The sequence below is a fragment of the Gymnoscopelus microlampas genome (genome assembly GCF_963454915.1).
Source record: "Gymnoscopelus microlampas genome assembly, chromosome: 13".
Classification (NCBI taxonomy): Eukaryota; Metazoa; Chordata; class Actinopteri; order Myctophiformes; family Myctophidae; genus Gymnoscopelus; species Gymnoscopelus microlampas.
Genome location: NC_139950.1, coordinates 27,567,028 through 27,693,904, shown reverse-complemented (window position 1 = coordinate 27,693,904; position 126,877 = coordinate 27,567,028). Strand labels below are relative to the sequence as shown.

General features: G+C 40.9%; 3 protein-coding genes across 9 annotated transcripts; 1 reads left to right on the top strand and 2 right to left on the bottom strand.

Moving 5' to 3' along the window:
• Positions 1–8,114: 8,114 nt before the first annotated feature.
• rnf166 (ring finger protein 166) lies at positions 8,115–18,515 on the bottom strand. The gene is made up of 7 exons (XM_084075731.1): positions 18,338–18,515; positions 17,559–17,797; positions 13,217–13,373; positions 12,844–12,956; positions 11,512–11,626; positions 11,018–11,125; positions 8,115–10,664 (listed from the first exon to the last, which is right to left on the bottom strand). The coding sequence occupies exons 2-7, from the start codon at positions 17,747–17,749 to the stop codon at positions 10,599–10,601; spliced, it is 750 nt and encodes a 249-aa protein (XP_083931857.1). The 5' UTR covers positions 17,750–17,797; positions 18,338–18,515; the 3' UTR covers positions 8,115–10,598.
• A 1,257-nt stretch (positions 18,516–19,772) lies between these two features.
• ctu2 (cytosolic thiouridylase subunit 2 homolog (S. pombe)) lies at positions 19,773–36,650 on the top strand. 5 transcript variants are annotated; one of them, XM_084076547.1, is made up of 17 exons: positions 19,773–19,904; positions 21,308–21,393; positions 21,855–21,929; positions 22,569–22,647; positions 22,788–22,847; positions 23,425–23,485; positions 24,215–24,324; positions 24,739–24,992; positions 25,967–26,102; positions 26,228–26,359; positions 27,635–27,726; positions 28,012–28,121; positions 28,471–28,569; positions 30,959–31,040; positions 34,186–34,252; positions 34,441–34,499; positions 35,075–36,650. In XM_084076547.1, the coding sequence occupies exons 2-17, from the start codon at positions 21,338–21,340 to the stop codon at positions 35,130–35,132; spliced, it is 1,530 nt and encodes a 509-aa protein (XP_083932673.1). In that variant the 5' UTR covers positions 19,773–19,904; positions 21,308–21,337; the 3' UTR covers positions 35,133–36,650. The 5 variants fall into 5 exon arrangements, with proteins under 5 accessions (XP_083932673.1, XP_083932670.1, XP_083932671.1 ...); XM_084076544.1 differs by having other exon boundaries at positions 30,941–31,040; XM_084076545.1 differs by having other exon boundaries at positions 19,826–19,904; positions 21,330–21,393; positions 30,941–31,040.
• A 5,321-nt stretch (positions 36,651–41,971) lies between these two features.
• Positions 41,972–119,665, bottom strand: piezo1 (piezo type mechanosensitive ion channel component 1 (Er blood group)). 3 transcript variants are annotated; one of them, XM_084075535.1, is made up of 54 exons: positions 119,067–119,665; positions 96,101–96,196; positions 89,051–89,216; positions 88,480–88,621; positions 84,884–85,139; positions 83,272–83,485; positions 81,813–81,984; positions 80,896–81,000; positions 80,505–80,586; positions 79,357–79,466; positions 78,968–79,047; positions 78,063–78,243; positions 76,936–77,041; positions 76,508–76,689; positions 75,829–75,977; positions 74,882–75,040; positions 74,080–74,177; positions 73,506–73,669; positions 72,536–72,712; positions 71,113–71,238; positions 70,006–70,206; positions 69,290–69,494; positions 68,419–68,523; positions 68,013–68,169; positions 66,557–66,800; positions 66,194–66,290; positions 65,571–65,736; positions 64,956–65,045; positions 63,707–63,789; positions 63,404–63,472; positions 62,574–62,674; positions 62,108–62,228; positions 60,508–60,579; positions 59,434–59,606; positions 58,792–58,904; positions 58,457–58,627; positions 58,036–58,294; positions 57,390–57,578; positions 56,561–56,737; positions 55,309–55,519; positions 54,939–55,053; positions 53,851–53,998; positions 53,043–53,195; positions 51,786–51,847; positions 50,274–50,432; positions 49,771–49,918; positions 48,813–49,001; positions 48,065–48,157; positions 47,554–47,726; positions 47,266–47,388; positions 46,428–46,507; positions 45,556–45,751; positions 45,319–45,460; positions 41,972–44,934 (listed from the first exon to the last, which is right to left on the bottom strand). In XM_084075535.1, exons 1-54 carry the CDS (start codon positions 119,128–119,130, stop codon positions 44,809–44,811), a joined length of 7,740 nt encoding a protein of 2,579 aa, XP_083931661.1. In that variant the 5' UTR covers positions 119,131–119,665; the 3' UTR covers positions 41,972–44,808. The 3 variants fall into 3 exon arrangements, with proteins under 3 accessions (XP_083931661.1, XP_083931659.1, XP_083931660.1); XM_084075533.1 differs by having other exon boundaries at positions 41,973–44,934; positions 55,309–55,522; XM_084075534.1 differs by having other exon boundaries at positions 41,974–44,934; positions 55,309–55,522; positions 58,792–58,901.
• Between the last annotated feature and the right edge of the window lie 7,212 nt (positions 119,666–126,877).

Sequence of the window (126,877 nt, the reverse complement as noted above, 5' to 3'; positions counted from 1 at the left end):
AATTTCGTTCACCTGTGTGATTCCCATAGACCATGCTCCTCCAAACACAGCTGATTTTAATTACAGAACTACTCCATTTTGAATCTCATTCAAGATGACATCCAGACATGACTCTATCGAACCGGGTGTGCAAGCAAAGCCAAGAAAACAAGCTAATTGCCCACATCAATACTCACTGAACCTGTATGTGATATGCCAAAGTTGAACAAAGTCTACCCTCTTCAGACTGGCAGCCCAAATCCAGTCTAAATTGGATTGGTTTGATGTAGTCTGAACAAGGCTTTGGAATGTGATTCAAATCTGATTAGCATAAATAGACTCCAATCTGGATAGGTCACAAATTAGACTTGATTTGGGCTGCCAGTCTGAATAGGACTTATGTTTACAACCGATTGCTATAAATAGGGCAGAGACCACGTTGCTGAGTAGTTAGTCAAAGTTAGTGATGTCAAACCCACTGGGTCGATTCTGTTGTGACATGGTCGCATTAGAACACCTGGAAGCTGGACAACGAGTGGGGATATATTATATTACAATATTCATAAGGGTTACAATCTGGCTGTGACAGTCTCAACAGGCCTTCAACAGTGAGTATCTGGATAATGTACTGTATGGTCTATCCATTTATTAATATATGAATGAAAACATATACCAAATGTACCGACTCTACCTTTCCCCCTCTGCCACTCAGGTGGAAGAGCGCATTAATTGCTGCATGTCTGGCTGGCATCTCACAATGGATGTCTTCCCTCCACCTCAAGCTGAATCCAGACAAGACTGAGCTTCACTTCTTCCCAGGTAAGTCCTACCCCATGCATGATCTCATTATTTTCATAGGCAACTCCAATGGCCAAGAGCCTTGGTGAAGTCCTGGACAGTCGGGCACACATTGCATAGGTTTACACTCTATAACATTTGAAGGATTAGACCCTTCCTCACCCAGGAGTCTTCCCAGCTCCGGGTGCATTTCTCCTTTCCGACATGTCGCCTTTCCGACGTTGACGAACCCTATACCTAACCCTAACCCTAACCCTAACCGCACGCGGAAGCCACTAGTCGGAGTGGTGAGATGTCGGAATGGAGAGTGAACACCCCCAGCTCCTCCTCAGTCATATCAAAACTTGACCACTGTATCTCCACCCTTACTGGCCTCCCGACACATTATGTACCCCTCAAAATGATCCAGAATGCCGCAGCACGCCTGGGGGTGGGATGCGTCTGTGACTAATGTGCTCCTCATCCCGGCTCTTCATAGAGGGGATGTTAGAAGTTCTTCAGGAGAGCATTCAGCTTCCTCGTCATCCTCCTCTCTGCCAACCAACTACAGATTGTCCAGTATAACTCCAACTACAGAGCTAGCCTTCCTCAACAGCTTATTCAGTTTGTTGGCCTAGTGTTGACGACAGGCTGCTTTGTCAGTCTGATGTAGCCTACTGTGGTCTACTGGTGAGGTGGTCCATAATTCCACCTGCATCATTTAGAGCTTAACAAAGGAAAGAAAATCTGCTTGTACACTGTCGGGTTCCAATTATTATTGTTATTATTTTTGCACCCACAAAGTGCTTGTTTGACGTTTCATCCGTCAGGACAAACTGTAGAGACTTACAGGATAAAGAAAAGAAAACAAACAGAATGAAAATATCAGAACACCAATGACAACCACTGGGCAGAGAAGGTGTATCTTTACTACTGATGCTGATGTACCAAATTAAACGCTTCCAGAGATGACAATATTTAACTTAATTCTATATATGTTCAGGAAATGTGGAAATTGTCGAAGTCCCAATTTCCAATTTGGGTTAATCCAAAGTCCAATTTATTAGTGCACCACACACACTCTCTCTCTCTCTCTCTCTCTCTCTCTCTCTGTCTGTCTGTCTGTCTGTCTGTCTGTCTGTCTGTCTGTCTGTCTGTGTCTCTCTCTCTCTCTCTCTCACACACGCACGCACGCACACACGCACAAAAAAGAGTGCAAGAGAATATTTGGGTAAACCCTGATTTAAGCCAAAATTGCAAGTACAGTGTTTTTTTGCCTGACAGCAAAGACATGCCATGCTGCAAAGACTTTCCATAACCTACACCTGTATCTTAATTACAGCCACCTGTTGTTTGCCTATCAAAATGACCATGTAGTGATGTAATGGAATGCAATGTTGTATTCTATTACTGTACATGGAACATGGGCTAAATATTCCCAACCAGTCAGCCAGGTTCATTTTCAGGATAGACAGTTTCTATTCTAACACCCTACCATCCTATAAATACACATAAAGCTGTTATAGTGGGCCTGAGAGTGGTTCTCCATTGCCTAGTGCCTCAGTAATACAAGCCAGTGCCAGCTGTATTTAGCTCCTGTCAAGACATACAACCTATTATTAGAGCAGCCAATAACGGATGCTATCAGACAGTAAGCAAAGGAGCTATTCTGGTACCTCCACAACCTTTCAGACACACACACACACACACACATTTCCACAGCAAGTGTTATGGCATTTATATAAATGCCCTGGCCATCGGCACCTGGCATGGTATTTGAGCACGATGGGTTACACTTGTTTCCAAGATATCTGAAACTGTGTGTGTGTGTGCGTGCGTGCGTGCGTACGCGCGTGCACACGTGCACGCGTGCGCGTGTGTATGTACTGTATACACTGTGTGTATACTGTCTGTGAGTGTGATTAGGGATGAGAAGCAATGAGGGAATGTAAGTCAGGGAGGAGTAGGCTACAGGACCCATAAACAGTGCAGCACAACAAGACAAAACAAAACGCCTTTGAGGAGGGGAGACGAGTACACAGTAAAGATTGTGTTTCAGTGTTAATTTAACTTAAGTGTAAAAATGTACACTTTTAGAGAGTACATTTGTATATTGTAGTGTTAAAAATTCACACTGATGATTTTGTTGTGTTGGATAGAGAAAGGCGGTAGGAAATAATTAGGGGGAAAGGGGTAGAGGGAGAACTAAGACATTTTGAGTTATAAAACCGTAATGATCCACTAAATCTTTCCATACTTTTCCCTGTAGACAAAATCAGCACCTGGCATGATGCCCTGTAGGCTACTTGCCTCACGTGGCCAGACAATATCACTGCGTGGCCGAGGGCAATTCTTTTTTGCACTGGCAGATTCGTCTGGTTTCTAGGCTAGCCCTGTACACTGTAAAACCACCAGTGTTAATTTAACTCAGAAGATTAACACTGGAATGGAATTTTGTTCCATTTGTACACTCTTGTAAGTTTACTGTGAGGGGAAATCCCTTTTTACTGCCACATGGTACAACATTAGTTTAAACAGCACCAACAGGGTAGCATTTGGAATGGTATAATTCGGATCTTTTCTAGGAATTTAGTGCCATACACTAAAAATTGTCAATGTAAATTTAAATCCAAAACTATAACACTCTCTGAGTTAAATTAACTTGGGGATTTTCAATGTCAATGCTTAAAGAAGGCAGAGAAGACATGTGGAATTGATCCTTCTGTTCGAGACGGTCTCTGGACATTATTTTGGATAACACAGTAACATCTTCAGCGTTAATTTAACTTAAGCATCTACAAAAGTAACTAAATGCATTTGTTTGGGTCCATGGACCCATTACATTTCTACTCTCTCAGCATTACATTTTACTTTGTACATGTGTGTTATGATGGTTCAGCATAGAGAAGAATGGCATGATTAAATCCCTTTCAACCTGGCATCCATTTTGGGCATAGGTGAAAAATGTCCAAATAAATCAAAGAAATGATGAAAATATCCGATCTGCAAGCTCACAAACACGTTGCAATGTGAACTTGTAGTTTGGATATTTTCCACCATCTTTGAAATGAGGCTTAAGTGGTAAGGAGGAGTAAAGAAAGGATCAACTAGGAATAAGGGTTTGGATTGTGAGAGACAGAGGGATAGAGATGGAGTGAGAGAGGATTGAAGTGGTATAGTTAGAAGAGACAGATATAGAGCAGAGGAGAGAGGTGAGAAGCAGGAGATAACAGAGTTATAGTGGAGGGATAGATAGAGATGGAGAGAGGATAGCTCGTTATATCTCTCCACTTGTGGAAAAACAGCGTAGTGCAAGGGACAGGTGCAGTGCGTTAACATTTCCAACCTCGCCAAATCAACCCACAACGCCCCTGCCCCTTTTTCCATCAGGTGTGTGTGTGTGTGTGTGCGTGCGTGCGTGTGTGTGTGTGTGTGTGTGTGTGTCGTGTAGTCAAAGCTTGCTGTAGCATCAATGACACTCACCACCCCAGCCACAACCTTGTAGGTAGGAAGGAGCATGTCCGCTAATGCATTGATGGGTAATGAGACGTTGTCGTCGATCCTGAAAGAGACAGGGAGCCAGTGCAATGAAAATAGGATGGGTGTTATTATACCTACCCTCATGATTATGTTCATACTTTCTTATGTGGATTTACCTATGTGGATTTACCTATGTGGATTTATGTGGATTTACCTATGTGAACTATGTGGATTTACCTATGACGATTTACCTTTACTTGTTGCACGAAGACCTATGTCCTATTATACCTGTTACACTGGTTTAGTGCAGTGGTTCTCAACCTTTCCAGGCAGTGACCCCCCTAAATAATCATATTTGAACTTGGGACCCCCCACCCTGACAAGCACTTGGAATTGTAGGAGTTGAGGCATTACATTTAGTTTGACTCAGTTCCACAGATACATAATGTGAAAATAGCAGATCTACAAGCTCACAATATATATCTGTATGTATACATACATACTGTATATATAAAAAACAAAACACAAAAACTGAAAGACTGACATGATTCTAAAGGATTCATGAAATGTGTACTTTAATTACCATTTATTTTTCATTCTGTGACTGTTTTCAGCCTTATACTCAATTCCTGCCAATCACGCATGCGTTCTATTGAAAAAATTGAAAAAAAAATTGAACTTTTTTTTTTTTTTTCAATTTGACCCAAAGACCAAGGAGATATGATTTTTCGAAGGAAAAGACTCCCATCCACTTCCTTGTTAACTTAAAACTTAAAAATGATGTATCTCGGCTCCTGAGTACACTTTGGCAGGCGAAGTTAAACAAGCACTTTTAATGAGAAATACACAGGTCATAGGCCTATATGAAAAAAATATCACTTAACCCCCCAAAACATTTAGACAAAAGGTTTTTGAATTGATTCAGGTAGGCTGTACCTCTAAGCTTGCTTGTGAACATAAAACATATCTAGGAACATATAAGTCCCGGAAAGGCGTCATGTTCAAGATGACGTCCAAAAGGGCTGCCCGGAGCATAAAATGGCTATATTTCAAATTCTATTCAACCCTAGGTTTTGGGGCTCAAGGAATGTGACTGAGTCAGTGAAATTACCATCAGTTAATCATTTATTGTCAACCAAGATAGCTATCGTCCCAAGGTGATGTCCCATCGTACTAAAACAACAATTCAACTGTCATATTTATGTCAGTTTTGGAAGCACATGCATCATTATTTATAAAATGACTTAGATAGCCACAGTAGTCAAGTTATAGCCCCAGGCTATAACTTGACTGATTTTCTTTTTCTCACTTCCGCCGAACGTAGTGAAGCAGGCTGGATCCCAGGCTAGTCAAGTTATGCAGTAAGCCATGTTTACCAGCCCATAGACACGTTTTGTTGTCTTATACAGTCACTATGGATTGCCATCCTCTGACTCCTCTGGAAGAAACGTATAGCCTACAGTATGGAGTTGACATGGTCCACAGACAGTAGTACAGTCCATTTCTTCTACAAGAGCAGCGGATAGTCGTGCAGGCAGTGGAGCAGTTACACTGACCTTCATGAAACTGTCTGGAGCAACATTCATTCATGTTCCAGCCCCAATCCAGTCCATGATCTGGTAATATCCTCTAAGACAGTGGTTCTCAAACCTTTTAATTTCAAGGACCCCCATCATTCTGAGAGTGTACAAATGGAACCACATTACGGGTTCATATGTTCAATGTGCACACTTTCAGAGTTACAGACCTGTAAAGGGTCCATTTGGAACTCCCTCAGGGAACCCTGAGGGTCTATGGACCCCACTTTGAGAACCACTGCTGACAGTGAAATTGGGTAGCATCTTGGTATCTTGGATTTGGCAATTATGAACTGATGGTAGTTTCACTGATTCAGTCGCATTCCTTGAGCCCCAAAACCTAGGGTTACACACACCACCTTTCTACAGTAGGTTGAATAGTAATTGAGATATAGCCATTTTAAGCTCCTGGTAGCCATGTTGGACATCATCTTGACTATCTTTCCAGATAGTCAAGTTTAAGCATTCCTATAGGTACCAGAATCAATTGAAAACCCTTTTGTAAGTGATCTTGAAAATTAAGCCTTTCTGGGGCGTATATTTTCTTGGATTTCTTTGGGATGTTCTCAGGCATGCGTACTTGCGTAGAGGTACCAGAATCAATTGTAAAACATTTTGTATCAGTGTTTTGGGGTGTTAAGTTATATTGTTTCATATAAGGCCTATTGACATGTCTATTTCTCATAAAAAGTGCTTGTTTGCTGAAAAATCACCACCTGGCTTCAGAGTGAAATAATATGGGTAAATTATACATTTCCTGTCAGTCTTCCAGTTTTTGTGTTTTGTTTCTCTAAAAGAAAAAATATGATTGAGCCATTTGAAAAACACTCTTCTTCTTCATCACCAGCAGTATCACTAGGCTCCTTTTTTCTTTTTTAATTGTATAGTAGAATTATACTTTTTACTTGTATGCTTTCAGCGAAACCCCCCAAATTCTATTTTAATCAGTAATTTAACCACTTTAAACCTGGCACCCCAAGTTTGGGCATGTCATTCTAAAAAATATTTTGAGAATAGCAGGTCAACAAGTGAGCTTTATGTAGAAAGAAAAACTTCACACTTGTCACATCAGTAGTTGTGGTAAATGGAAGCACTAATGGAGGACCTTCTACCATCCGTCACTGAAAGAATTGGACTTGATTACAAAGGATCAGCTTCTGTCATCCACAAGATCTAATTTGACCAACCATTGTATAAAACTATGTCTGCAGGAATGTGCAGAGCTTGCGACAATCTACCCAGAACACCAAAGGAGTGTGAACATAAAGAATGAAAGAAACAGAACTCTATGTAGTTTCCCCCTGCATCCCTAACCCAAAAGGACCACAATGGAAACAAGCCTTCTGGCTTTTTTGTGCTTTTATCCTTTTTAATTCATTTTTAAAGTGTCCAATCAACGTTCAATCAAAACATGTGGTTGTGTCCTCTCATTTAAGCGAACCTGGCGTGTGTGTGTGTGTGTGTGTGTGTGTGTGTGTGTGTGTGTGTGTGTGTGTGTGTCTGACAATATCTACTGTCTACTCCCTAGATGAGTATTTCAAAGTGAATGTATTTTTTCAAAGCCGAATGAAAATGTTTTAATATTTTAAATTTCTTCTCCACCTTTGGAGTTACACCATGGCAAGGTAAATACACAACCCAAACCTCTACCAAAGTGGTATTGCCCTTTAATGTGTTGGATTCATGTTCATTTTCATATATTTAACCACTTAAACCCTCAATACTTAGTTAACTTGATATTTGGCGGCGTACTTGGTCTGCTCTTTTCCCCCCTCTTCAGTGTAGAGAAATAAATCGACAACTTTTGTCAAAAATAGCCGATTTACAAGCTCACAGCGCCTCGCAAGCGTTGTGAGCTTGTAGATCAGTTATTTTCGGCTAATGTCCCCCCCAGAATGGGGATGATAGGGTTGAAGTGGTTATGTAAAAATAGAAAAAAACATTAAAAACAAAACCTTCCTATTACACAAAGATTTGGCGGCCCCCTTAACTCTGAGGAGGAGTTACAGAGCCCCTGTTGGAGACCCCTGCTTTAGATTATATATTATAGATGGTTAGGTCGAGGTATGGGTGTGCTAAAGGTCAGGGTAAGGATCTGGGAGGGCAATTAGCCAATACATCTGTGTGCCCTCAAACCCCCAGATATTAGAGCTTGTAGAAATGTGTCCCGGTTCAGGAACCGATAATGAATGACAAACACAATAAGTAATTGTTTATAAACAACTTGACGAAACCACATCAATGAACCCTTCGGTACATTTTGTTGATGTCATTGATGGATTTATTATGGAACATGCTCCGTATGCGCTACATTTCTTAGACAGCATTGCCCTCTAGTGGTCATACTAAGTTATACTAGTGTACAAGACATCTTTTAAACCCCGTTTACCAGTGCATATAACGCAGGTTTTACAGGTTTTAACAGTACCTAAAATTTACACACACAAAGAAACCCACGCATACACACACACCAGAACTATTTCGATATCTGTGCACAATATGGAAACAAACTTTTTCCAAAAATATATATATATATATTTTTTTCTTTTATCTTGACAGGTGCATCATAAAAATAGTTCTTGTAGTAGGATCTGGGGAAGCAGTAGAGTGGAGGTTAAAACTCAACCCAGCAGTTTGATTAGATTGTTTTAATCTAATATCTAGAGCTAAGTCTTGTAGAAAATAAACTGGCAAGTGCAGGTACTGACAAGCATAAAAAGAGGCTGCTATTCTTTCTGTGGATGACTTGTTATTGTCTATTACTGGTTGATACTAGTGTAGTGGTGTTGGTTTTGGTATTATAGACCATTACTGGTAATGTAATGTGGCAGCTGTGGATATCATGTCCAACCAAACATAAGTCTGTTCACCCCTTCTGGTCATCTGAAATTCTTTTTTCGTGTATCCTCGATAATCCTCTGGCACTCCAATGAACACAATTGGGTTATTGTTTAGAAAGTCGTGGAAGGTGATCTCTGTCGCAGCATTAGTGACTCCTACAGGTTAGTAGCCAGTTCAGTAGGGAGCAAAACAGAGAGCGTGTTCCTCCATGTGTTACATCCTCCCGGTGAAACTCCTGTCGGGTGAAAAGAAGCAGCAGGCGACTCCATGTGTATAAGAGGAGACATGTGGTAGTCTTCTACACCATCCCCAAGACCAACAGTAGGGGTTGACAGTGACAGGGTAACGTCCATACACTTGAAAATTAAATGTATTTCTTAACTGTATGAACGTGCCGATTTCGGACCTAAATCCTATCGTAAAATGAAACAAAAATGTAAGTCTGACATCATAACACAGAAACAATGTGTTCTGTATGTCAAGAGCTCACTTGCACGGTGCTGGAAAAAACACATTTTCCTGCTCAGAGAAACCTTTCTGACCCTTTCCAAATGTTAAAATATAATGTATTATAAATATACAGTAGTTGCAAACATTGTTCAGGTTTGCCTTCTCTTCACTGTGTCCCGTGAACATTCAATGTCAAAACTGGCAAAGACATACACTCACACTCCTATTGTTCAAACTGTAAAACAGAACACATTAATGCTGTGCCATCGTTAGGGCAGTTTTGTGTGTAGCAGGTTAAATGTGGTGCTACCTTTCTGCCCCCCCCTCCTATCGCAACGGTCTAATCGACCACAGACTTGAGAGATATTTGAGACAGTGTCCATCAATGTTTGAGCAGTACTTCCACATCTAGATCCTCATACAGCTGGCCTATTGGCTCAAATCCTACCTTTGACCGCCTCCAGTATCTCTGCTTTACTTTCTGCCTTTCAGCTTTCTAATCATACTAAGAAAATTAGTATGAAATAAAACATACATACAAAAGATGAAATCTGCTTCCCTTTTTGTATCTTAGAACCAACATGAAGCCATAACGGCCCTATCACCAATAGTGGCCACGCCAGCCAACTTTTATATGAACCAACTTGTTGAAACAAACACACAGCTATGCTGTTAACATTATTGGAAGTTTCAGAGAGAAGAGAAACCCCCATTAAAATGTCCATGAATTTTCAGGATCCTTCATTCTCCCACATGGATGTTTGATTCCTTGGGATGTGTTGTAGCCGTCACAGGTGGCAATTACATTCCAATTGAAGGGCTGTGTTTGAACTCTCTGTGTGGGAGAATTTGATGAGTGGGTAAAAAACAAGAATCACCATGTTTTGTTGATATACAAAATGGACCAGATACAATACAAGCTCCTCTCCTTTAGCTTGGAGAGAAGCGGATGGCTGAGATGAGAATTTGGACCTTTAAATCACTGGTTCTCTAATTCCTATGCAGTGCCTTTGTAATTCATTTTCAATGAGAGGCAGGCGATTATTTGGGACGTGCAGAGAAGTTGAGGGGTGTTATGGGAGGTACTCAACAAAATGATAGTTAAGAACCAAACAACCGTTGTGGGTCCGTAACTCTGAGTGTACAAATAGAACCAACTGGTCTGTTATGGGTCTGTAACTCTGAGAGTGTACAAATGGAATCAAATGGACATTTGGTTCACAGTCCGTAGCCTAATACTACGGACTACGGGGTCCTAATGCATACCGAACAGGGGGTCCTTGAAATTAAAAAAGCTCAACCACTGCTCTATATGGATGACGTCAGCACAGGGCAAATTCGACACTGGTTCAAACGTGTGTTTGTCGGCAAGAGATGGTTGGGGAAATTAATGAAAGCCTTACAGGAAGAGCCACAGGGTAAACAAAGATGGCGGTAAGCAGGGGGGAGTACTAGTATGATGGCCGGAGGATGTAGGAAGGACTGATGATTCTGTCAGTTTTCAGCCAGGGAAAGTGCCAGAGCTGCCTGCAGGGCTGCTTCCTCATCAATACTATAGTCCTGTAAATACAAAAGCAACACCACATACAAACCTATTATTAGTCAAACCATGGACAAATGCAGAGTTTAAAAGGGAATTCCATCCACATTTGACCTGTACCTTATTTTTTTATTTGGTCTCTAAGGTTGCAAAAGAAAAGAAAAAAAGCTCCAGGTCGAATTTGGACAGAATTCAGTAAACATTGGAACAGAAAAATTACATTTCTGTGTGCCTTTTAGGTTTCGTAAACAGAAATTGCACAGGGCAGATATAACAAGTAACTTAAATATACAATGCCAGTGTTTTACACAACAAGGCACTAGCCTGCATGCTGTACATGCACTCATGCAGTGTACACATACGCTCCACTCACCACAAAGGTGTCATAGGAGAACTTATGTCTGTGTAGGAGATGCTGGAGGAAGTTGGAACTCTTATAGCTGGGATCTCCCCATGGCATCGCTGAGCACACAGGGCACACCTGGCAACACGCACGCACGCACACACATTGTATTTGTGAGTGCTACTACCACAAACCTTTGGATGGTGAGTCTTTCCAAACAGATATTTGCGATGCATTCGTTGTATAGCTGTGACCTGACTGCAATTACATTTAGACAGTTACAATTTAGATACTCATGCAGAGTGACTTGTCCTCCGTATTTTAACCAAAGGATTTATAAATGACAGAAATTGTTGCGTTTCATCATGGCATCAGCGGGACTGTTTCTATTCGCTCTGTGCATTTTTCTCTTCTATGCTTCTGAACTGTGGAAGCAAAATAGTGGTGTCTGGCTCCAGCACAAAAATCATACTTAAATAAATATCTGGCCCTGTTATCATGTCATATACAGCATTTAGTCTTACCACTTTATTAGCGTCATTGCGGTGGCTGTCCATACAGTGTTTCACCAACTCCTGCTGGTCTAAGTTTCTGGACCCACAGAATGGGCACGCAAATGTTGACCGGTTTGGGATATTGCTGCAGAGGCAAGAACACCATGGTTTAAACATAAGCTCTGAAGTGCTAATTGAGCATTTCTGGTTTTTGCATGATCCACTGATGATGAAGTATTTCTCCATAATTTTAACACATGCATGCACGCACAGACACACAGTATTAGGGTTAGGCCCTAACCCTACTAACCCTAGCCATAACCCAACTTAACCAGGAATTTCAAATTGATTCTTTGACAGAGAGTAACAGCAGTGTAATTACACAACAGCCTGGAACAGAAGCACAGAGTGAAAGAAGTGAACAATATTAGAGCAAGTGGTGAAAACAGTGAATTAAGTGTATACTCAATTAGCATTGACTCATGAGCGAGGCTACCACAGTCCTGTTACTTTTCTGACGCACCTCATATAATTAATTAGAATGAGCTCAGTGGGAAAGAAACACAAAAAAAGTCTGACGTTTTTGGGTCATTTTAAGAGTTTTAAGCATATTTTGATTATCGCAATAATATCTTGACATGACATTTTCGTATCATCCCATCTCTAGCTGTGATGCTGGTTATAAGTGGATATCAGCTCAGTGGTGGAAGAAAAAAAGAAGACTGTGACAGACTTTTCTATAGTTTTGCATTGAGCAATGTGCCCTCAACCTCAAGTGTTATTTTGATGCATAGTTCACACTCTGGACTTGCCTTAGATCTTCTGTCTGCCTTACTCTGGAGTGGAGGAGTAAAGTACTGTACAATATCCCCCTTTGTGTCCAATTATTAGGTTGCCAATTCTAAATTCCATAAAACTGATGCTGTCCCTGGGATGAGTATATCCCAGGGTTGAGTGATAAAAACAAATGTGAAATGAAGGTGTGAATCACCCCTTCAGATCATATTAAAGGTGTATTTGTCACAGTAGGATCTTTTCTTAATCGATATTTCATTCACGTATCATGAACACCAGTATCGTGTGTCAAACTGAATCATGAGCCGAGTGTATTGTATAGTGGCATCCCTGATGTTCCTTACTCACCATCAAAATGTGTGTTGTTTCAGCCCAGAATTAGCCTGTTTTTAATTTCGGCAGTAAGACCTCTCTTCATGTATTTCAGGGAATGCCATTTTAAGAACAATTTTGTGTGCATGCAGTCTCCCAGGCCTCTAGCACAATTCTAACGTACGTGTGTGTGTGTGTGTGTGTGTGTGTGTGTGTGTGTGTGTGTGTGTGTGTGTGTGAGAATCTGAGTGGTACCTAGGGATGGGTTGTGATGTGGGTACAACAGGAACAAACTTGGGACAGTTAGCCATCTGCTCCTGAACCTTAGAACAGGAAGCAATGTGAGACCTCATCTTCACCAGAGCAACCTACACACACAGAACGAAACAGAGACCAAAAAGAGACAAATTGAAAGAAATAAAGAAAGATAGCATGTAATGTCAGAATTAAGGGACAGAAAGTGAGCGAGAGAAAATCACTTTCAGTGTGGCTCTCCTGGAGAGCAGAGTTTAGATCCCATTGCCCGAGGAGACGGTCCACGATCCAATAACTCAACAGATTAAAATTCATATGTCACTCGTTACGATAACGAATGTCTGAGTTGATAATGGTGTGTGTGTGTACCTACCTTTTTGCTACACCCCCGACAGGGGGCTTTGTGTGAGGTCAGCTGTTTTTCAACACTGGATGACCTGTCTACCTTCTTGGGGTCGAAGGGCACTCGACAGAGAGGGCAAAGAGGAGAGGTCACCTGAAGACATGGCTGCAGACACTCCCCACAGAACCTAAGGAAGGAGATGAAAGAGTGAAAACAGAGAAAACAGTGACATATGAACACGTGTCACAATTTCATGTGAGCCTAGCTGTATGGATGCTTTGATTGATTGACATTTTTATTAGGCAAAAATAATGTATTGCATTAATAATACTATTGACTAAAAGGTCCGTCCAAATGCCATGGATTAATTGGAAGCTTAGTACACTCCTTTGTCTTTTAAGTCATTAGTGTTTCCTTATACTGTATGTCCTACTTAGGGGAAATATTATCCAAGGCAACATACAAGAGTGTTCAGTTCTTCAGCTCTTCTTATGCGCCTAGTATTACACGCTAGTAGCCTGTCTAGAATCGTGGCTAATGCAAACTAATTACAACTAGGCCGATGCCCGTTGGGAACACATGCCCCTGTTATGCAACATATCCATTGTACGCCAGAGAACCCGTTCTGTACCTGTTGTCAGAGTACTTGGAGCAGTACCCATAATCATAGTAATAATCAGTACTATGACTGATCAGTTGGGCGGTTGTCGAGATACGCAAAGGACAAATATGCACACGCGCAGAGATTGCATGCATCTATAGTCAACTAGGTCGATGCCCATTGGGAACGATTCCCGTTGGGCATAACCTGTCTGGTTATGCAATGCCCATTGGCAGAGTACTTATGCATTATCCATACTGTAATACTAATACTAAGTCTATGGCATCAGTACTATGACATCATATTAATGACATCAGGGATCTCCATATATGGCATAAAAGGGACACTGAGAAACAGAGAAACAGAGACAGAAAGACAGAGATCTCCATATATGCCTATACAGTATATTGGTGGCATATACAGTATGGGCAAATCGGTCGGATCAGTGGTTCTAGAACAGCGGTTCCCAAACTTATTTAGCTGTGCACCCCTTATTACATCCTGACCTAGATGACGCACCCCCCCGGGGCGTCATCTAGGCAAACCAATTAGGTTGGTTTGCCTAGATGGCAGGTCACGCACCCCCTGGTGGGCGCTCGTGCACCACAAGGGGTGCACGCACCACAATTTGGGAACCCCTGTTCTAGACGATTGCCAATCCAATCGACTTCACGCCAAGCACACCCCTTCAGGTCCTCTGCGATCCGCAGACAGAGTTTGAAGTCGATCGCTCAGCCGTTTCTCGATTTACGCAAAGGACAGGTACACATGCACACTCACGCGTGCAGAGATTTGCATAATTTATAATACACAATTTATACACCAACCAGTTGGTGTGTTCTTCCATCATCAAATTAATGTACAAAGTCAGCAGCAATGAAAAACACTTTTCTCTATAAAACAAAAAATTGTATATACAGCCTGTATTATGCTGTGTTCACACTAGCAGCTACAAAGATATAGGCTACCATTATTTTTCAACCGAAGCCAGCGACCAGCGAAAGTTGAGCTGGTTTCAAGTTCTTTCAACTTCAGCTACAAAGATACAAAGCTACAAATATGCTGTGTAGCTTTGTATCTTTTGTGTCTGCCAGTGTGGACACAGCATTAGCAGGTGAACACAATAAAATAAATAATAATTTTATTTGTAACACTTTATACTTGACACACATCTCAAAGTGCTACATGGCATAAAATGTCAAGAAGAGATAAAAACATTTAAAACAATGACATTAATCAAATTAAAAGAGATACTCCCAGAAGGCTTTGGGATGGTATATCTCCCCTAATTCAACACATTTTGTGTGTGAATGCCCCAAATAAAGAAAAGAGAAAACTGCAATACTCTAAATTCAAACACTCCTACTTCAGCTCCTGAAGGGCACTTCAAAAAATCCCTCCACAACTTCCTCTCCCCCTCCCAACCCCCCCCCCCCCCCCCCCCATATCTATTAATACCTCACATATTTATATGAAGCCAAATCAAACCCGCATGACATGGTGCGTGAACCAAACAAAGCCATGCTGTACTACCCTGTGTTCCAGCTTGCAAAATGATAGCAGTGTTGTCAAACACATTTCATCGGCCCTCTGTCAACATCAGCTGTTTTCCTTTTAAAAAGGAACAGTGCTAGGGTCAGCTCAGGACCATAGCCCAGGACTCATTAGCTTTTTTGCTTTATGCAAAAAAGAAATCGCACCTAATGCATAGATAAGCTTAGGGATGTACCAATGAATTGGCCAACAATCCGTTTTGGCAATAATTGTACAAAATGATATAAAAAAACATATTTTAACTATCATCACTGATGCAGTATCTGTTGTTTTAAGATTATTTTGGACAGGTTTTCTTTATTTAGACAAGACCATGTAGACACAGGACACTGAGGTTGGAGATGGGGAAACATTTGCCACACAGGTAAGCTAGCATTGAACTTGGCGATGTTGCGACTATACACTCGAAATGCTGGAATGTGTCTGGTTGAGCAAAATGTTGACAGTCAGGGGACAAGAGCAAGAATGTCCATTTGTACCTATAGTGGAGGTTGCACCCTTCCACTGAGGACAGCAATTTGAATGGCAAGCCAAAAAAGACACATTTTGAAGTTAGTTGACAAGTCTTCACTTGACAAAACAAAACTAGAACAGCCCGCCAATACTTGCTAGATTGTTTGAATTGGCTGACTTTGGCAGCTATTCTGTTGGGGCAGTGTGATTTTTTTTGCTAGACACAGGGGAGTGCGGGTGCTGGCTTATTGACACACACTTGTTATTTCATCTTTTTATCAGTAAGGAGGACAGTGCAGGTTGCACAATGGAGCTTTAAACGTGTAAACTCTGTATGTGGACCTTTCACAACACATGGCAAAAGTTTTGTTTTTTTAACGAGTCCAGTTGCAGCAAGGCTAATTGAATTTTGGCCATGTCAAATTTAAAAAAAAATAGATACACTTTTGCATTTGAATCTATCTAGACATTCCACTTATAAAAGCCTGAGTTCAGAGTTCTTCTCAAACCCAGCTTCTTTTGTCTCTAATTTTCTTTTTAGAAATACCCCCATGGCAAGCCTTCTTCAAAAGCAAAACTAGTCACTGGCTGAATTCGTTGTGATGGCACTGACTGTCATCATCCCATGTCTACCCTGACTATAAACGAGATCTGAAACAATCTATAAATGCACCATCATTGTTGTTAGTTAGACTGAACTTACACACCGTAGACAACCTGAAACATAACTCAACCCTAAACGCACCACCATACACAGGAGAATCCTGTTTAATGTATCAGTTTGTAACTGTAGTGTTAGTGTTAGTACAAAGGTATTGTGTATAACTAAATGGACCCTGGTTGCATTTGCACACTGTCAAGAGTTACATGAACAGCAGTAGAAGATGTGTGTATTAGGCCTGTCACAGTTATTACATAATGGTCTAATCGCAATTATTTTGCATAATTGCATTTTTTTTTGCATAATCGTTTACATGTTGAAAAACGTTCATATATTTCCAAACATTTTCAAAAAGTAGTGGAAATAACAGATCTACAAGCTCGTTGTGAGCTTAGATCGGCTATTTCCAAGTTTTTTTTGCTTAAGTATAAAGTTATAAAATATGTCAGTCATTTCTTTGTATATTTAGCTTATTTGACACATCTGCCCTGTGCAACTTCAAAGCCTAAAAAGGCCAAACATAAATGTAATTATTATTCATAATGTGTGTTCAACGACAAAAACTCATTAATCGCGATTATTTGTGTGACAATCAATCGTCACGTAAAATGTCATGATTGTGACAGCCCTAGTGCAGGGGTCTTCAACAGGGGGTCCTCAGAGTTACTACAGGGGGTCCGCCAAATCTTTGTGTGATTTTTATATTAACCACTTCAACCAAGCATCCCTATTCTGAGGAGAACTTAAGCCAAAAAAGCGTGAGGCGTTGTGCGCTTGTAGATATGCTATTTTCGGCAAAGTGGTTTAGTATATGGGGGGGGGGGGGGAAAGCAGGCTAAGTACAGAGTGAAAAGTCAGGTATACTAAGTATTGTTTAAGTGCATGGTTAAATGTCTGGAAATACACATCAACATGAATCCAACATGACAGTGCTGTGAAACAAGTCTATGAAGCTGCCTATGAAATCTATGGAAAAAAATAAATATTTTATACAATATATAATGGGGGGTCCCTGCTTTATCTCGCTCTCAGCCAAGGGGTCCTTGGCCTGAAAACGTTCAAGACCCCTGCCCTAGTGTGTATGTATCTGTACATCACCGTACGTGTGTGCACAGCTGTGGATTTGGACGGGCTTGTGGTACACCTCCAGGCAGATGGGGCAGGAGAACTGGCTCTCTAGGCTCTCTGCTGCGGCCGACGCCGTGGCCCCGCCGCTGGGCTGCTGCTGCTGCTGCTGTCGGAGGAGCTGCTGGGCGCCGCTAGCCGACACAAAGCTCCGGAACATCGCCATCATGGATGGATGGATGGATGGAGCCCCGATGCGATGCGCAGGATCTGCTGCCTTTTGTTGCCCAAAAGGAAACAAGTCAGCGTTGCCAGATTAGGCGTGAGAAATAAGAAACCAGGTCTATGAAAACAAGCCCAAAAGAAGCGACTATATTATACAGGCCACATATGAGCACTTTAAACCTATATGCATTGGCTATTTGAAGATAGCCGATCTACAAGCTCACAACGCGTGGCGATGTGAGCATGTAGATCTGCTATTTTCCTATTTTCAAACAAATCTTGAAAAACAAAAAAAATTGATCGAAATCGAAATATTTTAACATCACAAATCTGATACGGGGGTCCCTGGTAAAACATATATTTAGATGGGGGGGGGGGGGTCCACAGCTCTATGGTCCACAGACAAATACATGATATTAATTTGGGGGTCCTTGACAAGATAATGTTTGAGAACAACTGGTTTAAACAACATTTAAGAAACAAACCCCAAATAAGCAACTACACTTTAGAGACAGCCCCAAAGTTGCATATAATAAGCGGACATGGCAACACTGAAACAAGCTGGTACACCTATTGATGAAGCCTAACCTACCTATCTAACGGCTGGCTCGCCTAGTGCGTCATTATCCGTCCACAAGTTGGATCAGATTCTGTCGTATTATAAACATAATATGGTTGTTGTTGAACGACGAAACATTAAAATTATCTGCCATAAAACTCAGCATATCTCTGTGTAGGTTGGCTGTAAAGAAGGAGGACACGCCGGAGAAGTAAACATTGGACGGGAGCAGTGATGCCAGGTTTTGTGAGAGAATTAAGCAACCAGGTCTATGGAAAGAAGCGACAAAACACATGAGCACTTTATAATAACGTTGGCTATTTGAAAATAGCAGATCTACAAGCTCACAACGCCTCGCATCGTGACCCGTTGCTATTTCAATTATTTTTGAAACATGATTCTAACAACACAATACACGAATATGTATGGGGGGAGCTCCCTGGAAGAAAATATACAAATACATATTAATGTGGGGGTCCTTGACTTGAAAATGTTTCAGAAACATTGGTTTCAACCAGAATAAAAAAACTCACTAGGCAACAAGCCCAAATAAGCAGCTATACACTTTAGAAACAAGCCCCCCCAAAATGCAACCCGCGCAACTACCAATATTTACCTAACTCTATGATATTTACAAGCAACTTCACAGAAAAATAAGCCCAAAGTCGCTTATAATAAGCGGACATGGCAGCAGTGGTGCGAACGAGGTGGGCCTGATATACAAATGAGACAAGACACTGCAGTATGGTACAGTCTGGTGCATGCAGTTGTCAGATCAGTGATTTGTTTTTGCACAGCCCCGTTACTCAACACTCCAAAACAACACGGGAGACTCAACTAAGCCATCTGACGCGCGTTGCTTTCTGGGGATTGCAGTTCTAATGGGACAGCTGTAGAACTGCCATCGCGGCGGCCAATAATGTTCTAAACAGTTTGTTTGTTGATACTTCACGTTTTCATTTCTTGGACAACGTGTGATGTGTTTTTTTAATGTAATATCGCGAGCTCATGTAAATCTAATACATGCCATTTGTACAAATATAATTGCATTTTTGTAGAACTAATGATGCGCGCACCTGACTGTGTTGCCATGTCGGCTTATTATAAGCGACCTTTTCTGTAAAGTTGCTTGTAGATATTGGTAGTTGCTTGCTTATTTAGGCTTGCTTCCTAATCTATTTATTTTGTATCATTACTTAAACCAGTGGACCGTTCTCAAATATTTTCATGAAAGTGTTTTGTGCCAGGCCAGGGAGCTTTTGTGTTGTTAGAATGTTTGGAGGAAAAAAAAATCCAAATATTCCACATTTCATTGCATGAGTTTTTGAAAATAGCAGAGCTTGTAGATCAACTATTTTCAAATAGCTGATATGGCCTAGTTGCTTCTTTTGGGCTTGTTTTCCTAGACCTGGTTGCTTATTTCGCTCACAAAATATGGCAACGTTGGCACCAGATGACACTTGTGTTACGTCATCAAAAAGGGACGCGTATCCACGTTTTGTCTGTAAGCAGCGTTATATTCATAGGTTATATTATATACCTCTGTGGTAAGCAGCTGTAAGCATATCGTCACATATTAATATCGCATCAAATTTAAAAGGTAGGCTGTATTTCACTTTTAGATCAGTGTGATGGATGAGAGTACAGGACACATTACTGGGTGTTTTCAATATCTGATCATCACTTTGTCAAAAGAATCATTACAAATTCGTGTTGTTGTTGATTGTTTCAACAGCGAGGGCGTTATGATGAAGATTGTTGTTGTCAGAAGTCTAAATGTTCTCTTAATACCCTGATGTGTTCACCTCTAGTGGTTTGCTTGGCGAACCAGTAAGCTGCACTTATTAAAGTAAATTCTTGTCCCAGCAGTCTGGAGTACTTAAAGGTAGGGTAAGTGATTTGCTTTGGTTAAAATAAGTGTTAAATAGCTCTATATTCTGATAGTACTCATTGCTATAGAGTGTTTGTTCAGTATTAGGAGTCTCCTTGTCTCTCCAGCTCTTTATTAAACAGAAAATGCATTTTCGTTTCAGTTTCAATTTCATTTCCAATTTTATCCAACCAAGACAGAGAACTCAATCAGGATACAGATTCAACAAGTGAAATTGGAAGTGATGACACTAAGAAATGAGCGGGCAAAATTGGAACTGGAACACTATACAAATTAAGCTTAAAAATGGGTACTTTCTCCTGATTGGCTGAGATTTTGACACCTACCGAAAAATGTATTTTCTGTTTATTAAAGAGCTGGAGAGACAGGGAGACTCCTGTTACTGAACAAACAATCTATAGCAATGATTACTATCAGAATATAGTATTTTAACCTTTTAACAAAATACTTTTTGTTTTAACCAAAAAATATCACTTACCCTACCTTTAACTTACTAACTTAAATTTCCTTTCAAAATACACATTGAGGAAGCAGCGAAAACTGCCAATAAGTTTGCGACATTGCTTGGTCACAGACACACACTGTTTCAGTAGTGCTATATGTGTGTACACTTCTAGGTCCTTACGAATCCATAACACACTTTTGTGTATATGTGTGAGAAAGATTCCACTCCCAATAAGTTTGCGACATTGCTTGGTCACAGACACACACTGTTTCAGTAGTGCTATATGTGTGTACACTTCTAGGTCCTTACGAATCCATAACACACTTTTGTGTATATGTGTGAGAAAGATTCCACTCCTCCACTTAAAGCCCAGTCCACCAATTATTCGCAACGCAAGTTGCAATTGTAACTACTGTACTTGCAGCCATTAGTCCACCATTAGTCCAGACCCCTGCAATTTCTTGCAACTGGTTGCAAGTTGCAACTAGTTGCGTATGTGTAGACTGGCCTTAAGAGGACAGTGATTGCTTGACTACACTCTATTTGGTTTCAGTTTATTGGTAGCTTCTTTACCTTCCAGAAACTAGAGTTTGGGTGGCCAGAAACTACCAGGAAAATGCCACAACAGTGACAGTTTTAATATATTTTGTATCGCTATGTCACTAAGGATTTTCACTAAACTCAGCCAGGTTGCAGAATGTGTGATGTGGATGAAGAATACAATGGTCAGCTGGAAGTACGAGAGGTTCCGCGGTAAGTTTGCACTTCCTCCCCACACATTTGTGTGTCACTGCTGTTGTATCCTACTGGCTCACCTACCAGTGACAGTGAGGAGCCTCCACCGGGAGGACGTAGAGCTTCCGTCCTACTCCTCCTGCCCAACACTCCCTGCTGACGGGTGACGCCCCAGCCCTTAGGATTACATGCTTTAGCTATCACCTCCCCCTAACACGGGCCAATTGTGTTCGCGTAGACACCCGACAAAGCCGGATGCACCCGGATGCACCACTCCATGGTGGTGGGCTTGTTGGTGTCCTTTTATGTTTCAACTGCATTTTTTATTTGCATATTTTATTACAGATTTGTATGTTAAAAACCACAACAATTGCTAAAGCAAAAAAAATGAGAAAAATGCAAACTTTGATGTAGAAAATATAGCGCATATAAGTGGGTCTTCTTGGTTTCTTGATGGCTTACCTTCTGTCTTTTTACAGTGTCGTCAAGATATGCGTCAAATGCAAAGAAAACACAGCAGCTCTGGTTATCAGGGCAGGAGATGCTTTCTGCAGGTAAGACTTTGTGTAAGCAGCTCTGGGGCCTGTACAATGAATGAAGCAAGTCATTGCTGTAAGGCAGAGACCGTGTATCTACATATTTCGTTTTATGTTTTTTCATAAATTAATTCCCTATTTTATACTTACTCGTTAGACAGTCTTTACACACAAATAGTGATATTAGCCGATCTACAAGCTCACAATGCATTGCGATGCAATTCTAAGCTTGTAGATCTGCTATAATTGAAACGTGTCTTCTATACATGCCTAACACAAACACCTAATTGAAAGTGTAGAAGTCTGTCTGTTGGTTTTATAAATATTTAACCAATGAGAAGTTTTAACGAGAGCTTGTGAAGTTGTGACTAAATAATAACTACATTGTATCCATTGGAACAAATTTTCTTTTTTTTCCTCTTCCATTTCCTGAAAAGTATTATAATGGTTTTGGACATACAAAGTTCATCATACCCAGGAATGTAAACAAATGCATGTGGAGTGTGTTATTGACATTTATAAATGCCACAACACAATGAAAGAGCCATTTTATGGGAAACGTTACGTTTGTATTAAACATCACCCATGACAGGAAACGGTACTAACTGCACTCATGATTTTTTGTCTGTGATTCAAAAAACATTTGTATGTTATTAGGGGCTGTTTCAAGGAGTACTTCACACATAAGTTCAGGGCCATGCTTGGCAAGAACAGAATAATTTTCCCTGGAGAGAAGGTAAGTTTCTTGCATTCATATGCTTTAAGTTTTGCCCACAATGAATGATTCCCCCATCAGTTGTGGAATAACTACCAATAACATAGTATTTCCTATCTACTGCAGCTCTGATAGTTTTTTTTTCTCTTCCTGGGTTCTAGGTGCTACTGGCTGTGTCTGGAGGTCCTTCTTCCTGTTCCATGCTTTATCAGGTTCAAGAGGTACAGTATACCTGTCTGTCTACCTGTATTGACATCAACTGAATATGTTCACATAGTCACAGATCACATACTCTCTGTAGGGGTCAATGCATTACTGTTTAGTATCAAAGGTCCTGTAAGTTATTATTATAATCTTTTTCTTGTAAAAACAAAAAGTTTTGTTTAGAAGTCAAAGCTCTATATTCTGATAGTAATCATTGAGTTTTTGTTCAGTAACTGGGGTCTCTCTTCCTCTCCAGCTCTTTAGTACACTAAACAGAAAATACATTTTCAGGTTAGAATCACATTCTTTCCCCTCTCTTCAGGAGGGATACAGGATAAAAAAAAGTGAAATTAGAAGACGTCATTAAACAAAAAAGAATTGGTACACTATCAAATTGAAGCTGATAAATGATCTAAACAGGGTTCTCTCTCCTGATTGGATGAAATTGGGATAAAAGCTCCAATAGACAAATAATTATACTTTTTTTAATGGTGTCATAAACGGTGCTCAGTGCATATTCCAAAAATCATTTAATAAAGAGAGTTCCCACTTCTGAAGAATATGCAATGTTTTGGTTTACTCTTTCTTTTGCAGGGTTTGAGTCTAAATGCTCACAAGAAGTTGAGATTCATACCTGGGATTATCTTTATTGATGGTAATTTGACATTACATACTTTTATATCTTCTGTTTAGCTCTGACTGAATTCAGTCACTTTATATTTAGATGTAGGAGTGTTGTTAAGTGGCAATTATGTGTGTTCATGGTTGGGGTATGTAGCTAACCTGGGATGTCACTGTGGGAACTTATACCAAAGATGGTGGATATGGAATGATATACCGCATTGATTATTTTGCTTTACAAGCAGATCACTATCGAGAGCACAAAACCAGAGACAGTATAACATGCAGACAAAACAGAATGAGTCTGTGAGACCTTTCCACAAAATAAGATCTAAGAAGTTATATTATTTTCTTATTGAAAATTCAGTAGCATTCAGCGACGACAGGTAAACGTTTTTCTGTTAATTTGATTCATTAAATACCATTTGATAAAAAATAAATGTATAGTCTCAGTAACAGATTTTTGTCCATGTCTGACATGCTGTGTTTTGTCTGCAGAGAGGTAAAGGGCTTGATATATAATGTACTTAGTTGCCCGGGGTCCCCCAGGGTTCTATACAGTACTTCATCCACACCTTTTCCCTTCTACACCAAATCTCTTCACCGAAAATAGCTGATCTACAAGCTCATAACACGTTGCGTTGTAATCTTGAATATTGGCTAGTTTTTGAATAAATAATGTACAATGCTACTATAAACATCCATTGGAAATCTGATGTTGCGGAACCTCACATAATCACCTGATCATGAATTATACTTCCAGAGGGTGGTGCTCTTGGGCTGTCTGCAGAGGAGAGAGAGAGGACAGTAGCTGAGTTGCAGGCTGTATTCAAAGCCACTGGCTTCCCTTACCACATTGTACCTATGGAACAGGTCTGCTTCTACCAAACACATTTTCAAAGGTTTTCTTCAAACTTGTGTGTGTGGGGGGCGGGGGGGGTTATTATTCTGTCAAGAGGCGTACCGATATATATAATAATATAGAAATTGCTGCTGTTGTAGAAGTAGTAAAGAAGAGAAACATTTGAAAACGTTAATGAAATGTCTTTAAGCAATGCAATTGTGTGCTTTGGAGAAAAGCGCTATATAAATGCAGTACATTTACCATCATTGTTTGGTCCTGGTGTGCCAGATGGGAGCAGAGCATTAATCCTCTTTCCTCAGGGTTTTCTTGTAATGAAGAGAGAAAGTAAATTGAGAGCCAAATAACCCGTTAATTGACAGTAAACAAATGGGTGCAGAATGGATGGATAGAATCTGACTATTGTCGTATTTTCTCCCTGTCAGGTTTTTAATCTTCCCAGTTCAGTTCTGGAACCAGGTTCCTCTGCCCCAGACCAACCAGCAGACAGCTACAAAGCTGCTGTAGACCACTTCATTAACAGTCATAAGAAGCATGTCAGCCCAGAGAAACAGACTGACCTGTCACGACTCAGCATCCAGGATGGTAGACCTGATGAGTCTAGTACCCTGGCTTTGCAGAGACTGTTCTCCTCAGTGAAGACACTGACAGCCAAAGAAGACCTTCTGCACACACTCAGGTCTCTCTTTCTCTCTCACACACACACACACACACACACACACACACACACACACACACACACACACACACACACACACACACACACACACACACACACACACACACACACACACACACACACACAGAGGCCCAAAACCCATGTTCACCCGTGCTGTCTGATCCACGCAAACACAGACAAGAGGTAAACCTATTGTAGTTTTATTAAACATAATTACTAAGTGCCACCGTCAAAAAATACTCAAATATTACTTTAAAGGGGCAACATTTAATTTATATCGACTTGTTTAATATAATACTTGTGTTGGCTTGTGTTCACTTATTCAACTATGAACAACCGTAATGTAGAATTTCTACCGTTACTAACATAAAATAGCGTGGAAGTACTGTAGCTGCAGGAAGTGAAAATAATTTCAACCTGCATTTACAAACCTCCAGAAAAACTGGTTCAGAAAAACTTGGGGGAAAAACTTTGGATGTGCTTTTAAAAGATTAAGAGACCTCATGGCAGTGTAGGGGAAAAGGGACACAAGCCAGGAGTGTGTCGTGGAATGATTTTTTCTAAAACATGCCATTTCAGTTACATTCATTTTAAACCTTTCATATTGTGCTGATAGCATAAATGACCTGGACATATTCCAGGTTATTTATACTAGAAACACAGTAGAAATGTTAAATATTTTACTGTTAAATCTGCACCATGCAACATTTCTAAAGTGTTTTTAAATCTATTATGTAAATCATGCAATAATCTTATAAGATCAGCCCATTACCCCTGATTAAAATGCTGTAAATCTGCTGCAATGAGCTTCAGTGACCTGGCTGCTACTGACAGTAATGAGAGAGTATCAAAACGGTTACCTCTGGCTGCCACTTGGGGTCGCTAACATACTGTATGCAAAGTGTGAATGGAATATAAGTAGGAAACAAGATGATGTTAAAGAGAAATGTTAATGGCTAATGTTTCCCCTGTAGACGACATCTACTGATCCATACAGCTCGAAGTGAAGGCTACACCAAAATGATGTTAGGAGACAACTGTACCAGACAGGCTGTCAAATTGCTTGCTAGTATAGCATTGGGCAGAGGAGCACAGTTGGGAATGGACACGGTGAGTGATTATTATTATTTTTAAGAAATATATATATTTAATATAATATAAGCGTGATGGGCAACATAAAAGGATGTTAAAATCACAGACTAGAGAGAATTTGTAACATGTCTGTCTGTCAACAGGGTTTCTCAGACCATAGGTACAGTGACACAGTAACAGTGAGGCCGATGAGGGACTATTCAGCTAAAGAAATCTCCTTCTACAATTACATGTTTAATGTTCCCTTCTTTTTTATACCCAGCCTGGACACAAAGGTCAGTCATCTTTTTCCAAATTCAGGTGTCAAAAACTTCCTCTCTGTTTTCCCCTTGTTTGTAATTCCTCTCAGCCAAAAAACTTTTACATGGGTTGTATAACTTTCTACGGGTAAACTTTATTGTCAATGTCAGTGTAAATTTGTTTTTGGCATTTTTGGCAACATGCCAAGTGGCAACCTAAAACGATAACTAATAATTAAAATGCAAACGGGCTAAGTGCTGCATATGTATTGCACATTGCTGTATTACACAAACAAATACCATTAGAGTTCAACAGCTTGATAGACACTGGAACAAACGATAGCTTTCAAGCCGTTTGATTTGCTGTTTGGCACAAGGAGACTTCTCCCTGATGGCAGAGGTTCATATTCAGAGAAGAGGGGATGTTGAGATTCCACAATGATGTTTGTGGATTGTTTTATGACTAACTGTTTGTACAGATTCAGTATGGGCCCATAGTCTTTCTTCCCCATTAACCTCTTACAGTAGCTGTTTTATGCATACTGGCAAGTATTTTTTACTTTGGCACAATTGCCAAACCATGCTGTAATTGAATCTAATCTTGAATCTAATGATGCTCTCTAGGTCAGGATGTGTGTGTTTTCCAGCAAAGAGGGTTGTGTATGTTGACACCTAAGTATTTGCGTATATGAGGACACTTGAATAATTGTCTGGTTCTTGATGACCACCGGCTCATGGTCAGTCACTTGGCTCGGGTCAACGACCATCTCCTGTGTTTTTGGTGACATTTATTATGAACTGGTTGGTGACACACCATTCGTTAAAGTTGCATGGCCATGATTTAAGTCCAAATATTGTGTATCATCATTAATCTGTTGCATCTGTGCTTTGTGATTGAAGAACTGGAAGTAGTGAATCCAATGTAAACAAAACAGGTTCTGCCAATGTACAGTATAGAAAAAACAAGTCTTGTTTGGTGACCAAGTGGCCTTTGCTCCAGTGCCACCATTAGGTCAATATTTCCAATAGCGCACACAGTTTATCAAAATCTACTGTAATGGGCAGATTGCCATGAAACCTAATGATCTCAGCAACCATGAATCCTACCGATTTTGGTAAACGCACCCATGGCCTTTAGCTTTTTTAGAATAGCCGAAGAATAAAATATGGTTTTAATGGTTAAACTGATTTGATTAAATCATTTTGCTGGGTACCACAACCGCACGGAACCCCCTCAATGACATCTCTTGGGGGTCCCCGGACCGCACTTTGAGAAACACAGCTCTAACTGATTTGTGTCTTCCACCAAAGATGCCAGACAAGGCCAGCATCCAGCGTCTTACTGAGAGTTTTGTCACTAAACTTCAGGCAGATTTCCCATCGACTGTCAGCACCATCTACAGGTTTGTACAAACCTTTTGTAGTACTATATGACTGGGATTTGTCATATAGCACAAAACAGTCAGTTTTAAAGGTTTGTGTTTCACGGTATCTCTCATTGCATGCACTATATTCTGGTGCAATAACCGCTATCCAGCTGTTCCTCTCCAGTTCTGGTGCAGATGTTTGCACACACTATGCACATTTTTCCACAAGCACGCACACATGTGCCACACACAAATGGTATATTAAATACAATTTAAAATATTGTACATGTCTGGTGGGGCCTGTGTTTTTGTGTCCTCTAGAACTGGAGATAAACTTCAGACAGTCTGCCCCAATCAGAAATCCCTTGCTGTGGACAGCACCGATAAATGCCTGCTCTGTATGTGCACCTTGGACACTGCTGCTGCTGCTGGTATGTTTTTTGTTGTCACAAAGAAAGAACTAAAAAGCTATCCATCCTAGAACCAAGTTCATTTTATGTACAAGCCACTCCTGGGAGCAGTTGTAATAATAATAATAATAAACTTTATTTGTATAGCACCTTTCATGACATGAAATGCAGCGCAAAGTGCTTTACAGAGCAAGAATACAGTTACAGTTACAACCAAATAAAATAAAAAAAGCAAAAGCATAAAACAACATTAAAATAGGCAGTACAGTGAGGACTATGAGTTCCAAGTAAACGCTGTCCATTGTTTAACTGTCGTTGGCCCCGTCCCTTATCTTTCCTGTCTCTATCCTTTGTCTCTCCAACTCTGCAGATGAGGCCTCAGCTTTCCAGGCTACTCTGATCTCAGAGCAGCTCTCAAAGAAACAAACTTCTGGAGGCTCCAACATTGGAATTCCAACACTGACCACAGGTAGGACCCCTACAACCTCCTACCGCTTACATTTTTGGAATTAGCCCACATCTTCATATGGGCGAAGTCATTTCTGTTCACTAACTCGTAGATGCAGAATTGTTAAAGCAATAGGGCCTTCTACCGAAGATGGCACTCTGACACAACAACTGACACGTAACTGCTGTTGTGCTATTTAGTCGACAGTCTGTGTGTGTGTGTGTGTGTGTGTGTGTGTGTGTGTGTGTGTGTCTGTCTGTCTGTGACTAGCTAATCTCTGACACTCGCTGCACCCATTGGTGTGAAACATTCACTGCCCATAGGCCAAGGAAGGAACCTCTACCCCACATTTCCAAATCGGCCTCATAGTGGAGCTAAAACGGGCACTTCACATTTTGGCCTATAACTTGAACTGTAGGTTGCACAATCACCCCCCCCCCCCTTGCATTCCTTGGATCATGACGTAACTCCAAATATAAGCCCTGGCCATTTGTGCCAGACTAGATTTTCTGCCACTTTTGGCTACTACTCTTTTTTTTTACATTTTTAAACATTTTTATCCCACGATTTTGTAACCCAATTTTTTCACCCAGTGCCAATTGTCTAAGTAATCCTGGGCACTGCACTCCCTCTGCCAACCTAGGGAGAGCTCAGAGCCGAGCTCATGCCTCCTTCAATGCATGAGAGCTAACAAGCCTTCTTATCACCCGACAGGGGGGAGTTTCCCCGGTTAGACGTAGCGCGTGGAAGGAACACGTTATTCCAACCAGTTCCTTTCCCCTCCATCAGACGCCCCGGCTGGCCAGGGGGAGGTAGTATAGTGACCAGGATTACTGCATGTTTTTGTGAGGGTATCTACCCTAGGGAACACGGGGAGAACATGCAAACTCCACACAGAGAGGCCCTTTCGCCAACCCCATCTAGGGTATGGGCACTGATGACGCGGAGGAGAGGACACGCCCCCAGTGCCCACAGCGTCCCCTGAGGGAATGGAACCCAGGACCTTCTAGATGTGAGGCGTCAGCGCTACCGACTGCGCCACCGTGCCCCCCCTACTGCTCTTACACATTTTGTCTAAAACTCCTTTGTCAGATTTTTCATATTCCATTCCGAATGGCTATGACTGACTTCCCAAATTTGCGGGCCCTGGGTAGGCAACTCGGCCTGGCGGACACCTCTGCTCCGAAGAGCAACACTTTTCTAGTTTTTAACATGTAATAATATTAGAAACAAACAATGCAAGACACTTTTTTATTGAGGCAACAACGAAAGTATTTGAGCTAAAAGCCATCATCAGTGTCTGCTTTTCAGCTAAAAGCCGCCATCAGCATAAATAGAAGACTATTGATCTGCTGGTATTCTATTTATTTTGATACTTGTCACAACCGTGTGTGTGTGTGTGTGTGTGTGTGTGTGTGTGTGTGTGTGTGTGTGTGTGTGTGTGTGTGTGTGTGTGTGTGTGTGTGTGTGTGTGTGTGTGTGTGTGCGCATTAACAATAATTATTTGAAAGTCATACATGCAAATTATACTCTTTGGTTCATACTTGGGTTTTGGGAGAGTTGAGAGAAGGGAAACTGTGGTTCTGTGATGGGGATGTGACGAATCAGAAGGCACTAAGAATCCAGGAACAGGTGACTTCAGTAATACATGTAGTTGTGACTGCAGTTTCTTATTTTAATTTTATTTATGCTATATTTTAGTTTTCAGGTCAGGGTAGACTATAGAGACAGACAGGAAACCAAGAGAAAAAAGAATGGCGTGGTATGTGAGACGGGTCGGATTCAAACCAGGGTACTCGGGCTCAAAATGAACGTAATGGTCTGCTCACTAACTGGCTGAGCCTCCAGGTACCACACATGTTTTAGCCTCGGAAACCCAGCCATTTTTTTTGTTACAAAAGAAAAAAGTCTGGGGGAACGATGCAGGAACGCTGGTCTTTGAAGCTTGTTATCTCCTAACCATTCAGAGTGCAGAGGGGCGTCGCTCTAAATTTGGTGACGTCAGCCTGCTCCGTGCACAGACCGGGGGGGGGGGGGGGGAGGCGGGGACATAGATTGGTGAAGCAATCGGAGGACGCGCCTGCTCCGGGCGCCTGGGTTTGGATCCGCCCTTCGAGACCATGGATTGCTCTCGTTCTCTCAGTCTACACATGTTTTGATCTAGTGAATGTTACCTAGGGAAGAACACTAGTTTCAAATGTGCAACTGCAAGTTGCCTGCGTACCTTGCTTTGTATTTTGTGCATAACTAAATGATATTTTTATAAACATTAACAGTTTGTTACATTCAAGGAGCTTCATAGTATTCTTTTTTAATATTTTATTTTAAATGGGTTTGGACCTGCTTGGAATCTTTTTTTGTGGTTTCCTTGTATTCTATCATGTAAATCCAGGCATCTGTGCTCCCTCAGTTCAGTGCTGTTCATCCCAGGAGGAGAAAGGAAGCTGTGGAGGGACAGGAGATGGAAGTGGAAGTTGTTGCTCTTCTGTCAAGTAAATATCCTGAAACTGTATTATCAGTGTGAAATGAGCATAATCTCCTGAAACCATTATAAACTAGAAAAAGTTCTCCTCAGAGCACAGGTCTACGCCAGGTCACTAACAATTCAGGAGTTATGAACAAAGCATGAAGTCATAACGCCAGCATAAGGCTGAAAATGTTGGCATGTTTTCATCAAGCAAGTGCATGCAAACTTTCACAGCAGTCAGACACTGTGTTCATGGTTTTAGGCATTTTGTTCAAAACAGGCCACTCTTGCAAGCTTTAGATGTCAATCTTAGCCAATCAGGATGGACTATAAAAATCTGACAGATCCGTCTTGATCACATGATTATAGACATAATATGTACTGATTTGCAGGACGTTTGGACAAAATGTGTAGAAGTAATATAAAAAGCATTGTTTTGCAAAAATCGGCCTCCTAGTGGCGCTATTACAGGCCGATGTGAAAAATCTGGGGCAGAGGTTGTGCTCTGGCATCCAGGGAGTGTGTGCACAGTTTCACGTCGATCGGGCCAATGGTGCCAGAAATGAGCTGTTCACGGACGGACACAGGGACAGACAGACGGGGGCCGGGGGGCAAAACATAGTCGCCTTCAGCCTGGCGGAGACAATTAGGTTATAGGCTTTCATCAGTGTGTGTGTCTCACACACTGATGAAAGCCACAGACACACACATGTTTAGTTATTCATAACATTACTATGATTATGCCCATATATTTCCAATGCAGTTGTTGGTGAGTGGTGACCAATTGTTGTTATATAGACGCCTTAACAGACGACGTCACACTGATAAGAAACAGTATGCACGCGCAGGTCGGCAACAAAAGCACCCCACCGCTCATTAGATGCAATGGAAAAGTGGTCACAGTCTCACGTGTAAAAATGCATCCCATCAAAGTTTCAGATGCTGTTTTTCTCCCAGTATGGAGGAAGAATGCTTAGGATTTTTACTGTGATCTCTCGCTCTTGAAATATATAATCCTTGGTTTCTGTTGTGTGTAAACAATAATAACAATTCAAAGCAGTTGTCCCCCAAACCCCACCTCCAGTGGCTGTCATAAGAACGGAGGGAGTGCTCTATGATCATGGCACCAGAACCTGCTTGGCTCGCGCAGCTGTAGCCCGTCAAGCCTAATTTATGCTCCGTCCCACGAAGGTGTCGCGTGCAGAGAACGGCCGAGAATAGCAGACCTCCAAGCTCAGAGCGTTCGCATCATAGACTGTAAAAAATAATCACACCCTGTGTGAAGGAAGCGGTGCCTTTGGGGCGGGGCTTAACTCATTTCAGTTCGTCCCTATTGGTGGTCTGAGTCCACTTACCAAATTTGTACTTGGTAGCATGCTGCAAACTGGAATAATGGCTGTTTAAAGCCCAGCCAATGGGCAGACAGAGGGGGCGGGGCTTAAGTAATGACAGTTTGTCCCTATTGGTGGTTTTAGTCCATGTCCAAAATTTGTACTCCGTAGCATGCTGCAAACTGGAGTTATGGCTGTTTAAAGGCCAGCCAATGGGAAGACAGAGGGGGCGGGGCCTGAGCAATTCATGCTCGGCCCGTATTGGTGGTCTAAGTCCACATACCAAATTTGGACTTGGTGGCATGCTGCAAACTGGAGTTGTAGCTGTTTAAAATCCCGTGCTCATCCCGTGCTCATACGGGCGGACGTCTCTGGGGGTCCCTGGACCCCTCTTTGATAACCGGTGGCACGTGTGGCAAATGAGAGGAGAGATGACATAGGCAATCTCCAAGTCCATGTGTGTGTGTGTGTGTGTGTGTGTGTGTGTGTGTGTGTGTGTGTGTGTGTGTGTGTGTGTGTGTGTGTGTGTGTGTGTGTGTGTGCGTGTGTTTGTATGTGTTGCTTCTTTGCCGTGCTCATCCCAGGCTCATACACACGGACACACAGACAGTCTCTGGGGGTCCCTGGACCCCTCTTTGATAACCGGTGGCACGTGTGGCAAATGAGAGGAGAGATGGCATAGGCAATCTCCAAGTCCGTGTGTGTGTGTGTGTGTGTGTGTGTGTGTGTGTGTGCGTGTGCGTGTGTTTGTATGTGTTGCTTCTTTGCCGTGCTCATCCCAGGCTCATACACACGGACACACGGACACACAGACAGACACACAGACACACAGTCAAAGCCACGTATAGAGCGGTTGGCACCTCTAAAAATGAATGGACAAAGCCACTCCCCTGCTTTCTACAGACCGAAAATGAAGCCGATTGTTCCAAGACTGTGGGTCCGCCATCTTTCAATATTGCGTCATATTGCGTCATATCCTGCAGAATGAGACCAGACCATTATTGGTTGGGTAGCTTGTCAATCAAGAGCGGGGGCGGGGAATGAATGCTATTGGTTGTGTAGTTTGTCAATCAAATCATCCCGCCCCTCCTAGAGAATAGCCTACTTTATCGTCAATTTTAAAAATAAATGGGACCATAATTTAGCAAAACGCATATCCTGATGATTGAAAGGAGACTTTAAACTAGCGACTGGAAGCATATAGAATTTATGACAATTTTTATTATGGTAAGAAAATCTAGCCTAAAGTTTGTCAAAAAACCTATTCACTTAAGTTAAAATAAATTCTTTCTGACACCGCAGGTCGGCGCAGGGTAAAACAGCGCCACTCTGGCCATTCATAAGCTTCCGTGTTGGCCTCAACGTAAATATCCAAGACTTGCCCCTTGGTTCGCATCTGCGACGCGGTTGTGAGCTTGTATGTCAGCTGTTCTCTGTGCCTAATACCGTTGCGCGATGAAGTATATATGTCAAGCTAGGGTGCACCCCACTAGCCTACACACAGAGGAGGTTGAATGAAGTGAAACCAGTGTACCCCAAAACAGCAGGTTTGGGGATCTGTTGGGAATTCAATTCAATTCAATTCAATTTTATTAAAGTGTCAAATCACAACAAGTTTTCTCAAGACACTTTACATGGAGAGCAGAGACTAGACAGTTCCACCCTGAGCAAGCAATTTTGCGACAGTGGCAACGAAAAACTCCCCCTTAACTGGAAGAGGGGGGGTGGGGGGCCTTCTGCCTCGACCGTGTCGGGGGGAAAGAATTGATTACATGAAACATGAAAATCACCTGTGCGTCCAGTCTCAATGTTTGTAAACAAATAATTGGTCTATTCCAGGGTCCCACAAACACTGGAGCTGAAGAGCCTGTTGTGTTACAGCTGTCGCCTGACCATCAAAGACATGGTGGGTGAAACACACAGCTTGCATGATGATTAGTGGAATCATTTAAAATATATGTTTGTCACATCTGTCTGTCCTGTAGTCTAATTACCCTCTTATCTATTTTGAACTGTTGTTTTCTCCTCTAATCTATTCTTCATCTAAAAGCCTTGGATAAATTTGAATGTTTCTCTCTTCCCTTCCATTGACAGTCATCAGTGGAGGATCTACCTGACTACATCCTCTCTGAGGGCCAAAAGAGGAAGAACAGGTGAGTGGGACATTTTGTTGTTATTTCCGAATCAGCTCTTTGTATAACTGTAGTGTGTAGTACCGGGTTTCCAGAAGGTGGCATACCCATTTACCCATTTACCCACTGTCTTTGTTTGATTGGCTCGGCAGCAGATGTGAACCCATATGACTTCTTCATATCTGTTTCCGGAAACGGGTATACCACTGGCACATTCTGGAAACCGGGGACTACAGTAATGCACGTAGGCTATTGTCAACATGCAGTCTGCAGTGAATGCTGTTTACTGGACAGTCACATAACTCTGTCCTGATGTTCTTTAGAATTAGGATTGCTTTTAGCCACCAATCAAGTTTGCATATACAAGGACTTACCTTTTGTTTCCAAACATACCCATTTTTGGCCTTTTCTATGAGGGCTCTTCAGCTCTGGAACGACCTGCCTGAGCAGCTTGGTCTTGCTAAATCACAACTTGAAAACATCAAAAGGCCTTTCCATCATTTCAATTTTAAATTTCAATCATGTTTGATTGCCCTGTTTTTAGTTCACGCTGAATTATTTTTTCTGCTTGTGTGCTTGTATGTTTGGTTCTCTAGGTCTGAGATGAGACAGGAGATCAGCGAATTCCTATTGGATGAAGATGATGACAACTAGGACGAGGATAAATCCTTTGGCTTTATGTTGACAGCTGAACATTCAACACTGAGAAATCACTTCCTCTCCTGCAGTCTAACTGAATGTCACCCTCTTCCTTCTGAGATTACATTGACAAAATGTAAATTGCTACCTTAAATATACTTTTTTTTTAAACAACGCTTGTGAAAGGATCGTACGATAAAGTACAGGACCAGCAGGACCAGGCCTATAGGCGCATATGTCTTTTACGCTAAGTTATGGATTCCACCAAGGTTATAAGAAGAACCACTCATAGATCCACCCTGCCTGATTGGCTTCCTGGCAGGCATAGTTTTACTTAGGTTAAGGTTAGATTATGGTTAGGGTCAGGGCGGCATAGTTGCAAAAATGCTAGGATGGAAGAACTGTAAATCACAACGGGTCTAATTTGAATTGTGGTGTGATCCATAAGCAAGCGTCTTTGACTGACTGACTGAGTCACGGAGTGCTGAAGTTCGATGAGTGATGCCGTTACAGCATTGGTTGGCCTAACAGGACTAGCCAATCATAGATCAGTCGTCTCTCCAGGCTATGGCTATACAGTGAGTTGATACTATAGGCTCTGGCTCATGAATTAGTTGGTTGTCAGCCTGTACAGCTTTGTTTAGCCATGGTTAGCTCTCGCTCAATGCTGATCACAACAGAACTTGGAGATAAATAATGTTGACAAGAAAATTGCTGTGAAATACATAAGTCGTGGTTGATGTTGGACATCATGTATTCCATATTCTTTGAGCTGACGGTGGGGAAGTCTGGATGAGTAATGCATGGCAGAACAGATTCAGTTTTGTAGGTCTGCAATATTCAATTCCTCATTGACTAACGTGAATGAACTTGAACCTGCTTTAAGCATATGCTGTAGGTTAAAACCTCACCAGCCAAATGGGTTTGTGTAAATATTCCATGCAAAGCCAGGATCTGGTCATGGCATATTATAACATTAAGCCGGCTATATTAAGCCAGATACATTTCGGATCAATTGCATATTTTACCCCGTTGTGCTCAGTCTGTCATAAACATTGTCCACAACTTGCGACAGTGCCGGCAACGTTTGCCCCAAAACTAATAATTATACTACAGTCTTGAAATAACAGACATGTAGAGTTGCCAAACTAGTAAATTATAAAGCATTATGAATATTATGTAAGAGTGCTTGGAACTATAATTACACAGTTATAAGGTAGATGCATTTTAAATGCATTTAAAAATATGCTGCTAACACATTATAGACATGGGATGCATTGCAAGTATTGCCAAATCCTTTTGCATGGTTTTCCTCATTCCAGATAGCTGTGTAAATCTAATCTTTCATGCCATTACTTTTCAGTTTTCTGTACAATTGACTGTTACTATACTGGAAATCGTCCCTAACTGGGCAAGGGTGTTGCAGGCTTTAACCACCCAAGCTATGTTATTGAATTACTACATAAAGAGCAAAGTATCCAATCTTTGTCACATTATGTATATTTCATATTTCTAATAAAATGTTATAAACGACTGAATTATCATTATTTCATAGGTCTAGCAATGATTATTATCAGAAGAATATAGAGCTTGTGTGCAACAGGGATTGTAACCCGGGGGTCTCATCACAGGCACCTGCATTAACCAGTCGGCCAAAGGTCTAGGGCCACAATGAGACCAGACATATGTTACAGCCAGATAACAGTCAACTCTAGTAAACCGACCAGGTTCTGAAGGGAGTGGGACAAAAAAGGAGACAGAGTAAGAGAAACGAGAAAAAAGTCATGTGTAAGTGTTATAAATTCAATAATCTGGTACATTTTGTCACCAAATGTGTCACAAAACAACAATACAGCTCAGCCTACAATTTGATCATTAAAGAGATATTTCACTTTCAAACATGTTTGGGGTCATGGTGCTAAATAGTGCTAAAAGTGGTTCTTTGAATCGTGATTATGTTCCACTAGACTCCGGTTCTGGCCGCTACGCTACCCTCACACCTACGTGGCACCGCCGATCCAACCAATATGTCTGAGTCTGTGCTCAGGAATGTGTCAAAAACAAAAAAATCTAATGAATGAATTCAAGGCTTCATGGAGTGTGTAATTGATAGAAAATAAGTATTTTTTGGGTGAACTATTCTTTTAAGCGTCTAGTTCAGGGACACTTCGACACATTGTTGAGGCCTGGGATCGAACTTGGGATTTATGGCTTGACAGGCAGGTTCTCTAACCATTCAGCTATGGCCACATCATCAGCAGTGATTATAAGGCAGTTCTACTCTGTAACAGTAAAGGGATGAGGAATGATATAATAAAAGACTGTCTTGCTAATAAAGCGTCATGTCTCTCATTTTGTCTCTCATTTTCTACAATGTATTTGATATTACCTTTATATTATTTAATCGATTATGCATTTCATCCTCTAAATATTGTCCAACAACCTTTATGATAAAGGCGAAAAAAGATAGTAGGCCCGTAGGAGCCAGATTAATCAGATGCCAATGATCCTGTACTGGGATTCGATTCAATGACCTTATGGTCTGAAGTCAGGAGCTCTTCCAACAGAGCTAGTCAGGCACACTTACCTTTGTACATTGACATTACATGAACGTGATGAGTCATTCCACCAAATTAATTAAAGGCATTTGGCTCATGCACTTTACAAGTGGGCTTATTGTCAGCAACAGCCAAGAACACAGGAGTCTATCCCGATTACAGCACTAGACCCCAGGGAGACAGACATATGCTGATTTGCCATTTCCAGGATTTGATTTCCAGGATTTGAGTCTTGAGTCCCAAGACTCAAGACCCAAAAGAGTCTTGAGTCGAACCAATTACTCCCGCGGAGACATCAAATTTCTCTTTTGGGCCTTGAGTCTTGGGACTCAAGGCCCAAAAGAGAAATTTGATGTCTCCGCGGGAGTAATTGGTTCGACTCAAGACCCAAAAGAGAAATTTGATGTCTCCCCGGAATCATACGAGGAAGTAAAATTTATAATAAGCAAGAAAGGAAACATGGCCGCAATAAATGGATCCAGGGATAAAGCTTGGCAAAGTATTGCCGACAAATTAAACGCACAAGTCGTCCAAAAATATATACAATTTATATGCCAGTTCATAAATATATCATTCAGTTAGGCTTAAACATGAGGAATGTATAGTGAATATTGGAATTATCGCCTACTAATCTACAATGCGATAGCCTATTATATGCGCCATGCATCCAACCAATATGTCTGAGTCTGTGCTCAGGAATGTGTCAAAAACAAAAAAAATCGCTAGTAGTAGCAATGTTAACTAACTTAGCTGGGGTAAATGGTTTAGCTAAAAATGGTTTAAATGGTTTATCTAAATTCTAAAAGGTGGTTTAAGTATTACGTTCTCATTTGTGTTGTCCATACCTAATGTGGCTCAGGAGATAAATCCAGGGTCTGAAAGTAGAAGGGTTAGGGTTCAAACCTCCTGTAGAACATTTTCCCTGTCCATCTAAATTCAATATGGTGGGTTAAGTATGACGTTCCCAATTGTACTTTCCATGCCAGCGTGGCTTAAAAGATAAATACGTGGTTCATAAACCCAGGGTTCCTGGTTCAAAGCTCACTCTAAACAAATTAGTTGTTGTTTGAGTTTTGAAATTCAATATGGTGGGTTAAGTATGACGTTCCCAATTGCACTTTCCATGCCAGCGTGGCTTAAAAGATAAATACGTGGTTCATAAACCCAGAGTTCCTGGTTCAAAGCTCACTCAAAAAAACTAAACAAATTAGTTGTTGTTTGAGTTTTGAAATTCAATATGGTGGGTTAAGTATGACGTTCCCAATTGTACTTTCCATGCCAGCGTGGCTTAAAAGATAAATACGTGGTTCATAAACCCAGGGTTCCTGGTTCAAAGCTCTCTCAAAACAACTAAACAAATTAGTTGTTGTTTGAGTTTTGAAATTCAATATGGTGGGTTAAGTATGACGTTCCCAATTCTACTTTCCATGCCAGCGTGGCTTAAAAGATAAATACGTGGTTCATAAACCCAGGGTTCCTGGTTCAAAGCTCACTCAAAACAACTCAAACAACAACTAAACAAAAACTGAAAGGGTAAAACAACTAAAAAGAAACTGTGGTCAATACAAACTGGTGATGGAAAAAAAAAAACAATAAACAATGAAAAAAACACTATACAATAAAAAAAAATACATCGATCAAATTAATGTGAAAAAAAAACAGCTCATAAAATCGCAAAACAAAAAGAAAAAAACTTTGCATAATATGTACATTTCTTAAGCTCCTCCCCCTGGAGGTGGGCTCCCTCCATGCTCCTCCCTCTCCTACCGGAGCTAAAAGAGGGCGTGAGGAGGGAGGCGGGCTTCTCCATGCTTCTCGCCTTAAAAAGACCAAAAAATGAGATCTTCCCTGACCAAGGTTCAAACCCACAACCATTCGCTTGTAAGGCCTATGCTTTTTACTTGCACCACCAGGCCTTTCACATTAATTAGGATTTGGAGGTTATATTTAAAGTTAAAGCAAGAGGTGACAGGTCAAAAGATGAAAATCCACAGCAAACACCTCTACCCCTGACAGAATGACTGAATCTACTAGATACACCCTCTGATGATCAGGGAAAGGGTTCATTATGACAACTGAGATTTAGGTTGTTTAAAACCATCTGTTAGAAAACGTTTACTCTGACTGAGTCTGAACCCAGATTTACGCTTTCATTGAAAGCAAACAGAGGGACGTTTCGTAATGTCATTAAAATTCATACCCTTTTTGTCATTTATACATTCCTTATTAGTTTCAGATGATCAAAACTATAGCATTTTTGGTGTTAAATCAAGTAGGCTACATTGTTCTCACGTTGGACTGGACATAAAAAAAAGTTTAACTATAGTTCCTCAAACAGTGCTGTATTATGACCACAGATCCTCCATTGAATTAAGTTTAAGAAAATACTACTTTGCACTCATGGCATGCAGCATATCAATCAAATCAATGATCAATTATAGGCTGAGCTCCATACTTCGTTTTGAGGTATTCTAGTGACTCAGGGATAACAAATTACGTAAATTGAATCCAACCACTTAAATGTAATGTATTTATTGCAACAACCAACCAAGAGTGTTGCAAACGGCTGAGTTTGTAACAAAATGAGTTAACTCACACAAACAAAGAACGTTTAAATTATTTATTAAAACCCATGTGGGTAACCGTAGTCCCTCAGGGCTCAATTCTAGTGTATTTTCTGTTCCGTGTTATTGTGGGGAAAGCGGCTGAAAATAGCCGATCGACAAGCTCACAACGTGTCGCAGTGAGCTTGTCGATCGGCTATTTTCTGCTAAGCTTTCCCCACAATACGGATACATACTGGGGTGGTTAACAGTGCTTAAAGGGCAAGACCACCTTGATAGACGTTTGGGTTGTGTAGTTACCTTGCCATGATGCATCTCCAAAGGTGGTCAAGAGATCTAAAATATTTGCTCCATTGATAATTCAAAATATGCTCCTCATTGAATTACATCTATGCTGAAACAGCTCTCAAAGTCACTCTATTAGCACAAACAAACGCAAATAAAGTTGATTCAGACAATATAAATCATCACCAAACCCAGTACCATTTGTGTTTTAAATAAAAATGCTAACATCCTGTTGATTTTGCTTCAAATAGTAAAATCAGCAGGAAGTTGACATTTTTATTAAAAAAACAAACAGTACTGGGTTTGGTGATGTTCTATATTGACTGAATCAGCTTTGTATGGATTAGTTTGTGTTCGTTTATGTGCTAAAAGCGTGACTTTGAGAGCTGTTTTACCGTACAATGTCAATGAGGAGCATATTTTGAGTGATCAATTTCTATTCAATGGAGCAATTATTTTAGATTTCTTGTTCACCTGTGGAGTTACATTATGGCAAGGTAACTACACCACCCAAACCTCTACCAAAGTGGTCTTGTCCTTTAACAACCAAAATCCAAAAGGCTGGATTGCTCCCAGGGAGCTTCATGGTGGGAGAGAGGACAAGAGTGAAGTCCAGCCACCTGCTTTATAGAGGACAATCCAGGTGGGCCAGATCTCCACTGATGACACACTCCGCCCTCCAATCATTCTGAAACACAGACACCAAGTTAGTAACCATGACAACCACACCAGTTACCCTGACAACCCCCAGGGTTGTCACATGAATTAAATATAAAAATAGATAGCTGTGCTGTGAACAATTTAGGCTGACAAGAACAAAGTATTATGGCATTGTATAGCTTTCTTTTTTTTAAACAACAGGACTCAGGCTCTCTAACCATTCAGCTATGGCCACATCATCAATAGTGATTCTACGGCAGTTGTACTCTGTAAGAGTAAAGGGGTTTCAGGGGAAACCAGCAAAATGAGGAATGATATAATAAAAGACTGTCTTGCTAATAAAGCGTCATGTCTCTCATTTTCTACAATGTATTTGAAATTACCTTTACACGTTTATGTAGATGAATGAACGGGATGATGCAAATACCAGGTTGAAGTTCATCCATGATGACGGTCATGACAGATCCAGACTGCACTAGCGATTTGTTTACATTCGACCGCATGGCTCATTTGCATAAGACGTTACCATATTGATTTTGTCCCACTGTTGAGGGTTAGGGTTATGTTTTATATATTTTGTATTAAGACTTACAGTAGGCTGCCTTGCCCCACTGGAATACAGTGACTGATATGAATTAATAATATACTGGACCATAAATGAAGAATACATTGTGATGTCAGTGACATTTTATTACAAATGAAAATAAAAATAAGAAACAGTGCAGTAACAATACGTTTTCGTATAGCAGCAATTTTGCATGTACAATATAAATATTAATATATTGTGTGTTAATTTTTTTAATTAATCTATTTGGCTTCTGTGGAGTAACAATTCCAATAGCTCACTGTGTAAACATACTCTCTATGTGATCCAAAGGTCTACGTTTTGAAGAATCTTGACCTTTCTTTGACAATTTCTTAATACTTTTGGAAGTTTTAAACACAACTCTTTCTTATGGGGCCTCATGAGTATGTGTACTTTACCTTCTTTCCAAATATGAACTTTAATCTCATCTTTATTGAGGCATTAGATTTTTAAGCATTGCATTGATTTGATGCATTGCATTGGTTTTGACGGCACTTTTAGTCATGGAGTTCCTTTTTTAACCTAAACTTTTTCATTGCACCACATTGCAGTCTGGCACAGCAAACATGATAGGATGAAATACTTAACCTTTTAGAATTTAGGTGGAGAGTGAAAGACCGCCTTGAAACGCCAACCTTAAGTTTAACAATCCTCTGACAAATCCTCTGTGCTACAGAGATATGGTAGATGGGGGCAACAAAATGCTTATAGGCTCATAGGATTTAGACACAGAAAATGTTTCATGCAGTTGTGCGTTTCCGGAAGTCCTTCCTTTCAACTGACAGTTTCATCGCATCCACGTCTGCTCTTCATCCCTCAGTATGCTGCTCATCTAAACAATGCAAGTATTTTTTGTATACATACATACATACATACATACATATTTTATAACCATCCTATGCCTAATCATTTCCCTAAAATATACATATCAGACATCATTTGTAGTCTTTCATTTTATTTTTTTATTTGTGCATATTTGGCAACTGGTCAAGCAACAGTTTAGAGATTATGTAATAATTTCCAGAAAATAATTATTTATGGCACAGGTAGTTGTGTACTTTCCAAATTCCTACAGAACAGAGCATCAACTTGACCAATAGAACAAGCAAAACAATCTGATTTGTATTAATTCTATGCAAACCTGATGTCTTTCCATAGTAAATGTAGTAATGGTAATGGCACTTCTGTGGGCTAAACAAGGAAAAAGAACAAATACGGCTCGCATAATAAAAAACAAACACAAATATTTTTGTTGTTCCTATGCATTGAGCCATACTGTGTCATAATGTAACAAATGGTTCCAGCATATAATACTTTCCAGCTATGAAGTTTCATACAGGAAACATTTTAGCATGGATTTATATTACTACTTTTTTATTCTAATGGGGTTTCTGCAGTAATAAATGTGTACGTTAGCCCTTGTAAAATACTGAATTCAAGTCTTTCTTTGGTGATCGTCATGAACTCTTATGTACACACAGCATTGATTGTCCTGTTAAAAATCAGCATTTCCCATGAAAGTAGAACACTTCAACATGTAAACAGTTTTACTGTAAATAGCTCTGAATAGAGATGGTAGTGTTATCTTTATTTTTATTTACAGTTGTGATTTGTGAGAAGGATAATCCTCCTCTTTGATTGTGAAAGCATTTTGTTACCAGCATTTTAAGAAGTGCTATACAAATGAGCTTGTTTTGTACAAAACCACAAAGATAGAATAAACCATCTGTAAAATTAAATTAGTAGATTGCTTTTGGGCTCATTTTTGTTGGCTGAGTGTCATTTTCCTGTTGGCCCCATCAGTAGTGTCAGTAGTCACCAAGACCAAGACCTGAAACTAGCATAGTTTCTTGCCTTGGGAGCTACTTTCATTAACATATATAGATGGTTTCAAACTGACAACAGTAACAGTGAACATTCCAACCCACATGAACGTCCAATGTGTTTCCTGGATTATAAAAAAAATAAAAAAAATAAAACTGTTCTCTACTCTTCTCTCACTTTATCCGCATTTTCTTTGTCCATAAAAGGGTGAGAGAAACCTCCTACATACTCCATTCTCCTCAAACTCACAGCAGAGTTTAATCTAATGGAGAGGAATCAGTTTACTTATGCTGGAATCCTTTCCTTTTAGTGTTTTTGTCTGCCTTTTTAGCGTCGTTCGAACAAGTTTCACAGTCTGCACTTTCTCACTGACTTATCGGTCTTGTTGAGGGCCATCCAGGCTGCCCGGCTTCTGTATGAAGATTTTTTGTAAAACACTTCCCATTTCATCAATTAGAAGCTCCACAGAACTGTGACCAACTAGGTCAAACATTTCCTGTAAACTTTCTTCATGTTTTTCCAGCTGTTATGGCAGCGTCTAACAGCACTTGCTATGGTAAGAATGTTTTTAATGTTTGTGTCCCATCTGGCTAGCTAGCAGAGAAGTGCCAGTTGAATGTTACACAATAAAAAGTGACATTACAAGCGTGTAATATTGTTTCCTTGTAGTCATGGTGCATACAGAAAATACTACACACTGTATCTAATGTGTCTTTACTTTCTCTCCCAATGCAAAGAGTTGATTCAAGATCCTGGCAAATGTAGCCAACTCGATGGGCTACCATGGGATTCAACACATAAAATTGCCTCCATAATTATGTGACAAGGTTTCCCCATTTCTATTTAAAAGCTGTTCCTAAACACTGCACTTTGAAGGGTCTTGGGTGATGAGGGGCTCATCAGATAGAGCAAGGCACTAACAAGGGGGTTAGTGGTTCAATTCCGACCCATATAGTAAAAACCTACTGTAAGTAGTGTACTGTGCTAAGGGTGGAAGTGAAGCCTGTGAGCCAAATTCCAAGACAGCATGCAGCACTGGCATGTGTTGTCCTAGCAGGTGTCCATCTGACAGTCTTACACCCATGTGTTTGTCTTTGTAGCCACGATCGAGTGTCCACTTTGGAAATAAATGTTTTCAGCGATCCTTTTCAATTCCCTTCCCCATTTTTTCAAGATGTCTGATGTAAATATATATTTTTTAATCTTACAGTCTGTCAGTGCTGTTGGTCATGCCTGAGGCTGTCCCTTGTCCATTTGATCATGGTCTCTGGTGATCGGTACAAGAAGATCAGCTTGGAGTAGAGTTCCTCCTCCAACTCCAGCTCTCCCGTCTCACGCACCTGAAGTACACACACGCGTATGCACACCCACACCACACCACACCACACCACACACACAGGACTCTTGTTAGAGATAGCAACACACAAATGCCTCCCCCAAAGATTTCACACATGTTACTATTAGTGGCTTAAATGACAACAGTAGCTGTGCAACATAGAAGGTAGAATGTAAATGAATGTAAAAGAATGTAAATTAAAATGACAATGGAATTGATAATACACATTCAGTTGGTGTATTTGGCACTTTACATTATCTGTTTCTATCTCTTCAAGGAGATTTGTGTGTGTGTGTGTGTGTGTGTGTGTGTGTGTGTGTGTGTGTGTGTGTGTGTGTGTGTGTGTGTGTGTGTGTGTGTGTGTGTGTGTGTGCATGCAAACACTCACCAAGAAGATGTCTGTGCACAGTTTGAGGATGCGGTCCACACAGGGCAGCTCCTCAAACATAATGGAGTGTGAGATCTCACTGAAAAAGCCTCGTACAAACTTCCCAATCACCAAAACGACCGACACATACAGACCCATGATGCTGTGAGGAACAGAAAAGAACACATTACAATAGAACAGGACAGATGTGAATAATAGTATAGAATAGAATTCCAACTGTCACTCTGTGCACGTTACCCGTATCCTGCTAGGAAGCCCAGGCTGGGTGGGCTGACTTTGTCATTGAAGATGACCATGGGTAAAACCCCACATTGGCCTGAAGAGGCGGGGCAATCGGCAATGGCGATGTCCCACCACTCCTGGTTCCCACTGCTACTCTGTGATCTGTCACTCTTCAGGGACAAGGTCACGTCCTGGTAACCATCCTCATCACCTGGGAGACAATCAACCAGAGCAGAGACAGTCAATCAGGATGCAGTGAGGTGTTTGGTGGTGTTGTTACTGTATCTGTTTTGCTTTTGTTTATTATACCCCGTTCACACTTGCTTGAAATTAGGGTTGCCACCCATTCCGTGAAATGCAGAATCCTCCTTTTAATTGACAATTAAATCTTGCGCCCTGTGTTGAACCCATTCGGGGCGAGATTATTTTCGTATTTTCATAAACGTACCATACGCATGTTCAGTGGAACTCAGTCCATTGCAGCTATATTTTCTTAGTTGTTTTTGTACAGTAGATATATACAGTAGATATACAGTGCAATAAATAGGTCAGCTCTCTCTCTCCATATAGCAGACAAGCAAAAAAGCAGGAAGTGGATTTTACAGAATGGGCAGATGAGACACCCACATTTAGATTTTCATCATTATTTATGTATTATTTCACCTTCCTGCAATCCATCCACTATTATTTCATTTATATTGTTAATTCTTATCACCAAACGTGTCCACAAATATAAATGCAAACCACGCATCGCCAATGTACAATGTAAGCTGGCTTACAACAGTGAGTATATGGATAATATATGAACAGTCTATAAATAGTTACTATTCTATCTATGAACAATGGAACATTTACAGCAACATGAACATGAACTGAGTGAGACTGACCTCTATAAAGCTGGCTGACTGGTTTGGCTTCAGCTCCATTTGGGGCTCGAATATAGTTAGGAAACATGTGAGGGACACGTCTGTGGACAGGAAAACATGTTAGCATGTTAGCAACTGATAACAACTGCCCCTTCAAATCATTTCTGATAACTCCTCCTCCCGCGTACCTCCGCCTTTTTCAGTGTGCTCTCCACTATCCTTCCCTTCGGGTTCCTGATGGGGGTCTTCCAGCGGCACCCGAAGCCACTCAGCTTTATAGACCCAAAAGCCCAAAACCCCCCCATCCCATCATCTAATTTTCTCACCCCTTCACCCCCTCACCCCCACATCTCTTCATCCCTTCATCCTACATCCCCTCAACCTTACATCCCTTCACCTCTACATCCTATCCTTTCTTCCATTCATCATTACTGTACATCCCTACATCCTCACCCATACCTCCCTACAACTCTTCATCCTTACATCCCTGTATCCCTAACTCCTTTCCTCGTCTCTTCCCTGAATCCCCACATCCCCTCATTCCTCATTGCTTCTTCCCCTGAAACTGATTCAGATTCTTGGCCCTCGCTCTCTGTTTACCTCAACAGCTCATCTAATTCATTTTCAATTGTTTGAAGGTGAGGTCTTTACTACTGAACTTTGTGAAGTATGTTCTGATCCCTGCTTTCGGCAGAGACCTACTTAACCATCAACGTGTGTTTAGTGTACTTATCCCATGAGCTCATGTAATAAACTTCTATCTTAGAAAAATAGTGTCACCAACTCAGTTTGACCCAGAATAAACCCAAGTCCACTCTCTCACTCTGTCTGTCTCACACACGCACGCACACACACTTACACAGGCCCAGTCCGGTTTCCGAGCAGTAGTGAGGCCAGGTCAGCTCTGACTGGGTTCCCTGGCTCCAGATCTATGGAGTGTCTTTCATAAGTATGTTCCACTGTCCCTCCTTTACCCAGGTCCCTGTTGAAGACAGAGACAGGAGTCATATGTATCACACACACACACACACACACACACACACACACACACACACACACACACACACACACACACACACACACACACACACACACACACACACACACACACACACACACACACACAATATGTATGTATGTATATTACCTCTGGAAGTTCCATGCCAGTCGTAGTGTCACATCAACAGGACTTCCAAGCAGTTCCTTGATGACTTCCTGTCGGCTGGGAGGGCTGATCCTCCACACAGAACCTGAGCTGCCTTCAATATTAGCCGTCACAATGTCATCATAACTGTACAGAGTTATAAACTGCATGGCTACCTGGACAGGAACACAGTCACACATACTTTTCAGTAAGAACTATGCCATACAGGGTCAGATGGACAGACAGACATACACTAGTCACTATGCCTTAGTAATACAGGACGACAAATTGCATGGCTACCTAGAGACAGACAGGATGATAATTCACGGCCATTTGTCTACATACTCGGTCTTGCACTGTTTCTCAGTTTGGTGTGCACTTTTGTAAGATTTAATAGAGCTGAACTGAATTCAAATCAGTTGAATAACTGAACAACATTATGAAGTGCAGGTAGAAGACAAACAGCAGCAGGCCAGGGACAGAATGCTTGAGACAAACCAATATAAGTACGCACTGCATTGTCACCAAACTCTGTAGTCATTCGGTCGTAGTCTGCCTGAGCGAAGGGCTGGATGGACTGCTGCTGTACGCTCATGGTAAACAGTGGCTACAGAGGGAACACACACGCACACACAAACACAATTCTGGGTTTGTTTATGTAGTTTTGTTTCAATGTAGACAAAGCTGTATTGTATCCAGGCATGCAAACAGCCCCGAGGTGAAAAAGGTGACAACATGTTGTTTTCTTTCGGGGTTCAAAAAGGTGACTGTAGCTGAAAAGTGACACTTTTGCATGTCTGTGTATCTCAATACTAAATATCATGTATGTATAAGTTGTTTCAATAATGAGAGATCTCATTGATCTCAAATCATCTTATCTTTGCATCTGTCGTTGCAAATGAAACATTTTCTTAATTATAAAGAATTGAAAAAATATTATTTCTTCTAACCCTTAGCACTTGCCACTGTTCTTACAGAACAATGGCACTTCCTTCTAATATGGCTTTCAATGATTACATGAACATTGATTAAACTCTGTCTCTAGCAGGGGAACGTCTTTTGTGGAAACAAACCCTTCAAATTGTTAAATAAGAAGCAATCAATTTATTGTGTCTATATAATTTGGACAAATACAGCGCACACTTATTAATCTAGTGTTTTGTTATGAATCTGATAAAAACTCCCAACATTTCTCATTTTGTCAGAGCAATTCACAAATGTGTAAAATGTGAGTGTGAATATGATAGAACTACTGTAATTACCTCATATCCTCCCAGCTTGACAGTTACTGTCACATCAACAGGGTGGTTGACCACACCTACTACTGATCTAACCAATGAGATGAAGAGGAGGGGGAACCAGATGATGCATATGAGGAAGAAGATGATGAGTCCGCCCATGCCATACTTTACTATCTTCTTTTTCTTCTGTCCTTTGGGCTGTGGGTATTTCTGCAATCACAAAACGTTACTTAGCCACTTGAACCCCAACTATCATATCCTGTGGGGAACATTAATTAGCCAATCATGTGTCGCTTGTATATCAGCTATTTTGAGCTATTTTGTCAAAGAGACTTGCTGTCGATGGAAAAAAGCAGTCCAAGCGCAGAGCCAACTCAGGTCCAAGTCTAGAGGATTTATGTGGATAAGGGGTGACCCGATAGCAGAGTGGTTAGGGTGTGATAGCAGAGTGGTTAGGGTGTGATAGCAGAGTGGTTAGGGTGCGTACCACATGGGCTCTAATGCTTGACAGCGAGTCCCCAGTTGGATTCCCGACCGTACGAACCATATGATGCCACTCCCCTACTCTCAAATAATTGCTTAAAAATGCCCCCAAAACTTTACTTATATTAAGAATGATCACATCACTCTTGCCCAGTTGTTTTGATCAAATTATTAAATACAATTTTGAAATGGATTAAAAAATAATTGTGTTAAGTGTGAGTCAGGGGAGTGAATGGAGTTCATTCCAATTAACCAATGTATTTTTACAGCAATGGCGGACCACAGAGCCTCTCAATAGTTCCTGGAAGTTAGCAGCAAACACTACTGCAGCAGCACAGTAGATTTATTATCATCATCTGAATCAATTTAAGATAACAAAGTCCAAGACTTATTTTCCATTGTGGTAATACAACAGTACTATATGATATAGTGATAATAACTATAATAAATAGAATTATTAATTTATGCATCCATAGCACATACTGTACACGCTTACCTTCTCTGTCTCTCGGCTACATTTGATAATGAAGATGTTTGCATATATGTCCTCCACACACATCCAGTTGGACAGGGACAGAGTTGTGTCCGTCCAAACCCAGTCCATGACGGCACGTAGCTCCACTAAGAACGGCACCAAACGAAACCTAGAGGAACACAAGCAAATGTTGCATGTATGATGCATACATGCAAACAACAAAATGCACTCTTCCCTCATATGCTGAATCATGAATCTCAAACATTAGAAGAAGAGAGAATCTTCAAGGATCTTTTCTCACAAAAAAAAAGATCTTGATGACATGTATATGGCTTTGGAGTGGAAAACATCTCCAAATGAAAGAAGTAGGGAACACACACACACACACACACACACACACACACACACACACACACACACACACACACACACACACACACACACACACACACAGAATATGCTGCATGCACAAACACAGAAGAAGAGAGAGAAAGTGAGATAAGCATCCATCCATTCATACCTACCCTTGGAACAGGAAGAGATTAAGGTGGTTGTATTTCTTGGTGAGGAAGTTGCCTAAAATACGTGTTGGATATCCAGAGCGTATCTGGTAGGCTGACAGGGCAAAATAGATGCACTTCACAAAATACCAGAGCTGGGCCACGAAGTTCTGACTGAACATCCTGAACCAAGGAGAGGGAGAGACAAAGGGGTCCAGTCAAACTGTATTTGTAGAGCAGATTTGTGTACAGTGTACAAGTAAGAATTGACCTATTTTTCCATCTACAGTACAGTATATTGCAAGTGAATGGGACCTTTATGTTGTAAGGCCCCAATTATAATTTATAAATTATAATGTTGTAATTATAATTTATGAAATAATGTAGAGGTAACATAGTAACATAGCGCATAGTAACATAGTGCAACTTATATTTATATAATTCTATATATATATATTTTTTTTTTGCGGCGCTAGCCGCTCTATACCTTAGGTATAGAGCGGATCCTGCTCTATACCTGACTTTGTCCGTGTTCACCGTCAACGCTCTGATTGGTCAGACCCGTCAACGCTCTGATTGGTCAGACCCGTCAACGCTCTGATTGGTCAGACCCGTCAACGCTCTGATTGGTCAGACCCATCAACGCTCTGATTGGTCAGACCCGTCAACAAAGTGATTGGTCAAGCTTCACGTGACACATGGCTATAAACACATTATAAACACATATCGATGACATAATGTATCAAAGGCGCCGCTACCTTCACACAGGGTGTGATTTTTTTAAAATATATTTTGCTAACCAATGCAACAACAAACAACAAAGGAACAAGCATTGTGTTTCTTACTATACAGTAGGCTAAATTTGTATTCCTAGGATGAGCGGGGCGAGGGAGCGCTTGTTTTCGAATTGCTGCTAGAGGGCGCTATTTTTGTATTGGAATTCCCATAGGTGGACCTTAGATCACATCATATAAGAACTGTGTTTCAAATAAACAAACCACAAGCTACTCATATGGATATGAAGCTAAGATATTATATGTCTATGAATTGAATATCAAGGACCTCATTGGAAACAAGACCGCAAGGACTTTTATGAGCGGACCTTTTATACAAAGTATTTTAAATGTAACTGTGCTGTTTTACATTTGTTTGCCTAATAAAATATTCCATCAATCAATCAATCAAAGCATCAACTGACGGGGAAAAAGTACAAATTTATCCAAAGTAAGACAATTATTTTTTTTCACAGACATTATCAAATGTAACTCAATATCATAAACGACACAAAGTCCCATACCTGACAAAAAGCGCCAGGGTGGTTTGTTTAGTTTTGGAACACAGTTCTTATATGACGCGATCTAAGATTTGCCTATGGGAATTCCAATGCAAAAAATAACACTGTGACCCAGGGGTAGTGGGAGTGACGTCTACTCAGTGACGGTACTCTATTCAAAGCACTCCCTGGATGTTTCCTGCATTTTCTACCAATACTGACTACTGTCTTTGCTCTATCATGGTTGAATATGAAGACTTTACCTTTCAGTGACAGCAGGCAGGATGAAAAACATCCACAGATGGATCCCAAAGACCAGGATGATCTAGAAGGAAATAATGATGGAGAGAAATAAAGAAAACAGACCGTGGTATCACTGGCACATCACTCAAGCGGTTCTCCTCCTACCAGACTGGTTGAACCTGCCTGGTTTCATTGCTTTTATCAACCCTGTACTCTCTGGACCGGAATCCCTAAGGGGTCTGTACTTGGCCCCTCATATTTTCCCTTTACACCAGTTTCCTTGGCTATCACTTTTATGCTGATGACACTCAATAGTTTTTTCACCTTCCTTCCCTCTGCCACACAGGTTGAAATCTGGCTGACATCTCACAGTGGATGTCTTCCCACCACCTCAAGCTCAACACTCTTCTTCCTTGGAAGGTCCTGCCCCCTACAGGATCTTTTCTATTTCTATTTCCATCAACACCACTCTGGTGGCTCCTGTTCCAACTGCCAAGAACCTGGGAGCGGTCCTGGACAATCAGCTGTCCTTCAACGCACACATTGCAGCGATCACTTGATCACCTGTACGTTTGCACTGTATATAATCTAGGGGATCAGACACTTCCTCAACAAGGAGTCTGCCCAGCTCCTTATCAAAGTCGCAGTCATCTCCAGACTTGACTATTGCAACTCCCTTGCTTGCTGCCAGTTGCTGGTCTGCTGACATGCTTACTCAGACCCTTTTAACTGATGCAGAATGCTGCGGAACACCTGGTCTTCAACCTCCCTACATTTTCAGATCTCCTCCCTTCTGTGTTCCCTTTCAGCAGCTTCTGGTTGCTGCCCGCATTCCAATTCAACACACTGGTGATAACCTACAAGGTAATCAAGGGCATGACCCTTTACCTTCATGACAAGATCCACCCCTACACCTCTTCCTGCATGCTCAGCTAAGACAGGACATCTGTCCCTCTCTTCTCTACAACACCCTGGCCAATGGCTCTTCTCTGCTAGGTTTGATGTTTCCTGTTACCCAAGTTACTTTATAGCACTTACGGTAATTGTTTTCTTTGCACCCTATTTACTTGAACACTTACAAACTGTCCTTTGTTGACTAGGACTCAAGCCAATCTGATCTTACACTTTGTAAGTTGCTCCGAATAATTCCATCCACTAAAAGCCTCAATTGTAAATATTTATCTGCTGTGAGGGACAGACCGACATATAGATTCATGACAATAGACAAAGACCTATTGGCTGACTTATAAGTACATCAACACCATGGAAAGTCTAACCTGGAAGATGAGTTTTCCAAGCACCGTCTTGCGAAGGTACAAAGCTCTGTCGATGATCATGGTGCTGAACTGGATGAGCAGCATCACCAGGAAGGCTTCTGGCACCTGGTCATCTGACAGGGAAGAAGTGATGTCAGCTGCTGCACTGTGTTTCTGAAAAAGAGACAGAGCAGAGCTTTTTTAATGTTGCGGCAAATTTGGTTCATCAGTTAGAAGACAGACATGAGAGTCTTCTTACTGGTAAGAAGAGCAGATTTGTAACTATTGTCAATTAAATTGAGAATGAGTTCCATTTTTGTTCTATTGCCCAAACATATTTCAACTGACAGGCACCACATCAGCCAGTAAGAGTCACTGGTACATTTACAAAAATCCATTCTCCCCGGCTTCCCTCCCCCAAACTTAACCAATTGTGTTTGTATAGCTATTCGGCAAGCCAGATGCACCACGGTGGAATTGAACCGTGTTCCAATCGTGTTGGTGGAAAGAGAGACTAATTTCATGTGGTATTAAGCCATCAGGGTGAATCCTTCTTTCCTTTAGAACCAATGGTAATTGTTTGCTTAGAAATGTGTATGTCTGATAGCTTTCTGTTTGACATTATGCAAAAAATATGTTGTTGTTTTTTTTTTTGCATGTTTTTCAGAGCAGATACAACTTAATACTTATTCTGGACTGATGCACTTGAATGGTACAATAATGAATTTACCCTCATTTCTAATTGGGCAAAACAGACATGCACCAGGAAAGAAGCCACTTTTGCTGTTTAATTATATAGTCGAGAGGGATCTATCGATCCTCTACTGACCCCAAAGGCCCAGAATCCAAAGACAATGATGATGAAGTCAACGACATCGGTGAGGAACATGAATGCATAGACATCTGTAGCAGCACGATACTCTGTTCCGAGGATATCACGGAAGAAGCTCTGGCCTGGCCTGTACACAGTACGAAAGCTGGAGAGGAGAGGAGATTGGATGAGATGGTCAGAGAGAAGATGGGAGAGGAAGAGCTCATTCATACAAAATAATGATAACCCCAAGTTGAAATGTGACATAGCTCTGTTTACACAATGCTGTACCCCCTACTATACATACTTTCCCCAGTTTTGTATTAAATCGTTTTTTATGTTTTTGATGCTTTGGCAATGCAAATATATGTTTTCTCATGCCAATAAAGCTCCTTTGAATTTAAAAATGTAATTGAGTAATAATACATGCTGTATTATTTGCATGTGCTGATATGAAACTCACAGCCTGGTAACATTTTCCTTGGCAAAGGGCCATATGTTGTGAACTCCACCCATATGACCAGTATGCAAACTAAACCTTATCTGTATGGCAAGTGCAACCATATCATATACTGTAGATCCCCCTATTTGTGAACATTGGCTTCATGGTGAGCTACAGTATAGTAAACGATTTTATATTTTTCAAAATGTAATAGCAAATTCTCTGCCTGGAGCATCTGCTAAATGTCTGTAATATAGAGAGGTGTAGAGAACATAATCGTCACTGTCTGAGAGCAACCTTGTAACGCAATATTTAATCTTTTTATGATTTTTCATAAATTAAAGTCCTATTTTATACTTTGCCGAAGCACAATATGTCACGCAAAAGCAGCGAAAATAGCAGATCTACAAGCTGTAGATCTGCTATTTATTTTTACATTTTAAAATATTATAAACTTTTCACCTGTAATGACATGCCCAAAATAGGGACGCCAGGTTGAAAGTAGTTAAGTCTGTCTGTGTGTTTTATTAGTATTTAACCAGCTATTGTTAAGTATTAACAAGAGCTTGTTACCAAATTACTGACCAAAAAAACTTAAAAAAAACAAAAAAAAAATACTTTGGATCCATTGGAACATTGGAACATTTGGGACAGAGCCACTCACCCAGAGATGAAGGTATGTTTGATCTTCTGTCCCACAGCTAGAAGTCTCTTACTGATTGCCTCTCGTCTCCTGCCCTTCTTCTTCTTCTGAACTGGTTCCTCTGTCACCGACTCTGCTACAGACAGATGACCACAAGTCAATCACTAAACAACACTAAAACAATCAGTACCACAACTAATGAGGAGAAAAATCTATGAAAGGATCACAGTTGCCCTTGTAATTCCACATTGTAAATCCGTATTCTATATAATCATACATTTTACAGTCTACAGATATTCCCAATGCATTACAGTATTTCTGTATGATCCATGTAAGTACATCAGTTATTGTAACAATGCAATATTACAGTTAGAATATTAACGTTAATAACCATTGTGCGCTTGCTCTTTCTTTGCTTTTTTCTTGCGAAAGCGGAGGCTGCTGCTTTTCTTTGGAGGTGCCTCCTTCTTCTCCGCACTGCCCTCTGCCTCCACTCTACCATACGTCTGCCCGGTGGGGGTTTGTGGGCCGTCTGAAACTGGACCAGTTGTGGGAGATTCTGATGAAGGAGGAGAACCGCTACTGGCCTCTGCAGAGTCAACCTGCTTTGGTAGATGACATGATTTCTGAAAGTTAGTTTGGACTTTTCTTTGAATAAATAAATAAATAAAGAATCTCTACGTAAATAAATATTTGTACTGGTTACAATGAATATACTAATGTAAAAAGCATATAGCATGGCCGAATAATTAATTTTAGATGATCCATTTAATGCATTTCAATATATTGGTGGTCTCATTCTAGTGACATTTTCATCTAATTAGTTTAATCCAATGAAAAATGATACAGTAGAATAATTAATGATACATTATGTCATTGTAATGGCCATGCCAAAAAGAAGGTCAGTGGCCAAGCCATGTTACTGCAGCCAGCTCTTGCTCTTACTAAGAATTATTTTCAATTCACTAAGTGTGTTTCTGGAATCAATTAGATCAATGATAGGCTTGTTGATTCCAGCAATGCTGTGGGACAAATGATGTGTAAGTGGAAGCACAGTGTGGGGGTTAAGTAGATTCCATCGCTGCTGAGAGTGAGTGTGGAACCAATTTCCAATTATCATCGCTGTCAGGCATAAACCCTGTATCTTCATATTTGATCTTTATACTGTATGTTTTTTCATAAATGAATGCCCTATTTTATACTTCGTGGTATGGCAGTGTCGTGCAAAAATAGCACAAAAAAAACGTGAAAATTGTGAACCTGTAGATCTGCTATTTTCAAACCTTTCTTTAAACGTTTTTGGAAAAAACATCCTCTATAATGACATGCCCAAAATAGGGATGCCAGGTTGAAAGTGTTTAAGTCAGTCTGTGGGTTTTATAAATATTTAACCAATGAAAACTATTAATAAGAGCTTATGACTTAATCATTACTACATTGGATCTACTGGAACACTTTTTAACATTTCCTGAAAAGTAACAGTTTTGACATGTTTTGACAGGTTTCCACCAGACAGCAATGTTGAGCTTCATGAAACCTCACTGATATTATTCACTAATTCAATTATGTGCACAAAATATAAATCATGCTTCAAAATACATTAGATTAATCAGATGTCATATTCATGACCAAATTTGCCAAACCTTTTCCAGTTGGTCGTCTTTGGATTCTACCAGGCTGACCAAGCTAGATGGAAGACTGTCTCTGCCCTCCTCCTTCACCTTCTCCTTCTCCATGCATTCTTCCTCTCCTTCTTTCTCTTTCCCCTCTGGAGAGGAGCTCTTCTCTTTCAGTTCCTCACGGTCCCATAAGCCATAACGCTGTGCATAAGCACACACATGCAAACACGTCCACAGACAGACAGATAGACAGACCGACACATATTAGCTTTCATAATTACTCAGGATACATTTCCCTTGATGACAATGACAAGGATTCCCTAAACTCTAATATTACCTTTAACTCCAACAATGACAGTAAATGTCTAACCTTAACACCTTCACCTGACTCTGATTCTAAACAGTAATTCAGTGCACGTCCATTCAGTGCAAGTCCACACCAGTGATTCACAACACAGCTATAGTTGCAACTTGACGCATACAGTTTTTGGATTACTATTTGCTCGGCATCCGCATTAACACGAGTAGATGCTTTTATCATCCTTTTCAGAAATCCTATGTGGTGATAGAACCTGACCAGAACCTCAGACCTCCCATGAAGTGAGTGAAGATTTCTCTTTTTTTTAGATGACATTCATTGATTCGTAGAAAGCAATCTTTTCTGTTTTCTGTTGTATTTGTAATATAAGGTTGAAAAAATGTTGTGAAAAGAAAGGAAAAATAAATAAACATATTGTTGAAAAAAAAAAGAAAGCAATCTTTCTCAAATACTTAAATTACATAAACCCCCCCCCCCCCCCCCAAAAACAAAACAAAAAACAAATTGATGTTACATTATACGTGTCTAACATACCATTAGCAGCGACCTGTGGAAAAACAGAGCCAACAGTTGCAGCAGGTCATATCTGATGTAGTTGTCCGTCTTTTCCAGCCCCAGGATTCGAGGAGGGAAGTATGGCTTGTCTTCGTTAAGGGTGGTCTCATAAACACTGTTCCATGGTATGAACCCGAACTGGAACAGATACTTCAACACCACCATCACCTAGGACCACACAGCAGTGAGAATACAAGATCTACATGCAGAAGGATGCACAACAGTACTTCTGAAAATCACACCGAAGCATAAGTAATTATGGATAAACTATCCCTAAAAGGTATAGCTCACATTTTTTATCTGATTGATTATTTATTTGGATCTCTTTTAGCCTTATTGGGCTAATCTTCCAAGAAGAAAAATAGAGATGACAGAAATATAACACAGTACAGAAAACATACATTCAAGACATTAACAACACACATATTGGTCAATACACACAACACAGCCTATATGGATAATAATGATAATTGTACTGCTGTGTTAAAGGTACTGAAGTATAACGAGGTCCTTAGCAAAGTTAGTAAACCTTAGAAAGGTGTGTGTGTGTGTGTGTGTGTGTGTGTGTGTGTGTGTGTGTGTGTGTGTGTGTGTGTGTGCGTGCGTGTGTTGCGTGCACACGTACTTCCGTGTAGACAATAGCAGTCATCCAAAACTTCTTGTTAGGTCTCGGTATTGACAACATGGCCCATAGGAACACCAGTATGGGCAGTACCAGTGATATGACCGATGCTGTGACCACGTTGTTCAACACTATGATTAAGTAGCACACCAGCTCGGAGTTAGCAGCTAGCAGGTTGTACAGGGCAAACAGCAGCTTCAACAGGCGGCTCTGGCCAGCGTAGAACTCTATGCTCTGCTCCAACTCTTCAACAAAGAACTGCCTGCACACAATACAGATTCACATATTTAATTAGTTAATAACAAAAATAATAATAATTCCCTGCAATGAGAAACCCAGGAAACTTCATGAGATGACTATAGGCGAGCTATATGTGCTGGAGATCTAGCATTTATTGGGACCAGTACAGGCCTTTGTCATGTACCTGTCTCCCAGCAGTTCACTGGCTGTTCTGGAGTGTCTGTTTCTCTGTGGATCTGGGACCAGTTCCATGGCACTATTCTCTGGACTCAGGCTGCTCCCACTCCCACTGCTGAAAACCCTCGGCAGGGGAGTGGACTGTCCCGCAACGACCATACTCTCCACGTCTAGACAACTGAACATGCACAGGCAGAGAGATAAGAATTTCAACCATGTCCAAATAGAATATTTAACAGTGAATATGAATATCCCATTAGATAGATAGGGAGTCTATTCCTGTTTGGTTTGAGTTTACTTAGTTGTTCTTTCTTTGAATGTGAACGCAAAATATGTCCTCACTTATTTGTGTTGGTTTGTTCTGTGTCTGTCTCATCCAGACATGTCTCTAGTGTTGGGCTCTCACTGCCTTGGGACAATTGGTCCTCCATGGACTCTGCTACTGTAGGCTGCTGCTGGAACACACACACACACACACACACACACACACACACACACACACACACACACACACACACACACACACACACACACACACACACACACACACACACACACACACACACACACACACACACACACACACACACACACACACGTTAGTGTTTTGCCTGTCAATACATAAAATATATCGCCACTGTCGGGTGATTATGTCATTATGTCCAAAACTGTTACTTTTCAGGATTCCAATTCAAAAGTAGTAAAAATAGCAGATCTACAAGATCAAAGCGACGCGTTTTGAGCTTGTACATCAGCTATTTTTGCTACATTTGTGTTACACTATAGTATGATGAAGTAGGGCATTCATTTATGAAAAAAAAAAAAGATGGAGACAAGAGGTTTTTGCCCGACAGCAACGATAGGTAGGACTTTAAAGTACTGTAAATGTGTGTGTGTGTGTGTGTGTGTGTGTGTGTGTGTGTGTGTGTGTGTGTGTGTGTGTGTGTGTGTGTGTGTGTGTGTGTGTGTGCGCGCGTGCGTTACCTGTCCTATCTTGTGGATGAGCAGGTACCGTTCGTTGCAGAGGACAGTAGAAGTGTCTCTGTACTGTTTGGTCAGCAGATTGAGCCATTGGGTCAGCCCATCCACCATGGCTAGAATGATGGCCCACAAGAACCGCAGAATGTCTAAGATCTTCTGCACCATCTCACCATGGCCTGGAGAGAGAGAGAGCGAGAGGGACAGAAAAGAGCAAACAGAGGAATAAGCGATGTATAGTTGGAAATTTAAATATCAGCAACACTATTAGCAACACTATTAGAAAAACAACTTTATTTTGAAAACCAATGTGTTTCAGCTTATGGCCTTCGTCAGGGTTATCATTCATTGTTGATAGACATAAAGTACATAATATTATCCAGATACACGCTGTTGAATGCGTATTGACATTACATACTGTATATCAGTGTCATATTCAATGTTGATAATGTTTATATACTGTATATCCATCCATCTATTAATTGGCAATAGATGTACATTTATATTTATTGATAGAATATACTTATGTTAACTCAGACTCTAAGTCTGTTTTTTTTTTTTTATATTCTCATCTCTCTACTCTTACCTGTACCTATCCTGTGTTCCACGACACCTGAATTTCCCCATGGGGATCAATAAAGGTTTATCTTATCTTATCAAGAGAACCCACGCCCTGATGTGTAACGTGTATGTCTTAAACAGTTTTCCTGCAGTGACGTTTTTCATGCAACTTGCTGGTGGGTGAAGACATTCTAAACACTAAAATTCATCTGGTTTGGCCCCGCCAGATTGTATTTTACCACATCATCTCGGGTGTCCCTATTTTGATCATTATATAGGCAAAAATGGGCTTATGTGGTTAAAAAGACATGACATCGTTTTGACTATCTACAGACCTTATTGTGAACAGTTTAAACCCCAAATTTGAATCACACATTGAAGGGCCTCTAAACCACACAAAGCCAAAAACAAAGAGAATTGTTTTTAATTAACTGCCCGTTAAACATCTGCACTTCCTTTAATAATGTACTTTGTGCTAGCATTTGTCCAGAAAGATTCTCTGAGAAACATTGAACCTACTACTGGATTCCTCACTGTCTTCCGCCTCATCCTGGGTGACCTGTTCCTCAAATACATCATTGTCCTCACAACCTGCAACACACACACACACACACCCACACACAATCAATTTGTGTGCCATGTTTAAGTTCTTGACTCCATTTGAACAAAATCTGAAAAAGAAACAGTCAGTGAACCATTGGAACCATAATGCATTTTTCCCCCAATTGCTCAACGCCAGGTTTCTGTTCTGGGGAGTGTGCAGAGATTACATTCCTCCTCCAATACACACAGGAGCATAGTTTGTGAAGGTTCATGCTATTTCCCCCAGATCCGCTCCCTGCGGAACCAACCAACACAAGTCACTAGTGTAGAGACAATCCCTCGCTGGCTTCCCAAACGTGAACACTGCCAATTGTGTTCACTGGAGTGGCCGTAGCCCAACTCATCGGAATTACCAGCTAACCGAGCTATCAGCGTCGTCGCTCATCGTTCTGTGATTGACAGCGACAGTTGGCCAATCAGGTGGCGAGTGCGAGTGAGCCCGAATGGGACCGAGTGCAGCCGACAAAAATGGAACGATCCGCCATTGTTTCTGTGGCCAGTTACACTTTTTACTTTCGTTTTTAAAACGCTCTCTAACTTCTTTTTTGAGGCACGGAATTTACTTTTAAGATTTGGATAGAATGTAGTTGTTTAACTTCATATATGTGGTCAATTAATCATGACAGAGCCTATTTAAAAATAAAAATTTAGAGAACCAGCAGGGGCGGCCAGCAACCTATTTTGGGCATGGCTGTCTCAAAAGTCCCGTTGCGTCACATTAGTCTGGAGGTCTGCTGATTGGCTGGAGGGGAACAACAATCATTGGCTGAAGGGGTTGTCAGTCAACGGTATTAGTACCGCCAACTCCAGCCCACAGCCAATATTGCAGAATGGGCAATCATGCCAGACTCACTCCTGAAATCAAATGGAAATGAGATTTCCGGAGGGAGGGTTTACCAGGCTAGGTTTTACTGTGCTTCCGTGAAAAAAAAAATGTCATCGCGACCTCCCGTTCGCTTGTTATACTCCGTTGAAAATAGCATGTTTCACCAAAAATACATACTGTCGTAAAACACAGGAGCCGAGATACAGAATATTTCCCAAATACTTTAACCAGGATGGGGTTATGAATGGGGCATTTTTTTTTATTTTCTTTTATGATGGCAAACGGGTGGATTTGAAATGACAGAGATCTCCGTCAATGGCAGGGAATGTGTTGAGCATGTAAAACAAATTGCAAATGGAATACAAAAGTCATTTTGCCATAAATGACTTATTTTCTATCAATTACACACCCCAAGAAGCCTTGAATCCATGGAGATTTTTTTGTTTTTGTCGCATTCCTAAGCCAATAATTTGATGAAAGGGTCATCGCATCGGTCAATAGGAGACTCAGTTGGAGACTCTTTGAGTCTCCTACCGGAGACTCTGCCGGTCATCAAATTATTGGCTTAGGAATGGGACAAAAACAAAACAATCTCCATGAATTCAAGGCTTCATAGGGTGCATAATTGATAGAAAATAAGTAATTTTTTGGGTGAACTACTCCTTTAAAAGAACATGACCTGTCTCTTACCTGGCACTGAACAGGTGTCCTGTTGTATGGCCCTCGCTCTAGCCGCCTTATGTTCTTTCTGCTGTCTCTGGCGTTCTTTGAGTGCAGCCTTCACGCTGGTTACCCAGCCCTGGTAGGCTAACTGGGGGGGAAATGGTACAGTATAACGTTGCAGTACAAATCGATCATCATAAATGTATTGATACTGACGCACCAAAAATCTACATAGAGCCACAAATCTAAGGTCACATGACATTCAGAACTGGCTGATATGACTTAGCGGGTATCACCATATTTATGGACCATCCATCAATATTTCATGTCTTTCTATTATCCAAGTTTCTCTAAAGCTCGTACACCCAAGTTTATTATATATTTAACGAAATTAGGCTATATATTTTATTTTTTATTTTGATGTATCTCAATATGTAAATTTGGTCGCCTGTCATAATGTTTGATATATAAATCCAGAGTTTGTATTTCTGACCTGGCAGGCTGTCTGCTTCTGAGGCTTCTGGTCATCTGCCTGCAGTTCCTCATCTTCCTCGCTGTCTGATTCAAACAGGTAGTACTCTCCCGAATGGAGCACTGAAAGGCAAAAAAAAAACATCCTTTACCTACCTTTTTCTTTTACTAACCTGAGATGTTACCAATTCTCCAACAGCACACTGCAAATTGCCACATTTTCTTTTGTGAATGTTATTAAGTAACCATTAAGACTTGAGGCCGAGTCGACAAATGCCTTCTAACTCAGTAGCTCTCAAACTTTTAAGATTTTTCAAAAATGTTAAAAAATATCAGATGTACAAGTTACATCTGATATTGTATTGTATATCTGCTATTTTTGAATAGCCAACGCAAAAATCTAAAATGACACAGATTCTTTCTCGGTTTTAATGGGTTTTTAAGAAGACTCACTTTGAAGATGTTACAGTACTGTATACATTGTCCTCATTTGTGTCTGACTTTTGATTTTGTATTTAATTTGATGCTGTATAGCTTTTAATCTATTTAATAACAGCACACATAGAAGAGAATATAGTATGTTTGAAACATGAATTAAGCACTTATCAGACATTATATCTACATTACTACATTAGACAGAGTGAACATAGGAAAAGAGACATTAAAGGACATAAACAATATAGGATTAAAAAGGTGCTAGACCAGGTCAACAGGGACATGAGACAGCTCAGATGTTCCTCATGTTTTAACAAGGTCTGCAGGGCGTTATGATAGGTGGTTAGAGGCTTATGGAATAGGGAATAAAATAAAAGGAAATGATAGAGATAGGGCAGATGGACATGATTGTCACACCTGTAGCGTGATCCATCCACGGTCGTTGCCATTTCTTCTTCTTGGACCTCCTCTTATCCTTCTGGGGCTCTGGAGGAGGAACAGAAGAGAGAATCGTTTTGAAACGTACTAGCTTAGTCCAGCCTCCTTTCTGCATAATCACACCCTTCCTCAACGTTTTCTATGGTACTTTAACATTTCATTTTATGGGATTTCTTTTTAATTTATTTTAGTTCTATCGCAGGTCTTTGGTGTGTGGTACAAAGTGCTTTAGCCAGCATAGTGCCCCGCCCCCATGTTACAGTAACAGTCAGTTATTCATACCAGCAGCCTGCTCTTCCTTAGTTCCTGTTGAAGACTTGCGTCCTTCTTTGTACTTCTGCTGCTTAGAGCGAATTCTCTTCATCCTGAGAAAAGAAGAAAGGATACAGGAGGACAGAGGAGAGGAGAGGGAAAAGTCAGTTACTCTAGTTGTCAATATTTGTGTATTTTAGACTTCCATTTGCTCATTACTGAGATACTTCATACTCTTTGAATAAATACATTATTATCAATTATTACAGTTATTGCAATTTACTGGGAAGTTTGGTACTGTACATTGTAAATGAGAAAGTTCACATAAAAACCTCCGATTGCTGAGTGAGGTGCAGCCCAGCAGCTACTGTAACTGGCAATTCACATCTGGCTGTTAGTTTATAACTAATGTTTCAGGGCTTTTGATGTCTAACTAATAGTTTTACTTTATTTATGCTGTTTACTCCTGTGGAACTACACATTTTATGGATCAAAACATTTCTCATTGATCAGAAAGTCTCTGTGAATGGCTCTTTGTTTTACATATAGGTACACCACAGGAATTGTTATACTATCTAAATCCAAATGCTTTTCAACTGTGCAAGTAACCTATTGTATGCTGAAAACATGGCATTGGTTGGATTGTTTCAGGAGGGTGATGCGGAATGTGAGGCATCATATCTTAATGAGCTGATCAGCAAGTATCAAGACCAGTAAGTATCAGACATAAAATCCATAAATATAAATAAAGGAACACATTTTCAGTAATAACAGTAGGCAGTTCTAAACAAGTCAACCTGTCACAATCAACAGCCAGCTTGTAGTAGAAACAGTTGGGAAGTTTAAATATCTTGACACCACCATCAACCTCATATTAGTGAACCAGAGACAACCTTCTGAGATAGCCCACAGTTTAAACCAGGTTAAAGGCTCAGCAGCACATTCTGGGTGAATGTTTATTATCCTCATTTTAGTGAATTTGACAAACTGCCTAGGAGACAGAGGAAAGACTAGAATCACAATATTCTTCAGAAATCTTATCCCAAGTGCCATTTTCTTTGAATTCATATAATATGGATTTTCTTGTGTGAATGTGCACTGTACGACAAATTTCACCCACTCTTTTTTACACCTGTGAAGTGTATTTTAAGCTCTGTTTTTACGTTTTTGTTATGATATTCAGACTTGTGTCATTTGTGAAGCCAAAGGCACATTTACAGGTGACCAATATAACTTATATTCCATTTTTGTATACCATCACACAGAAGTTCACACTTACGATCTCTTGAGCTGTGACAAAGACTTCTCCTCGATCTGTTGGTAGAACTTCATGTTTTTCACAATGCTGGATCTGAAGAGCTCAAATCCCCTGGAGGGAAAACGGATTTATCTATCAGATATCAGATTTTTTTATCTGAGACACTAGGTCACAGTGTCACCACAAATCTTTTATGAATTTTCAAAACTATTTTTTATTTCCAGGCATATAGCAATCATATGGTGCAATAATGAGGCTATATACTGTACACCAGTGTTCTATCAATGCCCCTCGAGCAAAGGTGTCACGTGACAAAAAGAAAGAGATCTACAAGCTAACAAAGTATGTTGTTAGCTTGTAGATCTATTGTTTTTGTCACGTGACTTCCTGTATTAGGCCACACATATTTAACGTAATGCTAGACATGTTTTGGGACACGTTTTTTATGAACAAAATCAATAGCCAAACACTATGTAAATGATATCCAAACATTTTCCAAAACAATTGATTAATTCCAAACCTTTTCAGCTTTCAGTTTAGATTTTTATTATTTTATTTCACCAATGCCTTTCTTCCTTGACAAAATGAACACTGCATGCATCCATCCATCCATCCATCCATCACTTCTCATCTTACCTAGAGGCCTGTCTAGCTGATGCCTGGAGATCAGCTGTGACGTGCAAAAAGTAGAAACTGAGGAAGACCCTCCGCTGCAGCAACAGGAAGAGGAAGCAGATGCTGTCCCAGATTATCCCTGCCTCCTCTACTGGCAGGGTGCACGTCTTGTCACCCACAGTGTTTGCTGGCAAAATGGACGAACAAGAACACATGTTCAAAATCACGATGGGGTAGAAACACATGCAATGTGTTACTTTCTCCAGCAAGGCCATATTACTCACTACTCACTAACTAGACACAAAAATGCGCACACACACTACTAGTGACCCAAAATTGCAGATTTACCTGTGGTGCCTACGGTTGCAGTTAAAAAAAGAAAGAAAGGGGAAAGTGGACACACACACACACACACACACACACACACACACACACACACACACACACACACACACACACACACACACACACACACACACACACACACACACACACACACACACACAGGTGATACAGGATGGGAGCACTTACTGTCCTAGACATTGCATTAGCACAGATGCTGGACAAAATCATGCATGCACACACACTAATCATTATCTGCGGGCTTTGCGGACTAGAACTGTGGTCAATAGTTCTGTACTTACGGTCATAGTAGCCTTTGACTGTACAGACCAGGCTGAACAGCTGGATCACCCAACAGAAGCCCTTCTGCATTTCTGTCACAAACACACATGCCAGGATCTGAAAGAAAACATACACAGACACACAGTTTCTTATTTGTGTGTATGTGTATTCACCTATTTTTATGTAAGTACGAGTATCATTTACCCAATTGTTTAATGTAACTATTAATTGAATTATTCATTATTTCAATAAATAAAAATATTTAAAACAAAATAGCATTTTTTGGCATATACATTTTGTGATAACAATTCAAAGTCCTATCAACCAGTCCTATCCTATTTATCACTCATGAGATCAGCATCCAGAAATGTAAATGTACTTACCGCCAGCATATTTTTGGATATAATGACTGCAACATTATACATGATGAGGCAATCCCAGAGAACCAGCCGGGACCTGGATGGTTTGACTAATAGCTGCGTTCCAAACAGCAGGAAAAAGAAACAGGCCAGCAGGTAGCCCAAACCGAACACAGAGATCCTGGTCGCTCCGGTCAAAAAGACCACCGCCAGAACGAACCAGAAGAGGACACGGAACACCAGAACTTTGGCCATGTCTAGATAAGACCTGAGTGAAGGACAGATAGAGAGAGAAAGAGAACAAGATGTCCTTAATGAATAATGTTGTTATGAAGATTATATTTCAGACTTTTGGTTGAGGTGCAATTGTGCAATTTCTTGAATCCTGCACATGAATAGTAAACCAGCCAGAGGGGAATCCCTTCTCCCTGAGCAGAAGATTCAGGTGGTTACAATGGCATTGGGTTTGCCACTGGGATTGAGGTCAAAGTGGGGTGAATGTAGCAGAGTAACACTGCCTGCAGCTCAGAGTAGATGTTTAGTTTACCATACAGGATACCGGGGTTTGAATGCAATGTGGTTAAGAACACGCTTCTTACTAGTTTTTACCAAAAAATAATGAGTCAATCTATGCTCTATGAAACAGAGCATAGATTTAGCCCAGCACATCACTTAACACATCGGGTGCCAAACACGGTCTGAACCGTGTGTTTACATAGTGGCGGTTCCGAAGCTTCGGTGCCGAACACGGTCTGAACCGTGAGTTTAGTCTTTTTGTTTTTTTTTGTTTTTCTCCGCGCGGGCGGGGCTAGAGCAGCTCTGGGAGCACCCATTGTAATCCTGCGAAGGAAGTGCGAGATCGCTCACCGGAAACACATTTTTTTCCCCCATCCGCTTCCTGTCTATTTCCTACTTTGAAACGCCTATATCTCCGAATCTGTTTCCTGTGGGGAAAACCGGTCATGCGCGATGCGCGATCCCCCCCCCCCCCCCGTTGTAACTCGCCAGGGTAATGTTATGGTTCCAGCCTGTAGCCAGGCTCATGGGACAAAATGAATCGATGCTTTTTTTTGCGTGGATTTGCTCGTCGCGCACGTGGAAGCGTTAAACAGCAAAGCGCAGTCAATGGGGAGAATGCTGGCACCCACGGTAAGTTGTTATGAAAAAATGCTGGCACCCGATGTGTTAAGATATTCACCAACATGGCAAAATTCTTGACTTGGTTTTCTTGGCATAACTTGAATTGTTCAATGAGTTTATAAATCCACTTGCACTCTAGTTTCTACAAGTCTTTCTTTGTCAACTTTGATGTTTTATGACATCAAATGTAAACATCATAGTTACTGGCAAAAATCCATGATGATGGGAAACAAGGAAACTGGTCATTACATTTGTGTTTCTATCAAAATGTGTGTTTTCGATTGAACAAGTTCGGCAATAGTGGTGGTGGTCAGATGGTCTGTATGTATGATTCAGTGACCTGCAGTTGATGAAGTTGGGTGCGGGGTTAAAGAGTCGCCCGTCCATGGGGTTGGCCTTGTCTGTGTTTTCCCCGGCAAGAACCATCCAATCCTCTGTGTGTTCACACTCAAATACACACCACTGCTGAGACGCACACATCAGCAGGACAAAATCCGCTGCGATACACATGACAAAACACAACTGATCAATGTTTAGATCATGCCTCCAGATTTTGTGATATCATCCAAAAATACATACTGCACTAAATTTGACATAAAATTATAAAATAATTATGGAAATGAATGAATGATATGATATGATATACAAGTGCACACACATTATGTGTGTGTGTGTGTGTGTGTGTGTGTGTGTGTGTGTGCATGTGTATGTCACACACGCCATGTCACTGCAAAAACTTGACTGACCAATCAAGTTTTTGGAGTTTGGCAGCGTAAAGAAGTCAGGCAAGTAGATCCATTTAATGAGAGCTGAGTTGATCAACACTGGAGTATTCCACCGCCATGGGTAATCTAAAAGAGGAAGAGATGGTGAGATGTAGTGAACAAAAGACACAACGCGACACAACAACAGTACCTACTGTACATCACAGTGGGGGTGGCGCTGCCAGTGAGCATTTAGAAAAGAGAGACACATTTATTTTTTATTAAAAAATAATATGTATATATATATATATATATATATATATATATTATTTCTTGTTTCAATTCAAATTCAGTTCAAGATTATTATTTAATCACTTTCAACTTGGCATCCCTATTTTTGGCATTTCATTGTCAGTTTAAAAAAAAATAGTCAATCTACAAGCTCTGGTCATTGTAGTCATAGGCACCGAGATCTACAGCTTGTAGATCTGCTATTTTCGAACACTTATTATCACAATTTTTTATTTTTCTTATTGAGGCCATTTCACAATAGGGAGGCTGCAGCCAGAGGCTATGGCTATTTGGGGGTCCTTGGCATGGAGAGGTGTGGTAACCCCTGACCTACAGTATAACTCTGTACAGTCCTAAGCACAGACAGACAGTATACCATACCTACCTATGGTGTAGGAATATCGTGTTAACAATCTTACTTACATAGATCATACCTTATTACATAGCTTTAAGCAATGGTTCTTAATTTATTTAGGGATCCAAACCATGACCATACATACACCATACACTCAGGAGCCATACATATTGAATAACACACAGTTTAAGTTCTCTTTGACACTGCCAGAGCATCCTGCGCCCCACTATTAGGTCATGTTTCACCGCTGCACTACTAAGTACTCACCAATACAGAGAGCTGGTGGGATGCCCACACACAGTACATACTGGTAGATCATAAAGATGGACAGGAACAGACAGTATTTAGGCCAGATCTGAGCCATAGCTGCCCGTCGACGCCTCACCAAAATGGCGACCAACCAGCATCCGTGGAGGATCACCAGGAAGTTCATCCTCTGGCCAATCACGTTCACCGTCAACAGGAAACAGATCTTTGTGTGACACAGGTGAACACAAGCCAAATTTTCATTATATACAGTGTGTGTGTGTGTGTGTGTGTGTGTGTGTGTGTATATATATTTATGGTTTGGCGATGAATTGGATCTGCTTTTAGGTACTCGCGCATCTCCCAACCATAGGGACTCCGAATCCCCCGTACATAAACAGCAGATCCAAAACGACAGGTGGTAGCTGGGGTGGTGGAGGGTGAGCAGCATTTTAGCAAGACAGCAGTGACAGCAGCAGCAATAGCATGTGATTGGATGAGTGGATGTGAACGTGGAGCTGAGGCGGTCCAATGGTCGGCCGCCAACAACTGCACTGAGTTCCCTGGCAGAACTTGCACTGCACATGTCTGTGCCAAGCACAACGCTCATTTCTCTAACTTAGTATCTGTCATAGAGTATGGTGCAGATTGATGGTCTATGAAGTATGTACAGTATGAACACCTCTAGGTTGCCCTTGTTTTAATAATGACATGTAATGAAGCTATGATCTACATACCTCCAGTCCAAACTTGTAGAAGGTGTAGTTAATGAGGTATTTCAAGCAGGGAAGTAGGCCGTTGTCTAAAGTGTCCCTGGTGGCAGAGGGAAACAGGGATGGTATGGTGGGAGGAGAACACTGGAGCTGGCGGTAGTGGTGGGCTTGGTGACGATACACTGTCGCCTCAAACACCAACAGCATCAGCACTAACAGGTGGTTCTGGAGCGGGAAATGTAGCGGAGGAATACAATGTGTTTCATACAGTACTGAATATTACCTTGATTTCTCCGAGTAAGGTTTACAACAAAATACCAAGTCCTGCCCACAAGAGAGGGTAGGACTTGAACACGACAGGGATTGGGAATGTAACACATCCGGTTATATTTATCAGCTTTAATAAAATAATATCTTATCTAATTTGGTAATTCAATTTACACATGGCTCTAAATGGTTTATCTCCAGAATACATAAATATTTTTGGTGATGGTGGAAATAGTCAATATGGTCCTACTCTCTGGAACAAACTGGCGGATGGCCTGAGATCTGTAAACAATCATCTTTTAAAAGTATACTATTTTCTCAGGCCTCTCTCTGTTTGTGTATTGCATTGTGGTTTCCTGTGTGGCTGTGTGAGTTGTGTGGGTGGGCTGAGGATCACAGATACTGCATCATGTGAACGTGTGGATGGATGGATCTGAATGCTTTATTTTACGTGTGCAGGGCTGGGATTACTGTAGTGTGAGTGTTTGTATATATTTGTATTCTTTGTTTCTTTTGTGAGGCACATGAGTTTACATTCTATCAAATACGCTACATAAATCTTTCGGAGCGGGAACTTTGGGGGGGTGGGAGGGGTAACATACATTCACTGTTTTTGTATGCCTTTTGTTATTTGACCTGTATGTGAAAATATAAAATAAAAAACCTTGAACAAAACAAAAAAAACGCTACATAAATAAAATGGACTATACTTAGGCTAAATGAATCTATTCTTCAATTGTATTTCCTATTGATGTTTGGGACATGATGTTTGGGATGTCCTGCTTCCACCATCAGTAAATATAGTGGCACTCTTATTTTGTCAATGCATAAGTCAATAGAGAGTAGTTGGCATATTGACTCCACCTTGCTGTATCCCAGGACTGTGGCATCTTTTCTAACGCCAAACCAGTTAGCCGGATCCACCGGCTCCCTGTACAGAGTAGAGTTCCTCATCTCTTCTGGTGACAGGTTGGTTTCATTGGGCAGAGGCTGTTAGCAACAGGAAGGAGGAGACAGACAAGAACAGAGCAACACATTTTTTGTTTTGCTTATACCATGGCTTGATTGAATGCTTGATTCCGATTGGTCAATTACTGAATTCAGTGGTGTGTTATTTTTGAATAATGACAACTGAACTCAATAACAGACCGCTGTCTAATCAAAGACTCCTGGCTCATTCTGCATTGCATGTTTTTGTGCCATATCCAACATGGCAGCTATGTAAACAAACACACGATGTAATTTACGACTAAACATTGCTCTCAAGAATGTTTTTGAAAACATTTGAAGCGAGAACTAGACAAAGCAGTAACCGAATATTAATTATATTTTATCAGCACTTCCCATTGTTTTCCGAAGCGACCGCGTTGCACTGGATGCACCTTTTATTACCGTAAGTATGTGTTAATTTCTTCAAGGCGATGAAGACCCCTTTGCTACGTGTGTGTCGGGGTCTGGCTTGATTGAATGCTTGATTCCGATTGGTCAATTACTGAATTCAGTGGTGTGTTATTTTTGAATAATGACAACTGAACTCAATAACAGACCGCTGTCTAATCAAAGACTCCTGGCTCATTCTGCATTGCATGTTTTTGTGCCATATCCAACATGGCAGCTATGTAAACAAACACACGATGTAATTTACGACTAAACATTGCTCTCAAGAATGTTTTTGAAAACATTTGAAGCGAGAACTAGACAAAGCAGTAACCGAATATTAATTATATTTTATCAGCACTTCCCATTGTTTTCCGAAGCGACCGCGTTGCACTGGATGCACCTTTTATTACCGTAAGTATGTGTTAATTTCTTCAAGGCGATGAAGACCCCTTTGCTACGTGTGTGTCGGGGTCTAATCACCCTGTCTGGGTTCATTTCTCAATAATGACCTGCTCCTCATTTATTACCCACAATAAAGCTCATTGGCCAGGTGCTTGCAGCATAGTAGTAAAAATAGCGGTCAATTCAGAGTTTACAAATTGACCCTCAGATTTTTATTTTGTATTTGGCAGTGTAGAAATTAGGATCCCCATTAGATGATATATACAACAGCTAATCTTCCTGGGGTCCACACATAAATAGAATATAACAAACTCCAAAAGTAACAGCCTCTGTTTTTGTTTTTGTTTTGTGGTGTGGCGCCCTTCTGACTGAACAAGTTGGAATCACATGAAAGCAAAATCCTTGATTCAAGTATAGCTCATGACTTCGGTCACATGTTCGCCCCAATCTCCCCAATGTCTGTTTACGGTCTGTCTCAATAATAACACTTTTTATAGAGTCTTACCAAGGTACAGTTGTTGGAGTACTCGGTGGGGTTCACCACACTCAGCTGGTACAACATCTTACAGACGATGATAACACACACCCAGACGGTGGACAGACAGGATGCCATGGGCCTGAAACGACCGTATGGCATGGCAAATGACCATAGCACCACCAAGACCAGGTTCATTACTGAGGGCTGGGGAGAGAGAGAAGAGGAGGTAGGGAAGGAAATGAGAGCAGTAGAGTACAGGAGAGTACATCATTTCAAATGAGCAGTATACCATGTATAAAACCTAAACTAATATAAAATATACAATATATTCACTTTGCTTAAATAGTTGGTGGGCAAACAAGCTAAAGTCAGCTATCTAGCTATCTAGTAGAGTAATACATTATAGTAAGAAATTCCATTGCTGTGTTACTGCATATAGAATATCTCTTGTCCAATCAAACTACTCGAACCAACTGTTGTACAGTATAAAAGTGCAGCATGCTTCATAGTACAGTAAGAAACGTTATAAAGGGCCTTCAACGGAAAATACAGGGATTACATATTTTAATCAACTAACCAGTTCTTTACCTGGTAGTGTAGTCTAACTTACCATATTGCATTTGTCTTTTAAACAGTGGCTGTGGATGTTAATTCGTAACTCACTTTTAAAATGCTCCATTTTTATTCACAGCAGCAAGCAACAATACTGCTTGCTGCTGTGAGTAAAATTGGAGCATTTTAAAAGTGAGCCCCCTTCTTGTTTTGCATGATTCTGATGTTTAGCAGTTTGGCTCAGCACCAAAAACAGAGGATGTGCGTTATTTGTTTTTTCTTTGAATTATGTTAATTTGGTTTTGTCATCTAATACCATCAATATTAATGTAAATACTCTACCTTTCCCTTGTGCACATACTCTGATTGACATATTGGGTCCAGATGAATGCCACACACACACACACACACACACACACACACACACACACACACATGGCCTTACCTCTCCCAGTGCGACCCACACGGTAAAGAAGGCAACCATCTTGAGAATGTGCAGCTCAAGCAGCCTCCAGATGAAGACCTGGGCCTGCGTCAAAATGTCAGAGAACCTGCTTGACAGAACCAGCAATCTGTCCATCACCAGACCCCATTTACTGGGGATCATCTCTGGAGGAGAGAGGAAAGTTGAGATAAGGAAAGGAGGGTGAGAGTGGGATAGCAGAGTGAGTTAGAACAGGAGGGAGAAGAGGGAAGAAGAGATGGTTGAAGAGAGATTGGGACAGAGGGAGAGATGGAGATTTTGACTCTCAGTTGAATATACAGAATAACAATGTTTGGAAAACAACAGAAACATTTCAGTAGCACTAGTGGTTAACTAGTGCACACATTAGCTACACAGTAGATATCGAACTTGATACAACTCTCTGATACAAGTGAAAACAAAATTTGTCTAGCAAGCTGCAAATACCCAATAAAGAAACAAAAAAACAATGACTGAGAGTAGAGTAATGCCAGTTAAAAAAGTGGCTAAAAAGCTTAAATAATTAATAGAAAGTCTCTATTATGTCATATTTTACCTTCATCCTCTGACTGGTCATCTACTATGTCGGTCAGCAAGTCTTCCTCTTCTGTGTCTGTACAGCCGATGCCCACACGCCGCTTGCTGCCATTCTTCCTGGGAAGAGGTTAGGTTTTTCTTTTTCATATTTTGGACATAGAAAAAACATGTAATTCATAAAAAGAGCCACATTACACATTCAAGTAGATAAAAAATATTTATAATATGATATAATATATCAAATCAAATCCTATTTGTGTACATTTCTTAAACATCAAATAAAGCATTACAAACATCAAGTGAATTAAAAAGTTGCCAGAAGTTTTATTTTATTTTTTAGAAAGAAAGAGTGTTGTGCCATGCCATACCCGTAGCTGCCATTGAGGACACAGAGGTCATGTCATGTGCTCTGTATTTCTTTCAGAGGAGTTGGGGGTTCCTCCTATTTTTACTACATTTTCCACAAATACCAAACCGTTGTTTTACATGATTTCTCAATGTTTTGGGAGAAGTACGAGTGAGGCCTAAGCGAGCGCACCTGACTAGAGAGAATTCCACTCTCACAGGCCAAGCTACAGATGTTTACATTTACCAACTACATCTAAATGTAAAGCTTGTATCAAGCACAAATCTTAACTATTCTTTCCAGCAGTGAAAGCAGTTTCTGTTGGGTTGTCCTTTCATTAAACATTCAATTAGGCTTGTTATTACAACTTTAGTTGGTAACTATTTTTAATAGTGTACCTTTATTCTATTTCTTGTATCACTGTGACTGTTATGTCAATGGGTCTTTTTATTCTCTACATTGTGTATGTCGTTACCTGTGTTTCGGTGTAACATGCTCCAAATCAGTAATTCTCATGAAGGGCTTGTGGAAATAGTGGAGCTGCAGTATACAGGCCAGCAGGAAGAAGCCAGGAATCAGGATACTGGAGAAGAGCTCTGACAATGCAAATGTCTCCAGGCCGATGTCTGCCAACCTGTGGAGTAAATTTAGGGGAATATCTTGAGATGGATTCAGACCTAGCCTAAGTGATGTGGCATCATGATTTGAGTGCGTGGGGATCTCATTTTAAATAAGCCACTGTGCTTTTATGAGCGATCCAGTTTAGAGGACCTTGTATTGTGAATTGTACTTCCATGTACTATTTCCATGTCTTTTCTAAATAAAGTATTATTCAATCAATCAATCAAAGCCCAATGCATTTTTCAATAACATCACAGCCTATATTATTGGTGGGCAGATGAGTATTTGTTTAGATTTTTTCATTTTGAATCAGCACATCTGAATCAGGCTGGACAAGAACTGTTCCTTAAAGTGTCTCAGCAGAAGTACAGGATATACCACCTAAGGAAGTTGCATTGGTGCTGTGGATATCTGTTTACTTTCCCAGGGCATGAAAACAGTGTTGTGATTGGTTGAAAAAGACAGCTTCCGGGGGAAGGACATGGAAAGGAAGTCCTGTCCTATAGAAACTTTGGACAGTAGGTATTTTCAAGGCTTGCTACAAGGTTACATCTGAGTAGATTAAGCATTTCAAGGTTTCTAGGTTTTTCAGAGATCGAGCCAGATACAATTCAATGACCTTTAGGATGTTTGGAATTAATTATGTTATCTCATTGAAAGCATAGGCTATTATAGATTTTGATTTGTTTTAGTTTTGTGCATAACGCCCCTTTATTCTTCTTCATATGTAAACCTTAGAATTAAGGTTAAGTTAGTCTCAGGTTATCTCAAAGCCATCTTTAGACATTTGTGTGAACATACTGCCCCTCGGTGAAGCCAGTGAAGTTCCTCCAGTAACCAGGGAAGTCTTCAAACTGGTAGGTGTAGATGCAGATTAACACCAACATGGTGTATGCAACAACCAGCCACCAGAACACCTTCAACAGTCGCCTCCACAGGGCGTAGTACACCTAAGGAACACAAATAGGCCATGACTTAGTATTTACTAACCAATGTAAATGTTTCACAGCAGCCATTTTGACACACAAACGAACCCGACGGTAATAACGTTAATTGTGGGTGTGTTCAATTTAGGAATTTGCCAGTGCCAACATGCAGTTAACTGAGTCCATGCTGGCACAGTAACGTCTAAATGAAGCACACCCACAATTCATGTTATTACCTTACAGGCATGGAATGGTATAAGATATGGCATGGAATGGCATAATAGGGTATGATATTGTACAGTATGGTGGTATCATATGGCACAATATGGTAAAGTATGGCTTGGTATGGTACGGTATAGTATGGTATGGTGGCCTGCAGTGATATAACTGGTATGGTACAGTATGGTAATTGCATAGTATGTTCTACTGTGTGGTATTGTATCCCAGAGCAAAGCAGAATACAAGTTTGAGATCTCGTCTACTTCTCTGTTGTTTCTCGTAGCCAGCAATTAGATCAATGTGATACTGTACAAAAAGGAGATTGGTGTTGCAACCTGATAGAGACAGAGGCAGACGAGGAACAGCAACATGTAGATGATTTTGTATCCGACCAGCTTTCCAGCAAAGGAGACCATGATGAACATTCCTCCACACACATAAATCCAGTACTTGGCATAACAGCTCATCACCATGCCTCCCAGAACCTTCAACACTGACTCATTACCACCACTCGCTTCTGGAGAAGGACAAAGACAGAGAGAAGGTTGGGGGAGGGTGTAGTGGCTTCATACGGTAGGGTTTACATCATGTTTGAGTTGTGAAAAATTCATCCCGTTTCTGACAGTACAGTATGTGTGATGTGAGATGAAGTAGAACATTTTTAGACTAATAGATTACATCCTGCACCAACATTCTGTCATTCAAGGTTGTCATTTAATTAGTGTGTGTGAAGACATTTGTATTTGTATGTGTGCATCTCTACCTCCTGTGGTGACTTCTTGTAATGGGGTGGCCATTTTCTGCATTCTGCTGAAACCCTCCTTGACTGACTGACGCAATAAGAGCCAGAAAGTTAGAGTGAACAGGAGCTGAAGTGAGGGAGAGAGAGGGACACAGAGTGACACACTCGATGAGAGCAATGGAGATGGTGCTACCAGGTAGAAGAAAGAGAGAGAGAAAAGAAATACTCTTTGAAATCCAAGTTCAACTAATGGTCATTGGTGGGTAGTTTACTGAAAATCTATACTCAAAAGAGTTTTACTCCCATACTCTCAGTTTTACTCCCATTATTCAAGTAAAAGTGACCATTTGAGAAACATACTCAAGTTTTAATCTTACCGTTTAGCAGGCCAGTGTAAAAAACAAAGCAGTTTATACATACAGTACTGTAATACTGTTTGATCAGATTGTATTTAATATGCAATGTTATTTATTTCCTTATTTAAATTAAAAAATGTAAGTAAAAGGCTGAATGTTTCTGTAGTTTTGTTGTTAGTTGTGATGTTGCATGGGCAAGGAAGAACTAATCAACTTTCACCCTGATTGTTGCTTGACCTCTCCCATGCCATTTTCCCCCAATGTCTCCAAAGGGAGGCAAGTGGAGTATCATCAGTATCTTGGATCACAGCCGCCGACTCGCTGGTCAACCACCAGTGAGTTGTTTCATGTGATTAAACACAAGCTCCCATTTCTGGTATTTTGGAACGTTTCTGAAGGAGGCCTTATCATTGGACTTGGCTTAGAGCCAGCAAGCCCCTCAACTGCTGGGCCATGCCGACGTCTGCTTTTTGGAATGTTGTATATTTTGTATATTTTTCACACATAATAAATGAATTAATACAATACTTATATACTGTACAACTTGGTATTTAAAACCGAGTGCTTTTAGAGTCATGGTTTTCTTATTTTTCTTGATAGGGTACAGATTCTGTGTTAGTCTCCAGGCATGGTGTTACTGTCTCTCAGTTTATGTAGTTAGACAGCCATTTCACAAACGTAAGCCCTCTCAACTCTGCCACCTAATTGATCAGGTGCTAACTACAGGATGGCACCATCATATTTCACTGAAACAGATAAACATGTCAATGCAGTTCCAGTTTCCATCCTCACCAGAGCTCCCAGTCTAAGGCAGGGGTACTGAGGTCTGTCCAAACCCAACTGTCTCAGACTCATGCTGCCGATGGCGTTAGGAAGTTCAGGCTGGAGCTCCATGGTCCAGACATACTGCAGACAGCACAGACCCAGCCCATAGAGCAAGATGAATGGAGAGCAAAGCGTGGCCGCATGGCGCCTAGGGAACATAAATAATAAAGTTAATGTAAGCTAGAAGGAATTTTGCTCTCGAGGACACATGATGACATGTTTAAGGAGTAGAGGTAAGAAGTTATTTATTTTAAGGATAACCTTTTTTCCCTCCCCAAAAAAAGGTCTCCAACCTTTTTTTCTTTCTTTCAGTGTAGAACTTCACATACCACAACCTATCAATACAAACTGATGGAGCCAAACAAGACAAACCGTATAAAGTGTTTAAAACATGCCCTTTAAACAAAGACTGTATGCCAAGTTTAATGGAACCAGCTGCAGAGCACTACTAAACACAAGTTGAAAGTTTTCTTGGTGCACAATTAACATAATCTAAGAGTTGATTTCCAAAAAGTGAATTTCCAAAAATAATAATAATAAATGAATAAATAAATAATAATAATAATAACCTGATTCAAAAACAGTGGTGAATATCCCCAGTAAAATACAACAAAACTTTTAGGGTGTGTGATCAGACAAGTTTTTTAAGATTCTGAATCAGTGTTCAACTCCTTTTTGACCTAAATCACTATCTCCAGTTGGATGTGCAGCTTTGCGATGGTACACTACTTATTGTGCTGGGTCACAAGTTTTACTGTAGAAAGTGATGTATTGCCGACTAATGCCGAGCCACAGATCAATGTGGATCTCTTGCTTGTCTCTGTCACTCCATCTGTCAAATAACCTAAAAGACATTATGCTTGTTCCAGTACCTGGCCCGCAGCATCCAGATAAGACATGCCCACAGCAGCAACACAAAGGTCAGCCAGCTGTGGTAAGTGATGCTCCACACCTGTAAGCCCACAAATGATACACAAAGTCACTTTCTTTTAAATGTCTCGCCATTTATTTTTTTAGCACATAAGCAGTTTTCAACTGAAGAAACACATAACATAACATGACACTTTTTCAGTTAAAATCATTATTTGTTTTGAGCAAAGTGTAACCTCGTACTACTCAAATAATGAGACTAGAACTACAGTATATTTGTCTAATATTACTTGCTCAGTACAAGACAGAAAGAGACATGAACACAGACTGACAGATAATGAAGAACAGTTATTTAGTTTTTTACTAATATATAGATATCAGTTGTTCGTACCATCATGGCGATAAGAGCGCAGACATAGCTCTGCTGCATGACCACTCTGCCCAGAAGATAGAATGGGTTTTCACTTGGATGGCCACTGGGGGTGCCACTGAGTCCTGCAGCTGAACAACAAGATATGGTAACCGGAACGCTCGACCCAAAACACACTCGCCCCCATTTTTTTGCGGACCGAAACGCAAAATTATTCCATAATCAAACTGAAATCACTCCCATATAATCAAACAAAAATTAACTCAAAGGCAGAAATCAAACGGAGCAAGGCCAGGAGTGTGTGGTGTGAGTGGCTAGAGTAGAGGAACAGAGAGGGATAGATTAAGATAATACATTTTAGTTGACAGGGAGACAGACTAGTAAATATCTACATTACCCAACAGGCCGACTCAATATTACACATGAAATGACAAATATTTGTTTTTGATTTACATTTTAATGTAATTCATTGATCAGTCAGAATGTGCACCCAACTGTTCAGCTACTTGTACTGCTACTGTGAGGATTTCTTTCTCCCCTTCATTTAGCACTCTCTGAAGTGATGATTCTATCCCACAGGAGGTCTCATGAATAATGGTCACTTTGCAGTAAAGAAAAGTATCTAACTTCTTGTTAAACAGATCTGTCTTGTTCCAAATCATGTTTAAATAAAAATGTCCAAAGTATTCGTATGGAGTAATCTGGTCGTGTCTGCGATGCTCTTGTTTTGTTTCAACTCAACGCGATTTTGAAACAGATGATGAGTAGATAACCTATTCCATCCACTATGGCTTACAAACTCTTACGGCTGGTTGACGCACACAGCCATTTGCTGCTTGGCGCAGGCTTCAAGTTCTGGAAAAGGCATGCCATGCATGTAAAATTATTCGTTATTCATTTGGGAGTGAAACTAAATTCTGTCCGATCCAATCTAGCAGTAACTGCCTCAGAGCATTCTGAGGGACTGACCTTTGGTGGGTGTCAGCATGTGTCAGCGTGCTTATATTCTTTTTTTATCCACATTACCCAGACTGCTGAGACATGTCTACATTTCCCCTGACACACACACACCACAAACACATCTTGAGCGAGCGAGCGAGCGAGCGAGAGAGAAAATATATGGCGCAACCAGAAATATAGATGCACACATTTTTGTGAGGCAGTCTTACCTGGATCTGGTTGGCAAGCTCCATCCATTACTCCACCATCTCCTGTGGTACTGTCTGACTCTCCTAGAGACAAGAGCATGTGCTGAAACACACACACACACACACACACACACACACACACACACACACACACACACGCTTTTAGCACATATTCTTTCTACATAAGCAAAATTATTAACAGTCTGTATGCAGGCATACTGTATCTACATGCTTACTGTGTGTGTGTGTGTGTGTGTGTGTGTGTGTGTGTGTGTGTGTGTGTGTGTGTGTGTGTGTGTGTGTGTGTGTGTGTGTGTGTGTGTGTGTGTGTGTGTGTGTGTGTGTGTGTGTGTGCGTGCGTGCGTGCGTGCGTGCGTGCGTGCGTGTCTATGTGTGTGTGTGTTTGTTGTACCTCTGTGTCATCCTCACTGCTGTGTCTCTGTGTGTTCCATTGCCTTAGTTCCACTTCTTCCCCTTCTAGCTCCGCACTTTTTTTCTCCTGCTGCTTCTCGTCAATCTGTCAGGACAAAATTCACTTCCATCAACTGAGCTCATCCAGCATTTCAGAAAATGTGTTTCATAATTCACTGGGTTGGCATGGAACTAGGGACATTAAAAACATAGACAATATCAGTAATTAATTAACAAAATCAGGTAGGTACCAGCCGGTACAGTAGCTGACCTGTCAACCACATAATCGCTGGAGACCTGTACTGCAAGTATTTCCCCTTCTCTTCCCTCAGTTTCCTGGCTGTCTACACTGTCCTGTCTAAATAAAGTGAAAACTGCCAAAAAATAAATAGTGTGTCTCAACTACTGGGACAACTGCAGGGGGCTGCCAGACAAACAAACACCAGCAGTCAAATAGCAGCAAGTTAAGAACATTCTGGTCACTGTTAGTCACACATTGCTTGCATGCTGTACAATAAGGTAGACAAGTTAGTTTCAGGGCCCCAAAGACACGCCCAGGCTCATTCACAACCAAAGTATTTCGAAAATGTTTTTTGTTCCAACGACACAGATGTCCGGCGACCAATGATTATATTTGGACCAAGTTGATTAAACTGACGATCTATGGCAACATCAGCGGAGATTCCTTCAGAATCACAAAACAAGGGACCCCACTTCCAGGGCAGACAGGTGCGCGGTACATATACAGTAGTAATTTTGATTATTGGCTTTGACCCTGTAGTTGGAGGGGTACCTAAAGCTTGTGTTAATACTATTTGCCTTTCTTTTTTTGCAGGAAGACACAGTCGTTTTAGGTGTTTAAGTCTTAGTGATGGTAAAAGACTAGCTTCCTGGTATCTGGTGTCTAGCAATACAAACCTTGTCAGCTGTTCCCTTACTGCCTGTCTTCAGCACGGTAGCTATGGTAATGTAGAGGAGGAGAAGTATCCCGGGGTTGACATAGGCCGGCCAATCATGTTGAGTGTTAAGGATAAGGTCATGAGGGGCAGTGCAGTTCCCTGGTTTGATTATGTCTTTTAGACCAAAAAGTCTAGACAAAGAGAAACAGACACAAGAAAGAGACAAACAATGAGGGAGACAGTATGGCAGAGAATTCAGACTGAGAGGTAGACAGTGGCAGACAATTAAAATCCTCTTGACTTGGCTTTTTGTATTATTTAATAATACAAATGTATTTGTTGTTGTTTGAACACTGATTTAAACTAAAATAAGATAAAAGTCAGCTATACTGTGGAAGCAAACAAAGGAGAAAACATCTGTAAAACCAATGTAATTCATGCAAGAAAAACATTCAATTTGATTTATTAATAGGCTACAGTCAGAAAATACTTTCAAGTGTTGCAAGTGTTGCAAAATGGTACATTTCAAGTATTGAAAGGGTTGTACTAAGTATCCTTTAAGAGCACGGTCACACCAAACTATGGCTGCCCGCTGATAAATGTTGTGGGTTGTTTTTTGCAGCCAGCGCATTCTAAACAACAGAGCGCAGCGCATTCTGTCCCAATAACCAGTGACGCACCTGTCACTCACTTTCAGGACCCTCCCCGTAGCCACCTTCGACTCACACGATTGGACAGAGGGGGAAAAGCAGTATCTATCTGCTTCAAATAGTCAAAGCGTATAGAGCGCATAAACGCAAGGTGTGCGTGGGTGGGTGAAGATGCGCAAGACCATCAAACCACGCCATTCCCATTGAAAAGCATTGGCAGATTCCGCCCCATAGGTAGAATCAAAGTGGCCGTGCCCTAAAGCTGCAATCCATAAGATTTATGTCCTACCCAGGAGCCAAACCTATATATGTGCCTTGCGCAAGTTTTTCCACTGCTGTGCTAAGATGGAAAGCGCATTTGTGCAGGGGCGATACTACACTTTGAGCTACATGCAATACCTCTTGTCAACCAGTAATGGTCCTACCCCGACCACAGGATCTACATTTTTCAACAGAAGAGCAAGAAAACCCCCTCCATCCACCGTGTTGTGTTAGTTATATTGTATTATCATACTCTACCATACTTATTGGTTAAAATAATGATTTATTTATACACAAAAAAGATAGTTATGGATTTTTCAGCTTTAAAATCTGTGTGTGTGTGTGTGTGTGTGTGTGTGTGTGTGTGTGTGTGTGTGTGTGTGTGTGTGTGTGTGTGTGTGTGTGTGTGTGTGTGTGTGTGTGTGTGTGTGTGTGTGTGTGTGTGTGTGCGTGCGTGCGTGCGTGCGTGCGTGCGTGCGTGCGTGTGTGTGTGTGCGTGTGTCTGTGTGCGCCTGCGTGCGTGCATGCCTGCGTGCGTGCGCTTGTGTGAGTGCTTGTGAGTCTGACCTGGCCCATAGACTGTGTGGTGGGAACAGGGCCTGTGCTAGCAGACACTGGTAGAGATACAGACAGGTCATGTGGCCGGCGGTGAAGAAAGCCACCATCACACACAGTGCATTGAAGCCCAAAAGGCTGATGGGAAGGTGACACGCCCACCATGTGCACACGCCAATGAAAAGCAGGAAGTATATGGCTGAGAAGGCTGAGGGCAGCGTGATGCCTGAGGAGTGACAGAGACAGACAGACAGACAGACAGACAGGTGCTTTTAGATTAAACATTCTGTGCAGACCATAGACCTTCGGGTCACAGGTATTTTACATTTGTTTACATTTTGTCCTTAACCCATTAAGACCTGGAACGCATCTGTGTCACATTAGATTAGTTTATTTTCATAATGTACTGAAATGAATGGTCCTCGAAAAACACAGCAGGCCTATGCTTTGGAAAGTGGTTGGCATTAATGCCAAGTATATGGTGAGTCATAGTCAATGAGCTAAAAATGCAAGATCACCAGTATGGTCCTTTAACCAATAAAGCCCTGATGTTCCCATTTTGGAAATGGTGAAAATATAGGTGCCGCCCTAGTCTAGCGGTTAGAGCAGAAGGTCATGGGTTCGAACCCTACTCGGTACACGTTCTCAACAGGTCCCTAACGCCAAATCAAATGGGTTCAAATGTGAGCCAAGTCTCCTGCAGGAGTTGCGTCTGAAGCCTGTCCTGGATGGGAGTCTCCAGACGGCTATTTTTGAATCAGCTAAAGTATAAAAGAGGTTAAGAATTAATTAAAACATGTTCTAGTAACAGTCACAATGTCACATACAACTGCATAGTTCTTATTTAACTAAATGGGAACATGTACATGCGCTGGGGAGAGCTTGATCTATTCTATTCTCTACACACTTCAAAGTGGATAATAAAACATATTCCAGCAGGAGCTGTGTCAAAGTGGGAGGAGGTGCTGAACCAGATGTCCTGGGTTTGACTCACATTCATTACAGGTCAACCCCCGTCTACACCCTCTCCTTCCTCTTTTACTCCACCTCCACTGTGTTGTCTGATGAACCACAAATGCTTTAAAGCTGCAATCCATTTCATGTCATAGCTAGAATTCGAACCCAGGTGTAATGTAATGCCCCATAGAGGCCAGCTACATGCAGCACCTCTTGTCAACCAGTAGTGGTCCTACCCGACCACAGGATGCTGTATACATTTCTCAATAGAAGAGCAGGTAGACCAACTACAACCCCTGCAGTTGTGTTAGTTATATTGTGTTAACGATACAGATGTGTCAACGTAACATATTTTTCACTATAACAAGTTTGTGGATTGCAGCTTTAACAAATTATACAAGAAAGTAAATCGGCTCTGTCAGGTGGAAACCTCACATGTCCAAAACTGTTACTTTTCAGGATTCAAGTAAAAAAATGGCAAAAGTAACAATCTACAAGCTCAAAACGCGTTGCTTCGCGGAGTGTTTTGAGCTTGAATATCTGCTACTTTTAATAGTTTTGTGTGACTCTGTAGTATGATCAAGTCGGGCGTTATTTTATGAAAAAACACAGAAAGTTAGAATATGGAGATATTCAACAGCAACAAAATGAAAAGAGAGTGTGTTACCAGCCAGAGCCAGCAGGCTAATGGCTACGATTCTGCCCAGGTCACGCAGGACTTTCCTGGCGGTGGCTCTCAGACGCTCCGCCAGCTGTTTAGCCTTGGTCGCAGTGGACACCTCGTCCTCAGGGTCACTGGGCGGTGATGTTCCCTCTTCATCTTCCTCGTCATCTTCTTCTACGTCCTCCTCTTCCTCGTCCTCCTCCTCCTCATCATCATCATTGTCATCATCCTCCTTTCTCTCTTCTGGCCCATCTTCTAGCTGGGGTGAGAGAAAGAGTTGGTTTTATTTATTTGAAATAGAAATAATAATTGTAAAAGGATCACCACACACACAAAGGCTTATGTACGTATTCAGTAATCCAATTTCACATGCACGATTGCACGTGCACACACACAGCTGAGAAACATTAAACTCTCAGCTGCTTGCTTACCGCATCAAAGCTTGTGGTCCACGCACGCATGCACGCGCCTGCACGCACACGCACACACACACACAGCTGTGGTCATAGTGTTAACACAAGCTGTGGTTCTTATGTCAGAGTTGTTAACAGAAGGTGTTTGTGGGTGGATGAAGCAGCTATTTGCTAAGGTAGATAGCAGACAGACCTAACTGTGGTGTCTAGAGTTCAAATTTGTGTCATGACCCATGTTACACATGTTATCTCTCTACCCCCCCTTTCCGGTCTCTCTATACACTTGTATAGAGAGATAGTATAGAGTCTATACTATACTATCTAACAATAGCAAAGATGTATCAACAAGGATGTTTAAAAAGAAATAGCTTATGGCTATGTAAACATGGGTGGCCCTAATTTTATGTTTTCACCTCAAGGTTTTATAAGGTCTATAAAAATATACATTCTGTAAGAAGATTCAACATTAACGAAAGGTTGTACATATATTTGATTCGACTGTGTCTTCCTGAAATATTACTTGTTCCTTTCTTCTCTATTCTCTTTCCCTATTTTAACTCTTCCTCTAACTGCAAATGTTCAGAGCTTGCACAAAATGTTTTTTTCGCCAACTCTTTTACACCCTGCATGTATCATGTGATGTGACAATAAAGATCAGATCTCAAGTGAGCTTGAATGCTGACGTCAGCAAAGCAATAATAAGTAGGCTACTGTTTACTTCATGAGGTCAGCAAAACCCCAAGAAACCCTGCAGCCAGATGTCTGATTGTGCAAACAATACTTTACACAGAAAAAGCCTCAGTGTTCATTGAAGTCTGACCGTGTAAAAATGGACCCAAATGGACTGCAGAACTACGACTGGACAATTCAAGCTTTGTAGCCTCTCCCACCTCCTCTCTCCACCCCTTCCCTACTTTCTTTTCCCCTGTTCTTCTCCTTTTACCATAACGCAATGTACTGTTTGTTTGGGTGATTGCCTGGCAACAAGAACAGGAAGTAACTCCATAACTAGCAGAAGAGAACAAGGGAGAAGGAATGGGGGATTGGCAATAACAAAGGTACAAGGATGATAATGGGAAGGTGGAGATGATGTCATGGCAATTACTGTAATTATGGAAGTTAACCACATTAACCCTTACATCCCAATTTTGGACAAATGTTCAAGATTTTTTTCTACAGGTTTTCAATTATATTATAATAACACACATTTAAAAAATGATAAAATAGCCGATCTATGTAGATCGGCTATTTTCACTATTGGTTGCACAATGAAGTATATAGGGCTTAAGTGGTTAAAGGATATGCTCTTATAAGAAATACTGTGTGAAGAGAAGAGAAGAGAAGAGAAGAGAAGAGAAGAGAAGAGAAGAGAAGAGAGTGTGAGCTCAGCAGGTAAGGAGTTGTAGTTGTGTGTCAGCAACTAAAACAGAAGCTTACAATGAGCTGACTGTCAGCCTGCCCGCCCACACACACACACACACACTCACACACTCTCACACACACACACACACACGCACACGCAGACACGCAGACACGCAGACACGCACACACACACACACACACACACACACACACACACACACACACACACACACACACACACACACTCACACGCGCACACACACACACACAATGTGGTTGATCTCACATGGTGTAGTTCCTAAACAGAAATACCCCTTTTCACCATTTTCCCTTGGATCCTTTCCAGTTAGTAGAAGGAATAAGACATTGAACAATTTGTGCTCTCAATGTTCTGTTGGGCCTGTTGTTGGGCATTGCAAGTCAAGACTGAAATCGCACGCGCACACACACACACACACACACACACACACACACACCTGCCAACAACATTTAGATGTCAAAGGAGCTGTACCTTGCAATTCTGGAAATATAGCAATTATTTGGCTTTTCTTTTTTTAAAGAATACAGTAGCGTTTTCTGATCCTGAAGTCTATAATATAAACCATGTGACATGATGACCAGTCGCCTCAGAATGAACTTGTGGCAATATTTCATTAAATATTTTGGATGGCCAGAGAACTGACACTGTGAAAACATTGTTATCTCCATGAGCCAGAAACAGAAATAGACTTTTTATAGGAATGGTCAAAGTACATAGATACAAGAGACACATACAATACTATCCTCAAAACCCTTAAGATTATACTGCAGTATTCTTTCTTCTCCCCAGTGCCATGAATCGTCCAGTAGAGCTTGGTGAAAGTTTGTATCAGCTTGTTTCAAACTGAGAAATAATAATGAATTAGAAATAATTTGTTTTGATTCACTATAAATAACAACTACATGTAACATAGTATCATCAACACTTCCAAGTCTTTTATTCACATATTATTTCCTTTATGTTTATAATGTAAATGTATTGACTGTAGTCTGTGTAGTGACTCTAATGTAAACGTACTGAAATGCATTGAACCTTTTTCATCCACAACACACACACACACACACATGGGGCGACCCGATAGGAGAGTGTTTGGGGAACGTACCAAGTGTGCTCTAATGCATGGTAGTGGATCCCCGTTGCCATTCCCGGCCGGCCAAAGCATTTGCTGTGTGTCACTCCCCTGCTATCTCCGTGTTTCCTGTCACTCTGCACTATATAAGTAGTAAGCTGCCTTGGGAACCAATGGTTCCCAAACCATGTGGCCCATAGGTCAGGAGCATATCTCCTGTTTCTGTGAGGCGGCGTGATGTACAAGTACACCCCCTGGACATGAGGCGAGCATGTCAAAGGGACTTACTCCCAATCCGACCCTTGATGCTGAGTGCCAAGCAGGGAGGCACTGGGGACCATTTTTATCGTCTGTATGACTCCACCGGGACCATTGAACCCTGACCTCCCAGTCTCAAGGCACACACTCTAACCACAAAGCCACTGAGCTGCTCCACTATATATCTATCAAATAAAGGCTCATAAAAGCCCAAGAAATGACTTAACCACTTAAACCATAATAGTTAGTTGATCGTATTGCCATGGGCCCTACACTTAGTTGACTGTATTCCCATGGGCTACACTAAATATGTTTGCCCGAAAACGTGACGGGTTGTGAGCTTGTGGATCAGCTATTTTCGGTGAAAGTTCCCCCGGAATAGGGATGCTAGGGTTCAAGTGATTAAAACAACAGCAACAACAACACACATGCATGTACTCTACATAGCCAAACTCACTGAAGTGATGTTCGCCATAGCCACCATCTCTCTGTTCCTGACTAGTCGGCTGCAGAGCACCATGGTTATCAAGGCAACGATACATACGCACACGTCAGGACATAAGAGACGCAACACACTCCAAGGGTCATCCAGGGGAAGCCTGTAGGACACACACACACACACACAAATAATTGAAATATTACTATGTTAACATCGCCCCTATTAAATAAATACAACTTTTTAAAATGTATGATGAACTTCATCAAATGCATCAAAGTTGCATCTCATTTAACCACTCACTTCGGCAGACCTACAAGTCGCGTTGCGAGCTTGTAGATATTTTCATTTTTTATTTTTTTTCATATATGGGCCCAGGCCAGTATGTTGTGAAACAGGACATTATTACTTTCCACTTTTGGTACTTTAAGTACATTTTGATACCAATACTTCTGTACTTTTACTGTAAATTTTGAATTCCTTTACTTTAATACTATAGAGTATAATACTACAGTATTTTCTACATTGCCGTATTGATACTTTCATTAGTGTAGTACTTTTTCCACCACTGATTAGAATGTAGGATACATACCTGGACAGCCCTATATGTCTACTTAGTGTATCCCATTGTGAACAGTTATGGCCCAGGGCCGTGTCCAGAGCAGGGTGGGTGAACAGGACGGTCTGGAAGCAGATGTGGCTCAGGACAAACAGTAAACTGGTGCAAAACACTGCAAGAATAAAACGACCTGTATGACCTGGAAAAGAGAGAGATGGGAGTAGGGGAGAGAAGCACTACATGTGACTCATGGAAGAAGAAGAAGTTATCTACTTTCATGAGCAGGACATTGGTTTTGGTTCTGCAACTATATTATTATCAAATCATTTGTTGCTAGAGGAACTCCTTTCGAAAGAGTTCTTGACATTTCGTGTAGACCATACCGGAAAAAAAAAATGTTTCTCCATTGCAAAACACATTTTCATTCTATGAAAAATCATATGACGGAAACACAACATAAAAATGTAGAATTTGTCGTTCGACAAGTATAAATAAGCCTATAGTCTATGACCCTGTCAGAACGTCTCATGATGAAACTCTTGGGTCCATATGGTGCTTTTTACACGCTCAGGGTTACAAAGAGACACACAATCACATATGATGACACAGATGCACGTACATGCAGGTCGACACTAAAACACAGAAAGATACACTGCACATCCTGTAAGAATAGACCAGTGTATCTCAAAGTGGGGTCACTGGGGGTTCAGGGGGTTCCCAGCAAAACTGTTATTGTAGCATCAAAAATTTTGATCGGCTATTTGAAAATAGCTGATCTACAAGCTCACAACGTGCTGTCAGCTTGTAGCTCAGTAAATCAGTACTACAGTATTTTCAAAAACTCTATAGACAAAATGTGAAACATTTGGAATATTTTTTTTTGGAACATTTTACACAAATCTTGTATGAGGGTCTCTGTCACAAAATATTTTCTGATGGGGGTCTGCGACCAAATAATTATATAAATGTGGACATCTTTGACATGAAAAGGTTTGAGAACCACTGGGAGATAGACCATATAAACACACATTAAAACCTGAACACCCGCATGCACAAACGCACGCACACACACACTATATAATACGATAAACCACATCATACGCTACATAGTCACACACAGCCAAATAAAGGCACATTAAAACACACACAGGTGCTTGCAGGAGGTCCTCGTAACCTCCGATCACCCCAGCAGCTTCAAACACAAGACTCAGACAAGAGGGCTGTAACACAGCATGGCACTGCAGAAACCATTAGGCCTGCTTATTAGGCCTCTGTCTCCTTCCTTAACTCAACCATAATAGATTGTCCCCCTTTACATGTGGTATTAAGATGTGTCTACATATTCACATGTCTATTCAGGTTGACCTACAGTTCTAGATATAGCCCTTTTAGAATACCAACTTCCACACACACACACACACACACACACACACACACACACACACACACACACACACACACACACACACACACACACACACACACACACACACACACACACACACACACACACACACACACACACACACACACACACACACACACACACACACACACGTCCAAAGGGAAAAACTATGATATTGTTTAATTTTCCCTCTCATCAAGTTAATATCACAGCTATCAGGTGGACTCTCCAAGACATGTTTACCTTTCCATGGGAGAAAACGGAAAGAGTGGAAGAGAAGGGGATCTACTGTACAGAGCTGACTATATTTATGCCCACATACACTGGAATACATACACAGTGTTTGTGTATGTTTCTTTGATAACATTATTGCATCTGATCAATGTCTATTTTCCAAAGCACTTTGTATCCATTCCATATCCATCATTTAGAAAAATGTAAACTTATTATTATTGTAATATGTAATGAATTACTTCTGTAGCGTCATACACTAATGCTTGTGGTCCCAGTCTCAAGGGTGTCCTCTTTTGACATGAAGCGGTAGCTATTGTCACTCAGTCACTCCCCCACTATTGTAAAATAAATAAATACATAAATAAAGTAGTTAACCATGTATGCTAACAATGTCTCTGCTCTGTATTGTGACCTAAACACTTCACTGTCTTGCATTACGGCACAAAGTGACGCGCTTGAAGTTGTGCGTAAGCACTTGGCACCTACCCTATAAAAACATGAGAATACAGATAAGACATGTGTATACTAATGTTCAGTTTTATTTCTCTTTGAAGAGTACACAGTCCTCTCCTCATTGGTATTTCAGACATTTTAACCAGGACTCTTATATAATGTGTACATGTGTACAGAATGTATGCTTCAACCAGTTCATAATGACTCTAAACAGCTGGAACTGTCTACTCTACATGGACCATATGCCAGTTTGACAGAAGTGTGAAGGATGGTGCAGATAAACAGGGCTTATGAGGAACATTCAGACCCACACATGAACCCAGGATTCACACCAGATTAAATGACAAAAGATGGATTTCAGTCAGGGTTGGAGGGTCTGGGTTCATGTTGTAGGGCGTCGTCCCTGAGTTCTTGGCCATACTGTATGCTCCTGAGGATCCCACGCCAAGGTCCAATGTACTGTGGTACCTTGCAACAGCACTTTGGAGTATCTTGTGTGTTTTGCAGTGCATTCGAGTATTTTGTGGTACTTCGACGGGTCTTGGTTTGATGTATTTTGGTCTACTTTGTGCTACTTTACTGCTCCCTTAGCAGTGCTTTGTGGTACTTTGAGGTGCTACATGTGAATTTTAATTTGCACTGAATCTAAACTACCAGAAAATGTGTCTGTATTTTGCTCTAATACTGCATGTGGATTGCCCTGAGGGCCATCATAAAGAAGTGAAAAGTGATAATTTAATTGGGGTTCAAGGCTACAAGAGGACCCACAATATAGATGTCATAGTCAGTAAATGTTTTAAGGGGCCTGAAATTCCTGGCAACAGCCCTGTCATCATAAATGTTGATATATGGTGTTCTAGGAGACCCACACATACACACAGCTGGTCTAGGATCAAATCCCACCCCTCTTGTGTGTCCCCTTTAAACTTTAAACTCACTCTCAGCTTTCTATAGGGCTATGTCAGTAAAGGGAAATCAAAATGTCAAATTCATCCTCCATTTTCATGTAGTCTCTCTTGGGGTAAGTGCTGCTGGCTGGAAGTGATGATGAAACAATCTGAATTAGAAAAAGAGTGCAGACCTCCGGATCCACCAATAGGTCAATCATTTATGTATCATTTTACAGATTTAATATTTCAAAACCTTTCAAAATGTTTTTGAAAATAGCCGATCTACAAACAATGTATTTTTTTGTTTTATTAAATAGGGCTTCAGTGGTTAACAGAGTAAAGCTAAAAGTTATCCTTTGTTGAAGTTGAAAATGCTGGCCAGAGAAACAAGCACATGTGTTAATGTTGATTTCAAAGTGCCAGTGATTAATAGCCAGTACAGCCAATAAAAATGTTGCCGCTGTGCTGGGATCCAGAGAAACAACAAAATGAAAATTCACTACATGTTCAAGTCGAGGAGACACAGCAGCCGCTGGGCATGAAGCTCCCCAGATACCCTAATATGACTTGACTACCCGACGACTTTAAAACAAAACGGGTCCAGAGATCCATTTGGATCAGTTAAATTGCTTTTCTGTGCTCACTACAACTCCAATATCAGACCAGCTGTTTTTACATCTTTCAGTCTGGCCGTGATCCAGCTGTCCCTCTGACGCTGGTTGTTTCATATGAACAGGTAGCTGGTTGTGTCATCACACAGTGATGCATACTAAACAGGTAGCGGCACATTCTTACAAAACTGATGTAAGAAAGTCCTTAGTTACGGAAGGGTTTCTTAACCACTTAAATGCTATATACTTTGTTGTACGTCAAATAGTACAAGCTCACAACAGAGACTCAGACACAACGTAAGCTTGTAGATCTGCTACTTTAGCAGAATGTATGCCAATTTGCCCCTAATGTTTGCCTATTTTTGCCAAATGTACGCCTATTATGATGACATGCGCAGTATGTAATAGGGATGCTAGGGTTCACGTGGTTAAACTTGATTGTCAGTCCATCTTGTCATCAAGGTGCAATATGATCACAGAGACACAGTAGGGCTGGGCAATTAACCAAAAATGAATCGAAACCGACATTGAGAACCAATAACCGACTTAATCTTGCTCATTCATGTAAGTTAATCAAATGATCGTTATATATAGTTTTCAATTTCTCAAATCTGTAAGAAATTTGAATATATTTTTTATAATCGACTAAATCGATTATTCTGTAACCACTCAACCCTGTAGTATACTTCATTGTACAATGGACATGGTGGTGTCCAAAAACAGTGAAAATGGACGATCTACAAGCTCACAAAGATTTGCTATTTTGACAGGCTGCAGGCTCTCTTCCAGCGAGGAATAATATAAGGAAACAAATGAGAAATTAATATTCTTTATTCATTCTCTCTTCTTGACACACGAGGACGCAACCTGCTCATGTCACATACACATGACATCATATGGGACAGCATTAGTTACCATGGTGATATAAACACAATGGGTGAAAACAGTGGCTAATAGCTGGCAAACAGGGTGTTCTGTTGACGTTATCAGGAGGCCGTGGGTGTGTGTGTGTACGATATCAAAAATGTGTTTATAAACTCCTAAACTCTTAAAACCGGCTTGCATAATCAAAAAGAGCAAGTATGTACATCACGGCAAGGTAACCCCAAAAGCCCAGTAGCCCTACAATTTAACAAAATGGGACACACCGTCGCATCACTTAGGTACATAGCAATAGAACGTGCTGCAGAGGTGGAGATATCCATAATATTCTCCACAGAAGGGAGGCCTATTGGATCTATTCCCTCCGCACACTGCAGTCTTCTATGACGCTTGTCATAGAAGACTATGACAAGCGTTTCTGTGAACCCTCAACCCTCTGAAACACATAGAAGGTTATTTTTATGTCTGGACTCAAATAGCTGGACTGTGCTTTTCTTCATGTTACGTTTACAGATTTTTAACCAGACTGTCATATGGATTCAATGTATATTATGGTTCTATCATGTATTCACCATGGATTGTTGCCCCTTAGTCCTTTAGTGTGCCTCTAAGGTACCTTGATTATAGTTCTTCCTCACCTTTATTACTGAATGTACTCTTTGTGCCCCTATAGCAGATAAGCCTGAAGCACTGTAGTACTAAATGTTATTTTTAAATTCTAAAGAATTATGTCACCTGTTGTCACCTGTTGAAGGCCAACTGTTGCCGAAACACTGTGTACCCTGGAATGTCAGTGTTTTAAATAAACAGAACACTGAGGAGAAAAGCTGTTGTGCAGACTTCTATTCTTTTATACTGTCATGTTGTGTCCAGCACCAGCAAGGAACTGGATGTGCGCAACTCACTTGTTTTGAACAAGGTAACTAACTACACAACCAAAACCTCTACCAAGTGTCATTGCGCTTTAGGGTATGTTCAATATTCCTACTGTTATTTCACTTTTCTATCATCAGCAAGACAAAGGAAGGGGATGTGTGAAAATAGAAAGCAAAGCAGGAGTCAAATTAAGTGTCTAATAAACTAATGATTCTACATCCTGTCCTGATGTTTGATTACTTTATCGACAGGAAGCACTAGAAGCCAACAGCCCTGGGTAGCATGACAGACATACACGTTGGACAAACAAACTGTGTGTGTGCGTGCGAGAGCGTGCGTGTGTGTGTGCGTATGTGTGCACTTGTGTGTTTCTTGATAAGTAACATTTCTATTTTTTCATTGTGGTGCCACAAAGGTAAAAGCGGACTGTGTGTGTCTGTATGTACACAGCTGTGACAGGCTGCGAGTACGATATGACTGATACGACTTATGGTGGCCCGCGTCCGACCTGTTCACTTCTATTTTTACAACAAGCAATTAGGAACTCAGCGTTAACTAGGGATTTTCTAAACAGACAGCACAGCAGCAAGTTAGTCACTCTGTTTTTCAGTTCACTGTGTACTTGTGTAAGGTGTGTGTGTGTAGTGTATAACAAAGTTGCGTGTTTTGCAATTTACAATTTAGCAGACGCTCTTATTCAGAGCGACTTACACTAAGCAAGGTAAGCACATACTGTACATCAAATGCAGAGAGACAGTGTAGTGCCTCAAACTATAGGATCATAGGTCAACTAAGAACCTAGCATCAACAATTACAAACAATTTACAATCAAAATAATAAGGGGGGAGTGAAGTGCAATGCACTGAGGTGGAGTCTGAAGGGGTGAGTCTTCAGATTAATTATTTGGGAGTGAGTCTGCAGTTCTAACTGCAATGGGGAGTTTGTTCCACAGTTTGGGAGCCACTAGGGAAAAGAGTCTGGGACGTGCGGAGCGCTCTCCCGGGTGTTTCAGGGAAGGTTCAGGTCCCTGTGTTAGCTGATCTGACTGAACGGGAGGGGTTGTAGGGTTGGATCAGGCTGAACACGATCAAGAAATGATCATATCACATGAACAGAGAGACATAGGACTAGAGGTGTTGAGCCTGATTGTGCACTGGTGTCGCTCACCAAAAATAGTCATGCTGCGACACGTTATGAGCTTGTAGTTTGAATATTTTCTGTGCACGACACCCATGCGCAACAAAGCCTGACCCTAACTCACGCTTTAGGGATTCCTGAAAAGGCTAGGACCCTACTAGAAAGGCACTTAGATATACTATTACTACACCAACGTCACATGCTATGTATAAGCAATGCTTATACATAGCATAGGGCTAAACTGGGGCTGCAGTGCTCTGACCTTGCCCGAAATAACAAGACAGGGTCTAACAACGGTGAGTCTTCCATGTGGATCTCGACATCAGGTTGATGATGTCACATTGACACTGTGATGTCACTCACTCACCCTCTCTCGTCACACACACGCACACGCACACAGACTCTCTGAACAGACTGTCGTCATGTGCGGATGTTGCAGGTCGACACATTATTAGACATTTTGGCTGGAGAAATAGAATCTTATTGTAATCTTATGGTGGCCGGCCAAGAAAAACGCCTAGCAGAAACCTTGAAACAGACTCAGATATACACACATTTTAGTGTCACATCTGATTGTGTTAGCAAAGTGTCTTACCTCTGATTGTGTGTTTGTTCGGCCAGAGGAACCATGGCAGCAGCAACAAGTAGAGGAGATAGACCAGGGACAGGGCATTGTATCGAAACAGACACGCTGAAGAGAGAGAGAAAAACAACACTTTAAAATTCACTATTAACAATATAACAAAATGGGGTCTAATAATGGCGTAGTTCCCAAATCGATCTCAGACTTCATGTGGCCAGTCTGTGATGTCAATCTTCTATACAACGCCATATTTGGGAAATGTTTCTTCAGACTGATCTGACCGCCTTTATTCACCATTATTCTATCAGATTTAATTAAGATAACATAAAAAAATAAAAAAATAATTGTATGGTGAGGGTGAAAGTGGTTAAGTTGCATTATAAGGTACTGTATAATACAGTACATGTGTTTGGCACATACTGTATTGTGTGCACAGCGTATGTATGGAAGCTACTGAGCGGTATTTTGAAGAACAGTAATATATTAGTTTTGCTTATCCTTTTGTGTCATACTTATTACATAATATTGTTGTTGCGCCATCAACCTCCTTGGAATATTTAATAACATTGCAATAGAGCTCAGCTGGCTGACTTCCCTTGTATTTGTGATCTAATTTCAGTTCTGGTGGCACCGTGTCAAGACTTTTAAACTGGAAGTAGAGTACAAAAATGAACCCATTAGGCTATATTTTGATGTGAATGGGTTTATCTTGCCATTGTCAATGCCAACTACAGTATGAACTAATAAACGTAAAGTGTTAGATGGCACGAACTTACTACAGCTAAAGCCAAGTTTGAAGTTCATGTTTGGCCCTCCTGACTCCATTAAAGTGATTAAAAATTAGCTTTTGGCAACTTGTCCAACCTTGTTGTCAATCTATATTATAAAAATGTGCTTTTGGCAACTTGTCCAACCTTGTTGTCAATCTATATTATTATCATTAATACTAATAATTATTACTATTATTATTATTATTATTATTATTATTATCATCATCATTTAACTTTGATAAGCAGGTAAATTCAGTATTAGTATACTTTTTTATTCATCCCAGCTTTGTACTATCAAGCCATTTTCTCTCTTTCATAGGCCCGAAGAAAGTCATCCATATCCTTACACCCTCCTGCTTGGACTACAGTAACTGTATTCTGGGATTAGTCATTCGTCCTTGTCCCGCCTGTAACTGATCCAGAATGCTGCAGCCAGGCTCCTGACAAGTACTCAGTCTCAGAAGAGGGACCCATAGTACCCCTATCCTGGCCTATCTGTCCACTGGCTGTCTGTATGGTTTAGAATTAATATGGAGATTCTAAAGTGTGTTTACAAAGCCCTGAATTCTAGTCCTTCTACCTTCTAACACTTCATTCAACCTCCAGGTCCCTCCAGTGAAGTCGGCTGACTTATGGATCCTGGTTGTCCTGCAATCTAAACTTTAATCCATTCAATCCGGGAAAGCATCTGTGTAATGTTTTATTTCAGCTATATATATATGAGTGTGTGTGACGTGCGACGAAAAATCTTGAAACATTTTGGAAATCTTTGAATTGCACAATATTTTCTGAAGCGAACATTTTTAACTCAAGTCTTAGCTTCTGGGGGTCCCTGGAACAAAACATTTTGAGATGGGGGTCCGTGGCCAAATAAATATCATTTTGGGGGTCCTTGACATGAAAAAGTGACAGAAAACTGTTGGGATTTAGAAGACATTTTTAGAGTTGGCCTCAGGTTTTAATGGGTGTCAGGGGTGACATGCCTTGGCTGTTGCAGCCCCTACAGTGGAACAGCATGTCCCTCCTTATCATATCTGCCCCCTCAATGGAAACCTTTAAGTCCACGCTCAAAAACTGACTTTTAATCACCAGCAGATTGTGGCAGATTTTTTTGACTTGTGCCCATGTAATGTTTATTTAAGCTATGTGTCTTGTTGTTTAAGTCTGTTTTTCTTGTACTTTTAGATGCCTCCTTTGGTTTCAGCACTTTGGTCAATGAGTTTTTTTCCCTTTTTTTCCCCTTGAACTGAATCCTCTTTCTAAAATGGGCAGATCAAGACAGAGCACAAGTGAAGCTCTATAGATAAATAAGATTTATGGAAGCAATAAGGTAGGAAAGTGGGACTAATTACATTTTACTGACACAAATGGGAATGAATGGGACAGCTGTTATAAAAGCTTGCAACTTGCTGTCCAGTTACTTGATAGGCAATTTGATTTGAATTAACTTGCCCTGTTGAATATTAAATGCCTGCACACATAAATGTTTGTATTTGTCAGAAAAAACGGACAAATACAATAACTGCCTATTATGTCATGCCCAAAATAGGTTCAGTGGTTAAAGAGAATGTGAAGAATCCCCCATAATGTCCCGCCTAGCAATGTATTGCGCTGTCTCCTCTCTCTCTGCATACACACCGTGCTGGCAAGACAAAAAGGAATGCTGTCAGAGCAGAGTGACTGCCATGCCAAGCGGCCCTGATCCAAACCTCTTCAATATGTAAAGTGCTGAGGTAGCCTACACACTACACAGCATACATCAGCGTCGATGGAAGTTCAACTGTTCCATCTCCCCACTTAACCACTTAAACTCTCTATTCTTAGTCAAATGGGCCTGAGTTGAAACTGTACTATGACCGATTTCTTTCCGTCTACACCGTCGATCTACAAGCTCACAACGTTGTGTGCCCCATAATAGGGATGCTGGGGTTCAAGTGGTTAAAGATAATTCCGCCAATATCGAAGCTCACCTCCCTTCATAGAACTGGAGAGACAGTGGCTGTGCCTAATACCTATCCAGAGTTTTCATCTCTTGCATGATGTATTCATAGTAGGAGAATTAATTGATGGGTTTAGCCTGTAAGTATCACTTATCTATTCCATGCTCTGCTTTTTCTAATCACTCTTTTTCTAATCACTTTTTTTGTACTGTCTGTTAAATACACAAGTATTTCCACCTGCCTTTCTATGCTGTGTAGCACCCACCATGGTGAATTATCATGTCAATCAATTTTGCTTTCATAGGTTTCGTTTGTGCAGTTTCAAAAACCATACTCTGACCACATCCTGCCTTAATTTTCCTCAATATTCAATTACTTAGAACATATTATTTATGGATTACTGTGGACTGTGACCCCTGCAACCAACAATATAATTACATTTCTTAAACTTCCTGAACTGCCTCTGCTCCATCATTACAGTTTGGCTTCTATGGGCCGAGCAGTCTAGGGCTGGGTCCCAAGTCTCTTGCCTGATATTTCTTCGCTGCTCTATCCTCACTTGAACCAGAAGTTAAACTCGGCCCGCCATTTTCACGGTCATGCCAGGTCTCTTATTCCTGCTCCAAAGACCGAGGATTGAGGATTAGGAGGCATCTCTGAGGAGCTACACACTGGACAAGACCTAGCGAGTTGAGTGTCTAAACGGAAGTGCCGGAATTTGGCTGAAGTACCGCCCAAGGAAATGACGTTGACGCTTTACAAATCTGATTACATTCTCTGTGAATGAAACGAGTGTTATGATTGGTCGAAAAAAGAAAATTTTCGGGGGAAATACGTACAACGGAAGTCCCGCCCCCATAGACACTCTCTGCATTAGGTCGTTACCAGGCTTTTCTCTTCGCAGATGAGTAAGGCTGGGAACGAGGCTAGAGGAGCTATGAGCCAGGATACATGAGTGCTTCCTTCCAGGAAGAAGCTGAACAGCATGACGTTAAAGACTCCGCCCCTACAGCTGGCAATTTTACGTTAGGTGAGTGTGCTTGTCGCTGGGGATGCTGATGTGAAACTATAGCGCGGCAAAATAAACTAAAGTGGCATAAGTAAAAACAATTATTTCATTGCCATCAATGAGCAGTTTACAAATCTAAACAGTTATGAAGGTGGGTCTCGGAAATCAGAAATGGACGTGGTTTAACATGCCGCTTTGGAGGAACTGCCGTAAATACCATTTCTTAGTTTGGTGTCTCTTTGCATTGTTTCCACCATGCATCCTCAGTGGGAGGGACTACGATGGAAAGAAGGAAAGGAAGGCAAAGAAAGGCCGCATGTGAAGGAAAGAAGGATTTTGTTTCTAGAACTGGGATGAAGCCCAAGAAAGGGTCTGTGAGTGAGTCTGTGTATGAGTCTGGGCAGACTCCACACACAAATAGTCTGTGATTCCCAGGCTAATCTTGCAAACCGCTGGACTGATCAGAGCCAAATGTCTTACGCACACTGCCATTAGGCCAAGGAAGTAACTCCCAGCATTTTATCTGTTTCTTTATGTGTAGCTTTTTTAAACCTAAAATCTTTAATGGAAATCAATGGCGGTCAAATCTGGCTACTTCATGCAGCCATGCAAAGTCTGAGTGGAACATGTATTTACTATCATAAATGCGCCAGAATGTTTAGGAAGACTTTGCTGACAATGACAGGAGAAGGGAGAGACAGACAGACAGACAGAAAAAGAGATTGTGTGTCAGTTCTGGGTTATTACTCGTGGCAGGCAAACCCACACATGGCTGTCTGCCGACACATGTGTGTCCAAGAGTTCCGAGGGGTTTCCCTAAAACCTCTTACAAGCTTTCTCTCTCTCTCCTTATTTTGTGTCATAATTCTGACAAATTCCATTTCTCCCTTACTATACTATACTTATTTGTTTTTACTCTTCCTTCTGTGTTCTATATTCTTCTGCCATACTTCTCTCCCCTTAAAAGGACCATACCGGTGAACTGATATGTTTAGCCCACTGATTATGACTTGCAGTGTACTAGACATTACTGACCACCATTTTCCAAAGCAGTAAGATTTATGAGAAAGCCTCTGGATTAATTTTAGTATGGAATGAAAATGTGCTTGCAGAGACTTGAAACTTGCTTTTGATAGGTAATCCAAAACACTAAATTAGCTAAAAGTACGAGTGCCAGTGGCTGAGGAGGAAGAGACCGCTTAGGAAACGGAAGGATTCCGGTTCGATCCCTGGCTTCCCCGGGGTTAGTGACGAAGTGTCCTTGAGCAAGACACTGCACTCCTAACTGCTCTCGGTGATGTTAATTGGTGAATGAAATACACACTAAAAGGCACCATTTACTAGATTCTAAATCTGAGCTTATCACTTAGCGACAGAGTTAGAAGTTGCAGGATTGATCAGTAAACTAGTTGGCCTAGCAACAGACTACACAATTACATAGCACTTGTCCCCCTGCTTCTTGCACTATGAGTGGATATCAACACAACCAGCGACTCAGTGATGGGACAGGAGAAATCTCATACAGGATACATGATAAACAAGTGGAATTGGAAATTATGAGACATGATGAGATGGTATTCTGAACAAAAAAAATATTTTCTGTTTACTAAAGAGCTGGAGAGAAGGGGAGACCCCTGTTACTGAACAAACACTATACTGCAATAATTTCTATCAGAATATAGAGCTATAACTTAATGTAACAAAACAGGAAAAAAATATGACTTACTCAACCATTAAAATGCATTGTATGAATTTAACTTTGACGGTTTGCAAAAAAAATTGCAAAGGAAATATTCACACATCCACTTAGCTCAAAATGCAGGTGCGTTGGACAGTAACAAATGACAATTCATGAAGAAATATTCATGAATAAAAATCCTGAACACTGCTCTTGCTCAGCAGCATAAATTTTACACCAACGTTTCAGATGAAGGTCCCTCTGGACCTTCATCAAGAGTGTCTTACAGACATGATACCACCATGATGATCTTATAGATAGATACTCCATCCCTTCTGTGTTCACAGGTGTGAGACAATCACATTCTCCTGTAGGAGTGGCTCTCAATGATTGTCTGTGACCTGTGTGTGACTCACCCAAACCAGACAATTCCAGACATGAACATGATTATGTGATATGACATCATGACCTAGTAACACACCACAATGTCAACCCAACACATAATATACTATAATTACAGAAAATGCACAACTAAGAAACGTAAACATAGGCTTTGAAATTGCAGCTTTTATAAGTTAATCCAAAATGTGCATAATGTACTAAGCGTATCTAATAATGTACCACCTAGACAGTTTAATTGAATCCCACACATTTACAGCATAACATGGAAACTCATCATTCAATCCTTAGGGGAATAAAAGTTTGTAAACTATAAATCCAATAAACTTCCCTTCTGTTAATAATTTCATCATTGTTACCACGTCTCTCTGGCACCTTTTCGCGCTCACAGTCTGTCAATTGTATATTTTCATTAAGTATAAATAAGTAACTGTAGGAATAGCTTAGGAGGGTTGCTTGTCAGTTGGAAGCAAAAGAAGGACTGTGCTCATGGGTGAGTAACTTAAATGTTCCAGGTCCATAATGTATACGGTCTATACGCTGCGTTCAGGTCTGTACAAAACCGCTTCTTACTTTCAAAGGACAGTGAATGTCCACCAAAATGAGGAGTTTTAATTTAACTCTGTATGTGGATGTGCGATGTGGATATAAGAGTGAATATATTCCTACAACTTTAATGGTCTTCCATTAACCTCAAAACATTCACAGCACGGATTGCTTCATTTGCACAGTAAAACTCCGGAGCAGCCAGTAACTTAACTCTTGAGGGTTGAGAGTGGACCCTGATGGGTAGGTTTTTACTCTGAGGGTTAAGTTAACACTCCGCAGTCAGGATTTTATTATGTGGAAAAATATTTGTAGCCCCCCGTCCCCCTTTTCCATTTACCCTCTCCTCTCTTCTTGCCATTCTCTCACTCTATTATTTCTCAATACCAGGTGTCTGGCCCTCTTTTCCATTTGTAAACTGAACCTTCTTAGCTAGTAAAATCTTAGCTAGTAAAAGTTAAGAATGTTCAGCAGCGACTATTCTAGCTGTTGGGCCTCTATGTGTAAAACAGAAATGTGTTCTCTTGCTAATAACAGGTTTTAACCACTAAACTGTACATCACACTGAGATCCCAACTAACCATGGGATAACAAGCTACTGTGTGTGTGTGTGTGTGTGTGTGTGTGTGTGTGTGTGTGTGTGTGTGTGTGTGTGTGTGTGTGGACTCATAACTTTGAGTTTAAATCTGTCAGACGCCAGTGGGGGGCATCTGAATAGCTGCATGTTAAAGCTGTCCCACTGTGAGGAGGTCACTGGGGATAATTAGTTAATTAGAGTTGTGCTAAAAATAGTGGAGCTGCTTCTCTCCTCACCTCTGCAAACAACTGGAGGAACTATTTTAAGTCAGCTTCTCGAATAACATAAAAGTTAGCTGTTTTTCCCAAGGCTGGGCTGAAGTGACTAAATAAATAGGTTACCTGAACCTAAACAGTAGCTAATGTGTTTTGAATGATAGAATGATACAAATCTATTCCACCTCAAGTGAGTTATTTTTGTTAGTAAGTATTTTGTTGTCCTCAGCTTTTCTTAAGTGAAATATTGCATAAGAATACTTCTTAAATTAAAAAAGAAACATCTTACATTTCTTTACCTCTAGCTCATTCTGTGCGTGAAAAAGAGAGAGAGACAGACAGACAGACAGACAGACAGACAGACAGACAGACAGACAGACAGACAGACAGACAGACGGACGGATGTGTTGGTCTCGTACTGTACAGATTGTTCTTAATATGTCTCTGCTCTACTGACCCTTAAACAGTACAGAGTGCATGATGAGTCAAAGCTAGGGTGTGGCTGTTTGGTAAGTTTACTGACTGGAGATGAGCCACCAGGGCACCCAAACTTACGACCATTGGGAAAGTTAGTCTGTAACGGTATACTGGCCTCATATTTTATGTAGACTATCTACACCAGTTCAGTTCTCCCCTAAGTTGCTTTCTAGTTGTTTATATTTGCTCCTTACACCATAGACACCATTCACTCCCATTCATGTTGAAAAGATGTGGAAAAGCAGGTAGGTCACCCTTGTGAAATGTTTATTTTCAAAAACATTATCAAATCCCTTCTGCTTTCCATGTTAAAACGGAATAAAGACATTTGAAAGAAAAATACATTTTGGCTGACTTCAATACTATGAGCTTGCTTACTAACGTTGGGAGGGAGTTAAAATGGGATCACTGGACAATTAAAAGTTTCCAGAACCCCCAAAACATGCCAACTTCTTTTGCTATATGGTTTCACTCACCCTTTGATGGCTTTAGGAAATTATGGTAATTGAGGCATGGAAAAACTAACAGCATGTGCCTGCAACTTCCTCTAGTCTAAAGTCTACACGAGCACACACACGCAACCTCTGAAATTTGTTATGCATAATAAATGAATGCAGGTAGATTATCTTGTTTAGGTGGTCAGAAATTCTACTAACAACATATTATCTATCGATCTATCTCAACTGTAGTGTATCAACTATAACACTCCTGTGGCAGCTCTCTAAATACATACAATGATACTCTCCTATTACACCACACACATGCAGCCATTCAGACATTGAGAAATATTCCTCATTAAAAAGGTTTTCTAAGTGATGTATTGCTTTTATAAAAATAAATAAAAAAGATAAAGCTCTATATTCTGATAGTTATCATTGTTATAGATTGTTTGTTCAGTAACATGGGTCTCCCTGTCTCTCTAGTTCTTTTTATACATTTTCAGGTGGGTCACAAATTTCATCCAATCAGGAGAGAGAACCAATTTATCAGCTTCAATTCTATTGTATTTAAGTTCCAATTTCGTCTGATTCTTTTTTTGTTTCATCACTTCCAGTTTCACTTGCTTATCCTGTATCCTGCGTGAGTTTTCTCTCCTGAATGGATTATACTTGCTCAACTTGCAGTGAAATACTTTGAGTCCCTCGTCTTTTCTCAGAAGTTCAGCTACATCCAAATCTATTTGGACACAACACTGCTCATTGGGGACCCTGGATTTGTTTTTATCAATATTATGTTGACTCCAGGAGCCTCCAATACTACACACTATACTTAATATTTTCCTCTTTCCATTGCTTCAAGTACTTCCCTATCAAATCCCTCCCTTTTCTTTCTCTCGTTTATGCTCTTCCTCGCTTCACTTTCTCGCCTCTATTCCACAGGATTCACTGCTCAACAATGTAATGAAGATGGAATCTCACTTCACTGCATCTAGTGGTTCTTTTCTTGGCTTCATAGATTTTTTTGTGTCTGAAAAATGGATGAGAAAGAAGATGTACTTTCCTGGTATGAACAAGGTGCATTTCAGCCCTGTGGCAGCGCATAAACACAAGGGAATTACATTTATTTTAATAAATTATTCAGTCACCTAAAAATTAGCCAGTTACTAACTACATTTCACCCAACGATTGACTTTACTCATTAGATGCAGAACAAAATCCTTTTTTTTTTAACCACAATTCAGGTTCAATTAAACAGACAGCACGCATTCATTCAACTCTTTCTTTAGTGCCTCAGTTTCTCTCTTGTTCTCACTCCGAGTGGCACGTGTGCACTGTGCACTTACCGTCACCAGACTCGACACATGCACACACATGCCTGCCTGGGAAAAGAAACTGTGTAACTGTGGGTTACTTTGTTTGATTGCCAAAACTGATCTCCCTCCTGCAGTCCAACAATCAAATCATTGTTCAATTGTTGGTAAGTGAAATTTAGCATTTTGTGAATTTTGTACCACAGGCAGAGTTGTGGAAAGCACTGTAGGTTGGTTATAATTAACTCAAGCCTGTATTACATGTTACACGTTTGTGTCACACTGATTGACATAAAGCCTACTGATTTCACCTGCATCAAGGTTATATTTCATCATAACTATAAAGATGTTTACAGGAGTGGATGGTCAGTAGGTAGGCAGTTACTGTAGTTAAATCAGACTATGACACATCAGGGTATATAACAGTGACCGCCCACTATTGAAACAGTTCTGTTTTCGGAAGTGAATGTTCCATTAATTTACTCCAGAATTAGAAAACACAAATAAGGCAAAGGTACAAAACTGTGTAATTATCATCCCATTTATCATCCCATAACCCATTGTGCATACCTTTCCAATGCTGCCCACCTTCAATAGATTATAGTGTTTAATAATGGTGTCAATACTGTAGTTGTCATATTATAGTTGACTTGCAGTGTTTTTTGACGACAATGTACGACCACCCCTCACTGCTGAGCTCTATAGCCTTATTTTTGCATTTGTTTACACAGTTGTGTCAAGCCAACTCTCCCCTGCTTTTTCACAAGTCGCAAATTGCTGCAAAGCGCCAAGCACTCCTGCCAGTTTACTTTCGGTGCCCATGTTAACCAATTGGAAAAATGTCAATTGAGCCGACTGTCAGTGCACATATCACTGTCATTGGTATTCACATCATCTGAGTTCTCAAGTCTCAATTGATCCGAGGGGAGGGGACAAAAAGCGAGGGGATGGGTGTTACAGGATTTAGCAATAGAGCTACCAGGTGATGGTTAGCTCATTTGTATATAAAGAATCGAAGATGTTTTTTACACCCCTATGGTGTATTGAAGTAGACCAGTCAATGACTTCTCGGCAGACATGTCGAGCACATTCAACTTTAGTACTCTACACACAAGCCGACGATAGATTAACACCAAAATAGCCCCTAAGACCCAAATTACTTAATGTCCTGCAAGCAATGGAAATAGATCAAATATGAATAAAGCTAATCAACAAACACTGCAATCAAAGTCAAAGATTGTGAAGGAGTGAGAAGCTGCGGTATCAGCTATCGACTGTGGCAGGTTGTTCAAGGTTGAGGAACCTACAATCTCACCACTCTGACAAACGAGAAGGAAGCAATGCTTTTGCAAACTTCCACATTTTCCAACCAAGAATAATCCACAAGCAAAGTTTGGCAAGCAGCTAAGAATCATGACAGTTTATAAAATTATATGAGACGAAATGCTGAGTTCGGCATACTAATTTCCCCTAATCCCTAACACTTGACCTGTGAGGACCTCCTACCTTTCTTCATTAAACAATACTGAATTATACACAAGTTAAAAGCACAGTTTTTGCTTCTGAGGCATTTACTGATTTGTGTGTGTGTGTATGGCAAAAAAAAACAATGGAAGTCCATCCGTGAACTCTTAAGGGTCCATTTGGTTACATTTGTACATGCTCTGAGTCTGGATAAATGAACACTGATGGTATACTGTGTAGTATTTTCAGCAACTTTAAACCTCATAAAATAAATACTACTCATTTCAGTATGCTTCTGCCAATATAAAACCAGAGTTTTATTTTCTTAAAAATAATTTAAAGAAGATGGACATTATAGAATTTGTATGAGGGGCCGTACAGGCCGTACAACACACACACACACACACACACACACACACACACACACACACACACACACACACACACACACACACACACACACACACACACACACACACACACACACACACACACACACACACACACACACACACACACACACACACACACACACACACACACACACACACACACACACACACACACAGCAACATACATACAGCATAATAGAAAGCACTCTCACATAGCATTTAACTACATGTACTGTAGTTGCACTACATTTTGCTGTAGCTTGCTGGTAGTTCAACTACATACATTTTTGTGTGGCGCGTCAAGTAGTTCAACTACTTTTTTGGTCATTTTTTTGTAGTGTAACTTCTCAAGCTACAAACAAATAAAATAAAATAACACTGGTGTCCCAGCCAGCGCTGCATATGAGTGGCTTTTCAGTCAGTTTGCATGGCAAATAACACAGTCCAGATATTATGGCATGGCATGGCATGGCATGGCATGTAGCATGACGTGGCACGTAGCATGGCATGGCATGTAGCATGGCACGTACGTACATACATGATGACATTTGGCATGGCATGTGGCATGTGGCATGTAGCATGGCATGGCATATGGCATGACATGTAGCATGACATGTAGCATGGCATATGGTGGCAGGTCATGTTGCATGGCATGTAGCATGACACGTAGCATGGCATATGATATGGTGGCAGGTCATGTAGCATGACATGTAGCATGGCTATATGGTATGGTGGCATGGCAAGAAGCATGGCATGTAGCATGGTATATGGTATGGATTGGTGGCATGGCATGTAGCATGGTAAATGGCATGGCATGTGATGTGTGAGAGTGTAAATATATGTATGTGAGAGGAGAATTAATGTATGTATGTGAGAGTGAGAATATATATGTATGTGAGAGTAGAATGTATGTGTGCGAGAGTGAGAGTAGAATGCATGTGTGCGAGAGTGCCAGAAGGAATTATGTCTTGTACGGCCCCTCATAAATGTGTGTAGTCCCACACACCCACACCCACACACATGCAAGTAAATGAAGGAAGAGGGCAGGGAGCGAAGACAGGGTACACTGCCGTCATTAAGAGTTCAAGGAGTGTGCTGTGAACATGTGCACTCATGTAGCCAACCGTAGCTGTAAAAGAAAAGAATAAACACCCTGTCTGTCTGTCGGTCTGTCCCTCCCTCTCTCACTCTCACTCTCCAGCTGGTCCTCTCCTACACTCTGACCTCACTCTTCAGCTATGCAGAAGTGTGTGTATGAGAGACACGTGTATATGAAAGTAAGTGTGTATGAGAAAGAAGGTGAAAGGGAGAAAGCGTATGCATGAGAAGTGTGTGTAATATAAGAGACAGAGTGCGTAGAGAGCAAATCTCTGCCAGGAGGCATGCCCTACCTCCCTCTATCTTTCTTTTTTCAAATGTTTCATATTCTCCCAATTACGCCAATTCACCCATGTAGTCTCTGTAACTACTTGGGGAGGGCGTAGACAACCACGTCTCCTCCGAGACATTTTACTGTGAGGGTGTAATGCATGCAGAGGAACAAGCTATTCATCCAAGTTCTGCTCCCATCCCCACCTGGCTTCCCACCTGCGAACAAAACCAGTGTTCATTGGAACCAAGCCGGATGCACTATTGGAGATTTCAAATCCCATTCTCCACTGTGGTGGGCAGGAACTTTACACCTGAATGTTGGTACCTGCAATATTCTTATGCTTTCTCATCTCTCTAGTAAGATTCTTATATGCCAGTTTCACTGGACGCAACCTATTACCTACATGAAACTTTCCCATCTTTCATCAAAAATAAGTTTTGGCTTTTTTGTGTCTGATGCACGTTGGCGTTTGAGAATGGTGACGCTGTTGTGATTTTAAAAATAATAAAAAAATTGTAAAGTATCCTACCTACCTAGCAGCTACATTCACTGCATTGGGAAGTAAACTCCCAATGGCAGGCTGCTGACCAGCGCTGTGCAAAGAACAGGTTTTTTACAAGACACCAATATAAGGATTATTGTATGAGAAAGAAAAAGATATGTGTTTCGAAGAGCTCCACCCTGCTATACGGTTATGTTCTTATCAGCTTACATACACACACACACACACACGCACACACACATGGTCCAGCATGATAACACAGCTCAGTAACCACAACAGATCTTTCTTCCCCCAGCATTCCATTCCATGTCCTTTTTAAATCACGTTCATCTATCCACCTCTTGCACTGCCTTTTATTTCACCTAGAATTGACCCAGAAGAATACATATTTTTCATTAGAATCCAGAAGCCACACTATAGCATATAGTGAGCGAACTGAAAACGAAGTATTTCACTTGTGCAAACACTGTAACTGGCTAACATCATAGAAAGAATAACAAACTAGAAAAAGTGCTCCTCGGAGCACAAGTCTCCGCCAGGTCAGGTAGATTATTGTGGCCTCCTGGTGGCGCTATAATAGGTCAATGTGAAAAGGGTGCCATTTCTTCTTAGGCCTTGCACGACAATCGGACACTGCATTCATGATTTGAGGCATTTTGTTCCAAAAATGTGGTTTGCTAAATTAGACCTGCTGGTGGCACTATAACAGGCCAATGTGAAAAGGGTGGCATTTCTTCCTGGGCCAAGTGGGAATCTCTGTGGAAAATTTCACGGAAATCAGATACTGCGTTCATGATTTGAGGCATTTTGTTCTAAATGAACCAATCCTGCAAACTTTGGAAGCCAATCTTAGCCAATCAGGATGGAATATGGTAAATCGGACAGATCCGTGATGATCACATGACTATAGAGATACTGTGTACCGATTTGCGTGTTTTTTTGGACAAAATCTGTAGGAGTCATATCCAAAAATGTGTTTTGCAAAAGTCGGCCTCATGGTGGCGCTATGACAGCCTGATCTGAAAAATGTGGGGCAGAGATTCTGCTGTGGCATCCAGGGAGTGTGTGTGTGCAGTTTCACAGCGACCGGGCCAACGGTGGCGGAGATTAGCTGGTCGCAGACAGAAGGACGGACACACACGGACACACGGACGGACGGACGGACGGACGGGGGGAAAAACATACTCTCTCGCCATGTCTTTCGGCCTGGCGGAGACAAAGGCGGAGACAATTACAAAAACAAACAGGATGGAAGGAGGAAGATAAATCAATAAATGAGAAAGTGAGAAATAAATAATAAAGCGAGAAAGAAAGGCAGACATAAGTAGTTTGAGGTCAGATGATGATGATGATTTCCGTTACCAAGGGCGATCAAAACAGTTAGAGGGAAGGATATGTCAGGACATGACAAACAGAAACAGAGGAATGTTGCTCTGGCAGATGAGGGGATCACAGGAACACATTCGTCATCACACATTACAAATGACTAGGTGAGAATTGTTGCTGTCCAAACAACTTAACCTCTTAAGTATTTAGCTACTTAGATACTTCATTGACAGGGGTCCTCCAGAGGTCTGTACTCTGTACATCGCCCCATCCTTTTTTCCCTCTACATCAAATCTCTTAGTCAGAAATTGCCAATCTACTAGCTCACAACGCACCACATTGTGACCCATTGTGAGCTTGTACATCTGCTATTTTTGCAGAATTTCCGCCAATTGTCGCGGGATGTTTGCCTATTATGACCTTTACAGTAGCTCATTCAAAAAAAAAAAGAAACTAATTCAAGGTTGCAATTAAATCCATTCCCGCCAGAGCGCTATAGTGAGAGGAATGCTTTTCTACAGTCTATATATACAGTAACAGCTGAGGACTGGACGTATGTGTGAGTGAGTGAGTGAGTGAGTGAGTGAGAGAGAGAGAGAACTCTAGTTACTAGAGTTCTAGTAACTAGTACATATAATCTAGTTATCCGGTTACTAGTCAAATTCCTCTGAAAATACACACACAACATGCATAAAAATAGTGTTATGTGTGTGCACGTGTCAAGCTACTGCAGAGTGATCCAAGCACGGCTCTTCCCGTACTATCCTAGCCTGTAATTACAGAGGGCCCTGCTGGCCAGACTCCCTCATTAACCTCAGCCAAGGCCCTGCACAGCACACGGCCCACTTGAACACACTGTTACCAGATAAGATCACTGTTCAGTTGACAGGGATGCTCGAGGACGCTGTCAGCATGGTAAACAGCAGCCAGTGATGTGAATGAGTTATATTATGCAGGGCTTGCTTTTGGATCACCACTCAACATGGGCACTAGATTAGCGCCTGTTGGCAACAGAGCCCAAAATCTGGCATCGGTCTGGTTCTATACTACATTTTAAAACTAGCAGCCACTAGCCAAAAACGGTATTCTTGAAGTAGCCTAAAGTAAACCAGATAATGAGAATCACTGCATCCATTCTAAGTAGTTTATTTATTAGTAACAAAACTTCTCAACTTCTAAAAGCCCTGCAAGCAGCCTCTGGAATCATGCTGCTCCTTACACCAAACTGTAAAATGGTCAAAGGGTGGCGCTGCAGGAAAAGGGGTTACCAAAATCAACAGGGTTCATCCTGGAACCCAAGTGGTGAAGTGATGGACAGACCGACTGACCGACACAGCCATCCTTAGAGCCCCCCATCGCTAGCGGGGCAAAAATAAACTTTAATGTCAAATATCTTGACATAGTGTAATTTTCCTAACTTAGCTAACTAGTGTGAGAGAACTATAGCTGTCACTGTTTGTAAACTGAATACAGTCGATTCTACCACAGAGTCTGTGGTAGAATCGACTGTATGCAATTTACAAATATCATACAAATTGCATACAAATATAATTGCATACAAATTGCACACAAATACAAAGCACATTTACATGTGCTTGCTCTGAGGCTGTGTCTGTGGTCCACAGACACAGCCTCAGAGCAAGCACATGGTTGTATCACATGACACAACTTGGGCTGTCAGTGTCAGGATAATGACATTTTACTTGACAATGAATTCTCATACAAATAATTGTGATTAACGATTGAATTGTTTTTGAAAATTGGAACAAATAAATACATTCTGTGGCTTTTAGGCTTTGTAAATACAAATTGCACATAGCATAGTACCTTTACACAAATAAATGACTGACATATTTAATAACTTTCAAAATAAATAAGAAATAGTGGATATAGCCGATCTACAAGCTCACAACGCGCCTTGTGAGCTTATAGATTTGCCATTTCTGCAATTTTTTAAACATGTTTGAAAATGTAAAAAGCTTTTTCAACATTGGAAACGATTATGACGATTATATGCAAAATAATTGTGATCATCTCAAATAATTGCCATTAGGTGATTATGTAATGTGACAGGCCTAGATATAACATGGTGATATTAAGAACTTAATATGGTAATTCATCCATCACCCGCCAGGTTGGCTTGTAACCCACTACAGTTAATGTTTACCCATATCTAGCAGGTGGGCCCTGATGATGATGACAACATAGTAGACACAAGTAAAGTTATTTTTTGAAGACATATTGGTTTAATATTATTAATAATACTAATAATACGTTTTTTCCCCAACAAATCGACCTGTGGAATTTGTTTGACATCGTGACGCATTCTATTCTCTTTCCATTGTTGGTGTAGTGTGCATACGTGTGTGTGTGTGTGTGTGTGTGTGTGTGTGTGTGTGTGTGTGTGTGTGTGTGTGCAACAGTGACGCCTTTTACTGACCTGCTTTCCTGTTTTTGTGGAAAGAAAAAGGCCAAGGGGACACAGGCAATCACAATGTCACCCCCCCCCCCCCCCCCCCCCCCCACACACACACACACACACACACACACACACACACACACACAGAGGGTGTAGCCTAATCAATGGGGGGTGAAGCTATCAGGTGCTTAGCCTACTGACTGTGCACAGTAAAATCAGGAGTGTTGATTTAACACAGTGTAAAAATGCTCCTGGGTTTTATTGTCTAAGCTCAATATGCAGTACATTCATATCGTTCTCTCTCCCTTTCTCTCACTGTCTCACCACCACTCCCTGAGATGAAGCTATCTCACACAGAATGGGGGTATTTCTCACTAAGACATAAGAATGCCTTGCTAAACCAGCCTGCTCTGGAATAGTGCTGACTCACTGCCTCAGCAACACACACACACAAACAGTTGTGTTTCCTTCAACTGTCTTCAACTGATTTCTATTGACTCCATTAATTCCATAGCCACATGCGTAACCTTTAACCTTACCTAAACCTTCATCTAATTAGGTTTAAATAGCCCCTTGGAAAGTGGTGCACCGACAAAAGGTCCACTTGATACAGTTGACAGACATTTCCACTTTTTTCTACAATAGAAACGCACACACACGCGCGCGCGCACACACACACACACACACACACACACACACACACACACACACACACACACACACACACACACACACACACACACACACACACACACACACACACACACACACACACACACACACACACACACACACACACACACACACACACACACACACACACACGATTACTGAGGCACTACACTGTCTCTATGCATTTGATGCATTACCTTCTGTTTACCTTGCTTACTGTGAATCGCTCTGGATTAAGAGCGTCTGCTAAATACCTAAATTGTAAATTGTGATGTCGACATGTTTCAGGATTTGTTTCTACACTTTTGATGATTGCGGTTACTGCGACAAATTAAACATACACTTTCACACACGCATAACTCAAATTCCATGTCAACACATGGAATCTGAGCTATGTGTGAGCTCAGTGTGTGCGATTCCATGTAGGCTAATCTCCCTGTCATTCCAGGTATCAACTCTAATCAGTAGATTTGTCCTAACAGGATAGGAATAAAATAAACCAACCTCAGGGTTTTGAGACCAAACATGCCAGCTTCTTGCCAGTTGTGCGTGTGTGAAATGTGTCTGTGTGCGTGTGTGTAACAGAAAAGGTAGAACATGCAGTTACACGAGGACTGGAGCCTGCTTCACAGTCTGTTGTGTTTTCATCAGCTTTGCTACTGACAGCACGTTGTCAAGCAAATCGTACAGTCATTGTTTAAACACTGGAAATTTTGATTTAGATTAGTTTTCCTGAGTTCTTCTAGTAGGCCGCCTGAATGTGAACGGTACATCAGAAAACATCTCACTTACAAACATGATTACTTCTGGGGAAGACGATAGTGCAATGTCAGTAAGTTACTATGTAACCATTATGTAGGCTATTTATTATTTCCGACAAGTCTGTCACAATTGGGAGAAGAAGAGAAAAGGGCATTGTGTTTGGCACTGTGTTCCGCTCCTACAAAAGCAGATTGCAGCTCAGAATTGCAATAAAAACCCAAAGGGTGCTAATATTGTTCACTGTGTTTATTTTTTCAAAGAATCCTTCAGGGTTTTTGCTTTCAGGGGGTGTGTGGGTACAGTGAGCTGCGAAAGAACTAGTAAACTGGAGGAACCATGTCTCGCTTGCTATACAGATTGATTAATGGACAGACAGATGGACAGACAGAAAATACAACTTTGTTCATCCCAAATGGCGACACTCATTTTCCACCAAACACCATTCAGCACGAACCAAAAACAAGTCATTCCAATGATATTATAGCCTAACAATACACAATAAAGTAATCATAACATGACTATCAGCAGGAAAAGCACCCACCTGCTTCATAACATTACAGTCCATCATGTACAAACATAAAAAAACAAACAAACAAAAAAGTACCCAGGCCAAGGTGGCCACTGAATTCCTAGCAAGCTCCAAAGGCTGCCGTTCTGTTGTCAGACCTCCGCAGCGGAGGGTGGAGAGTTGACTAAGGATTTCACTACAGGATTCCATCCATATGGTATTAAAATCAAAAGGTTATTTAACCCATTAAAACCAGTAAAGCAGCCGTGTCATTTTTGCGCTGGCTATTCAAAAATAGCAGATGTACAAGCTCACAGCGCGTCACTTCGTGCCGTGCTGCGAGCTTGTACATTTGCTATTTTTGAACATTTTTAAATAGATCTTTTAAGTGTGAGAACTACTGATTTAGAAGGCATTTGTAGAATTGGCCTCAGGTCTTAATTGGTTAAGGAATGTATGTCTCTTCTAATCTCACTCCATTAAACCAGGCCTTGTCTCTGCCATATCTCGCTCTTTCTGCCTCTTCTACCCTTTCTAACATACTTTCTTTATTTCTTTCTTCCTTCCTTCTTCACCTCTTTTCCTGAAATGTACGAGGAGAGCAGAGGACAGGAAAGGACAGGACATAAGAGGAGAGGGGGCAGGAGAAAAGAGAAAAGGAGAGGATAGTAGAGGTGAGCTGATGTGAGCTCTGTCATTATCTGGATAAAAAATGCTTTCCACTTTGAAGATGCTTTTCATCTCAACTTTTTAGACATTTTCCCTTCTCCATAGACCACACACAGAGGTAAAGTTTCTGCCCCCACACACACACACACACACACACACACACACACACACACACACACACACACACACACACACACACACACACACACACACACACACACACACACACACACACACACACACACACACACACACACACACACACACACACGTCAGTCATCAATAGATTTGTAATCCCACCACATGAACCATTCAGCCCGTATTGCTATGCCAAGAACATTAAGTTCCCTCATATTGTTAGCCCATAGGAGTTTAGAGGATGGCTTAATCAAGGCTCCATCATATCTAGCTAATTGATTACCCAATGCAGCAGATAGATCAACAACTGCTGGTACTCAGAGGGACAGTACAACCTAAAGTTCTAAACCTAATCATCATTGAATTTCATCTGGAGTTGATTAATAACATCAACCTGTAAAACTTCTGACAACCAATCAAGATGATTGGGAAATATCTTTGTTGGCTTGCTCAATCACTGGACCCTTAGCACTGCAGACGTTTTTTTCTTCTTTTAAGTACATTTTGATCAGATCAGATAATGGAATATTTTCACTGGAGGAAATGTGTCTTTGGCTTCACTGTGGTAGAATTAAAACCTAAAACTAATCACACTGTAAAGCTACAAGAAACTATTTGACAGAGCCTCCAGTATATTCCAGTTCATATAAAAAGTGCAATTCCTGGAGGAGTCAGAATGTGTGTTTTTATTGATGTCACAAATAATTAACATGATTATCAAGCCACACTGAAGGAAAAATAAATCTGTGGGTATGAAACCTCATGGTTTTAACAGCTGCAGTATAGACTGGGGTGTGTGTGTGTGTGTGTGTGTGTGTGTGTGTGTGTGTGTGTGAGAGAGTGTGAGTGTGAGTGTGAGTGTGAGTGTGAGTGTGAGTGTGTGTGTGTGTGTGTCATTGTCAGTAGCAAGCACAGCATCTCTCATTTCCTGTGACTCAGATCGGGTAAAGGCAGCACATGTTGTATTTACATCCTGCCATGACAGACACAGAAACAAGTTTCTTGTCCTGTGCTCTCACTGGCGAGACTAAAAACACTTTTGCAGCGTAATAATTGAGATATGACAATTTGACAGGACAAAACCATTAGTTGAAAAGGACACAGGTTAGTACTGAAAAGGGGTTCTGCGGGCTAACGGACAATTTATACTGAAAAACATGACATGATGATTGAAAAATCTGTTATTTTCTGCAACCAACATGGTCACAAAAAAAGTATAAATAAGCCTTTAATATGTAGAGCCGTGTAATAGGAGTACGTGGTGTTACAAAGTTTGGGAGCCCCTTAAATAGAACTTTTCCCGCAATTTTATAGAAGCAGAGAATAGACCGGAGAGTAGGACAGGAATGGTTGTATTTCAACAGCAGTCTGGCTGTCTGACTAATGGAAACTTCCATTTACTGAAACGCTACAGAACATGCACAGCCTGACCACTAAGCTATGGAATCTTTACAGCCAGGACAATGGTTATGATTGTGTGTGTGTGTGTGTGTGTGTGTGTGTGTGTGTGTGTGTGTGTGTGTGTGTGTGTGTGTGTGTGTGTGTGTGTGTGTGTGTGTGTGTGTGTGTGTGTGTGTGTGTGTGTGTGTGTGTGTGTGTGTGTGTGTGTGTGTGTGTGTGTGTGTGTGTGTGTGTGTGTGTGTGTGTGTGTGTCAGAACAATAAGCACCAGAATAATGACATTCAATTCAACTCAATACCTTCTGTCACATCCCAATGACGTGGTGAGTATATTTCACAATTAAGTTTGTTCTGCCAGGTCAAAAATAGAAAAATGTTTAGTTTCCATAATCAGCTTTGCTAGTTTAACACCCAAGATTTGAACCCGGGTCTCCCACGTGGGAAATCAAACATCTATCCCTACGCCGCCGAGCACCAAGAGGGAATCCCCCCTTGGTCAGAGGAGATATTAGGCTTTGGACTTCAGGCTCCCCAGCAACCTAACCTTTAACCTCCCCACCTCCAGGAAACCTGATCCGGATCATGGCACCAGTGTAACACCAAAGATTCAAGTCCGGGTCTACCGTGTGGGAAACCAAACATCTACTATTAGGCCAAGAGGGAACTCCCCCCCACCTTGGCCAGGAGACATATTAGGTTTTGTGCTTCAGGCCGAGCTACTCTGCTCTAAAAAGGGTTCTGTGAAGTTCAGTTCTGTCAGTACCTGTGCCGCTATTGTGATCAAGTACAAGACATGGCTTTTTTGATTCTCTTGTTTCAAGCTTCAGAATATTTACAGATATTCACAAATCCAGACTGCCAACATTCTGAAAAACTCAACTTTATAGTAGAGACATTTTGATCACTCTCTCATCCTGAGCTACTTGGACAACTATTCCAAAGTCAAGCAACAGAATGGTCAGCATGTGAGAGACCATAGCCTATTCATTGCTGTATAACTAAAATACTAGGCAATAGACAACGAATTAATTATTCATACATCCTGTGATACCTTTTTTATATAATTATTGAAATAATTTATTCCATGTCAGGTTCCTTGAGAAACACTGCTTAGTTCACGTTCAGGGTGGGAAACATTACCAGCCACAAGTTTAGCTGTGGATGGAAAACATAACTGAGCAGTAATGAAAGTAGTGGAATTCTACTTAAAAAAATAATTTTGTTTGGTCGTGGTGTATTAGCTGTGGTGAATGTATAAATCTTTGTGGCCTAAGCTTAAAGTCAGTGTATTCTAAATCAGTGGTTCTCAACCTTTTCAGGCCGTGACCCCCCCAAATAATTTGAACTGGGCGTTGTGAGCTTGTAGATCGGCTATTTTCACCTCTTTCTTATATTATTTGACAATTTGGCCAATGTTTGACCAGTTTTTATAGTATAGTTTGTTGATTACTTTTGATGCAGTAATGCAATTTTTTATTTCATTTTTTTAGGTATTAAAAATGTCTTAAAAGTCCTTAAATTGTCACTTTACTGTCATCTGGGGACACCCCCCCGGGACCCCCCCCCCCCCCAAAAAAAAACACCATGTGGGGGTACTTGAGGGGGTTCCAGGGGGTCCCCAGCTAAATGATGGATAGTTAGGAACCAAATGGACCCTTATGGGTCTGTAACTCTGAGTGTACAAATGGAACCAAATGGACCCGTTCCATTTGGTTCCATTTGTACACTCTCAGAGTTAAATTAACATAGATTTCACAATATGAATTGGGGTCTCAGATGCCATTAAATGGGGTCCGTAGCCAAATGCATGTCCAACTGGGGGTCCTTGAAATAAAAATGGTTGAGAATCACTGCTAGAGCTGTAAAAGTCTTCTCTTATGGGGGTCCCTGGCATATCTTTTCAAAAGGGGGTCCGCGGGCTAATATGTGTCAATTTGGGGGTCCTTGACATGAAAAAGTTTGAGAACCACTGTTCTAAACATTGTGAGGTTACCTGCCAGCAGCACGGTGGGCAGTAGAACACAGTACAGCAGTCCTATGACCACCTGAAGCTCCATCTCGGCTTGGCACGGTGAATGTCTTCACACTCCCAACGACATTCCTCCAACACGCAGGGCAGGCTACTCCTCCTCCACCCTCGATCAAAGAATCGCCAATAAATCCACAGCAGTAAATACTTACTTAGCAACTAAACGTACATTGTCTCAACAGAACATAATGGTGGAATATTGAAAACAGACAGAAACCGATACTTCGCGCAATAACGAGCGATCATGATCACTTCCCCCAAAAGCCAAAAATTGATCAAAAGTGTCTAAAAGTTGTACAGTAGATCCCCTATGCTGCTGATTCTACGTTGTATCATCTCGGCTCCCCATGTTTAGAAGATGAAAGCCCAAAAATATATCCACAAGTAGCCTAAAAATCTTCAAGAAAATCGTCGACCCGCTGTGTGAGAAGGGCTCCTCTTTCCACGCTCTCCCTTCTTTCTTCCAACGACGAGTAAAGTAATAACCCAGTCAGTGTGTTCATGGAAAATGTGATTCACAGACACACAGTTGAGCTGAGCAGTGGGACTGTGAACTACACACTGTAGTGTGTAGTGACTACAGCTATGCTGTCACCTCCCTGCTGCTGCTGCTGCTGCTGTGTAGTGTGTGTTTGTGTGTGTGTGTGTGTGTGTGTGTGTGTGTGTGTGTGTGTAGTAGTGTGCAGTGGTGGGAAAAGTACTCACATTTTTTTGTACTTAAGTAAAAGTATCAACAATTCTGCAATGCAGAAATACTCTATTACAAGTAAAATTCCAGAATAAAAAAATGACTTGAGTAAAAGTACAGAAGTATTGGTATCAAAATGTACTTATAGAGTACCAAAAGTAGAAAGTAGCCTATACGCTACTCATTATGCAGAATGTCCCATTTCAAGTTTCCAAATATTTATCTACAAGCATGGTTAATGTATATTTAGTAATACAAATCTAAATCTAAAAAGTAACAAACGTTAGTAACAAACGTTTTCAAATAATAGTAGTGAAGTAAAAGTACAATATTTTCCATGTAGTGGAGTAGAAGTAAGTAAAAGTATTGAAAATACCCCACTAAAGTAAAGTAAAATAAAATACCTCAAAATTAAATGTCATTAGTCACTTTACACCACTGGTACTCGCCCAGTTTTGGTACAAAACTATTTGTGTCTGCGCCTGCAGGAGGTTCAACTCAGGTGCCTATTACAGAAACCGCATGCAAACCTTTAACTGAATTAACTCCTATGATGCAAACACACACGCACGCACGCACGCACACACACACACACACACACACACACACGCGCACGCACGCACGCACCCACACACACACACAAACCCACACACACACACAAACACACACGCACACGCACGCACGCACAGGCACACACAGGCACGCACAGAGACACAGACACACATGTACAGTCCTTCACTCAATGAATATGTTTACATTGCAGTGACACAAAAAAGGAATTTGTGAGTTAATTCGACCTGTACGTAGTTTGTTTCCCTATTAATAAAATATAAATACAAATAAATTACCACTGTAGCTCCACAAGTGCCTATCCCATCTGAAAATAAAATACAGTTTTAACTGAGTGCTGTTTCGAGGTTGAAATTAAGGCTGAAATAACAAAATAGCTTGAAATAAACAAATTGAATAGCTTGATTTAAATAACTAACTAAACCAGTGATTCTCAACCTGTGGGCTGCAAGGGCATTGCAAGTGGGCCCCCAATTGATTGGCAAAACACTAATATTATAATGATTAATTAACATTAATATAAGAAATGTGGTTTATTTCTATAGAACCTTGAAACTGACACAAAATAGATTGAATGATCATTAAAATAAACATGCACACTTGACCACGATGGATGCTTTTGAGATTTTCAAGGAGGCCCTGAACTGGAAAAGGTTGAGAACCATTGAACTAAACTAACCTTTCTGGGATATGGTTTTGTAACAACCCTATACAACGGCATTTAACAATTAACGCAACATCAATTTCATACAAGGTCATGTCCAAATTTAAGGCACATCTAAATAGCCTATTTTGTCAAAACTAGAAAATAAAGAGCTTTTTTTGGTCTTCAGAAAACATGCCATTCCATCATGAAAATGTGTAACAGTAAACACCAACTCACCACACATATAACAATGGCTATCCAACGTGTCAGTGTCATGGATGAGTCAGTGGTGACCCCTAGTGGCCGATATGATCAACTACTTACAGTAAAACAGAAGCTACCTTATGTTGGTCTCCTGGACTCCAGGTCTAGGCAGTGGTGTAAAGTGACTAAGTACATTTACAGTACTGTACTTCAGTACAATTCTGAGGTATTTTTTACTTTCTTCAGTATTTCCAATTTTCAATACTTTTACTTTTATGTAAATATTGTACTTTTTACTCCACTACAATTATTTGACAGCTTTAGTTACTAGTTACTTTGCAGAATTTGATTACTATCACAAAACATACATTAACCACTTCAGCTCTCTATATACATTTATTTCGGCCATTTGAAAATAGCAGATCTACAAGCTCACAATGCGTCGCCATAATAGGATACAATACAATGACATAATATTATACAATACAATGACATAATAGGATACAATACTTTTTTTTTTTTGCTCCATGAAAGTTTGAGCCTCCCTTGGAGATAGGAGGCTTTCCAGACTGAGAAACGAAGTGAGAAAAAAAAAATCCGCCGAACGTAGTGAAGCAAGCTGGATCCCAGGCTACTGATGGCCCAGCTCAGTCCCAGAGTCTGGAGCTTTTCAAAGCCGTAGAGGGGAGAGGGTAACAGCCCAGGACTTACTGGACTTCCAACTACCTCCACACTTGAGGACCACCCAAGCCCTGCTACATTTCCACACCGACCCTTTCACTGGCCTCCACCCCAGCACTGACTCCTCGCCTCGGGGGTAGTTGTTCTAAACTTTTTTGGCTGGTGACCCCCCAAAAAGACTTGGCCATGGCTCGCGACCCCTCCCCTTCACAGCTCACCAATCTAACAACACACGCGCACTGAAACAAATACGTGCATGAACACATACCGACTGAGATTACCATACTAAATAAGATATATTAGTTAATCCATATGGCTTTAGTTAAAGGCACATTTTCTAAAATGGGGGTTTTGATAAGAGGATTAATATTACACTCGAGTGGAATCATGCATCTGAGAGGAAAACATACACATCTCTTCACACAGCTCCAGACAGTATCCAGTGGCACTGGCCAGTGGACCGACGTTGGCCCAGCAGTTCCGTCTCATGTTGAAAAACTGCACTGATTTGGATGTTTGGTGTAATACATCTTCGTTCTCACTGACGTTAAGCTTTCGTGTGTCAGAACCTGAGACAAGTTGGGGCTGATCAATTTACCACCACCACCTCTTTGTAAACAGCTGTGCCTGAACTTGTCCATTTGAGTTTCTCACTTGGGCTCGAAGTCTACGATACTTGTGGGGTGCTAGGTGTGTGATATTTTTTATGGATCTTAGAAACAGAAAGATGTATCTATCACACCGTTCATAGGCTGTTGAGAGCCACCATTTCATGTATTGTGATTGTCATATAAACATTTCTTAAACTTTCATGGAATAAGTTAAGCTTATGTGAAAAAGGGAGGAGTGAATATCCCAAGTCAGCTTGAACGGTCTGTCTTACACACACACACACACACACACACACACACACACACACACACACACACACAGACACACACACACACACACACACACACACACACACACACACACACACACACACACACACACACACACACACACACACACACACACACACACACACACACACACACACACACACACACACACACACAAACACACACACACACACACACACACACACACACACACACACACACACACACACACACACACACTTCCTCACTCTCTCTTTCTTCCTCTGAAAATGTTAATTAAATTATTCTTAACTGTGCTTTTGCTGAAATATTAACTAAGAAAACAAAAAAATATGAATACTATTTGTATTCATTTATTTTTTAATTCAGATTTTCATTCAGGGGGTCACAACCCCCAGGTTGAGAAATACTGCTCTGAGGTACCAGGCCCATACTCCTGAAGCATTTGACATTGTGGAGCAGTTTTAATTTACATGCACCCAGCAATATACTGAATACTTTCACACAAGAAATGGGTTTGTGATGAGAGGGAAAAGTGAGTGTGGTTGTTTTTCTGCCAAGGAGTGATATTGATGCAAAACAAGTGCTTGCAATTTATCCAGAATAACGAAAAACTGTGGCCTTGACATGATTTGAACACATAACCTTCTGATCTGGAGTCAGACGGGCTACCATTGCGCCTACAAGCTCTTATAAGCTGTATATTCTGAGACGGAATTCAAATGTAGACCTGGAAATAGGAGCAGGTGTGCGAAATACTGAAAACTGTAACATAGAAACTGTAACATAGTATACAATGAAATCCCAAAGCATTAGTCATACAGGGCCTGAGAGAAAATCCAAGGGAACTGACAATCTTTCCACTAGACCAGGGGTCTTAAAATTGTCAAGAGCCATCCGGAGTCATCCGGTACCGGATGACAAAAAAAAAAAGTAAACTATCACGATACACAATCAATTGGGATAAATGCTGTACCCATAAATGATCATTTGAGCCAGACATTATTTTGATTTGATGTTTTAAAATGAGTTACCACTCAATTCACATATCTGGGTCTTAAGATCCCATGGAATCCTAATCTGCTTTTTAAACTGAATTTCCTGGACATGATAGACAAGCTAAAAAGCAATATCAGAAACTGGAAGTTACTGCCTTTATCAATGATTGGTAGTATCAATGCTGTAAAGATGGTCTCACTGCCAAGGTTTTTGTACATGTTCCAAAATCTCCCTGTTTTTTTGTTCTTTCTTTAAGCAAATATAGATTTGATTGTTACTTCATTTATCTGGGCGGATAAAACGCCTCGCATTTCCAAAACTCACCTACAGAAGGATGTAAGCGAAGGGCTTTTTCTTTTTGTCAGTGGAGCTTTCCTGGGGATGACTGGTCCTCTGACGCCCCTCTCTGGTTAAAGATTGAATCCATTTCAGTCTCAGAAACCTCACTTCAGCGCTGCTTCTCTCCAGAGCACAGCCTTCACGTAGGAACTCCCTGAAGATTCTGAATCAGATTAGAAAGTGTTTTGCTCTGACAAATGTTTCTGTATACACCCCTATAGCACATAATCAATTATTCAAACCAGGTATGATGGATGGCGTATTTTCGGATTGGAGGAGGGGGGGACTGAGCTGCATTGGAGATCTTTACATAGACAATAAACTGGCTTCTTTCGTTCAATTGCAGACTAAATATCATCTTCCTCCAGCACATTATTTCCGGTACCTCCAAATTAGGCACTTTGTGAGAAAACATGTCCTGGAATTTACAGTCAACCCCAAGGGCCACATGTTCTATGACATAATTCTCGCACATCCAAACTCTAAACATTTAGTTTCCAGCTTTGTTGCTGCTTTTGGGGCGTCGGTGGACACTGGTCATCCAAAGACTCACCCCATCTACCAATCCATGCAGACATCTACAACCCACCCACTGCTCGACTTCCATCCAGACGGCCAATTTGGAAGAACACCCCACCAGCTGACTTCACCATCCAATCAGCTTGGAAAAATGAATGGGAGTCCAAGGAGGTCCCAAACAAACATCTGGTGTCAGACCCCAACCAACAGGTCCCTGGCGCCAACCTCCCAAGGAGACAATGGTCGACACTCAATTGATTCAGGACTGGACATGGCCCCTGCTTGGCCAGCCTTCACAAATGGGGCAGTAGCCCAAGCCCACTGTGTGATTGTGGAGAGGAGCAAACTATGGAGCACATCATAGAAGTTTGTCCTCTCCAAAGACTGAAAGGAGGATTAGTCATCCTCCATACAGCAGACCAGGAGGCAACTGCTTGGCTTAAGGACTTTGAATTTGCTAAATAAAATCTCAGAGATGCGTGGCCTGAGAAGCTGGGCATTTCAATATCAGATGAACTGTGGGAGGAGGACCTGTCTAGTTTTTAGAGCTGTTATATATATTAGATATAGATTGATTCAATTCAAATTCAAATTACTACTTTTACCGTTAATACTTTTGTACTTTTATTTAGGTAACACTTTGAATACAGGGCTTTTTGCAGGAGTGTTTCTACATAGTGGTATTACTACTTTTACTTTTACTTTGAAACACTTCTGGGATCAGTTGTATCAGTCACCAGAACCAGGGACGTGTGTTTTCAATGAGTCATGAGTAAAATGGAGTTTGAAGTCACAATAGGTTTGTATGGGAATAGGGCTTGTTGTCTGATAAAATGAATATCAAATATCCAAATATTGAATCAAGCAACTTAAAAGCTGTCTGGGGTGCACACAGAAGTCAGAGTACACGTTAAAATGACCCCCAGAAGTGTGAAACACCCCTTTAATTTAAATATATATATCGTCTCTGCCGGGTGGAAACCTCATATGACCAAAACTGTGACTTCTCATGATTCAAATTCAAAAACAGCAAAAGTAGCAGATCTACAAGCTCAAAGTGTCAGTTTCTGCCCGACAGCAATGATATACTTCTTACACCACTGTTGAGATGGGGCAGAAAGGGACACACAATCAAACAGCCATTTGATTCACACACCTTTCCATATTATAATATTTATTGCTTTGTCTTAAAGGGGTTGTATACAGAATAGGCAGGGTGTTTACATCCGTTTGATTCTGTGAAGCACTGACATGGATGTACTGATACCAGGGGAAGATAAACAACATGGTTAAAAAAAGGATATAACGAACAGACCCTCCCCCCCGGATGACTGCTTTAATTAATGCTTTCAGAACAAGGTCCAGTATTCGTGTGTGTGTGTGTGTGTGTGTGTGTGTGTGTGTGTGTGTGTGTGTGTGTGTGAGACATTACATGATGTAATTTACATCCCAAAATTCCCAACCCCCAGCCTCATTACCATTTATTTGCCCACAGATGAGTGAGTGGGTTGATCTCAGCTTGATTAAGCATTCAGACTTGTATTTTGTGTTCAATGTGCCCACAGTTTGTTACATTTTCACAAACTTGCCGTTCCCCAATGTTTTATTTTGAATGCAAAACAGATCACATATTATGGTTTCTAACATCATGTACCTTCCTGCTGTCCTCCTTTGTGTATCCTTTGTGTATGTAAGTGTCAGCCATGTCGCCGAGGCCCCATCACCACAGTCTGCTGCAATCCAAAAAGAGACCAATTGTCAAGTTCATCACAGATCACACTGCTAGAAGCTCGATCAGCACATAGCAGCACAAGTCACTGCCAAGCTGGCCGGTTTACCAGGCTAGGAAAACAGGGCAGCAAGGTAACATTTCTGCTCGAATGGCAATGGAAAATGGTTAAATAAACATGAATCAAATGAGCAAAAAATAAAGTGTACTGGTAACAGAGTATTTCTACATTGCAGTATTGATACTTTTACTGAAGTAAAACATGATTTGAGTACTTTTTCCACCACTGCCAAGCTGGGGTCTTTAAAATTAAAACGTTTGAGAACCATTGCTCCAGGTCAGGTGGTGGCGGTAATGCAAAAATAAGTAAAGTTTCCCAACAGCCAGTACACAACAAAGGAGGAGGAGACGTGCAGTTTGTAGCCAGGCGCCCCCTCGCCTTGGGACCAATCAGAGCCATGAAAACAGCAGCGGGGCGCGAAAGGGGGCGTGGTCTGTGTGTATTTCCCGCGAAAGTTG

What these genes read in the sequence shown, in the direction of transcription:
- piezo1 (XM_084075533.1), bottom strand. Translation starts at nt 119,130, where the DNA reads ATGGAGCTTCAGGTGGTCATAGGACTGCTGTACTGTGTTCTACTGCCC. An exon ending in AGACATATAGGGCTGTCCAG is followed by an intron (nt 88,622 to 89,050) that starts GTATGTATCCTA and finishes TGTGTCCTACAG; the next exon opens with GCTTCCCCTGGATGACCCTT. An exon ending in CTGCCTGCTGTCACTGAAAG is followed by an intron (nt 50,433 to 51,785) that starts GTAAAGTCTTCA and finishes TCCTTGGTTCAG; the next exon opens with GATGTTCAGTCAGAACTTCG.
- rnf166 (XM_084075731.1), bottom strand. Translation starts at nt 17,749, where the DNA reads ATGATGGCGATGTTCCGGAGCTTTGTGTCGGCTAGCGGCGCCCAGCAG. An exon ending in ATCCACAGCTGTGCACACAC is followed by an intron (nt 13,374 to 17,558) that starts GTACGGTGATGT and finishes CTCCTTCCTTAG; the next exon opens with GTTCTGTGGGGAGTGTCTGC. An exon ending in GCAATGACGCTAATAAAGTG is followed by an intron (nt 11,126 to 11,511) that starts GTAAGACTAAAT and finishes GCGTGTTGCCAG; the next exon opens with GTGTGCCCTGTGTGCTCAGC.
- ctu2 (XM_084076544.1), top strand. Translation starts at nt 21,338, where the DNA reads ATGTGTGATGTGGATGAAGAATACAATGGTCAGCTGGAAGTACGAGAG. An exon ending in TGCTTTATCAGGTTCAAGAG is followed by an intron (nt 22,848 to 23,424) that starts GTACAGTATACC and finishes TTTCTTTTGCAG; the next exon opens with GGTTTGAGTCTAAATGCTCA. An exon ending in AGTTGTTGCTCTTCTGTCAA is followed by an intron (nt 31,041 to 34,185) that starts GTAAATATCCTG and finishes GGTCTATTCCAG; the next exon opens with GGTCCCACAAACACTGGAGC.